The sequence below is a fragment of the Uloborus diversus genome, chromosome 9, assembly GCF_026930045.1.
Source record: "Uloborus diversus isolate 005 chromosome 9, Udiv.v.3.1, whole genome shotgun sequence".
NCBI lineage: Eukaryota > Metazoa > Arthropoda > Arachnida > Araneae > Uloboridae > Uloborus > Uloborus diversus.
Window position 1 is genome coordinate 75,451,404 of NC_072739.1, and position 144,179 is coordinate 75,595,582.

At 34.6% G+C, this 144,179-nt stretch overlaps 1 protein-coding gene across 1 annotated transcript; it reads left to right on the plus strand.

Annotated features, from left to right (window-relative positions):
* The first annotated feature begins 15,781 nt into the window (after positions 1–15,781).
* Positions 15,782–105,272, plus strand: LOC129229603 (chorion peroxidase-like). The gene is made up of 17 exons (XM_054863941.1): positions 15,782–15,915; positions 23,132–23,300; positions 25,787–26,002; positions 28,217–28,345; positions 29,343–29,472; positions 30,847–31,055; positions 31,539–31,709; positions 35,440–35,622; positions 36,651–36,752; positions 39,243–39,338; positions 39,770–39,967; positions 42,871–43,007; positions 46,644–46,805; positions 52,450–52,646; positions 59,446–59,615; positions 102,296–102,398; positions 105,085–105,272. Exons 2-17 carry the CDS (start codon positions 23,204–23,206, stop codon positions 105,164–105,166), a joined length of 2,382 nt encoding a protein of 793 aa, XP_054719916.1. The 5' UTR covers positions 15,782–15,915; positions 23,132–23,203; the 3' UTR covers positions 105,167–105,272.
* The last annotated feature ends 38,907 nt before the right edge of the window (positions 105,273–144,179 follow it).

A 144,179-nucleotide genomic window follows, 5' to 3' on the forward strand; every position in this document is an offset into this window, starting at 1 on the left:
GAACGGGCGATTGTGCTACCCCCCTTTTTAGCTGTTGGCACCAAAATAAAATCAGCTTTTATACCCACTAAGGGCTACTTGCCGATAAATTTTTCTTTCATTCCGTTCATTATTTCTTGAGATAACAGCAGTCACAATTGACGACAAAAAACGTTCTATAGCTCAACCCCCGTTTGAGTTATTGACACCAAAATTGAATCAGCACCTGTTCCTGTTACTGGCAACATATGGACCAAATTTTGTTTGATTCCGCCCGTTACTTCCTGAGGAATAGCAATCACGCGTAACTCAAAAAACGTCCCATTGCTCCACCCCTCTTGGATGAATTCGCGCCAAAAACCAATGGGCACAAGTTCACATAGGGGCACATATGTGTACCAAATTTCGTTCGATTTCACGCGGTAGGTTTTGCTGTAGAGCGGCCACAAAAAACTGGTCACACACAGACGTGACACACATACACACACATACACACAGACAGACAGACATTTTCCAAAAATAGTCGAAATGGACTCAGCACACCTCAAAACGTTCGAATCCTTCGAAATTCGAAAATTTGCACGAATCCAATACTTTCTTCTATATATTAGATATAGAAGAAAGTAAAAAACAAAGCCATTCAATCGTCACTTAATCATTTCGCCATGATTTGATCACAGCCATTGATATATAGTTGCTCAGAAGTAAATCATTACACGAACAAAAGACACGAATCTTAACAAGGGAGCAAATGAATAGTAGCCTAATAACACCCCGCTCTCAAATCTTGGAACCAATGTAATTAACAGACTTCAAAAAGGAGGCGGTTATCAGTTTATACCGTATGTATGTTTTGTTTTGTTTGTCCACTCACAGCGTCTCACCTAGTGAACTGATTTTGATGATTTTTTTCTAATGCATAGGGATGGCTTAACTTAGTTCCCATTACTTTGTTTCACCATATTTGTTTTTTTAGAAAAAAGTAATGGACAAAAAACAGTAAATTTCATGCTATTTCTCTGTTAAATGATAAAATATGAAACCCATTGTTATAAAAATTTGGTGCCATATAACAGTAACATTAATAGTAATTGTAATGATAATTTTGAATAAAAGCTTCTCTGAAGCAAGCATCAAGTTTCTTCAATGTCATAGCTCCATAGTGGGGGTAAACCTAACCTGGAAACGAGGGGATGCAGCGATCAGGATCTGCTTAGCCTTCACAATGCTACCAGATTAGGTTTGCCTCAACTATAGAGGATTGCATCACAAGCAACTTGTATGCTGTGAAATGCAAATTAGTTAGAGAAAACATAATATTTGAATGGTTGTTATTAAATTAACACATAAATGAATTCCAGAGAGAAAACAAAGATACATTTTTAGTGCCAATCGCTTAAAGTTTAAGGCGTGCTTAGGTTTTTTTTAGTATGGATCATTTTTATGAAAAGAAATAAGGTGAAGTTTCCTGATGATAACTTCTTACTTTTACTGAAATACCTACATTTGCACTAAAAAGAATGAAACAAAAAAAGTTTGAAAAAAAAAGCTACCGACTTAAAAATTGCTCTAAAAAGTGAAAGAGAATTTCATTCTTTAAACACCATCGATAATACTTTTAAATATAATTTTTGAAGTTGGCACAAAAACGATAGATAAGATCATTCACAGCCATAACTCAACTACAACTATAAATTTAACCAGGCCTAGCTCCTTCACTACTACATACATTATGCATTGATGACAGCATATTTGAGTAACGATATAAATGTTTCGTTCCTAACTTTGGATGATTTTCTGAAAAAAATCTGAACGAAGCATGGTTTCACTGGATTTTACTTTGTTTTTGCGCCAACTTCAAAAATTATGTTTAAAAGCATTATCGATGGTGTTTAAAGAATAAAATTATTTTTCACTTTTTAGAACAATTTTGAAGTTTGTTCTATTTTTTTTTCAAAATTCTTTTATTTTGCATTTTTGTTACTGTCTACAAAATCTATTGAGTAGATATTTTTGCCCCCCCCACCTCCAGGAAAATTCGGAAATAAACCTGGGGAAGGTTCTTTTCTGAACTAAAAATTTCCCAACGTGTATGGGAAGGGGATCGTATGCTTCATAACGTTTGCAAAGAAAGAATGCTTGTTGCTGGAAGTCAGTAGAAAAGGGTTTGGCGCTGCATTACCTTGCTTTAACTTCATAGCGGTATTGCAAGGGTAAATCAACTTAACTATAACTTTTCCCTCAAAAATATATATTATAGAATGACGGGTAAAATTACTAGAGTCGAACTCGATGAGTTTAGAAATTGCGGCAACTGTCAGTTCATCAATGTTATGAAATTTCCAGTTTTCTTCTCTTTTTTTTGTTTGATTTAAAATTTTTTCTATTTAGGAAGGGAGGGGGAGCAGCAGCTCTAACTTGCCTCCCTCTGGATATATTTATGAGTATCATCATAATAAAGTTTCCGGAATTGCACTACTTTCTAAAACATTAATAACGAAAAAAGATAAGAATAAACAAAAGACAATTAGGGTATAAGCAAGAAAACATTTTAAGAAGCATGTTTGATCATAGAAAGTAGAAAATGATGCATTTATATCAAGGAAAAGACAGTGTAAAAGCAGCCTTCCATTTGGGCAATAAAAGAGGGAGGGAGATCAATTTTTGCTAGTTATTTGATCCTTCTTTCGTATAAGATGCGCTTAATTCATATTATTTGTCCCACCCCCAGTAGAACTTTGAAATGGCGGGCCTGCAGTCCCCCCCCCACAAATTTCTTTAAATGTCCGGACAATAAAAACAGAAAACTCATTAAAAACAAACCCTCTTCAACAACTACTACCAAATTCGACGAATGTTTAAAATAATTTTACAAACCCCCCTCCCTCCCCCTTTTTTAACTCTAATTTGAATGTCTCGCTAATAAGCATCCCGAAAACTCAAAACAAACCCTCTTCAACTATTACCAAATTCTGAACATTTAAAATAATTTTACGAAGTCCCCCCCTCCCCTTTCCAATACTGATTTGAATGTACCGCCAAATGAGCATCGCGAAAACTCAAAACAAACCGTCTTCAACTATTACCAAATTCTGAACATTTAAAATAATTTTACGAAGTCCCCCCTCCCCTTTCCAATAGTGATTTGAATGTACCGCCAAATGAGCATCGCGAAAACTCAAAACAAACCGTCTTCAACTATTACCAAATTCGGCGAATATATTATAAAGTAATTTTACAAACCTTCTCCCGCCTTCCTCCGTAATACATTGATTGTAATGTCACGCCAATAAAAGTATCGTAAAAACTCACAAAAATGAGCTGATGTGTACCTCACATGACTTCCTTTTACTCCAATATAATGTCATTTTACTATTATTGGTAATTTTAATGTGATTCAATAGTTTACTCTCTAAATATCACCAGTGACCAAATTGAAACCAGATTAAAAAAAAATATATATCGCCAAATTTGTCGCCAAGTTGGCGACAAAATTTGGCGACCAATAGACTGGTGATCTTTTGTCTAGTGTCCGCCAAATTGTAACACCACTTGAGTTTACATCGAAATTTACAAGGCTTTTCCCCAAAAAGGGGCAAAAGACCCCCTTAAAAACACCCGAATGCAATCAAAAGGGTAGGTGCACAACTAGACCTCACTAGAAGTTGACGTACCAAATTTCAACTTTCTAGGACATACCATTCTTGAGTTATGCGACATACATACGCACATACATACGTCACGAGAAAACTCGGGAATCGTCAAAATGGATATTTCGCGTGTCTATGCGTTCTTGGGCACCTATCCACGTGTGGTCGAGTTGAAAAAAAAAACTCAACATTCATTCGGTGGTGAGCAAAATGAAAATTAAGGTCGATTTTTGAGTGAAATTTTTTTCGCGAATACAATGTTTCCTCTTTTGTAAAAGTAAACGAGCTGATGTGTGCATCACATGAGTTCCTTTTACACCAATTTAAAGTTATTTCCCCATTATTGGCAATTTTAATATAATTCAATAGTTAACTCTTTAAATATCACCAACAATGGCCAAATGGGAAAAAAAAAAAAAAAAAAATCGCCAAATTTGTTGCCAAGTTGGCGACAAAGATAGGCGACCAAAAGTTTGGCGATATATTGCCAAGTGTTTGCATAAATTATAACACCACTTAAGTTTTCATCGAAATTAACAATGATTTCCCCCCAAAAAGGGGCAAAAGATCCCTTTAGAAACACCCGAATGCAACCAAAAAGCGAGGTGCACTACTAGACCCCACTAGGAATCTACGTACCAAATTTCAATTTTCTGGGACATACCGTTCTTGAGTTATGCGACATACATACGCACATACATACATACGGACGTCACGGGAGAAGTGGTTGTAATGAACTCGGGAAATGTCAAAATGGATATTTCGGGTGTTTATACGTTCTTAGGCATTTATCCGTGTGTGGTCAGGTTGAAAAATAAACTCAACATTCATTCGGGGGCGAGTCAAATGGAAATTAAGGCCAAATTTTGAGTGAAATTTTTTTCGCGAATACAATACTTCCTTTTTTGTAAAAGGAAGTAAAAAGGACAAAGAAATTAATTTGAATTTTGACATTTCTAATTCAAATTATGTTTTTCGCTATCACGAGTGTGTGTATGTATGCGTGTGTCTTCGTGCAAGCTTGAGTGTGGGTATGTGTGTATGTATGCGCGTTGGATATGGACGCAACCTGGAGCCAGTTTTCGCTAAAGGGCATGGGGAGGGGCCGGTCAACGGTGGTGCTGCAGAGGAAGACGATGGAAAAGTAAAATCATAGTACGCCAAAAACAGTCAAACGAGAACAATAAGCAATGTGATTGCTGAAAAAAAAAACCATCTCCATTTAATAACTTGATTACCAAATTCAATGAATATTCAAAAACCATTGTACAAAATACCCCCCCCCCCCCGCCTCCAATATTTATTTTATTGTCCCGCCAATAACAAGCATCTCAAAAATTCCATTACAAATTCAGTGAATAAAAATCATTTTCCAAAGTCCACCCCCCCCCCTCTGAGCAAAGCAAAACCGGAAAATACTTCCTTCCCCCCCTCGTCTCGCAAAAACCATGAATCAGCTCACAGATATGAACTCAAAATTAACGCGAAACATTTTCACAATGTTTATCAGTGAGGCTCGAATTATGAAATTATGGAAATATGAATGCATATATGAACGAAAAATATCTAAAGCATGTACAAATACTAAAAAATATGCGTCAAAAAGAGAAACATGTGCTAATAGTTTTTGCTCACGCTAAGACATTCGTCTCTTCTGAACAAAATCTGACCTATTTTCTTTTATTTTGTTACAACACGGTAAATACACATTAAAGCAAGTATTTACATAGAAAGCGGTATGCACATTACTTAAAAATTGGCAATATATTTTTTTTATAACCTAAAAGTGAAGAACCTAGTGAAAACACAGTTTTCTATGCACTTGTGTCAAAAGGGGCCAAAATAGGCAATAGCATTTGTATATACTCCAGGTTCTAATTATTACTACAAGTACCTCCTTAATACGGGATAATAACGGATCCAAGTCGGTAAGAAGTAACGAAAGTTCGGATTCAACAAAACAACCGATAAATTGAGCATAACATAAACGAGCATTCCCATAAATAAGCAACTGTACACGCTGAATACTATTTTTCATTCAAGCGAATGAAGTATTAAATTGCATAGTAGAAAATTACACAAATACAAAATACGACCAACAAAACTACATTATTACGCTACCTCGGTACCCACTACCACATTATACACACCTAATGGCTGTCCGAATTAAGCGAAGTCCGGTTTAATACGGTCCGGATGAATGCATGTTTACTTTATGACCACTCATTTTTCCGTTCAAATCATAAAAAGCATAAATAATTTGCTAGCAGTGGAGTTATCGCGACATCAGATTTATCGAAAAAGAACCAATGCACAATATTCACAATCAAACTTACCCCCTTTTCCTGGCTTTTCAAATTGCTAAGTCATTTAAAAGGTCCATATTCAAAGTAGTACTGGACGCGAAGTCTCACAAATAAAGTAACGAACACAACAAAACACAAACCTTCCTGCTTATGATACTTCCGAATCACGCTAAACTACGTTACGTTTTCTAAAAGATATTTCGGCAAAAGCTTTCTAAGTAAACGAGAGCGCTTCAAGAATTTCACAGCAAATTCACCTCTACTATCCAAGGTCAACACAAACACAACACGTAACTAATTAGGGAATCGAAAAGCGAGGTGATAAATTTCCCCCAACATCCCTTGCGCATCCTCAACCAATTAAATCCCGTCATTGAACTTTCGTTGCGATCGTATGCAAATGAGTTTCGCACCAGAAATCGAGAAAATCTTCTTTTGTTGTAAAATGTTCGACTTTGAACAAAATATACAAAACGAACATTTGTCAGTTCCCGACGTATCACTCCTGTCTTATTCGAGTTGTTTGCGAGAAATGGGGAAAAAACGAATGCTGGTGGGCAATTTTTTACGGAATTTTAAATTATTTTTTTGTAACTGAATAAGAATATAACTACGGGCGCCCATTGCTTAAATTTATGGGTGGGCGGAAATTTTCAACTTTGCGAATGGAACTCCAAATTTCGACGAATGATGATAATTTTGCCGAACCAGCCGACAAAAATTTGCCGAATAAGGAAATTTTTGGGAGGCCACAGTGACCTCCCATCGGGGCTCCCCCTGAGTATAACTCTTCTTTGTTTGAGAAGAAACATCGAAGAGCTTGAATGGGTATTTCAATCTGGGATAAAGGGATTTGAAATCCCACGATTTACGAAAACAAATCTTGAGTTTTAAAATTGTAATCAGGAGGTCCCCCAATGAGAGGTCACTGTGACCTACCAAAATTTGCTCATTTGGCAAATTTTGCTGGTGATTCGGAAAATTTGTAGACAATATTTAAAATGGTGAAATTATTTTTTTTCTTTTTAATTTTTTAAAAAAATTGTTTTTTATTGATGCCCAATATTCTTTATGATATATACGGGCCTGCTCGTATTTTATCGTTCGACAAAGATGGAATTTCATTCTGCTAATTGAGAGTTTTCTTTTTCCTAAACAAATTTAACCCGGGGAGCCTATAATTGTGACTTGTGAGTGTAATAGTTGTGGGATATATGATGGAGGCAGATGTTAGAGATAAGGTGAATACGAGTGTTACATTCGACAAATAAAGATATTATCTTAAAAAAAAAAAAAAAGAAAATCCAGCCTAGCATTCATTTGAATTTTGACGTCTTGAATTTAAATTATGTTTTTCGCAATTACGAGTTGTGGCAGTGCCCGACTCGTTGTGTTTCTTGTTTCTACTAATGGAATGGAACTGGGGAAGAAATTTGCACCCATCACATTGTGACTGATAGTTTTCTAGATTAGGCTATCCATTAAAAAATAAATAGTAAATAGGATGCTGTAATGAAGATATCATCTTTATTATGGCCAATTTGCACCCGTATACTTGACGTAAAGATTACATTTACTGTATACACCGCCATGGTATTTTTATTTCTTATCATCCTTCAATATTGGCAATTAGTCATCTGAAAATTTTGTACCAAGATGAAGTTTTCATCAATATAGTGGTTTTTCCCTCTATTGATATGACACGAAATCCGCCGTTTTTAACCTACTTTCCCGGTGAAAGTCAAAGAAAGAAGAAAAAAGCATGAAAGAAAGTTTAGTGCATTTTGAAAATATCGCGAAAAAAAACTCAAAATTAAATAAAACAAGAAAACAACTATCGAAAAATTAAAAATTGGAAAGTAGGGTAATGAGATAGGTGAAAATGTTGGTCGGCTGTTTGTCTTGCCCCCTCCCCCCAATAATTTTTGAGTGAATAGCCCGATTCGAACAAATTTATTTTTATTCGAAAGATCTCGGTGAGGACACCTCATTCCCATATTTATTTTTTGACTAGCATTACCCGCACGGCGATGCTCGTGCTAAAAACTTAAAGGAAGTCCGTTGAATTAAAAAAATCTGTGACCCCCCCCCCCTTCTGATGCGAAATGATAATTTTTCTTCAACTAAAATGCGTACACACCTCTTCAAATAAACCTATTCAAGTCTCTTTCGAATTTGAAACTATTCGTCAAAACACATAAGAAGATAGCCGTGTGCTGAGACCAGCTGGTTCGCCTTTCTATGCAAGAAGCCCCAAAGAACGGGGGGGGGGGGGGATGGACTCTCAATGCCCATTTTATAGGAAAATAACAAAAAGCACGTTCACTTTTATGTGAATGCTGTATTTTTTCCAAAGTCGGGGGAGGGGGGCGGCATTGATCACCCGTTGAAGTTCCGTAAATAGAGGTCTATCTATCTCTAAAACTAAACACAGGAAAAATTGCGAAATAAAGGTTTTTTTTTTCAAAAATTCATAAAAAATACCAAAATTGCTCTATCTGCAAAAACGTTTTTTTCATCATACTTAAATTTAAATTTGATACATTTTAGTACAAAAAATATTTTCCTGGCGCAATTGGTTCGAGGTCTGTAAGGGAAAAAATACTCAAAACTGCTAAAAATCACATAAAACATTTAATAACTTTTTTCTAATTAAAATATCAATGCAAATTATAGCCTATAGCCTTCCTCCAAAAATGGACTGTTCAACAAAAAAGAATTTTTCAATTTGAACTAGTAGTTCCTGATATTAGCGCGTTCAAACAAACAAACTTTTCAGCTTTATATTATTGGTATAGATTTGAACAATTTTTCGTTCAATTTTAAACAGTTCATAAAAGTTTAACATTAGCGCCTACGGGGAAATATAAATTCCGCACTATGAGGCGATTTTTTTTCAAACAAATAATGTCAGGGAAAGCTCTTATTGAAGAACATGTATAGAAAATAACTTTTTGAGTTGAACAATTTTTCGTTCAATATACGGCGACCTTAAAGTCAATATAGATCCCGAATTTAAAGGCGGATTTACTTCAATCAAATTTTGTTGGAAATAGCTCTTGATGACCCCCAACTCGCGATTCTGTCTCCTGGAATTTTAGAGCAGTCGACTCGGAATCCGACTCCTGTACCCGAAAATTAGTCGGACTCCTACTCTACGACTCCGGCTCCGTAGCTTTGGAAAAAATTTAAACACGGAGGGGGAAATGACCGACTCCGATTCTTGGGAATTTAAAGTCGTCGACTCTGACTCCGACTCCTTTGTCCCAAAATGAATCCAACTTCGAATACGCAAACATTGGCACAGTTGCGGACTTTCAGGGAAAATAACCGATTCCAACTCCTAGTCTTGGAATTAAAAACTTTCGACTACCGAATCTGACTCTTTTAACCAAAAATGCGATTAACTCCGACTGAGTTTTTACTTAATTCGCAACTCCAACAAACTATAGAGGGCACTGCAGCCACCGTCTAGTGGCAGATGAAAAAGGTAAAACAAACGCACGCCGTAGCGTAAAAAATGCTAATAAGCCAAGTAATTTTTGTTTGTATGCATGACTTTTTTGTTTTATTTTGAACCTTTACTTTGAACTGAAATTTCGGGGTTCAATTTACAAGCGGATGTACGAGCTATAAATGAAAATATAAAATATTCCCATAAATTTTGATGAACTACTGTAAAAGCACTTATTTTCGCGAGCCATAATTTTGGCAAAAATAAAGATATCGGCGAGTTCGCGAACTGGAAATTTCGTGATTTTTATACGAACAGAACCGAAAGTTGAAAACATAAAATTGAAATCTTTCGTGTGCCTTAGATTTTTGCGATTACAACACTCGCGAAAATAAGTGCTTTTGTTACAGTATTTGACAAACGCACACTGTTGAACCAATAAATTAAAAAACAAAAACTAAAGGTTTTGGTTGAAATTCTGAAAAAAAAAAGGCCACAGTAACCGATACAATTAATAGCAAGCAATTATTTAAGTGTTCTAAAAAACTGATACTTGGCGCATTAATAACTCTTAAACAATTGAATTTACAATATGTTTGCTCGGAGCATTTGTTCCAGTTTTTTTCAATTACTGGGAACATTTGAACTGCAGAAAGAAGATAGAGTTTTAGTTCTTATAGGGATAAGCATAAGCTAAATGTTGAAATTTAAAATTTGAATACCGTGGGTTTTTCGATAAAGTTAAAGCGAAGCTCTTCTCAAAAGAGTCATGTCCAGTTAAATATGCAATTGAGTCACTTAACTTTGTGAGTGTTATCACACAAAACTCTATTTCCTCTCAAACATCTTTCATTGAAGCGGAAAACATAGCTTAAATCTGTATCTGTAAACAAATTAGATTTTGGAATATCTTACTTCAAATTCTAGGACAGTTAGATCATTAATTCGTAAATGATTAGCTTGATATAATTTTACATACAAAAATAGTTCTTTTTCCAAAATGAGTCAGCGACCGATTACAGGAATAGAAGATTTTTAAGTTTAAAATTATTTAAAAAAAAATAAAATAATAACTATAAAAACTCCCGGAGTAGGCGTGCAAACATGAGCGTAGCTAGAATTTCCCTTCAGGGGGTCTAACAGCTCTTACATTACATATCGCACCCCGCCATGGAAAGTACCACTCAAAAAAATCATTGAAGAAAATCAAGGTTTTAAGCAATACTAGTTTTAAAAGATTTAGTTTCAAATATTATAATATGTGCAAAAAATTAAGATGTGATGTTCACTGGTTAGTTTTTTGATGTCTAAATTAGCAATGCATATTTAGAGTTCGAAAATATTTGTTCTAAACATGAAAATGCAATGATGTGTCACTATTGATTTTATCATTTTTACGCCACCATGCACCAGTTATGTAAGCTAACTCTGTAAGAGCTTTTTGGCAAGAAAGAGCACCAAATTTATATAAATATTAAATCAACTAGGGGCTCCATCTCTGCTCGTTAGCGCTCACCAACCCCGTAGATTGCTTCACAATCATAATTGATCCGCAAAGATTTAAATCGTCAATTACAATGAATCAGATTGAAAATGCGTTATGAGTTTCATTTGGAACAAAAAGCATCCCTTTCCCTGGTTTTAAACTAACTTGCAGAGCTATAGGTGCTATGGGACTCCTGAGCATCGCAAAACTGCAATTTTATATACTTGAAAAGTCGCTTTCAAATTCGAGGTCTCAAGTAGTATATTTTGCTGTCTAGTTTCGGGCTTCGATTGAGTTGAGCCTAGGATTTTCTTTTGTATCAGAAACCCTTATTTATGCTGTTCTAATTAATTGAAAAAATCGGAGCAAGCTTTATTTGATGCAGAAAAAAAAAATCACTTTCGAACGACATAGAATGTTAAGGGGTGTGGGAAATCTTTCATCCCTTTAAGAGGCAATTGGCGGGAAATTTTATCTTAAAAATCCAATTATGAAAACATTATTTCGAAATTTAAAATACAAAACCCAGGTGCAAACCCCTTGAGCTCGAAGAAATTTGCACCGAATTCGAAACTGTAATTGCTATGGTGTCTTTTGGACGCAGGACCGCCCACAGACATCCTTTTCACAACTTCTTTGACGTTAATTTTTTAATATATAGAGATAGAGATACCAGTGGCGCCGCTACAAGGGGGGGGGGGGCGCCGGGTGTCACCCGTCTGGGGGGGGGCATTCAAAGAGGAATTGCAAATTTTTCTAAATATGAAGTCAAAATGCATTTTTAAGGCTACAAATTTGAAAATTTTCCTGGAAAAAATTACCGGAACCCCCTTTTTCTCTCCTCACATCATGGAGTGAATACTATATTCGAGATTAGTTTCATATTGTTAATACCTTGTAATGACTTCCTCTTATACCAAAAACTGAACCCTATTATCTTTCCGTGTTTGAGATACGTTTGATATATTAAGGGGCCATCAATCCCATACACCACCCTCACTTTTTTGACCTCTCGAGTCTCGATCGGCTGCACATTTGAATGTAGGGCAAGTTACATGAAAAGCGCCCATAGTTTTTATTTTGTACATTATCCCACTTAAAGTTTCATTATAACACAAATGCAGTTGTTTCTGAAAATTGTGTGAATTTTATGCTTTCATGTGCACAAAGAATATTAAAACATTTTTTTTGTTTGTGAGGGGGACACAACAAATTACCACCCCCGAGAGTCACCCGTGCTAGGTACACCACTGGTGATACCCAGTACCTTTCCCCCAAATCTTGAGTTGTGTCACTTTCCTTGCCGGGGTGCGATATTAGGATTTATAATAACGTCAAAAATCAAGTGATAAGGGGTGGGGATCACCGCCAGCACCTTCTGCAGCATCACCGTCGACCGGCTCCTCACGATGCTGCTCCTACAGCGAAAACCGTCTCCAGGATACGTCAATATCCTACACTTACACGCATACATACACGCACGTACACACAAACACATACACACACATACATACACCTACACACAAACACATACACACATACATACAGAAACCTGCACATACACATACACACCTACACACAACTATCCACACACTCATGCCTGCACACAGACACAAACACACATGCCTACACACACATACATATTCCCCCCCCCACACACAAACACTCATACACAGAACTACCCACACACTCATACCTGCACGCAGACAGAAACATACATGCCTACACACATACACATACCCCCTACACACAAACACACATATTCCCCACACACACACATAAACACACACGCCTACATACACACACACACACTCGTGATTGCAAAAAACATAATTTGAATTCAAGATATTAAAATTCAAATTAATTTTTTTTTTAAATTCTCTCTGTGTGTATCTTTTTTTCTGTTACATAAAGCCATGTGTTTTTTTTTTTTTCGTTCTTTAATGCTCCCGCTGCTTTTTGTTGGATTGACTAGGGAGGGAGAAGGGCATCAGGGGAGTGATGCAGAGGGCTTTTAAGTAGTGAATATAGAGTATCCCCAATTTTAGGGGTTCCAGAAGTTTCTTTCCCGGGGAAAGTTTTGAAAAATAGATGTACATTTCGAGTCCTTGCAAGTGGTATTAGGAACAACAACAAGGGGTATTTTACAAGTGAGAGTATAATTTTTGTATATCATACGTTTATGATATGGTGGTTCCCTAGAAAAATATTGATAGTCATCATGGGGTCGTTTCTGACATTTTAAACGTATTTTTTTCTGAAAGAGCGTTCTTAAAAGCATAGGATTTGATCATTTTTTTAAATAATTTGAAAAAGTTTAATATTAAAAAGAATATTTTAATCGGTGCGTAGATTCAATTTCCTTTTTTATGCTTCTGCACATGACATCACAAGTGATGAAATGCCATTCACTGATGGCATTAGCGCAGGGGCGGCAATTCAGCATTTCATTTGGGGGGTCGAGTTTCTTAAATATGAATTACCACAGTATGGAACCAAAACACATATTGGCTAACAGCAAGTAATCATGATATGGGTTTAGAATTAATAAAGATAAGTGTTCAAAAAAATTTAAATTTTTATGACAAAATTCGTAGTTTGATTTAGAATATGTTATTATACCAAGTGTTTTGGTACTACAGTTTTCACCTTGTAATAAAGTTTTGATGCTTGATTTTTAAAATACGGAAGAACAGGAAATCTTGTTACTAATCCAGCAATGCCCTTGCCCAGTGTCATGCTCTTTTTTCAGCTAAGTTTCCCCCCCCCCCATTGTGCTTTGAAAATAATTCTCTAAACTCCTGAAACACGAAAATTATTATTTCTCTACAAGCTGAACTGATTGGAATATTTGAAAAATAATTAAAGTAACAAAGTTACGTATATGAAAACACACCGTTCACATCTTGCTCTTCAAAATCACCCAGGTAACTTTAAAAATTGTGATGATCTTCATTTTTCATCATTGAATAGTCTATTCTAGGCTAGTCTCTAAACAATTCTTCTCGCCTCATGCTATAAATTTTACTCATAATTGAAACTATTTTTTGTTTTCAATCCAGCTAATATAGAGGAAAATATTTATCATCAAATCTTGTGTTAATTTCATTAGAAACTGAATCTATTATTTTATGCAATATGTTAAATCAAGGTTTGATTTTACATCATCATGTGCATTTTAGTCACTTCTTCTAAATTCATTTGAATATTCTTTGCACCTTTTTAAAATTTTCTGGAGTAAGATTTTTTTTTGAAAAGGTTCACGCTTTGTTGAAATATACATCCACCTGAAATTTATTAATAGCCTCAATTGTAGCTTAAACTGAAACTTAAACAGTCCAAGAATTAAGGTTATGATCGGAAATGTTTCGATAGAGTAAAGCATTGTTCCAAAACTCTCCGCAATACAAACAAAACGAATAAAAATTCATATGAAGACATGTTAAAGGACATTAGCTTCTTCATTATTAAAAGAATTTTTTTTCCAAAATCACTGCTTTGAAATTATCGAGAACGGTTTTTATGGTTTAAAAGATCATCTCGTGGTTGCCTCTTGAAGGCCCTATTGTGTTACCCTGAGATTGCATTGTTAAAGAACCCACAGAAAAGATATTTGTTGATGGTGAGATATTTTTTTCAAAAATAGTATGTATTTTTTAAGGCGTATCTATGGAAGTATACTATGCATTGAGCAGTTGAAATGTGTTTCTAGAAGAAGAAAGTGATGAACACTCATTTAATAGACACACTTAAAATGTGAGCGTAACAATGAATGTAAAATACCAAGGCATTTAGTGAAAATCATGCGGCCACACCACTGCACGGACCTCTCATCCGTCGCTACACAGAGCACACAAGAGTGAAATATCTAGCCGATATGAGGTTTACGTCTTTAGTTAAAATTAACCATGATTCTTCATCAGTTTTTTCTGTTCTGAAAAGGCCGGTAAAAGCTTGATGAATTTCTAATTATTTAAAAAAATTTAAAACACTTGCTCATATCTGAAAATATGTCGAGTTTCTTCAACCATTACGTAGAAACAGCAAGATTCTTTTTTCCTGAATATTGGTTTGCGATTTATGTAAATTGAATTTGCTCGTTTTTTATCATTCCTCTCAAAAAATTTGGGGGTGCGACCGCCCCCTCTCGACCCCCCTATTTGCCGCCCCTGCATTAGCGCAAAGCGCACAATATTTAATTCGCTTCTTTACTCACATGTACTGACAACGAGCCGGTTGAAAGCAACCGTAGAGCGCAATATTTAATTCGTTTCTTAATCATCATCACGTGGAAACGCAGTAGACAGCAAGCGTAAGCATTCATTGCGCCAGTGTAGTACGCGGCAAAGTGCATCACTTGTGACGTCATAAAGACCAAGCCTTATTTTAAAAATCGGACGCGTAAAAAAATTAATTGAAAATTAAACATTTTGAAAATAAAAGATTTTCCTCGCTCCAGGTTATTTTTGAACTCATTCTATAAACTTCAGTGACTAAAAGTAGTACTTTTGACTGATGGAAGCAACCCCATTGTTAATGCATTTTTAAGGTCTGTAATCAATATTTCCTTACTTTCAACTGCGTGTGTTTCTTTTAGATCTCGTCAACAGAAGCAGGACATTTTTCATTGGAACGATCAAACTAATTTTGTAAAAATATTACAAATTCGAATACTGGCAAAAGTCGTAGCACATGTTTTGAAATTTGAAATGCTTCATTCATAAATATCGCGTGCGACACGAAAATGCGTTTCATTACCAGTTTCGGGAAAACGTTTTCACCTTGAAGATCTTCGAACCGAACCTCTTTTTTTCCTACTGATAAAACTGGACTGCCCACTTTTACCTTCATTATGGCCTCAAGTAATCAGTTTCCTCCAAGCTGTGTGATACAATCGTCCATCGTTTATTAGAATTTAGAGTTCCAAAGCACTTGCATCGGAAGGCGCAATGTTTACCTTACAAAACCTACAGAACCACTTGTTTGTTGCATATTAGAAAAACAGTGTAATTTATTTTGGGCATCTGTTGGCGTTTTTATGTAAGTCTTTTATTATTTATGAGTTATTATTATACGTGATGATTACGTTAAAAGAATTGCAGTTTTGTCACTTAGTTTTTAGAAATATCGTTTTTAAGAACATGAACGAAAAATGAAGGAACGAAAACGTGATTTTTGTTCCAGCAAAATTTAGAATACGATTTTTTGACACTATTTATGTGTCGCATTTCTTACCGATATTTTCAGTGTTTCATAACAATTATTAAAAGTATTCAAGTAGAAGTTTTGATTTTATTTTACGGTATTTTGCTGAATTTTTTTTTTTTTTTTTTTACGATTTCGAAGTTCGCACTGATTTGTTCTGGAGCTTTGCACAGAAAAATGAAGTTCAATTAAGACGCTCGTTGGTTATGAGAATTTTGCAGAGGCTTGTTTTTGTACGTGAAACTGTAGAAGCGATGGGGGGGGGGGACGTGGGATAATGTGACAAAATATTAATGTAAAGAAAAAGTTCGCAAAATTTTGCTGTGAATATTTTAATTCGAATCGATTTTCTTTAAACAACCACATACGCGTAAGAAACGCTTTGACTTGTTCACAAAAAATAAGAGATAAAAACAATTCGATTAAGGTACGGAAATTCAAAATTATTGATTATTGTGTTTTAGATTTGCAAGGAACTATTTTTTTAGATGTTGGAAGTGCTTTGAACTTCCGACTGCTAAGCAACAGTGGTTCTTTGGTGATTGCTGCTTATTAACTTTGTACTCTAAAAACATGTATTTGTAGTAATTTTTCAGTTTTGGGCTTTAACAACGTTTTTTCATTTCTCCCTATAATTCCTAAGTAGTTTGAAAAATGTAAAACTCGTATTTTGTTTTATTTTGCAAGTTTTCTACCTCCATTTATAAACAACTTTAATTACGACTGCGCTGGATATCTACAGGGTGTTCTGTTTTAACCTGCAAGACCTTTATTTTCGCAACCGTTAGTCCTAAATTTATACTTCCAATTGCAAAAATGTTCAAAATCAGATGAAGAGTTAAAATATGGAAAGTTTGAAGCAAAAATAGAAATTAGTCAAAAAGTACAAAATTTAACTTTTTCTACGTGCTCTAGGTCCCCTAACTCATATTTAGAGAAATAATTTCCATTGAAAAATATTACTTACACAAAAAACTTGAAACTTGTGCCACCAAAACTCAAAGAGATATTCGAGTTTAAAGTTTTAAGGGACCATGCAGAAGATGAGAATGGAACTTATCGCCCTTGCCGAAGAATGCCAGGTTGTCGAAGTAAAAAGACAAAATATTTAAATTTTTCATTGCGATTCAAAAATAAATGCAAATGTTATGCGGTGATACGCAAAAACACACAGCAAAGCCTCGAACCATTTGAAAAATCATACTCTATGCACACTTATAATTTTAAACACTTGTTAACCGCTATATTTCCCCCCAAAAGATCTTATTGACGGCGAGTGAAAAAGGTGTAAGTCACAAAACGCGGCGTTTCATATCTCGGTGGATATTGGTCGTACTAATTTCAAACCTTTTTGTGCTGGAATTATTTTTCAATGGAGAATATTTCACTAAACATAAGTTAGGGGACATGGGGGCCCTTATAAAAAGTTACATTTTGTATTTTCGACTCATTTTTATTTTTACTTCAAACTTTCAATATCTTAACCCTGCATCTGATTTTGAACATTTTTGCAACTGGAAGTATACATCTAGGACTAACGGTTGCGAAAATAAAGGTTTTGCAGGTTAAAACGGAACACCCTGTAATGCTAATATTATAAAGAGAGAGGGCGGATTTTTGTGTGTTTATATGTTCGAGGTAATCTCTGGAACCATTGCACCTATTTGAAAAATTCCTTCACTATATGAAAGGTGCTTTCTTATTGAGGGACATAGGCTATAATTCGAAAAAAATTCAATAAATAGTTCTTTTTTTTAATTTAAATTTAGGCCCAAATTTCATGTAAATTGCCTATTATTGGCTATTAAAGGGATGAAAAATTACTTGTACATATTAATATTATATATCGTTGAAAAGGGTAGAATTTTCTGCGTTCCAAACAATTTGTTTCAATGCTCTAACTTAATTACAGCGGGAGTAATTTGCGTCTTTAGCTCGAACTTTTTTAGGCTTAGCTGAAATGAAGGCACTACTTTCTTCATTAAATATATCAATAAAATGTGAAGGAATTGTCCCACAGTTTTCTTTTTGACATCATTGGAAAAAGCGACGTTTTTTACTCCAGATCTCTCTCGACCAGTGGTCGAAAAACTTAGCTTCTATCTTCAAAGGAAAAAAAAGTTACAAGCGTTTTTACAGTGGCGTAGCTAGACCCGACTTTCGGGGGGGGGGGGGTTACTTCTTTTTTATATATATATATATATATATATATATATATATATATATATATATATATATATATATATATATATATATATATATATATATATATATATATATATATATATATGTATAATCGCTTGGAATTTTTTTCCTTTTCTTCTTTTTTTTTCTTTCTCTTCTCTCTTCTTTTTCTCTTTTTTTTTTGAGACTAACTTTTCGGGGGGGGGGGGGGTTTGTCCCCAAAACCCCCCCTTAGCTACGCCCCTGCGTTTTTAAATCAAATTCGAAAAATGTCATTTTGATTCCGGTTGTCAACCATTTTATTTTCGCGTTTCCACGGTTACGCTTTTTGAATCCATTGTTTCTGTCCTTATTTTGCATTTAATGTCTTAAACTTTGTCTCCATGGTTACGCTTTTAAAATCCATCTTTCGCATTTTAATTTCTTAAAAGTATTTTAATATCTGTCTTCATTGTTCGGAAGGGTAATTTTGGCTGCTGTTTTTTTCTCTTTTATTTAAGCCTGATTGTTGAATATGTGTCTCTTGACACAATTTTTATTCTCAAGGTAGTCCGGGCAAAGCCGGGCAACGCAGCTCTTAATGTATAAAGATTTGAAAGCTACTGTTAATGTGATTTTATACTTTTTTGTTTGTTTGGCGGAACGCCTGTTATTGCCAAAGAAAAAACATCCACTTCACTCACAAAAGGGCTGGTTCCGGTAGCGTGGTCGCTTGGCGCGTTAGACGCTGAGCAGTTCAGTCTAGAATTATTTTTTTAAAGTAACCATAAATGTAATTCATTGTTTTGGCGATTTGTTTTGACAGAAAAGAAACTTTTGATTTGTTTTTATCAGAGTGAAGAGTACGACATATTCTTTTTTTCTGACGATTTTTGAATGTTCCACTGGACGTTTTTTTTTTCGTTAGACGGATGGATTATGATAGCGTGGTTGCTGGGCGAGTTTGGCGATAAGCAATAGAGTTGTGGAACTATTTTTGCATTTGAAAGATATTATTTGATGTATTTTTTTGTTTATTTGGCGAAATATTTTAAATTGCAGTAAAAACCGCTTCACTCGCTAAATAGAGTTTAAAAGCAATTGCTAATCTAATTTAATGATTTGACAAAAAGTTTTCAATTCCAAAGAAACTTTAATAGGTTTTTTTTGAAAGGTGTGTACGCATTTTATACAAAGAAAAATGATCATTTCACATCATAGGGGTTGAGGCGTCAATTTTTTTTATTCAACGGACTTCCATTAAATTTTTAGCACGGGCATGTGCGGGTACTGCTAGTCTGTAATAAGGATTTAGCTGCAGTTTCAATGGAATGAATTCAAATCCTCTACGGCATTGGTAAAAGCTGTTAGAGCATATTATTGTTTTTGAATGATTTAAGCAGCTCGTCCTCATGTTGTCTCTCATTGCCATTTTTACTCCATCTTTAACTAGTATATTGTGGCCATCACGAAACTTTCTTCTATATCTTTCTTATAATTCTGATCCCTCCCCATGCTTGACGAGGAAGCAATATTCCCAACAGAAACAAAAAAACACATGCAAAAACTTGACGACCATCCCAATGTCTGAAGTACCGCAAAATCAAAGCAAAGAGCGAAAATTGAAAGTTAGTTTAAAAGACTTGCTTGAACTAATTACAAATATTTTATTTGTTAACAAACATAAGATGGCAACAGTTAAAAATTTTAAATCATTTTGAGATAATCATAGACTAATAATAAGATTAGACCGAGCTATGGCAACCCTTTTGCTGCTCATAAACCAAACCATGTGACTGGTGGATATCCTAGCAACAGCGGGCGTTGATCGTAGCAGACGATCAACGCCCGCCAGAAATAAAATAAATAGAATTGATGGAACACGGGAGAATGATCTTTTATGGAGTCCGATTTGTAAATTTGTTATTCTAAGTTGTAAATATTTTGTTAATATAGTGGGTTTTTCGTTTAGATAGCATTGTGCATTTTCTTTGGTCAATTTCAATAACTCTCTAAGCAATTAAAGATGCAAGCGCCCAAAAAGAATCGGCAAACCGTAAGATTTTTACCTACAATTTCAATTTAAGATACCGATTAGTACATTTTTGCGTTAACGCAAAATGTTTACGACATTACGTTCACGCCAACGCTGACGTAGCAGTTCCAAATGAAATAAAAGTTACTAAAAACTGTGATCAAAAACTAATTACTACTGTCAAAATATTGCATAACTGAAAGAAAAACAGTTCAATCTCTGCACCTGGAAAAAAATTATAATGAAAACACATTTCGTCTTAAAATACATGTCGAGTGCCAAACTATAGATAATGTTGCCATCTAGCAACCATGCTGCCAAAGTTTTCGCCAAGCCTCCCACCAGTCACATGATGTATTCATGAACCAATTTTTTCATCAGCAAGTCTGGGAAAGCTCGGTCTAGAGCCGCTATATAGATAAACCGACGCATCAGCTTAAGTTTAGCCATTTTGGATCGGATTTTACATTGTTGCGCTGCTAGGGATACCACAGCAAAGTTTTGGATTTCGCCAAATTTACAGAAAATAATATTTTATTTAATAAACAATTCACGTGCCGCTAATAATTGCTCACTGAACAATCACCAAACGTGATAACTCGCCAGAAAAAACAACCACTCAAACACGCGTTTCCGATCCAAAATGGCTAATCTTAAGCTGATGCGTCGGCTCGTATGTATATAGGGGCCTTAGCTCGGTCTACTTTTATTATTAGTCTATAGAGATAATATTTCCGATCATTTCCATACAATTAAAAATCACGAGAAATACGCAGACGACAGTTTATTACGATTTATCTTTCTTATTGTTGCATTAATAAAGCTATTTTTATTCGCAAAAAAAAAAAAAAAAAAAAAAAAAAAAAAAAAAGGGGGGGGGGGAAAAAAAAGGAAAAAAATCAGCACCTCTTGGAGCGATTGGCGCCAAAATTGAATCAACGCGTGTTTACATATGGATTCACATTTATTCCAAATTTCATCTAAAACGTAGCATTACTTCCTGAGATATGGCACTCACAATGGAAAAAAAAAGAACGTTCGATTGCGCCACCCCCTTTTCGTTCGATTTCGTGCGGTAGTTTTTGCTGTAGAGCGGCCACAAAAAACTGGTCCCACACATACGTGACACACATACACACACACATATACACACAGACAGACAGACATTTTCCAAAAATAGTCGAAATGGACTCAGTACACCTCAAAACGTTCGAATCTTTCGAAATTCAAAAATTTGCACGAATCCGATACTTTCTTCTATATATTAGATATAGAAGAAAGTAAACATGGTCGAAATGGACTCAGCACACCTCAAAACTTTCGAATCCATTGAAATTCGAAAATTTGCACGAATCCAATACTTTCTTCTATATATTAGATATAGAAGAAAGTAAAAATCAGTTTTATACAGAGGTTGGTTAGATTTTGTTTTTTTGGCACAAGAGCCTTAATAGGCTATACTGCGCCAGACGATTGTTTGAATACAAAAAGGTAGCAAAGAAGAGAAATTGTTTTAAGGAGTGAAAGACATAAAACTTCTAGAATTTTGAAAAATTTTCTCGGAGAAAGCACATAAACAAAGTTTTAAATTTTGGTTGGTTAGTTCTATTGGGTTATATGGCGTAAGAGCCTTGATAAGTTATACTGCGCCTTTACGCACTGGACTGTGATCTTTAATTGCGCTTTGACTTCATTTTGAACACATAACTTATCGTTGCTAGAGTTGGATAACAACAATATACAGGGGCGGCCTCTTAACCTTCAGTATTTAGAGAGGGCACTGGATGAGTTGAAGTAATGATACGCAGGGCATGCTCAGAAATTTTGGGTCCCTTCAAAAATGACTTTTACGGCCCCCTCCGTATTGTTTACCCCTACGTCCCTACCTATATTTCGTCCCTTATTTCAAAAATCTCGGGCCCCCTTCAGGCTCAGACCCGAGCCAACAGGTGTCCCTTCTTCCCCTTGTGCACGCCCTTGGTGATACAATGGTGGGATAGGTATCGACAGTTAGCAGTATATGTGCCATTTGCAGTATAGCTCTGGCAAGGCGCGGTAAGCATTGTCATGTGTTGATTCCATTAAAAAATAAATCGTTCTAAAGATGAAGAAAAAACATACTACAAGTCATTTTTAAAATTCAATACATATGTTTTAATATTTTGTGGTTTATAAAAAATATTCTCTGTTATTAAAATGATAAAATTTTTGTTTTTATCATTTTAAGTAAATGTGTAGAGCAGTACTTACTTAGTTAATGTTAGGCATGTTTTGATTTTAAATGTTTAATATAGTTTATTAAGTGTATGCGGAGAAAGAAATAGTTTAATTCGTTTACTTATTTTTCAGAATTTTTAAAATCACTTAAACATTCATTCATTCATTAATTCACTTGCATTACTTCTTACATTGGTTTACTTATTTATTCATTCATTCACTTATTTTTTTTATTCACTTTTTTTCTCATATATTAATGAATTAATTAATTATTCGTTTTTTGTTTCATCATTTATTCATTCATTCTTTTATCAACTCATTCATTTGAACAAAAATAATTTTTAAAAACTAAATAGGAAATATTTCTTGGAAAGTTTTTAAAATTTTCACTTTGTATTTCTCTTTGACGCAAGTGAAAATGTTCCACTTTCTTTTTGAAGATAATAATTTTTTTGCCAAAAAGAAAAAAAAAAAAAAAAACATTGCAAGTTTTATCATAAAATACATTATTTTTTCTTTATGTACTGTAACTTTGAAAGCAAATTCCCAATTTGTTCATTTTGAAATAGGCAAGTTATCTTGGATATTTCATTTTGCCCCGCATTTCCTCAATTAATTTGGATTTTATTTTTATAGGTTAAAAGAAATGTCACTCAAACTTCTTGCATTCTGCCGATTTGCGATAGAAAGAATGAGCCAACCTATTAAATGATGATCTGCAAGACATTATTGTTGCTTTTGATTTATTTTCTGGCATTAGGATCGTCTGATGTTCATAATTTTAGAAGACCAAAACGACATCATGGTAAGGGACAGCATTTGTATATATTATATATTCACTTCGAATATGTAAGCTCATCGGTTCATTTTTCACCTTTCTTTTTGAAAGAAAGTTTTTGTTACATTGTATTTGAATCTCGGCTTTTGAAATCGCAATCATTTAAGTTTTATATAGCAACAGCAAAAATTCCCGAGAATAAATTTGCCGGTAGGGGCACTATTAATCAAAATGGTGTTAACCATGCAGGAAAACAGGAGAAAGCATACTATGTTTCAGAATACGTCAAATTAATCGTCGGTCAAAGAAATTTTTGCCTGAAGTTTTGTGAAGAACCACTGCATACTGCATCGGGTGATGGGTAAAGAAGTAGCAGATCCTAGTTGCATCAAAGAGTCTGTGGTTGCATGTCCTCTTACACGGGGTCTCCAACCTACGGCCCACATCTGGCTGAGAGTAGATTTTTTCCGGCCCGCGGGAAGTTTAAAAACTGAAGCAAGTTTTTTCAATTGGATAATAAAACAAAATCTCATTACAGTGAATACCAATACAACGAATTATCCGTTTGAACGAAATAAATGTTCAGTTCTGTTTTAATTGCCATTTTGCTTGAATCCCGTTGCAATGAAATTCCCATTACGACGAACAAAAGTTGCATTCCCTTGAACTTCATTGTATTACGATTTAACGGTATATTTCCTTTCGTAATTTTAAAGGAAACTAAGCTCAGAAATAATCTAAAACCACAAATGAGTTCTCAATTAAAAACGAATTTGTGGATGTATGGGAAGGAGGGCTAGCGCTAACGAATCCATCTGAACTGATGTATCAGAGTTGGATTGAGGCCCACCTAGCCTCAAAAAGTTTACAATGAGCCTCAAAGAAAAAAAGGTTGGAGTCCTCTGGTCAATCCCATCGCTGGATTCGGCGTGCTAAATTAAACATGCCATTGTTGTATTGGTCACCGAGATCCCTTACAGAGAACTCCCTTCCCAAGAATTTCTTGCGATTTGTATCTAACTTTTTGTGATTGTTTTCTGTGAGAGTTTGTTAACGCATTTTATTTGTTGTTGGTTGTTTAAGACACGGCGTTTGTGCTTCCATTTTTCCAGGACTTAAACCTGTAAGTCCTTGGAAAAATTTAGTCTAAGTTAAATAAGTCCAGTGGATAACTCTTGAGCGTGAATCATTAATAAGGTATGCTCTATCACGAGTGCGGCAGGAACTAAAATACTGCAATGATCTTTGTCGTGTCATTGGAAAGCAACCCGCAAACAGAACATCTATAAGAACTTAGATATCTATACCCATGCAAAATACCGGCAGCCCGATTATGACATTTAGAGACTGCTTTTTCGTCCTTGTTATGGACTCATCTGTCTGGAATAATCAATAAACGAGCTGGAAGCAAAAGCCCTCTCATTGAAGCTGAGATTACCTTGAAACTGGTGGCTAAATTTATCACACCAGCGAGAGTCCGCAAGCAATGTTGCATTGAACTCGTTAATTGAAGGTATTGCATTGGTAACAAGTTACCGGTATATTACATGTAGTTCTATCTAAGCCCTGACTTTTAGAGCGATCACTCACTGCTTATTGGATATCTATAGTGTTACTGTAAGTTAAATTCAATACAACGATAAAATTAAAAAATTTAAAAACCCCCGACTGAGTCGCACTGTAGAATCAATTGAGAAAATTGAAAATGATTTTAAAAGCCTTATATTATTCAAAATCAATGTCAAGTATTTCATTTGCTATTTAATAGAAACTGGCAACAGACACAAATTTTAAATCATTTGCGTTTTATTTCCTTGTCGGCCAACAATGAATTCGGTTATCAATCGCGTGAATAAAGGCCCTGGTTTCCTAGGAGCGAAGTCATCGAACTTCGGTGTCGCTCCTCGCCGAGGGGAAAACTTGATTATTCTGCGCATGCGCGCTCCAAGCTAAATCGATGTCGTGAATGGCCACGCCGGAATCACTTGACTTCAATTTCAGCGTCACGGCGAGGAGCAACGCCGAATATCGGCGAGTTCACTAATAGGAAACCAAGGCTTTAGCCGTTATTAAAATCTGCTTAAAAAAACGCTATAATTCGAATTTTATGAAACATGAAAGTTCCAAACACATTCTATCCGACGCGGAAAAAATTCTCTTAATTTTGGTAATAAATTAAAAATTTTTAAACTGTGTTTTCAATGCAAAATCGCAAAAAACCTTTTAGAGGGTTTTAGATAATAACTTCTTTAATTAATATCATCCAAAGACGCAACCTAGATAAAAACACTCTCGACCAACTCTCCTTTCGAAAAAATTATTTTTTCAAAATCGGTCCATCCTTTTAGGCACTACAGTGCTACAGACAGATACACAGATACGTCAAACTTATAACCCCCTTCCTTTGTGTGTCGGGGGTTAAAAACAAGTAGTTTCGGTGTTTAGAGACGTGCTTTCTTTTTCCTCGTTCAGTATGAAACTCCCAATACTTATATGCATTTCTTTATTTACAGAGACAGAAGAAACACCCGTGGTGTTCCCTTTTATTCCAGAGATCCCAGAGAACAAATGTGTTACGTACAACGGCGGGGAAGGAATGTGCAGGTCTGCAGGCCTCTGTGTTTTTCGATTCGAGAGCACTCGAGACCAGGAAGCATCCGTGTGCAAGATGGACAGTGGTGAAATAGGGACGTGCTGCCCCGGAAAGCCACCACCATCCAGAGCAACAGGTGAAAAATAAGATCAAAAAATCGAATTCAATTAAAAAAAAAATGCTTACATTATTCTGTTATTGATCTGTCACTAGCACTATCGGAATGTTATATTGCGTAATGTTGTTGCGGTGTTCCGGTTGAACATTCCAGAAATCTGGCAAGAATGTATTAAATAAGTGATTTACTACGAAATTCAACGTTTGGAGAAATTGTGCTGTAAAAGAGCAATAACATCCATGAGATTCAAAACAGAATTAATAGGGAAAAATAAATTATCGTTCATATAAATGTAAAGGTATCAAGGCAAATGTTGTAAACAGTGCTGAAGCGAAAAAGAAACATTTTTAAGAACCTCTTTTTCTATGCAATCTTTTGCATTGAAAAAGGGACAGTGTGCTTATGGCAGTTGCACTGAGCTTTGAAATGAAAACACATTCATGTTTGTGAAAATTGCAACATGAAGGACTCAACAAAATAAACAATCAAAATTATAGATCAATGAAATGAAAATAACTGGCTTAAATTAATGTCGAATGTAGCTACCCCACGCAGCTATGCGAGCCTATACACGTTTTGGCATCAAATCATAATCGTGCTGAATGTCACGATTGGGAATAGCATTCCATATGGCTTTAATCTGAAGCCAAAGTTCATACGTACCAAATGCCGGACGAGGCACATGGGTAGGTCTCCGACCAACGCAATCAGAGACATCCGAGAGTCATATCCGGAGAACGGGCAGGCCAAGGAAATAGCGTAACCTCTCGTGCACCGAAGAGCACTTGCACGTTACGTGCGACAATTGAACTTGCATTGTCCCGCTGAAGCACTGCACCAGGAATGCTCTGAAAAAAAGGGTAGTACCTCCGGCACCAGAGTGTCCCTGAAGTAGCGCTCGCTATTGAGGTTACCCGTAATTACGACTAGATGGGACTGCCCTTGATATTCAATGGCGCTCCAGACCATGACGCCTCGCGTTATGCCGGTATGACGTCGGAGGTGACGTTCCCATGTGTAACGTCTGGCGCGTACCCGTCCATCGTTATAGTGCAGATTAAATCTGGACTCATCCAAGAAGATGACCTGTTGCTAGTTCGCACGCAATTGGGTGTGTTGGTGGGCCCATTGAAGCCGGAAGTGACAGTGGTTGAGGGTAAATGGAATCCTGTATGGGGGAATCTTTCCATGCAGGCCCTAACGCAGCGGGCGTCGACGAACCGTGGATACAGCAAGTGTGACACCTTAGCCATACTCCAACGTTGTGCTAGCGTACGAGATGACGCTATACGATCCATCACAACTAGGCGGGTGAGGTGTCGATAATCTCGTGGCAGCCCCTCGGTTGCGTGGGCTGGCGCGAGTCTTTCGGCTAATTTCATCGTCCTATGTCCATCTTTTACAAATACGCATCACAGCTGAGGCATTACGCCACGTGCGTGCATTGATTTCTCTATACCTAAGCTCATCCTCACACATGCGGACCATGCGGCCCTATTCGAACTGCGTTACTCGTTCGTATGAAGCTCTGCGTTTTGGACGAGGCACATTGAGTACTAGAGAAACATCTACCATCGGCAAATAATCATACAATGATTCCAAATAACCTTTACAGCCCTTTATATACAGAGTCTGCGCTGCAGTTCAGAGGGCGTAACTCGGTCCACGCATGCGCGACGTCCTTGTAATTCTAATCATTTTGCATATCCTATCCTGCTATACATTTCTTGTGAATTTCAGTTCATTTGCATAATTCCTTCTTGGTGTTGCAATTTTCACAAACATGAGTGTACATTCGGACAAAAGCCTGCATTTTCTTTTGCTGGAAATCTTTTCATCCATAAGCTGACTTATATAAGCTTCTTTTGCATTAAAAAAGAGGTTCTAGTAACCCGAAACACGCGATTCTTTACTCTTTTAAGCATAAGATAATTACTGTTTTCTTACAAGATTGGGAGTTTGATATTTTACCTTCAATTTTGAATTAAAGCTGTTTTTTTTTTTTTCAATTTTCTTCATTTTTCTTCATTTTATGATGTGCTTTTATTTCTGTATCAGATCACACATTTAATGATGTTCTTTCAAACTTTCTCTGATTTGAAAGGCAATTAACGCGAACTATAAATTTTCACGTCTTGTATTTACCGTCTTCAACTATACCATAAATTATTTATTAATAATTGAATACCTCTTTTAAATATTTTGAAACTAATGTTTAGCAATTAATTTCAGGTCCCATTTTCCCGGAAAGTCCAGACGCAATGCCTGATATTTCTTCCTCTGATCTGGACTTTGCTGGGCTAGAAGGACGATCTATGGTGCAGCGAATCGAGCAGCTGGAATTCGAACTTCAACGAAGAGGTAAAGTTTTTGAGGTTTAAAAAAAATAAAATGTTTAAGGATTTCATGTGGAGACTGGGATAAGATGAGGTCTGACCCTGATGGAGTTCTAGTCTTCTCGATCAGAATACACATTATATTATGCGCGAGGAAACTTTACACCGCTCACTATTTCTTGAGCGTTTACATGTGTTTATTTCTGCTGTGCTTTATATTTTTGAAAATAGTAACTTTTTCTAGTTTTCTATGTCCAAAAAAGGAAACATAAATCAACTTAAAAAAAAGTCGGATAATTTAGAATTTTCTTAAATGTATTGAAAAGGGAGGAACTTCTAATGAGTGTTCCAATACATCAGATCCAGAACTAGATTGACAGCTAAATGAGCAATCACGGTATAAGCCAATTAAAATATATATATATATATATATATATATATATATATATATATATATATATATATATATATATATATATATATATATATATATATATATATATATATATATATATATATATATATTCTTTCTTAAACCGGGTTTCTTCACTCCAATTTCAGTTATTGGCATCGTGTAGTTTTTCGTCCATGCGAATTATGAATTAAGCTACGAAGAAATCTGAAGCGAGGACTCTGCAGTTCAACTACATTATTCTTTTTTAAGCTATCAAGGCAAAAACTCGAAGTTTCGTTTGCGCGTAATGTAACCCTTAATTTTTTACCACAATATCTATCAAAGAAAAACAAAAGGTTGAACAGCATTTTATCGCAGTTAAACAGCAGCAACAGCAACACACACACATCTTATTATAACTGATTGATGAGAACTCAGGAGCAGTCTTAATGACACGAATCTGAATCGTGGTTTCATTATTTCAGACCAAAGGGACTCTTATCACATTTAAATTTTATTTCGTTAGACATTTAATTTTTTGCTACGTTGTGCCACATGTGCATGCTACGCTGAAATAATGGATAGTTTTGTTTCAGCTTGACTTCTATTAATATTTTTATGCATATAGGACTAACCGTGAAGAAAGGAAGTCCTGAATACTTCTTGGAAGCGCAGTTTGATGGGGATAGAAGAAAGGTCTGGGAACTAGGAAAAGGCGGGCTTACTGGTGTTGAAGCTACTTTGAAATTAGTTAAAGCGTAAGTTGTACAGCACTCATATTTTTTGTTTATTTTGTTAATTATATCAGTGAACGCTGTTATAGATATTTTATTTTTCAGAATTCTTGCAAGTTTCTTCATCAGAATATTTCTAGCCGTTCTTTTTGAGAATAGTTTTTTCGTTTTAAATGAAATATAGGCTGTTCATAAATTACTTTTAGTCTTTGGCTTCAGTAGTTTTATGGCTAGGTAATAAGGAATGGTTATTAATATGCGGCAAGGTAACTATGTGGTAAGGTGAATTTTTATTTCCATATGCTAAACAAGATTGACGCAAACAATAAATATTTGGGGAAGATTTGTTACTCTGTTAGGAGTCAACTTTTAAGATATGCCATTAATTGAATCGTCATAGTGGTTTTAGGTGGGGGTCATGTGTACCTCCTGATTTTACACATGATATGAAGAGAGACAGTCCATAAGTCAAGGTGTGATTTAACTTATGCACATCTGCATCATTGATCCATCCATTTTTTAGAAATTATATCGTTAACGTTGTTATCTTTACAAGTTAAAAAACGTGTTACCATTGTACTGTGCCATGATGGATCGCCTGCAAGCTGATCCCAATAAGATGAGGTACCCCCTAACTGTTCCCTAAATGTCCGTCAACAAGTGGTTCAAAGATTTCCTAGTAAATTAATTGCAAGAGATGGTTAGATTCGGTAGGGTGGTCATCATGATCACCCGACCTTTGATCATTAGATTTCTTACTTTGAGGTTTTTTGAAGAATCAAGTACACCGATTGAAGTTTCCAGACTTACAGACTTTTGAAGACAAGAGACAAGCAATTGCAATGCATTCATTTGAACATGACGCCATGGATTTGCTAGACACGGAGAAAAATTGAATATCTACCGGACATTGTCTGTACCACTCAAGGTGAACACATTGAAATGTATGAATGAGGAAACAAATTTTTGGGAGCTATCTTACCACATATGAGGCACTAAAAAGCAAAGAGAAGTAAGTTAACATTTTCAAGTTTTGTGTGAAATGCGTTTAAAGTTCCGGTCCTAGGTAGGTTTTCATTGAAATGTTTGTCTAAATCATGTTGTATAGCAGCACCTACCAGAGCTACTAGTACTATTTGCTGCCCCAAGACAGAGGAAAGGTTCACCTACCATTTGTACTGGTTATCTCAAAATCTATAATTTTGGTACTTGTATCCCGTTTTTATTTCATTGCCACATGTGGAAAAACATTTATTATTGAGTAAATTTTAAAGGTATTTAAATCCAAAGTTGTGAAGATAATTTATGGACACCATTTATATCAAACCTAAATTCAAGCAAAATTTAAATTTTCTCAAGGTCTGAAGAGCTATCATTCTTGCCTTTTGCTGATTTCAGCTTTCGATTGACTTCTGCACAAAGGCGTGACGGTCTTCGTCGGTTCAGTCTGATGAACACAGTCATTGGAGACACCTGTCCCAAGTCACCACCCTGTCCCACCACCAAGTACAGGACTTCGGACGGGACATGCAACAACCTCAAACATCCGGAGTGGGGCAGCGCTTTCCAGCCATATGCCAGATTATTGCCACCAAGATACGCTGATGGTACGTGCTCTGTTGAATTACATTTCTTAAAGCGAGCTCATATTCTGACAGTTTTTATGAGATTTCCGAGTTCTCTGGTAGACGTTGAGTTTGAGAAAATGATTTTGCGTCATAAACTCCTAAAACTTTCCGAAGAAGAATCTAAATCCTGAACTTTTCCATAAGATATTTTGTCTGCTTGTTTTTGTAGGCTTCCTGAGGTCGATGAAGTGCTGTAATTTTGGGAAAAATGATTTGTACCATAAAAGTTTTTAAGTTTTTCCTAAGAAGAATAATATCGTACCATTCTTCTTGTTTTTACAGGGTTTTTGAACATTCTTAAAGTTTTTAAGTTTTGAGGAAATGATTTGTGTCATAAGAGTCTAACTTGTAAACAGGCGTGCAGCAGCTCATGCTTTCGTCATGTATATAAAAGTACGATACGAGACAATACAGTTAACAAAAAATTCCATTTTTCTAACGTTTAGTTTTTACGATTGGTAGGTATCAATGAACCACGTTCCTCTTACGATGATGGACCTCTGCCAAGCGCTAGAGAAGTATCTATTCGGATAAGTTCTGGAGAAGATAGACCAAGTCGGGAAGTTACGGTTGCCTTTACAGTTTGGTCTCAGTTCTTGGCATATGACCTCGCATTGACTGGAGTGACACAAGGTAAAATTTTATCTTCTGTTTTTATGTAATTTGGGAAGCAAAATTTCAGACAGGTTGCAACATTTGAAAAGTTTTGTGGAAGTGGTATGGTGACTAACAATTTCAGAATGGTTGATAAATTGGTAAGATTAGTAAAGAAAAATAGATATATGTTTGTTGACCTCAGTGATCATGTAAGCATTGGATGACTGTTAGTTAAAGATCGAAGATTGGTTTTAATACTAAGACTATTTAACGTTAGCGTTCTAAAAAGATATTTGGAATGTTAAACCGGCAGTCCCGTCGTCGCGAGATTGCTAGTTAAATAGTAATTGCTTGTAATGGTATCTTTAGGTATTTTTAGAACGTGCACATGCAAGCATATTGTGATATTATACAGTGTGGTTCTATATCAGTGAGGCCCAACCTTTTTTTTCCCGCGGGCTACTCTTCATATTAAGATTGAATCTCGTGGGTCAGAAAAAATGTAAAATTTAATTCTATTATTTACACTTTTTTCTGGATAGCATAGAAAAGAAGGAAAATAAGTGACGAATACTAACTAAAAATTGATGTCATCATTACTACATGCGAATTTTATTAATACGAAGTTTTACATCTGTTTTTCAGAAATCAATTTACGACTACTTGACTTCAAATTTGCAATAATAATTCGTAACGCCGAATGAAGATGATCAGTAGTTTTGAAATGTTTCAGAATAAATTTTTCTTTTCGTAACCTTAAACACAACGTTGAGCCACATGGATCAGCTTCGCGGGCCTTATATAGCCCATGAGTCGTAGGTTGGGCTCCACTGTTCTGTATCACTAAGAAAATTCTAAAATATTTAATTTTCTTCACCTATGCTCCTGTACAATCACCAATGAGCATTTGTTGCAAAAATACCACTTTTAAATTATTACGAGCTGTTATGAATACTCCGACCTATTTTCAAAAAATCTTTTTGAGGAATACAATACTCAGCAATAATGGAACATTTTGATGGCTTCAATGTAATGTCATTTTGTGGCTTATCCGAGGACTGACATTCGTAAATTGCTGCAAACCGTTGATGACTTTATAAGGATGATTTACGGGATGGGAACCCTCGGCTCGTCACGCAACTTTCACCTATGGGTCACATCTTAGTCACTGTGCCATTAGGGAGGTTGTTTGTTTATTTATTCGTCACTAATGAACTGAAGTTTTTTTTCTTAGAGGAAAAGTAGATTTTTAATGGTTTATAGGTAGGCTTGCCAGATTTCTGAAATGTTCAACCGGGACACCGGAATGCCCACTCCCACCCCTCCCCAGCATCGCTAGTGTGAATTAATAGTTAGTAATTATGAACCTAAAACAGGTGTTATATAAAATGACATAAGCAGATAAAATTTCAACATTGCACTTCTTAGCTGCAAATAGTTTTCAATTTATTTTAGTTAGAAAAAACACTTTGAATGAGGAATAAAAAATTGAACAATATTTAGATATACTTTTCAGTTTATAGGACTTTTTTAAATAGACCCTTTTTCGTTTCAACCTTCTTGTAATGATTACAAGTAAACACGGTATTAATTTTGAAAAATAAATGCTACAAATTATAAAGGAATTATCCTAAACTGGCAAAAATACCCGGCGTTGCCTGGGTCAGTAATAATTATTAGAAAAAATCGTTACTTGCTTTTGTTTTCTGGCTTTAAGTGAAAGAATTTAAAACACATCTTTTTGACGTGATTAAAAATCGAGTTTCTTCCTTACCCATAAAACTAAAATAGCAATAAGTATAAAGAACAAAGTAGTATAGATTTAGAAACGAAAGCACTATATTTAAGCATATACAAATTTAAAAAACATGAAATTAATCTTCTCATGTTTAAAAAGATTAATCTGTTGATACTTTTTTTTTTAACATGGAGTCTAAAACCTTCTCTGTATGGCTAATGAAGTACGAAGTGATTAAAAAAAAGTAGCTGCGCTCGTAATCCCCTTATACTTGCTTTAGTTATTTCGGGAAATTTCAATCATTGTGGCTCTTGGTGCGATTTTACCGAATTTGCGAAAGTCGTTTCGGGGTACCTTCGATGATGCTCCCCCATTCTTTCCTTACTTTGTAAAACGATATGATATTAATTTTCGTTACAGAGATATCGTAGCCAGATGCTGAGATATTTTTGGTCACCATAAAATGGCGCTAAACAGTTTCATCCGAAATGTTACCAAAATAAGTAATAAAATTTGGTGATTGTTTGAAATTGTGCAAAAAGGAAAATTAATGGAAGTTTTTGTGCTGTTTATGGATTTGCCTAATTTAGTTGCTGGATTATTTAACACAGTAAAAAAAGTCTTTTGAAAATTCTTTGATTGGCGATATTTTGTTTACATGGTGAAAGCTGAGAAACATTATGACGTAGTCTTCGGCTTCAAAAGCAGCAACGTTGAAAAAACTGCCAAATACATCAGCTACGGAAATTTTACTGCAAAAATTTTTGCGATCTGCTGGTTGTTTGGATAATGAGTAAGTGTTCAATCAGCATAAATAATAATAAAAACCATTAATTACATTAAAGTTCCGTTTAAATGGAAAATCACCAGTCAAATCATGTATTATTTGCCAATTTTGTGCAAAAATCTTACTTCAAGATTTGACTTGAGAAAAGCCTTGAACAATCACGAAAAGCAAAGAAAGTCAACAATACAACAATTGTCGCTATCGACAGGGAGTTGAGATGATACACTAAATACTGTATTGAGTTGAGGAAAGCCTTCGAACATGGATCTAAAAAGCTCATAACTCGTTTTTTATTCTACTTAGAAATTTCGAACAGGTGCCATCTTCAGCAGAAAAATCAGAGCTTTCGATGGACATATAATGTAAATATGTGCAAGTATTTTTTCATCCCAATATTAGAGAATTTATACAAAAATTGTGTTTTATTGCCCCCCTAAGGGGGTTTTGCCCCCCATAACGGGACGAAAACTACCCTATGTGTTATTCTGATGCATAAGCTATATTATTGTAAAGTTTCATCAAAATCCGTTCAGTAGTTTTTGCGTGAAAGAGTAACAAACATCCATCCATACATCCATACAGACAAACTTTCGCATATATAATATTAGTAAGAATTGTGTTTTATTGCCCCCCTAAGGGGGTTTTGCCCCCCCATAACGGGACGAAAACTACCCTATGTGTTATTCTGATGCATAAGCTATATTATTGTAAAGTTTCATCAAAATCCGTTCAGTAGTTTTTGCGTGAAAGAGTAACAAACATCCATCCATACATCCATACAGACAAACTTTCGCATATATAATATTAGTAAGAATTGTGTTTTATTGCCCCCCTAAGGGGGTTTTGCCCCCCATAACGGGACAAAAACTACCTTATGTGTTATTCTGATGCATAAGCTATATTATTGTAAAGTTTCATCAAAATCCGTTCAGTAGTTTTTGCGTGAAAGAGTAACAAACATCCATCCATACATCCATACAGACAAACTTTCGCATATATAATATTAGTAAGATAATCCTTCACAGTTAACTATTTTTAGACCTTTTTGTAATCTGCAATCAAATTTATCTTTTTCCGGGACGTGAAGTAACCGGCGGGACACCGGGGTTTTGTCTGAAAACCGGGGACTGTCCCGGTCAAACCAGGACGTCTGGCAAGCCTATTTATAGCTTAGATTATTTATCAGCATAATTTACCTCTTTGTGTATTCTAATGTATAATTTCAACTGTTTCCGTTGCAGCTGAAAACGGTGACGGAATATTGTGTTGCCACCCACAAATAGAGAAAAACCGCGACAGGCTTCTTCATCCTGCTTGCATGCCCATTCTCGTGCCTGACAACGATCCATATCGAAAGAAGCACGGGGTCAGGTGCATGCATTTCCTTCGGTCAGAAGCTGCTCCACGATCTGATTGTACGTTTGGTAAGTAAAAGAAACTGTTCAGGATTCGGTTTGGACTTCTAGAGTTCAGAAAAAGGAAGCATCGGGTAGTATATATGATGTATGACATTGTAATATGCGCCTTTTTACTGCCACGACATTTTACAATGTTATCAAAAAGGGATAGTTTGAGGTGTTATAAATAAAAATTAGTTACATTGTATTGAAATTGAAACCAATTGCGCACTTCAGATAGGAATACCCGGGAATTTAGATTCTTCTAAGACTTATTTCTGCACTATTAAACACCTTTCGTATGAGCATATATTTATGAAAAATAATCTTCCTAAGCCTCCACGGTTTTGAAAAATCTTACTATTGAAGCTTGAAGTTTATTCTCAATATCAGTCTCGTTTTAAATTTTTTTTTTCAGCATTCGCAAACGTATTTTTTTTTAAATTTAATACGCTTGAAAATGTCTTCTTCTTTTAATGCTTTGACGATTAAGTTCTGCCTTTACTCAAATAGTAAGACATTTGATGGTAAATTATTTCTTGTTTTTTCTGTTAAAGCCCCCGTGTAGCCAAGTGCAATTAGACTATGATTTTTAAAGTATTTTTCTCATGATTCGAACAGAAGTAGAGCCAAAGAACATATTTTAAAGTGCTTTAAAAAATCATGCATTTGAAAGATATTTTGATTTTATGTAGGCTAAAATTGAAAATCCAAATTCACAGAGTTATAAGGATGAAAACCTCACTAAATGCTTTGGGAAAAAAAAAGCTAGACTATATTTAAAATATTTACTCAAAACCACTAAGTTGGGCAAGTTATAAATTGTTTAACTTTTTCATTAAAAATTTTCTAAACATTCGATCCTCTTTTGAAATTCTTCTACGCACCCCAGTCTGAGGAGCTCTGTTATAAACGATTCCCGAAGTTGTAGAAAAAATAATTTAAAAATATTTCCTTGTTAAATAGTGCTTTTCCTGTAAGATTATCTTGTTTATCTAAATCGATTGGCAAACGTTGTAACATTTATTTCAAAGTTTTCTTTTAATTGTATACAGGTCCACGTGAGCAGTTGAATCAAGTTACTGCATTCATCGATGGGTCAGCTGTTTATGGTTCTTCTGAAAATAAAACGAGATTCCTTAGAAGTTTTGAAGATGGTAAGTCAAAGTGGGAAATATTAAAAAAAGAGTTCCTTTTCATTTAATGATTTCAGAATCAAAAAGATCTTCATAATAATGAAATAGCTAGAACATAATCCGTCGTGGTATGACGGGGGAAAATTGCCTTTTTATCAGAGATTGGCCTTCAAATTTGACGTGTTCCAAAAAATATCTAAACCTCAAAGCCAGACTAACGTAAGTCACTTTTCAGGAGAGCGTAAAAACGTTTGTTTACTGCAGACGAAAACTGGGACTCGCGCTCTTAAATATTATATATCTACTGGTCAATAAATATTGAGTTTTTAAACTTTGTATTTTTTTTAAACAAAATTAACTTGTTATGGCTAAAAACGAAATGGGAGTCCAATTATACAGTGTGACCACCGATGCGATGGGAAGGCTAACGTATGGTTTACAAACGGAAATGGACAGGGGCGGATCCAGAAATATTTGTAAGGGGGGTCAGGTTTTAATGCTCAGCGCTACACTTCCTACTTAAAATGGTATCAGTTAAGCAGGGGTGCCCCCCCCCCCAAATGAGATCAAAACCCTGTCAATCTTTTCCCGCTACATTTTTTAATGCCGCAGCTTGCGCCATAGATTATATTCCCTTAAATTTTCATCAAAACTCATATTTCTCTAGGTAGACAGGATAGTCACGTTACCCTCAGCTTTGAATCCATGAGATTACAGCTATTAAATAGTTGAAAAAATCTCAGACAACGCACACACGACATGAGGTTTGAGTTGGAACAGTGCTTTGAAAAACTTTAAGTTCATTAGAAATGATTTTTCTTTTGAAAATTAGCAAAAAATTAAAAATAGCAATGGCCCAGTAAACGAACCCAGTTAATTCTTTGAATTATTACGTGCTAAAAAGAAATACCGAACAGAACCAAGCAAAAAAAAAAAAAAAAAAAAAAAAAAATGAAAATTAACTTGAATTCTGAAATTTTGAATTCAAATTGTTTTTTGCAATCCCGAATTGCGACAGGACACTGCTCATTGGGGGCAATTGTTTCTAGAAACGGCTCCTGTTCCCCCAAGCCTGCCCCTCCTCCTGGGCGGCTCCGTATGTATAGTTGTGTGTGTGTGCGTAGAACTGTGTGTATGTGCGTAATCATATGTGTATACACATAGGCGTTTGTGTATGTGTGTAAAGGCTTGTGTATGAGCGTGTGTGTGTGTATGAGCGAGCGGCGTGTGTGTAAGACATGGACGCTACCGACCAGGAGAAACGGATTCCAGGAGGCAGTCCTCGGAGCGGCACCTGCAGAGAACGGTGGGCGGTGGTGCTGCAGAGGCCCCTGGTCCAAGCTGAAAAAGGAACCGGACATCAAAGACGGCCAAATGAGAACAATAAGCGATCGTGATTGCTCAAAAAAAAAAAAAAAAAAAAAAAAAAATATATATATATATATATATATATATATTCACATTGATTCCAAGTACTATATTTTCGGCTCTAAAAATTTGAAGTTCAATAATAAACATAATATAAATCTTGTCACAGGGGGGGTCAGCTGACCCTTTGACCCTCCCCTGAATCCGCCCTTGGAAATGGACGCAGATAATAGTTTTCAGAGATACTACCTTTTTAAAGTGAAATTACTGAATTATAGATGCTCCAACAATAAAATAATGCTCTCGCGCTAATTATTTATAACCTGTGGTTTCGTACTATGGTATGGATTGACAGACATAACGTTTGATGTCTGTACATCCATTTTATCTCAAGTTTCATTGTTGGTGACGTCGGAGCGTTACTTGATCAGTGATTTTGGCTATTATATGCATGAGGATGAGCAGAACTCGTTACTGTTTTGGTTTGTATCCAATGATGACATGTTTGCACTCAATACAAGTTTAACCAGAACATCTCATTATTTAAAACCTCAATTTTTAAGAAAACTGGTGTCATATGCTTAACCATAAGCGGCTTTAGAAATCTCAATCCTTTGCTTTCAATCAAAATTACTTATTCAGAATTTTACTAAGTCATTCAGCCCGGAAAGGATTTGAACTTCATTATGAAGAGTTGTTCTTCGTCTCTCCATGAGTCTATTTGCATTGACCAAAAGTAATAAGCCGGGGTAGTGCATTTTCTTTTTACTTTGTGTTTAAACGCGCCACATAAGGCAGTACTTCCTCCCCGATTCCAACTTTTTTTCGGATAAAGGGTGCCTTTTTTGCGTCCGGGCCCTTCAACTGTGGCACTGCTAAGCCTCCCTCATGTGGTGTCCATGGAGAAAAGACTAAATCAAACGTTAAGCTAATCAATAAGTGCGGAGTTAGATTGCATAGCTATTTTGTAATTGAAACATCATTGACAGACTTGAAATAGTGCCACAATTCACTAACTTAAATAGGCTTTAGAGGTATTCCCTCTTTTTAATCAAAGATTGTTACAGCTATGTATGTGTCATAATATTTATTTATCTTGGTTGTAGTAATCTTTATTAAAAATTCATTTTTGTCTTTTCTCAGGGAAGCTAAAATGGTCTTTCACTGGTGGAAAAGAAATGCTGCCGAGGAGTGATCGCTTATCATGTTCAAGTGCAGAAACTTCGTGTTTTGTCTCAGGTATGTTCGTTACTAAAGTTATGCCAAACGGTTTAGATATTAATAAAATAAGGTAAATAAAACTATTTATTCGATTTAAAATTGTGACTCGAGGAAATGTTGATCAAGAAAATAAACAATAGCCCTTACACTCAAAAAAAAAAAAAAAAAAAAAAAAAAAATCGCCTTAGATTGCTTTTGGTTAATGTTGTTCCGAGATTTCAAGGGCGTCACCAGTTTCCCGAGAAAAAAGTTTTGCTAAGAATAGTCGTATATACGAGTATCTTTTAAATCTGAAATAAGAGTAGAATTCTGTCTCTTTTTTGGTACCATTTAAAAGTATAAAAACGTTAAAACTAATTTAATGAGATAAATCCTTTAAATGCCGGGGGCAGTTAAACGGAAAAGCGCTCATTTTCTTGAACATTGAGACTATTATCATATTTGTGTAGGGGATGTGCGATGCAACCAGAATGTCCTCCTTACTTCATTCCACGGTTTGATGCTTCGAGAACACAACAGACTGGCAGACATATTATCAGCTCTGAATCCTGGATGGAACGACGAAATTCTATTCCACGAAGCCCGGAGAATTCTGAGTGCAGAAATACAGCATATTACGTTTACGGAGTTTTTACCTTTGCTTCTTGGTAAGTTCCTGGTAAGGTACTACATTCATAAAATCTTTACTTTAATTTATGAAAAGGTTTGTTGTTTTGTTGGTGCTTGCTGAGATTTGAGGTATACAAACCATAGACTAATAATAAGAGTAGACCGAGCTTTCCCAGACTTGCTGATGAAAAAATTGGTTCATGGATACATCATGCGACTGGTGGGGGGCTTGGCGGAAACTTTGACAGCATGGTTGCTAGATGGCAACATTATCTATAGTTTGGCACTCGACATGTATTTTAAGACGTAATGTGTTTTCATTATAATTTTTTTTCCAAGTGCAGAGATTGAACTGTTTTTCTTTTAGTTATGCATTATTTTGACATTAGTAATACTTAAGCACGAAACTGCAGTCCTCGGCTGGAAATGACTGAGCTGGTGTTGTATCTCACGTATCTCTGCCTTTGCCCTGGCTGTAGGGCGGTAACTTACTAAATTAGTAATTAGTTTTTGATCACAGTTTTCAGTAATTTTTATTCCATTTGGAACTGCTACGTCAGCGTTGGCGTGAACGTAATGGCGTTAACGTTTTGCGTTAACGCAAAAATGTACTAATCGGTATCTTAAATTGAAATTGTAGGTAAAAATCTTACCGTTTGCCGATTCTTTTTGGGCGCTTGCTTCTTAATTGCTTAGAGAGTTATTGAAATTGACTAAAGAAAATGCACAATGCTATCTAAACGAAAAACTCACCATATTAACAAAATATTTACAACTTAGAATAACAAATTTACAAATCGGACTCCATAAAAGATCATTCTACCGTGTTCCATCACTTCTATTTATTTTATTTCTCGCGGGCGTTGATCGTCTGCTACATTCAACGCCCGCTGTTGTTAGGATATCCACCGGTCACATGGTTTGGTTTATGAGCAGCAAAAGGGTTGCCATAGCTCGGTCTATTCTTATTATTAGTCTATGATAGAAACTCATGGGATTGGATAGCCTAGAAGCCATTTAAAGCAACAATGCTCCACCTATGGTCCGTGGGCCACATACGACCCGCGAAGCTGACCTGTGTGGCTCGTTGTTCCGCTCCTTGTTCAAATGCAAAAATTACGTTTAGTTGCAATGTCTCAAATTTGAGCCAAACGTATTGTGTTTGAAACACCGATGCGCATTTTGCATTAATAAAAAGCATTTTATATGATGATAACATGAATTCTTGACTCGTAATTTTTTTTCCTTTTACATGTTTTCCCATGTTTCCTAGAAAAAAATTAATTGTTAAAAAAAATAGATGTGTTCTGATACGCGAGAATAAATTTAATATGAGATGTGGCCCTTGGCTGAAATATGTTGGATATCACTGATTATTTAAAGGATTAATGCCTCTTTGCGGAACATGTTCTTGTGGAGTGAAACCTCCTTATTTCTTTTATTTCTGTACATCAAAGCCAAACTAACGTAAGTCAGATTATCACTGCGTTTTAGGAGACTGTAAAAACGTTAGTCTGGTTCGTACTAAGGATGAGACTCGTGCTCTTATGGTAAATAATTATAAAGGGATATTTCAAAATAAAATTATGCTGATATGGCTCAATGCGAGAAAAGATTCTACCTATAACTCAGTGATAACCTGAAAAGTGCCATTTTAGACTTAGTCTGGCCCTGATGTACAGATTTGATGAAGAAGACAACGTGAAACGTCATTTTCCTCAATAGAGCATTTCTCATATTTTCAGACGAGTTAAAATTCTATGAGGGCCTACAAAAAATATGTAAGAAGTACGATTATTATAAGGAAGTGTTGAAAAGGTTCTTTTCTTAAAATTTACGAAGATTATTTCTTGTAAGAGAATATAACAAGAATGTTAGTATAAGTTTAAGAAAGTCGAGTTTAGAAATGTTTCTAATAGATATCAAAAGATGGCAGCACAAACAAGTTTTACACTAATTAGTTTAAAGACTTTAATTACGATGATAAATTCCAGAGATAATAATCAAGATTGGCTGTCTTAAAACAATAAAGCATAAATTACGAATATGTTTTTTTTTCACGGTGTTTCTGTTGTGATATCCTTTAAATAAATTGCGATATCAAAATCTGTTTCGCACAGTCTTTGATTGTATTTCCTTTTCGTATTTTCCCATAGATGTCGCCACAATTTCTTATGCATCAGTTTTTTAAAAAATTAATGAGCTGTTATCAGCATTTTTTTTCCACATTAAGTTGATGATCTAATAATGTGCGAGAATAAAAGCACTCTTTTTATGCATTTGCATAAAAAATCAGTTTCAGGAAATATTTCATGAAATCTTTTTTTGCTACTGTTGTTTTTTTTCTTGTGTCATTTTTAATAAAAATGGAAAAAGGAAATTAAAAAAAAATGGCCCTAAGCAGTGAATTACTTGCATCGCTACTGTTTCAATCGGTTTGAAAGCAAAGAACAGTTTTAATTTTTGCTTTCAATCTAGATTTTAAAAAAATAAAAATATTTCGATTGAATGGCAAATTTCAAATTTTTACGAAATTGATCGCGTTTCAGAATTTTTTTCTCTGAGGAAAAAATAGTAATAAAACCTTTTTACAAAGCAAAGCGGATCTGTTTTTCAAAAGAAAATTATACTTTTAAGGTGAAATTCTACTGTAGAATAACAGAATTTAGCATTTCGGTAGTCGGGTAAATTTTTTAAAGTAAAGATCCTCAAATTTTGCAACGTGATAGCATGACGATTTTTGCCATGCATTCTTTTACATAGTAAAGGTGATCCACTGGACATTTTTGCTCCACCGGCCAGTGAACGAAATTCTTAAGTACAGTTTGTTTTAAACATTCCCATTTAAGGTATGAAAACATCGATTTTAGTTTTCGAACAAAGTTGTATAATGGATGACCGATAGAAAAGTTGTACCTGGCGGTAATTTGTTTCATTTTAGGTGATTGTGTCATGTCTTCTTATGGACTGAAGCCGAAGTTGACTGGTTACAGTTTTGATTACGATTGTAACCTGAACCCTGCTGTGCTGAATAGTTTCGCTGCTGCTGCAGGGAGATTTGGACATACTCTCGTTCAAGTAAGAAGAAACTAATTTTCTAGAGATTGAAGAAAATTTATGAGTGTTGTGTTTAGTAAGCGCTTGAATAATAATAATAATAATATATCTATATATAACACCTACATTTCGTTTTCAGGAATTTCACTATTTTTTTTTCTCTTCTTCCTTGCTTTCTTTCTTACTTACTTACTAACGTACTTTACTTTTACACCCTCACACACATTGTATTAAGCTTACCAAAAATTTATGCCCGTTCAAGAGAAAAAAAAAGGTGGGGGGGGGGGGGAATAAAATGATGATAATTAAAAAAATAGATTTTATAAAATTTTCTGTTCCCTATAATTCTTTTTTTGAAGGACACTTTGTCTTTGAAGCCGAAGAACTCAAGTTGTTTTGTTTCTGCACCTTTTTTCTTGAATTATTTTCACCCTTAAAATTTTTTTCAAAGAGAGGAATAAGTGAAAATTGGGATATGCATGTCCTATTTTCACTGTTATGTTTTAGGGGCTGTTTAGAAACTTCTTTTTTTTAAGAAGTATTTTAGGAAATATGCTGCCGTGGGAAGGTAAAAAGGCAGTATTTTCAGAATGTTTTTGAGTTTTCGAGAAGTAAGAAGAAACGCGTTTTGGATTCCTTACTAACAACAGGTAAATGTTGAATTCGTCCCTATTTCGTTCTTATTTTCCGCTGAAAATAAGCACGAAAGCAAGCTTGTACAATAAAGCTAAAGTACAATAGATGACATAAATACAATAAAATGAAAAATTTGCAGTTTCTGCCATTTACCTTTCTACAGTAACATGGTAAGAGGTCGCGTATGCTCAACTTTAAGGAAATCCGGCTGCATCACGATAATTAAAAATCATATGCAGCCTTAGCGATTCATAAGAAAATTGCTGAGCTAGACTGGGAAATTTTTTTTGTATCCACCATATTCCACCGACTTTGCAGCCACCGATTTTCATCTTCCTGTCTTTTCAAAATTTTTAGGAGGGCAGAAAAATGAAGAAGATGTAAATATCGGAACTAAAGGGTGTTTTTTTAGAAGTATAGAACTTTAGGTTCAAATAAAACACCGTTAAATAATGTAAATCGCCATGAGTTTGGCTTTATTCAAAAGATTCTTTGCCATTTTTATTTAAATGTGATTTCTGGTATATGGCCACTTCGGCTGGCTTGGAGAAAGTCTAATCGGGAAGTCCAATTTTCTATCACTTTTTGCTGCAATGGGGGCCGTATGTGAGTGATATGTGGCGAATGTTCTTGTCCAAGGCGTCAATCATCTGTGGCTTATCGGTGTAGACCTGAGAGTTCACACAGCCACCACACAAAATATTCCAGCGTAGTTAAATCGCATGATCTTGCAGGCCAATTCACGGGTCCATTAAGCGAAATTATTCGTTCACCGAAAGTTTCTTTTAATAAATCAATTGTGACACGCGCTGTGTGGCATGTTGCACCGTCCTGCTATCTATTCTTGATGAAATGGCAAACCAAACTAAACACAAAACAAGTGACAACTATCAAAATGGCCCACAGATCAAACAGTGTTCCCGACTTAAAGTTCTACGCCTCTAAAAAACACCCTTTACTAGAGTTCCTCCCCTCTAAAGACAAGGATTCTTCAAAAATAGAATTCACAGATCACCATCACGCCAGTAGGGAAATCACACACTGTGTTTGTGTAACTTTACTGCATAAAATCGGTGGCAGCCTTACGCTGGAGTAACTTTCCTGATATAACTCGTGTAAAGTTACACATCGCTTGTGGAAGGTTACATAATGGTAATATAACTATAGCGTAACGTCTCACTCACTTCTGCATAAGGTTACACCGTAATTTTCTGTACTTATAGAGAAATTTCTCGGAAGGTTACACATTACCAAAAATTAAGCTTTCATCTGACTTTTTTGAACGATTTATCAAGTTCATGCTTTTTCACAAAGCAATATACACCAATTATTTTAACATACAATATTTATTTTAATATACAAACAAGACTTTTTATTGCTCTAAGAGAGGAAGGACTTCACTGGTGTCCGAACGCAGAACGCGGATATCACAGACGCGAAAAGCAAGCGCTTTTACTGCTCGGCTACCTAGATCGGTTTGCGTTCCATTCTAATCTTTACGCATGCGCTTTGAATCTACTGAAACGATAGCGCATGGTTTCATCCAACAATTTGAGTTTTTGAAACAGTGATGCTATCCACTTCAGAATTCGTGTAACGTTACACATTTTAATACTGGTAACCTTACACATTTTTTTTGCAGTGTACGCAACGATTGAAATTATATCACACAGTAAATATTGTCGAATGTGTTGACGACTATCATTTTTTTCCTCTTCATCAACGGTCAGAATTTTCTAGTTGGTTGGGAGGGTGTTCATTCACTGCGATAGTACATTTTTTTTCTCATATCAACATCACTCTTCCGTAAAACTTGACGCCCGTTTTTTTAAAAAAAGTTACATACATCAGAGGTGCCCAACCTATGGCCGCGGGACACATCCGGCCCACGAAGTGGATCCGTGTGGCCCGTTGTTTTGTTTAATGTTGTAAGTCGAAAAGCACGATTAATGACAATGTTACAAATTTGAAACCAAATATTCAGAAATTAGTTTCTGAAAAAGAGATTCATTTGAACCATAGGCAGTAATAACAAAAATTATTCGTTTTTAATTTTCTTTCCTTTTTCATACTTTCCCATGCTATTTAGAAATTTTTAAAAACACTTTGAAAGTTTGTATGTGTTCTGGCTCGCGAGAATCATTTTAATATGAGGGGCAGTCCTCGATTATAAAAAAGTTGGACACCATGACATACATCAATTAAAATGTTTTCACCGTTGTGTGCTAATCGCTAGTTTTTAACGTAGTTATGAATTTTTAAAAATGAAATAGCGCTTACTTGTTCATCTATTGGTTGGTCTACCTTGTTTACTTGAAATTATATTCCGGAACGGCTTTGTGTCAAGTAGAAAAGTACCGGAACTCCGTACCGGCACGTACCGGTACCTCATCACCATCAGGTTTGTGTCTAGTAAACCGTCAATGATTGGTTGCTTGTGTAATAAGCCGTTAGATTCTCTAAAGCGTTATTCAGACATCGTCCACACATCACGTTCGCCACGTAAAGCGGACAGACGTACGTTTTCCGAAAAGGGAGATGCATTCACATGTTGCGAACGCACGAAAAGCACATGACATACTCTCACCCAATAGAAAGAGCGCGCTCATCTCGTGGAGACCAATGAAATACGACCCCCAACTCTACGAATGTCAGAGACGTCAGATATCTAGCTTCTCGTCACGTTGACGGGTCCCGCACAATACGGCTTGCTGTCATGGCAACGCCAACCAAAAACTGGTTTTAGGGAGAAAAAAGCGGAGCTCTCGTGACGTACAGACGATGGTTGAATTACGCTTAATACAAAGGTTCCCAAACTGGGTGCCCCAGAAAGAGCTGAGGGGTGCAGCAAAAGCTTAACAATAATACGTATGTAATAGACCTAGACAGGGGTGTCGAGAGAAAATTCTAATTCTTCAATGGGTTCCACGAATCAGAACAGTTTGGGAATCCCTGCTCTAATACAATTAGTATTTTGGTTCAAGTCATTTTCATGTGAATGAGTGGGTCTGATTTTTGCAGGACGAGATGGAGCTGTACTCGAATCAAGGTAGCAGGAAAGACGCTCACTTCCACGCAGACTTCGACCCTTCTTTTATGTACACCAGGGGGAGTTTCGATGCTCTAGTACGGGGAATGACTCGACAACCTGCCCAGACTTTTGACAGTAACGTCGCAGCGCATGTAAGAGCTTAAATAATTACCTTTTGTTGTTTTGTGAAATGGTGTGTGTGGAGGTAGGGGAAAGTGGGGGTAAGATGACGGTACTAAGCTTTAAAATTTTTTTCTCACTTTAGGATGTGGATTAAAATTTTGAAACTTATACCCGAGACTTCGTTAAACTGTTAAGTTTAATAAATAAATTTGAACTTTTGTTATCTCTTTATAAAATATGAATAATATGTCATCAAAAATAAAAAGCGTTTTTCGTCATCTTACTTCACCGATTGGGTTGGATAGCGAAGGGAACTGACGAGCAGATAAAAGTAAACATAAAAAGAAAAAAAAATAATACGGTAAAAAATACGCACAAACATATTTTACTGTAGGACCAGTGTGTGTTCTCTCGGTCCAAGCTCTAAAAACCATGTCCGGCCTATCTACCTATACGACCTTAACTACCTATCTACTTCACCGAATTCATTTCCCTGTTAGAAAACGCTCGGCTGAATGGTTGTGTTAGAATAAATTTTAATGCTTATTTTTCAATGATGGATTCCATGTCTCTAACCATGGCCACACTACATGGCGCTGACGCTTTCGGGCCTTGCGATTAATGGTTTTTCTGTGTTGAATCGATGCAACTATGATCTGCTCTGTGCATCTACCAATCAATGACAAGTTTCAAAGTTGGTTTATTTTTGATTGGACGTCACCCATTTTGACCGTAAGAGGCGCTGAAAGGAACCTTTGCATCCACCAATCAATGGCAGTGCATGGAAAACAGGTATTCCCTGTAGCGCCTTCTTTGTTGCCATGAGTTTCAGCGATTGTCAAGGCCTGTGAGCGTAAGAGAAATTTAGTGGGACTATGTTCTAACAGATTCTTTAAATATTCTATGTTGTTGCTCCCGGTCAAAGAAAATCATATCCGCAACTGAAAGGGCTTTTCTAAACTTAATTTTTAGTCGATTTTGACAAGATAGATTTTGTTAACTTTTGATTTTGTTCGAAAAATTGCTTTCTACTTTAGTTTATGTACCAACCAGTGGAAAGAAATGAAAAAGTCTAGAATGAAAAAATAAAATAATTGGTAATAATAAAATAATTCTGTCATAATGAAACAAAGTCTCAAAATATGGTATGAAAGAAGCTTTTTCCTCTGTTTCCTGTTTGTTTTCTCGGTAGTCATCTGAAAAGTTGAAAATGGTAAGCAAATAAAAAATTCTTTGTCAGATTGTCAGTAACAATGACAGATTTACAGGAATGGTAAATTCGTTATCTTACCCTCCTTATCCGACAATCAGTAGTCGGTGTGTAGGCCATTGAGATATACAGAGTATTTCATATTGAATGGAACAAAAGCGAAACATCTCTGTAAACTTGTAATTACTTTATTAGGGTTCCCAAACTTTCCCTTTGAAGATTTAAAATTTTTTCAAGGCATCAGGAATTAGAACTCCAAATTGGTACCTTTTTCCCGAGAAGTCCTGTTTTTAGTTTCAAATCTCTAAACGTCCATTTAAAAAAAACGCATGTTGTATTTTTTCCTCTTCTTCCTTAAAATTTCAGTTTTATTTTGAATTTTCCCTGTATCATATTATATCCATTTCTTTTTTTGCTAAAAAAAATATGGATGTGTTACTCACACCCCTACCATAATAATTTTTAAATTTTGAATCAAATGAGGGCATAACAGTTAGAGATAGAATATGTTGGTCAGGTGTTTTTTATTCATTCAGCATAGTTTCTTGTTCTAAACAAAAGTAATTTTAATTTAGTTAAAAAAAAAAAAAAAAAAAAAAAAAAAAAAAGCTGATAAATCGGCTAAATTTCAATTAGCCTAGTAACTTGTTCTAAACAAAAGTACATTTTTAATAAAAAATAATTTTTCAGCCGATTAATCGGCTAAAATTTGCCGATCATAGATGAAATCGGTAAAGTGGCCGGTTACCGATTACTGCTAGTTAATCAGTACATCCCTAATTTCGACACGTAAAAGTAAAGATTGAGGTCTATTTTCGGTCCTTTTTTTTTGGAATTTAGGTCCCCTTTCCCCTAGAAATAAATTAAAAATGTTGGGAGCCCTGTATTATTAAGCCTGTATTATATATCCTGTAAGCATTATGAGGGTGGATTTGTATGATTCTGTGGGACAGAAAGTAACAGTATTCTAAATTAATATTTGATTTTTGAAATACGTCAATTTAAATACTCTTAATATACATGAATGGCTTGCCTCTCTCTCTCTCTTTTTTTTTTGTTGAAGCAAAAACTCCGAGTCAGATAAAATTTTGATAAGTAATCATTACAGTTTTTGTTTCATTAACAACAAAGATTCGATACCGTGAAACTTCGCGACACCCCTCACGCTCCAGAGGACTGCAGTGCCCACTTTAAGAAACCCTGGTCTAGTTACATTAAAGTTATTTGCCATGTTATCAACTTGTTGACAAATTTGGACCAAGCCGTCACGTAAATTCTCCACGAAAGAAATAAACTCTGTAAAACGTGTTTCACTGCCACCACACTTTCAATGCAAGGAAAAAAAATTGAATGGGCTTATTTAAATTAGCATATTATTTTTTTAAAACTTTTTTTTTGTAATATTTGCACTAATATTTCGTAATGAAAAAAGGGTTTACTTTTGAAAATTTCAGGTAAAAAACATTTTGCGTACAGTAATTTGGTATTTTTATACGAAAAGGGATTTTTTTCTGCGCAACATGAGTTTTTAACATAAGCTAGCTACGTACTTAAGCAAAATGTCCTATGTAGGGTTTCCAATCCCGAAATCCCGATCCCCGCGGGATCCTGCATGATATTTAGCGGGATTAATCCCACGGGATTGGGAGCAAAATCCCGCGGGATTTCCAATCCTGCAAAATTTTTTTCCATTCAAGAGTTTTTCAATGTTTGCCGCTCATAAAACGACTATTGTTAAAAGCATTGTGTGAAGTTTGAATCATCTTCCTCGTATATCTGCAAGAAGAGCAAGTGTCTCATATGATGAACAGAGGATTTACCATTTAAGAACACAATAAAAAACGAGCTGATGTGTGTGTGTGTGCATCACATGGCTTCCTTTTACTCCAATTTAAAGATAATAGTGTCTCGGTTTGAACAAAAAAGCACTTTAAATACTTTCATTACAAGTCTGTTGCAAACCGAAGCAAAGAAAACGTTTTATATAGATAAATTTTCCCAATAATGGCAGTTTTAATGTGATTCAATGGTTAACTGTCTAAATATAGCCAAATTGAAACCAAATTTACAAAAAAAAAAACCCCGCCAAATTCATCGCCAAGTAGGCGACAAAGCTTGGCGACCAAAAGCTTCGCGATATATTGCCAAGTGTTGGTCAAATTATAGCACCGCTTGAGTTTACATTGAAATTAACAATGATTTTACACCAAAAAGGTGTAAAAGACCCCCCCTTTGGAACATCCGAATGCAACTAAAAGCAAAGGTGCTCAACTAGACCCCACTTGGAGTCTATGTACCAAATTTCAACTTTCTAGGACATACCATTCTTGAGTTATGCGAGATACATACACACATACGCACATACATACGTATATACAGACGTCATGAGAAAACTCGTTGTAATTAACTCGGGGATCGTCAAAATGGATTCTTCAGGTGTCTATACGTTCTTAGGCACGTATCCACGTATGGTCGGGTTGAAAAAATAAATCAATATTCATTCGGGGGCGAGCAAAATGGAAATTAAGGCCGATTTTTGAGTGAAATTTTTTTCGCGAATACAATACTTTCTTTTTTGTAAAAGGAAGTAAAAAGAGTATATTTTCCTGAGAATGAATTGGTATTCTCATTCGAGGTTTCTGTTTTTAAACGGTCAGCGATTGAGAAAATACGTATATTTTAAAAACATTTTCGAAGAACATCACTTAAGATTAAAATCCAGGAAATTACACTTTAGAAAAAATAGGGAAAGTGTATTACTGATTGCAAAACCCGCTGGAGTAGCCCTGAATGCAATGTTGGAGCACTTTTGTAAACTTAGGGATTGCTCTCAAAACCTTTATCTCATAAAAAGGGTACAATATTTTTCTATAAAGGAAAAAGCAAGGAAAAACCTGGCATTATTTATACATTAGACTGGACTCTAAAAGAGGTGACTGAAATTTGGATGAAACGCAAGATAACTCGCATGACAGTGCAGAAAATTTGGCTGCTCAAGTTTTTGAATGTCTCTTTAAAGTGAGGTGTAAAATTAGCAAAGTGATCCAAAACTTTTACTAAGACTGCGACTTGGTGTAATCGAGCAGAACTCATCCCTTTGCTGTAATAAATCAAATGCACTGACACAACGACAAACGTGATCTGATTTTCTAGTGCTCTGCAATTGGCGTACGGAATTCCGGAAAACTATTAATTCAAGTAACAAAAGCAGTTCTTCTTAAAACGCACAACTTTTCTAATTGACATTAAAGTTTAATTTTTTAGAAAAAAAAGTCAATTCCGCGGGATCTCGAGATCTCGCGGGATTGGCTCTTTATGATCCCGAAATCCCGCGGGATTAGAAACCCTAGTCCTATGAAAGTATTAAAATCTAAGGAAAGATTTTGCAGCTACAAAAGCGTCTGAGTTTATTTCAGCATTTTAAAATTGGATTTTGAATTCTTCGAATTGGCAACTCGAGTATTTTATTTCGAGAATGTTAGGTATTGTTGCTTTTACAAGCGTGCTGTTCCTTGGTACATATGGTTCTATTCCCCTTCGACAAGTGTGATTTCTGCAATTTTTCCAGATAGAATGATAAGATTCCAGATATTATGATATTAAAGTCCTAAAGCAGTTTCGTATCGTAGGAGCCCACGTGACTCCAACTGGCGAGGAATCTGTGTTAAAACTCTAGTAATAATGTTGGTGGTATTACATGAAAGATTGGTTGTCGGTCTCTGCGGCAATTAACTAGGTCTGTAAATAGTAACTACACAGACTCATTAGGTCTCGTTCTAAATGAGTTTCCGGTCGACCGGTGACTAACTAGAGCGTTCTAATAGAGTTATCTGTAAACTGGTAGTTTCCGAAGTCGTTCTAATTGGTTCACCGGTTGATCCACTGGTCGACCGCAATTTAAGCTGGTTGATTGGTTGATTGAACCACGTGACATTTTCGACAAATAATAAGTATTTTTCACCTGTGCGTTATTCGTCTAAGCAAGTAACCGGAAATCAACCGAAAGCGTTCGATGAAGCACCGGTTAGTGAACAACCGGTGAATAACCGCTGACGTCATTAATTGTGTAGTGATTAACCTAGAGCCGCTATATATACAGGTCGACGCATAAGCTTAAGTTTAGCCATTTTGGATCGGATTTTTTATTGTTGCGTTGCTAGGGCAGCTAAAATTTGGATTTCGCCAAATTTGCAGAAAATAAAATTTTATTTTATTAACAATTCACGTGCCACTAATAGTCGCTCGCAGTGAACAATCACCAAACGGGATAACTCGCCATAAAAGACAACCACTCAAAAACATGCTCCGATCCAAAATGGCTAATCTTAAGCTGATGCGTCGGCTCGTATTTATAGGGGCCTTAGATCAACCTAAGGCCCCTCAACCGACCGGTTGTGAGCAGTAACGCTATGCGGACGAAACCAGAACAAAGAAACTAATGTGAAGAATTGTTTCACTTACAGCTGACAAATGAATTGTTCGGTGCCTCTGGCCAGGGATTGGATTTGATTGCTCTGAACATCCAACGGGGCCGGGACCACGGACTTCCCGGTTATAACGAATGGCGAGAATATTGCGGTCTTCCAAGATTGCGTAACTTTGAGGATTTGGCCACAGTCATGGACCCATTAGTTGTGCGGAATTTCAGTCGTCTTTATAGGTAAGAAAAGTTTTAAGTGAATGACGTTATTTACATCAGCAATAAACTTCAGGACGCATGGCTTGGAAACCTATATATTAGTTAAAGCACCGCGTTAGTTTCTTAAGGATATATGAGTGTACTTTATTTTATGAATACAGGGTGGAGCATATCAACTTCCTTTATCTGAAGCGGACTTTGTGTGAGTTGTGGTGGGGCAGAAACGGTATCAATCGATAGCAGTACATGTGCCATTTGCAGTAGTTGCAATAGTGCGGAGTGGTAAGCATCGACTTATGTTGTGGAGGAGTAGGGTAACCGCATCAGTAACAGTCATGGGTCCAATGACAGGCAGTCATAAGTTTGGATTTAAGTAATAAAAATTTTAGGCGGGTAAAATTGATGTTTCTGCGACCCATGAATACGGTGTAGTCATCTAGTGTTATCAGAGTGAATTTTATGAGCCAGTTGGAATTTAAAAGACAGTGGTGGAAATTTATGAACAGTCTCCACGATTTTTTCCAGTATTTCATGTTCATTTGAATTTAATAAGGCTTTAGTTCTAAAAATAAAGAACTTTTGCACATTTTGAAGAGAAAAGGGGAATTCTGTTCATTTTTCATCCTTTCCTCATCCTGTCTGTTGCTGGGTATCATCAGTATCATCAGTGTCTGTTACTGGGGGGTCGGACCTTTTTTCGAAATTGAGCAAATAAAAATAGAATTAACTAACTCAGAGGATCCAGAAGCAGCCAAACGTTGTATGAGATGTATTTGCGTGAGAGAAAAATAGTTTAAAAAATCTTAATGCATTAGAATGCTCAGAAAATTGAGTTAACCTGAGAGCGATGCCTTAAGCATGTCTGTTACTGGTACCGTTACCCTATATTCGTAATGGTGGTTCTGTGATTAATACTCAGCGAGGATTTCGCATTCGGTTACAACTTGGCTGACATATCCTGCTCCAGGTAGAAAAACTATTCAGGTTTTGGTATTAAAGTTTAGAGCTGCAGCTAATGCACTAAAAACAAAAACGCCTTTCTGGCCTCAGGGCATAATAATAAAAAAAAAAAAAAAAAAAAAAAAAAAAAAAACAGAAGCATGTGAAATTCCTATTTTATACATTTATTTAATTTTCTTTGACATTATATCCTGTATTACAGCTGTAGTTATACAGTGCTGCTTTACACATTGTCTTAATCACAGTCGAAGCTTGTCATTCTTTGAAATGCTTTTTAAAAGTGAAGACATGCCAGGAAAACAACTTTGTACTCTTTTTGTTGCACAATATACTGCTCTCTTTTTTCCTCTTCCTAATCGCAGTTGCAAATGATTACGTTTCACTGCAATACATCCATAACGCGCGTGCATGGAATAATTTTTTGTCAGTAATTGTAATCAAAATCATCATCGTCACATAGTTGAAGCAGTAAGATGCAAAGGGATGAAAGTGCCAAAATTAAAATTTTAGAGATAACCAGTACAAATAATAGTGGAACGTCTCCTCTGCTTTGTGGCAAGATGAAAAGAGATGGTACTAGTAGCTCTGGTGGGCGCTGCTATACAGAATGATTTAGAAAAAAAAAAAATAATGAAAGCCTGAAAGGATTTGAAAGAAACTTTAAAAAGTCCACTAACATCCCTTTGTTTCTCACTGTCCCAATTGTTATCGATTATATTTACTAACTGTAATCACTGTTTTACTCGCTGTTACTTTTTGGCATAGGATTTTAACCGTAATCGTAATCACATAACCTCCTATTTTTAAATGCTTGTTATCAGAATCGCAATCGATTAAATTTTCTCATAATTGATTCCAAATCTCATTTCGCAGTACAGATAGGGAGGTGAAGGCTGCTAACCAGCCTCAATATCAAAACGGCAAGGGCGGATCCAGTTTCTGATTTTGTAGACGATCATTATCAAAATGGAAGGTTGGTGGGGGCAAAGTGCAATACTTGGGCACAAATAGGAGTTCTGGTGAGAGTTTTTAGAACTATTAGTCTCGAAAGCACTTTAGGCTATATTTGGTCCTTTAAAGGGTTCATGACCCCTTTGACCGCCCCTCCCCCTCCGTTTCGATCCAAGCCTACGAAAACTAAGCCTGTGAAGTTATAGGAAAAATTTCCGCCTCTCCGACTATGACTCTGAATCCTGGAATTTTAGTTTTCGACCCCGATTCCGACTTTAACTCTTCGTAAACTCAGTCTTACTCCGCAACTCTGGCAGAGTTCCGAACTCGGACGGAAACTAGCAGACTCCGACTTTTATAATTCTAAAGCCTTCGACTCTCGACTCCGACTGTTTCACCTCAAAATCAGCCCGACTCCGCATCTCTGTACTAAACGCAATTTCAATCGCTCCCCGAGATATGGATGGCGGTACTCCAGCGAGCGGCAAACGCATCCGTCAAACTGCAGCATGAATGCCAAGGTCCGAACAATGGCCGCTTCTGGAGGGCCCCCTCTAATAAAGTGGTCACGGGAGCACCGAGGCGTCCTACTTAATGGTCAGCAGCATTAATTCTCAGCTTTGTTTCAATCATCGGCGTCGGAGCGCGGGAGATCAATAACACCCAGTGGCTTTGTAAACACCTCCCAATTCAAGAGGCGTTCCCGCTGAGCAGAAAATTAGCGATCTGCCATGTCGGGACAATGGATGCACTTCGCTGCGAAATGGATGGGACATCTTGAGTAATGCGGAAACGGAAAGCAATTGGGTATTATCGCGGGATTAGTAATGAATTAAGGCTCCTGCGAGGATGTCTCCCTTTCAGAGTGTTGTGGCAGATATAAGGGACGCAACGTCATCTCGGCTCTTTGAAAATATCCTACATCCTTGTGTCCTCCTCATTATTGAAATGAATGATTCAAAGAGGTAGTACTTGTCTCCCTGTTTTACTCTTCTGTCTCACAAGAAACTAATTCATGCCAAAGATTACAAATCGTTTCGTTCTGCTTTGAGAACCACTTGAGCAGTGAAGTAGCAAATCTATGCCACATAAAACAAGAAAACTTGGATTAGTAAAACGCCAATGAAGAAAATTCTTTTCGGAAAGATACGATTTCTTCATGTGTCCAGTGCTCTAACTATATATTCATCCATTTTTCTAACTATCTCAATCTATATCTATTATACATATCTCTTTTTGTATCTATTTGCGTTTCTATCTCTATCTGTATTTATCTGTGTATCTATCTCTATACATCTTTGTATAGATATCTAGCTTTATCTATATCACTCTATTTGTCTACCTCTATCTATATTTATTAAAACTTCTCTATATCTAATCTATGTATCTATTTTTCTAAAGCTATCTAGCTCTATATTATTCTATGTGTCTACTTCTATCTATATCTATTTAAATGTATTTGTATCTACCTATTTCTATCTATATCAGTATTATTGCTCGCTAGTTCTATCGCTCTCTATCTATCCACCTATATATATCTCTATTTTTTTTTTTTTACATACAAGACGATTATCAATGAAGTTGCGATTTCAAAACGCTCAACCTAAAACTACTGGTCAGAATGACTTATGACTTATATATTCTATCAGAACGTTCGGGAGGCCATGGCATTTCGTTTGGCGAAAGGGTGGTAAAAAATACCGGTAGAGGGCGTTGTCAAGGTAATGTATTAGGGAAGACCTAAAGGGATTCGTTTAACACGGATATGTTGTCAGTCAAAACGAAACCAAGGTCCGAACAATGGCCGCTTCTGGAGGGCCCCCTCTAATACAGTAGATTAATACAGTAGATAGAGTACTAATACAGTAGATAGAGTATATCTCTAAACAGTAGATTCCAATGGTTTACAAAACATTAATTAGTCGAAAGAACAAACTACGTGTTTACAGAGAAAACAACGATAGAGATGTGATAAAAAAGAGATGCTTCATGAAAGCATCTTTTTTTTTGTCACATCTGCTTCCTGCATGATGCTTCACCTTAGGAATAATTATTATGTAAGCTGTTCGATACCCCCTCCGTCTTATTCTTTAACTACGAAAATGTTTCAATAAGTTAGGTAACAAGAGCTCTGATGTGTATGGAGATTCTCTGTATAAATAAAAATCACGATAAAGATAACGAGGATGATCAAAGCTTTCAAACGGTGCCGATAGATGGAGCTGGATGTCTACTAACAGGACCTAATGTCAGTTAGAAGATCGCTGCTTTGACGGAATCATGGTCAATCGTAAATGCTGCCTATAATTGTGCCAGTTGATTGCGAGAAGTAATTCACCGTGGAGTGTTAACAACTCACGTTTCGTCGTTGCACGGCAATGCTCGACCGCATACAGCCACAGCTAAGCATGATGTGTTTCATCGTTTTTGGTGGGAGGCATTGGACCACCCTTCTTACAGTCCAGACTTCGCACCAAGTGATTTCCATCTCGCCGGCCTTCAAAGAAGCACTTGGGAGGTCAGCATTTCTGATCTGATGCTGCGGTTCAGCAAGCCGTCTTGACGCAGTTTCTCAACCTTGACAATAATTTCTTCCATGTCGGTTTCGATGGTTTGGTCTGCCGATGGAGCAAATGGTTAAATTAGTATGGTGACTCTGTAGAGAAGTAATCTCTTCCCTTGCCTTCTTACATTGTATATAGTTTTGTAATCCTTGAATAAATATTAATGCTGCAATCTTGTTACTTTACTTTTTTAAAGACCCTCGTAGTTGAAAGTGAATGTAAAACGGTAAGTTCAATAGAAGATTGGAGGGTATCTGTGGTCGTGCTATATCTTCGGTGCACGTCACGTGTCAGTAAATTGCATACCTCCATTACAGCAATATTAACCTTGATGGCTCAGTTCGTTTTAATTTTGAAAGTAATTTGTTAACTTAATTAAAAATTAGCTTTATAATTACTACTATTAATTTTTGCTTTTGGCAGTGATGATAAAACTTGTCTTACTTAAACTCACAGGACAGAACAATTGTAATAAAGGCTTTAAAAAAAGTCACTAATTGTTGAGCAATCACGACGATTCATTGTTGATCTCACGTATACCTAATCTCAAATTTATTTTTTAAATGCAGATTTGATTTCCATTGTCTTTGTAAATGGTTCGACGAGTCACATGACTCTATGTAATTTTGATGCATATCAGATCCAAAAGTAATCACACATCCTCGATTTTTTTGTTAAAATTCATCGGATATTCAGCCCTATTTTTAGACATAAAAATTTAAAATACGAGGGCTTTTCAATGAGTATAAAGACTAAACTTATAAAAAAATACAGAACAACTTTAATCGTCATAATTTACAGGGTGTTTTTAAGAATAACTTCTGCGGGACTAAATGCATTTATTCCAACGTTCTGTCCACTTCTTAAATACTCGGGAACGTTATGTTTGTGAGAGCTATTTCAAAGCTCCCTCCGCAGAGTTTAGACTTGCTTTGTTGCTTTCAAAATGTTTGCCTCGTAATGGTTTCTTAAGTTTAGGAAACAGCCAGAAGTCACCGATGTAAAACAATTCCGTGATTCCCCTTAATGATAATAGCAGCAGTGTTAATCACTGTTTCGGTGATGGTTGTCCCTCACGTTCAATATCTTCCATATTTTGCCTGCATTAAAAGCTTTATGCTAGCAAAAAGTACGGACTCGAAACATTGCTTCATCGTTGAAAACTTCACGTATCATTATCAAAGATCTCCGATGCTCATGTTTGCAGATGAAAACAACTTTAATCTCATAACTTTGCTTCTACTACGCTTCCATTTTTTCAACTGACTGCGTCCAGTAGGCGCTCGCCAACAGGCTTCAATTCAATCACGTTATACTCAGGAACATTAGTATGTACCCGCCAACTATCTGTAGCTTTTGTTAATACAGACAACAGGCATTTTTCATGATACACAGAAGTTAATATTCCGATGAGTGTTGTGCAGGAGTAAAGTTAGTTTTATTTCTTGTAGGCGCCCGCCAACAGGCTTCAATTCAATTACGTGATACTCAGGAACATGAGTCTGTACGAGCCAACTATCGGTAGCTTTTGTTAGTACTGACCACATAGATTTCTCATGCCACAGGAATTAACGTTCCGATGAGTTGTTTCGTGGCAGTAAAATTAGTCTTATTACTTACTGAACAGCTTACGTACATTCAAGAACTTCAACGATACTGAAAAATTAACCAATTAACTTAGACACAAGATGTTACGCAACGTCTATAACGCCATTGTAGCTATGATATCTTTTAATTGTAAAAGTATAAAAAAATATATGATAACTCCAAAAAATTTGCAAAATTTTGATCGATTAACACATGAAAGGATCGAAGAAAAAACTCAATTTGTTTTGCAGTTATTTTTACATGAAACCACATTTTAACAAAAGTTGCAATTTACTGAAAAAAAATTTATTATTGTCTCAAAAAAAAGCTTATTCAATCCATGAAAGGGTAGCAAGGGTAGCAGTGTTTAATGAATAAAAAATATGAAAAGGTAAAATAAAATTTATGCAAAGCTTTTCAAAATACGGAGCATTCAACAGTTCAACTGTCTGCTATTTTTGACTGCGAAATTTTTAATTTGTCAGAAACAAATTCACTTTTTTAATAACAGGGAAATCCCGTTACAGCGAATACCAATATAACGAAACATCCGTTTCTAAGAAATAAATTTTCAGTCCCCGTTTTATTTCCATTACATTTCCTGAATTGCATTACAACGTGGAAAATTTGTGGTCTCTTGAAGTTGGTTGTAATGAGGTTTCACTGTATTACTTCTTAAAAGTCCGATATCTTTCAACTTTGCCTCCTGCATGTCGGTAGAACACGCTTTGATATTTCCTCATCTTCTGATTTTACAGGAATGTAGACGATGTAGACCTTTTTCCAGCGGGTATTGCCGAGAATCCTCTTCCAGACGCCATTTTGGGGCCGACTTTTGCATGTATCATTGCTGATCAGTTTCGGCGCCTGAAATTGGGAGACAGGTTCTGGTACGAGAACGGAGGAATGGAATCCTCGTTTTCAGAACGTAAGTAAAATAGATATGACTTGTGTAAGTTAATTAAGGTGATGTTTGCTATGCCTGTTCTAACTGGATAAGAACTCTGTTGCAAGAACTAAAGCCCTAAATCGCAGCTTGAATAGCAACACGTCCGCCATCTTGGAGCTAAACGCCGCTTTCTTCCTATGTTTGCCACCATGAATTAGCTTGTTTTGCTCCTTGAGTTTGGATTAACATGGAGTTAATAAGAAACCATAATTAAGAAGCAATGTACGCTACTTTATCACAGAACACACAGGAAGAAAGCGGCGGACGTGTCGCTTATTTAAGACACGGTTCAGGGTTTAAGTAAAAACAATTGTCAATGGCATATAACTTCAAAAGCTTGTGAAAAACTGGTTGTCTGACTTTTGGAGGGATGTAAGCTTACATAGGCTGTTTGTTAATGGTGCTAGTATTAAAATTGTGTACTAAAGTAGTTTCTATATTTGAGAAGGGGAATTAGTCTCCTGATGGATTAACTGTCTACACTACTCCCTATCGATTTCTTTTCGAGAAATTTTCAAATTGCAATCAATCTTCTCACTCCTACCTGTTTCAGCTCTTCTTATTGCTTGGTATGGGTTAACTTTTTCACACAGACAATAACATTCTTCCTCTTCACTATTTGTGTAAGTGGGGGGAGGGGGAGGGGGTGTTTATATTTCCTGACTTGAAATTTTTGGATTAAATTTTGTTTTAAAATAAATTGGCTGACTGGTTTTCAACTCTCCTTTTTCCGTCTTTCGTTTTATCTAAATCTGGACAGGACTTTGGGGTGAGGTTCAACTACTAAAATCTTGCAAGATTTTCGAGCTCTAAAATGGGTACTGCCTGCAAATATGTTCAACTATTTGTATTACTTTCGTTCTCACGTGTTTATGAACTGATAGGCGAAACCAATGGTGGCCTCACACAACAGTAAGGCGCAACCCTTAAATATCGTGAAGACCACCCAAAGCAAGAGTCCGTCAAAAAGTCAAAAATACCTCTCAAAACACTCCTTAAAAATTTCCATGGCGCAATCTGCGCCATGACCTCCCTTAGGTGAGCATCCCTGGGTGATACTAGAAGCTAGAATTCTAAAATAAACTAGACTAGAAACTTATTTACTAGAAACTAGAAAGGCTAAACAGAAACTAGAAACTACTATTACTAAACTGGACTAGAAACTAGAAAGACGAAACATAAACTAGAATTGAATTTTGTTTTAACGATAGTTGTAGAATAATATCAGAGCTTAGTTTTCTACTATTTTGAGATATCATAAAACAAATGTTAGTATCATTGCATAAAATATTTAATCTTCAACAGTTTGTCATGGTCTTAAAATTACACTGGGTAACAATTTATGTTGAGACTGAGGCACACATTTTTTGAAAACACATTTTCTGTTAAAGTCGATATTTTAGCATATTTAGTAAATTGGGCATGCTGATTTCGAAACTAACTATTCCTCTACTTTTCCCTCTACGCCTTATCTGAAGGTGATCACTGAAGAGGGAGCACCACAGAAAGCCCTAGTGCTCTTCTATTTTCTGTCATAAGCCATTTTAAATTGAAATAAATTGCTTCTTTAAAATAGTAATGCTATTGTTATTTTTGAATTTTTTTCAATTCACTTTTTTGTCATGACAAAGAATGGAATTTGCGATTAGGAATATATAATACTTCGTTTTTATTGGGGTAATACAAAAAGGACATTTTTTTTGTATTGTACATCAAACCTGTTATTGTGCGGTCTTTTTTTGTGCGAATTTTTTTTTTTTTTTTGCGCATTTTCTTTTGTGCGGTATATGAAACTTATTTATAAAACAAGCGGAAATTATTTATAAAAAGATCATGTGACGACTGGGACATCCCGACCGGAAGTCACTGTGACCATCCAAAAATTTCCTTCTTCGGGAAATTTTTCAGGAGTCGGCAAAATTATCATCACTTGGTTTATTTTGATTTCGTTTAAATATAACATATATTTTTTTCTTCGTGAGACATTTTTTTTGCTGTCCGTATCCACCGCATAAAAAAAATAATTGTGTTGCGAAAACAACTTTTTACCTCTTGAAGTTTGGAATAATTTTTTTAATGTGATTTTTTTTTATGTGATCCTTATCCACCGCATAAAAACAAGTTTGTGTGTACTATACAACCTCGTTTATCCGAACTGACTGGGATCAAAGGCAATCCGCATAAACGAAAATACATCCGTACAGACACATTTGCAAACAAGCAGACTTATCTTTCATTACAGAAAAAAACAATGCTTTGAAACAAAACTACATGGTACCGTTTCTCGCAAATACTTCATTTATAGTTCAACTGCAGTGGTGTCGGCCTGATGCTCCAAGCACGCCATATTGTTTGTTAAATTAGTACTACACTTTATTGTACGTTCTATGCAGGAGTTGTACGTTTAATCAAAACAAAACCGAATGCTTGGCGTATTTATAGTTCCGTTCTTTAAATCATAATTAAAAATTATTTTTCGTGTGAATATTACTTCTTTTTTAAAGTTTACAAATTTAGTGCGGATGAACCGGATATCCGAATAAACGAAGGACGCAAAACGAGGCTCTACTGTATATGCAATGTTTTTTATTGTTACTTATATAAAACATCGTTCCCTCCCCCTATTTTTTTTTTCAAAAATGTCATATATTTTGCTAAATATCCCTAATGCAATAAATAAACGTGACGTAATCTATACTAATAATATAAAGCTGAAAAGTTTGTTTGTTTGTTGAACGCGCTATACTCAAGAACTACTGGTTGGAATAAAAAAAGTCTTTTTTTTCTTGAATAGTCCATTTATTGAGGAAGGCTATAGGCTATTTTTTAAAAAATCAGATTGACCGAAATATTTGTAATTGAAAATTAAATTTTTAATAATTATTTAGTTTTACGAATTCTAAGTAGAAGGGGGGAGGGGAGGTAAGTAACTTATCAAGAGGGTGCTGGCCGACAGTGTCGAAAGCTGCGAGGAACTATGCCGCACGGCTCAGACGCGTGGTCGGCTAGACTATTTTGGGACTATTGCGTTCAGCTAACTGATCTTTGAATGCGTTGTTTTTTTCGATATTTCAGGTATATAATTTGATTTTGTAGATTTTTCTGTTGGGTTTTCTTTTCCTTATTTCTTCAAGGTTTGTTTTTGTTCTTATAGTTGAAGATAGTTACTTATCTAATTAAATAGTTTGATTTGTCGCATTATTCAATTGTGATTGTTCTTTATAACTTTTTCATTATACCATTGTTTATTTGGGGAAACATTTTAAATTGCAGGAAAAAATCGCTTCACTCTCTCAAGGACAGTTTTATGGTAGCGTGGTTGCTTGGCGAGTTAAGCGATGAACTTTGCAGTTGAAGGATCATTTTGAGTTTTAAAGCTACTGTTAATCTTTTTACGTGTTTTGGCGAATAGTTTTAAATTCTAATGAGATTTTAATAGGTTTTTTTTTTTTTTTGAAAACGTTTGTAGGCATTTTGATTGAAGAAAAATGATTATTTCGCATCAGGGGGGGGGAGGGGGAGGGGGGGGAGGGGGAGGTTTCAACGGACCTCCTTTAAATTCTCGGCATCGCCACGCGGGTACTGCTAGTAGACTATAACTGAGATTATTTTAGATTGCGAGACCTAAGTTAGACAAAAACAAGTCACAGATCTAAGACCACCAAATCGCTGTTCCCCTGTGTTTTCACCCTCGGAAATAGTAATAAAGATATATTCCGACAGCAAATATTTTTATTGTTATTTTTTATCCCCCAGGGGGAAAAAAAGAATAAACTAATGTTTTAGTGTTGCAATGAAAAACGAAGAAAAATCTTTCATTAAATTTTTTCAAAAGGGGTGGGGAGTTTTTTTTTGGGGGGGGGGGATTACAAGTGGTGTATGTACCATAGTGCACCCATAGACAATACTTATGAACTAACATATAATTTGTTTCAAGGAAGTGTTTTAATTCAGTATTTTGTATTTGATTCATGTAATAAACAAAATCTGACCTGCAGTTATATTTTGTACTTCGATGTAAACTTACTACTGTTTATAAATGCCAATCAAACAGTAAAATTAATTTTCACGGTGAATGTAGTTTTTGCTTTCCCTTGCGTAATCTTTCAGGCATTAAGTTAAGAACTAAATAATGCTATAAATATAAAAGACAGTTCAAATTCAAAGTAATAACACGTGAAAACAATTTTCGAAATAAACGATATCTATGAAGTTATTTAAAACATTTAGTACCTTTAGTTTACTTTAGTTTACTTAGTACCTTTTTCCGAAATTTAAATTATTTTTAAAAATTTTTCAACTAGTACCTTTTTTCAAAATTTATATTATGTTTTAATAAATATTTCACTTTGCACCTTTCCCCCAAATTCATATTATTCCGTCAATACTGCGTGAACGGATAATACGAAAAGTTCTCCAAAGCCAAACTGTTAAATAAACCTATTGAAATCAAATAAAACCACACACATTTTTAGAATCTCGCTTTACCTAAGCTTTATTATGTAATTTAACCTCAAAATATGTATAAAAGCCGCCGAGTAACTATCGGAAAAGTGTGGTACAGTTGAATTATTACTGAATGTAATGTGGTTGCATTAAATCTTTCTTATAATTTCCATAAAGTCATTGAAGTTGTCACATTTACATTTCGAAGCTCCCGACGAGACTCATTTACCTTTTGAATTCCCCAGAACTGCATAAATAGAAACGAAACACTGACGTTGACGAATATTTCATTTTGCAATTCTGACACAGTCCTTTAATATGCATTGACGGCATCAGGTTGGTAGTCAAAACTTTGCCTTTCATGCTGGCGGAATTTAAAATATCCATAATAGGCCGGAAGCTGCTGAACCTAGTCTTCAATTTGAACAATGTTGAGCCTCACTTAATAATTTCCAGTCTGAGTGATAATGATTGCTTAGTTCGGGTTTGAAATGCATTCGGGTTGATGATTTTTGGAGAGCTTTCATTTTGTGTGTTCACATGAAAACTCACACATAGTCTCAATAGTTATTGAAGCTCGCCCAAAAGCATTTATTTACCTAAACAACATTTTAAATGTTTTCAATCTTTATTTTCATCGTATTGGTTTTGATTATTTATTATGCATAGTGCTCGTCAACATTGGTGGCTTTCAGTGAAAAAGTCAAAAGAGTCAAATTCGTGAATTATCCCCCGCTTCGCCGACACTAATATTTCCTTCCCCTTGTTACTGAGAAATCTCTCAAAATAGGGAAAACTAATGGGTTACTCTCTCGGTTTGCCGACACCATTTCTCCGAAAATTGAAAATGAAATGAATAACTAAATATATTTATTATTAGAGAGATACTTTATGTACATATTTGATGCTTTTACAGTCGTATTTGATTAAACACGAAAACAAATCGTTGATAACTTTCCACTAGACTTAGCTGCATTTTGTATTTTTTTTCCAGAGGAAGTTTAGTATTTTTTCTGTTTCAAAATCTGGCAATCCTGCCACTGATTTCTTACCCTGTAATACTGGAAAAGGCAATTAAAGATGCATATAGTTATCCTTTCGTAATATTTTTTTGTGTGTCTGAAAATATGGTATTTTTAGCAGTTAAAAAAAAGTGAAAGACACACATGACTTAAAAAAGAGAAAATATTTTTGAGCATTTTTGCCAACGCAAAGAGTCATTTCTCCATTTTTTCCTACTTCACGTTGTTTCGTCGACATGAGATCCTTAAATATCTCATAAGGTAAGACTGATAGGGAAAACAAGGGGGAAGGAAATTTCATGTCTGCGAAAAGTAGGGGACACCGAATCCATAGGAAATGGGGAATGAAGGTGGGGAATAAACGCAATAAAGCAAACCACGACTTCCACAAGAACACCGAGCTTGGCGCAAATTTTCATTATTCAAAAAAAAAAAAAAAAAAAAAAAAAAAAAAAAAAAATTGTTTTGCCAACGCTTGATTTTAGCAACCCATACTTTTTTTGTTTTTGACCCGGTTTTAAAGAAGACTCATGCAAGAACAATCCTGACCAGGAAACCACCTAAAGCGTGCAATAATGAAAAAAGTTGGAGTATGTAGCAATCAAAAGGGCATCTACAGACATATTTTTAAAGCAGAAAGCATTTGCCATCGTGTTCCCGTTATTGAAATATGAGGTCGAAAAGTCTGCCGAAATTAAAAGAAGGCGCCAAACTTAAAAATTTGGTAAGAATTTGAAGAAGCCAATTTCTCGCCAACGTCTGAATGCGGTAGGACATCCAACTGCAAAGTGTTTGAAAGATGTCTCCCATTGCTCAACGAAATTCTCTAAATTTGGCGCTTTTTCTTAACATTTCGACAGACTTTAAGACCATATATTTCGATCACGGGGGCACGTGAGCAAATAATTCATGCAGCCAAAAACATGTGCTCTTCTAAGTGCTACTAATTTAGTTTTTTTTTTCATTATACGCTATCGTTTAGTTTCTAGGTGAGGAGCACTATGCCACCTTTTACAAAATGATACTGCGCTTTAAAATGTGTTCAGCGCTATTCATCGGATTTTGAAAGTAACAAAATCTTATTAAATGCACTGAATAACACAAACTGATGCTTTTTGAACGTTCATCGATGACACGGAAAGGCAAACATTCGGTTTATAGACGAAAATAAACGCATATATTAGTTTACAGGGTGGTCGTTTGTTCGTTACAGGTGTACGCTTCTCTTTCTTAATTATTTGGACGCAGTTTCGAAAAAAAAAAAAGAACTTGTTTACGGCAATAATTTTTTCAATCTAAACTGTATTCGATCTATATTCTCATCACAAAAAATAGTAGATTTTTTTGCAACATAATTTTGAGCTTACCATTCTGATTTTACATTTCCGGACGAAATGAAAAGCAGGTAATTTATAATGCCCTAGTGACATTATAAAACGCATGCATCCAAATCCCATCGCTATTCTCCCCCGCCTATTCGGATGGAATCGTCCTAGCTTGACCGCTTGCCAGATTCCACGTCTTTTGTGGGCAGACAGTCAGTTTTCTATCCTTCTGGATCAGTATTTTTTCTGTATGATACATGCATGTCCTTATTTTTAATAACCTTGCATACGAAATTTCATAGTGATCAGTTGTGTAGTCAAGGCGTGAAAGCGAAATAAATAAACTCACTTTTATAATATTAGTTACATTAATAATATCAGTAAAAGGGTGGAGGTGCACAATTTCTAGGTGAGTCAAACTTGGATGCAGCGACCAGCAAACTAACATATTATCCACAGCTTTTTCCTCACACTAAATAGGGCTAAGTTTACATGGAAGTTCAATCCTCTGTACTTCTTTTCAAGTTACATTTTACGCATTGGACGCAATTCAGGTTTATTTAAAAAATGAAAATAGGTCCTGAAAATCATACAGCTCTCGCATTTTTTTTTCGATAGAAATTAAGCCCTGCGTCGAAGTCAAAATTCAGATTAAACAATCATGCGTATCAGAAAATGTTTTGATTAATGAAAATTAGAGATCAAGCTTAATAAAAAACCAGGTAAATTTATATTCCCGGTAAAAGTTTCGAGTTTTATTGAGCAATCGAGATTGCTTATTGAACTCACTTCGCGTGATAATCTTCGTTTACCGTGCGAATGTTCATTCATGTTTATTTTATTAGAACCTATAGTCATGTTTATTTTATTGTCTTTGTGATCGGGGTAGATACGGGTCACGTGATTTAATTAATTTCATTCAAAAACATCTCAAATTGTCAAACCTACCTTATTTCTGTCTCACTGAAAACATTTCCTAAATGTACCATTCAAACGCAGTACACATTTAAACTCTGCACGTAGATATACAATTGATTTTTGAGCAAACAGAAATAGCTCAAAAAACAATGGTGTCTGGGCAGAAAGTGGAAACATATTTTGCATCGTGTAAGGGATTATACCCTCTTCGCTTAACTATTTGGGATTGACAAAGGTACAAAGATGTTGCAGGACCATCAAAAGTCAGCGGCTAAGTCGCAGTCAAAGAGTTTTTAACATTAAATTCTCATATTTGACTAAATATTTGTTGCTCTAAAGGTTCAACTTTGTGAAGAGGTATATATATGTTAGTTAAATGTACTTGCTATTTTATTGCACTAATTTTTAATTAAGTTGAAGAAACTCAACACAATCGATTAAATTTAATATTTTACGGTTCTGATTCGTTAATTTCTAAGGATTAAAGTTATTCTGCATCGCATCAGCTTTACTTGGTTTAAGTAAGTCAAAACCGCTAGAAAATTTCAAATGTAATGCTGAAGGTTTATACGTTTCGAAGACAAAGAAATATTCATTAAGATATTAACCGTTTTTTTCTAGATTCTAAGAATATAGCTTCAAATGTTGGATTTTTTTTTTTTTTTGAATTTAAAAATTTTTAGGCGTCAGAAGATGTTTTTAAAACTTTCACATTATATTTTCAAGCATTACAAGACAGTCGTGAGTTTTGAAGTTTTAGTTGCTGGAAGATATTAATTTGAACTTTAGGTCATGTGTTTCAGACACTGGTAGATGCTTTTTAGTTTTGTAACTTACAGTCAATGCAAGACGTTTATGAATGTTAAAAAAAATAGTCTCAGACGTTGGAAGATGTTTTTGAATTTTAGAACATTTCGCAGATGCTTTTGAGCACCGTAAAAAAAAAAAAAGTGTAAGGTTATCAGTATTAACGGGTGCAACGTTACACGAATTCTGATGTGTGTAGCAGCATTGTTTTAAAAGCTCAAATTGACGGAGGAACCTTGCACTATGGTTTCAGTAGAATTCAAAGCGCATGCGTAAAGATCAGAATCGGCGCTGTGCAGCAAATTTTCATAAGCGAAACGAAAACCGGGCCTTGGTAGCCGAGCGGTAAACGCTCGAATTGCTTTGCAACTCGTCTCGTCTGTGATATTTTAGTGGTATGTTCGAACACCCCTCTGGTAATTTCCTCTCTTAATGCAAGAGGAATGTCTTGTTTGTATATTAAAATAAAATAATATTGTGCATTAAAATAACTGGTGTATATTGCTTGTTAAAAATCATGGACTTGATTAATCGTTCAAGAAAGTCAGATGAACGCTTAATTTCTGCTTTCATGCAATATCTCTCTAAGCATACAGAAAATTCTGGTGTAACCTTACTCAGAAATGAGTGCGACATTACGCTATAGTTACATTACCATGGTGTAACCTTCTGCAAGCGATGAGTAACTTTACATCAGTTATATCAGTTAAGTTACTCCAGAGTAGTGGAGGCAGCTAAGTTGCCACCAATTTTATGGAGTAAAGTTACACAAAATTTTTCTCATTGAGTTTTACAACTTTCAAACTTTGGAGCATGTTTTGGAATGTTGCATTATATTTTTCAAACATTGAAAACTTATAAAACTATAATTTACCGCCGCATAGCTGAAGTCAAGGCAGAATTTCAAGCGAATACCGACAGCTTATTTACAGCATCCAGAGACTGCAGTTTCACCTATCTTTGGGAGCGTCAGTCTGGAATGGCCACAGCAGAGCTGAAGACAATGCTGCCTGAGCTCCATCCATGGGGCAGTAAATTGTTTATTGTATGCTAATGGCTCCCAACCCTTTTAGTTGTGCGGCCCACCAATTTTGTGGAAAACATCATTGAGGCCCATTAACTACTATATATTACTTGCATAGCCATAATTTAAGTTCTGGGGGGGGGGGGGTAGGGGGCCATCTACTCATAACTGTCCTTAAGTGTAAATAATAAAATAATATACTGTATTAGGATTGAAAGTGAGTTAAACAGAAGAGTTCTGGAGAGGTTAATCCTCTTCTCCCTTCATGCTGCACCACTGATATAGATATACTGTAAAGAACAATTCTCAAAATATTTTTTAAGAAAGAAAAACACTTTATTGCATTCACTTAGCTGGCATAGCGGTAAAAAACTCAAAAACAAGTTATCAAAGTTAAAGCTCCATGGAATTTTTCACGCTGCTTTTCCTCCACGAGGGAGTTGATATCTGGATCAAAACTCGATAGTTTCAGTCTCAAATCATTCGTAACATTCAATGCATATCTATATGATTTTTTTCTTAAAACTGCAATCAAAAGTCTCATTCAAATAGGTATGTTGTCGAAAAGCCCCTCAAGTGTCTCAATTCACTGATTAGTCATGCCAGTTAAACACAGGAGGAGCTTTTTACTTCCTTTTACAAAAAAGGAAGTATTGTATTCGCGAAAAAATTTTCACCCAAAAATCGGCCCTAATTTCCATTTTGCTCGCCCCCAAATGAATGTTGAGTTTTTTTTTTTCAACCCGACCACACGTGGATATGTACCTAGAAACGTACAGACACCCGAAATATCCATTTTGACGATGCCCGAGTTAGTTACGACGAGTTTTCTCGTGACGTCTGTATGTACGTATGTATGTGCGTATATGTGTATATGTATGTCGCATAACTCAAGAACGGAATGTCCTAGAAAGTTGAAATTTGGTACGTCGACTCCCAGTGGGGTCTAGTTGTGCACCTTCTTTCTTGGTTGCATTTGTATGCTCCAAAGCGGTTCTTTTGCCCCTTTTTGGGGGGAAATCATTGTTAATTTCGATGTAAACTCACGTGGTGTTATAATTTGGCGGACACTTGGCGATATATCGCCAGTCTTTTGATCGCCAAGTTTTGTCGCCAACTTGGCGACAAATCTGGCAATTTTATTTTATTTTATTTTTTTTTAAAAATTGTGTTTCAATTTGGCCACTGTTGGTTACTAGATAGTAAACTATTGAATCATATTAAAACTGCCAATAATGAGAAAACGACATTAAATTGGAGTAAAAGGAAGTCATTTGATGCACACATCAGCTCGTTTAACATGAAGCTTAAAGCTAATACCAGTTTCTTTGGTAATAATTTTCTTTGAAGGAGTATCTGATTCATTAGATGTTATCTTCAATTGTAGGGGGAAAAGAAATATGAAAAATCTCAATCTTAAAGTTCCTTTTTGGCTATTAGCCAGGGAGAGCTTTTGAGGGAGGATACATTTAAAAAGTGAATTTTCGCAAAGGACGGAAGTTGAAACCACAAGATTTATTTTGATTCAGGTCTTCGACCAGTGTCTACGGTCCAGTCACACTCTGATCGCAGCCCATTTGTTGGAAACCGCTGTTTTATACCATAGCGTTTGTCTTCCTTTTTTGGGGTTGAGTTGAACTATACTTTGCGAAGCTCTCTGGTTTGCTGAAATATTTTTGGTAATTCCCATGAAGATAAAACAGATGTTTTTGATTTTTTTCCCTTCAGTTTTGTTATTGCTATTCCAAACTGGCGAACTCAAACAAGGGCGAAACGGCCGTCTCTGGATGTTGTAAGCGAGATGTTCTGTAATAGCTTGTAATGGGGTTGTTTCCATCAGTCAAAAGTAGGGGAATGTGGGGCAAAGTGAAATGGTTAAGATGACTAAGCTTTTTCAAAATGAACAAACTGGAAATTTATTTTGAAATTTACAGTACATAAAGAAAGAACATTCTGTTTGAAAGTAAAACTTACACTGAAAGAGCATTATTAATTTTTGGCAGTAAATTTTTTTGCGTTCAAAAAATGTGGAAAAATTTCACTTTTTTTTCCATGGGGCATAGTGAAAAACGAAATATTTTTTTAATGAAATATTTTCTATTCAATTATAGAAAATATTTTTGTTCAAATGAATCAGTAAATAAAATGTTTAATGAGTAAATGAAAAGATACTGAAACAATAAACTGAAAAATAAATTAGTTGATTAATATATGATGAAAAATAAATGAACAATTAAAGGAGTGATGAATAAGAAAATGAATAAATCAGTGAATTAGTAAATGGGGGAATGTAAATGAATGAATTAATAAATGAATGCTTAAGCGATTCAGTAAATAAATGAGCGTGTAAAAAAAGTAGACTATGTCACTTTGCCCCATCCACTTTGCCCCGCATGTACTTGACTGATTGCAGAAAATATTTAAAAAACAAATATGCTTAATATTAACTAAATAAATGTTTCACGTAGCATTAGAAGGTCTCAATTAATATTTAAAATGTTAATAACAGGAACTTTATCATTTTATAATGACAAAAATAATTTTTGACTTGCATTAAAATATTACAATACACAATTATCAGTTTTTGAAAATTGTCTGTATTATCATATGCTTTAATCTTCGGTGGTAATTTTTTACTGACCGGAATAGATAATTTGTGCTACTATATAGTTAACATATTACCAAATAGGTGGCGTTAAAAGCAGAGTAAATATTTCACCATTTCACTTTGCCCCACATGCTCCTACTACTTTTAATCATTGAAATTGATTTAAAAAAAAAAAAAAAAAAAAAAAAAAAAAAAACATGGTGCAATTAAAATCTTTTATTTCCAAAACATTTAATTTTTAAGAATTTTTTTTAAGTGTCCGAATTTTTCAAACAAGGCGTGGTCTTTATGACGTCACAAGTGATGAACTTTGGCGCGTCATCCACTGTTGCGCTGAATGCTCACGCTTGCTGTCTACCGCGTTTTTGCTTATGATAATTCAAAAGCGAATTTAATATTGCGCTCTACGCTTGCTATCAACCACATCGTTGCCAGTACATGTGAGTTAAGATGCGAATTTATTGCGCTCTATGCTAATGGCGTCCGTGAGTGGCATTTCATCACTTGTGATGTCATGTGCAGAAGCGTAAAAAGTAAAATTAAATCTGCGCACCGATTAAAATTATTTATAAAATAAATAAATTATATATAACTTTAAATATTAAAATTATATATAACTTTGTCAAAATATTTGAAAAGTGGTCAATTCCTATGTTTTTAAGCATGCTTTTTCAGGAAAAAATGCTTTTAAAATTTCGGAAACGACCCTATTAGTGCAATTAGTGAGCACTTTCAAGCGTCGAAAGATGCCATTTGAATTTCGGATACTATTTTCAGGTACTATAAATACTTTCAGTTTCAACAATACTCCCGATAAAAATAAATGATCAGAATCAAACACCTGTATTTTAAGTCTAACACCATCCTTCCCTGTTATACTTTCCCAAACGGAAATTGAAATGCTGTTTGTGTAGTGAATAAAGTTTTAAAATATTCAAAATTTTAATGTCGGTGCGATGAATTTAGGATTGAGAATAAAATTATGGCATTATTCCTTCCCGTGACTTCTAATGAATAAATATTCCTCTTCGAGATGCGTTTATTGTCCCATGGCGATGACCGGTCCAAGATTAAGAGATTAACTGGGTTTATTATCATAGAAAATCCCAAGGTTGTCAATTGTACAGTTGGTGTTCATGTTAGTAAGATATTTTGGTTTGCGGGAATTTAATGCGTTTCCAGATCTTAGGCCTAATCTAGTGTTGTTTATGAATTATGAAGTCTAACAATATAATCAAACAATCATGTTTAAAGAATTCATGGAGGTTCAAGTTAATTACGCATGTATGAAGTAACTGCGCTATATTCCACTGGTTTTCTTAATTCATCAAAACAATTTTCATTTCTACCGCTTAAAGATTCATCAAAGCAACTCTCATATTTTTATTTTCCAATTATTTCATTTTTTGTTGCCTTTTCAGGGGAAGGAGACACTGCTTTTGCAATTATTATTTTAATAGATTATCTGTTTTGTGCAATGCAAAAGTAACCAATTCTACATTTTTTACTTTATTATTATTACAGTAATTTTGTTTTACGTTTTCACTGTAACTGTACAAAGTGATTTTTTTGATTATTTCAGCAGATGTTCTTATTTCAAAAATGCATAAGCAATCACTTTATGCTTATTTTCCAATTCATTATTTCATTTTTTTTGGTCTCTGGAATGTAATTTTACGATGTGATTGTATGATTTTTAATTCAACAGATTACATGATTCCTTCGGTGTAACAATCAGCTATTATAACTTTATTTTTGAATTTATTGTTTCATTTATTCTTCACTTTTTCAATGTAACTATTATACACATTGCATTGTATGCTTATTTTTTCTACTAGGCACAAGAAATTATTGCATCGGTTTTTACAAATTATTTCAGTCTGCTTTTTCAATATAATTCTGCGGATGGTTTTTTTTCTCTGATATTTATCAGATGCTCTTATTTTTAAAATACATAAACTTACTCATAAAACTAAACTCCTGTTAAGATAAATAAATACCTTTGTGCTGAACAGTAAAGTAAGACAAAACAACGTAAGAAGAAGCACAAATTTGAAGCACAAATTTGTACTTCTTCTTACGTTGTAAACTCCTGTTGTTGAAAATTTGATCGAATTCGTTGGAATTAATGAATATCGTTGCTTGAATTACGAAATTAAAGTTGCATTTTTTTTCAGTCACATTAGATGACTTGAAAATGTAAATGGAATTATTTAGTTACTTTTAAAAACAATAATTTAGTTCAATAAAATCAGAATTTTTTATTTTTAATATTTCAGTTCTTTTTATGAGCTATAAATGCAAAATAATATATTACAATGCGATCATTTATCACGATCATATTGATATATTTTATTTTACATATTGATTTATATGTCCAGGCTAATATACAATTATTTGCATTATGAACTTGTTGATATGTATGATGATATATCTGAGATTATATCGTCTGCACCATGGTAAAAACTAACGAATGTGAAAATTGGCACTTTTCAGGAGAGCCAAAACACTGAATATATTTTTTTTCCACCTGACGACTTTAGTTATTTTTCAATGTTTTAATTTTTATAGCTAACTTTAAGAGTAAAAAAAACTAAAGTTTGAAATAGTTATACCAGTAGTCCTTTTTAAGTACGACGGCAAACATCGAATTTGAAGAACACAGTTTTCCACATTCGTTAGTTTTAGCATGGTACCAACGATATTATGGCGATATTTTTAATCCTTACCTTTGTATTTAAATATTATTGTCATTATGATAAACAATCTTGGAGAAGCCTTGGTTAATTTGTGTACATATTTGCATGCAGGTGCATGCACAGAATTTTCGGGGTCCTCTTGACTTTCACGGGACTTCCTCCATATTGTTTACCCCTATGTACCTACACACATTTCACCCCTCATTTTAAAAACCTCGCGCCTCTTCAGTCTCGGGCCCGGGCCAACGGGTGTCCTTGCCTCCCTCGTGCACTCCCTTGTTTGCATGACTATAACTTATACCCTGCATGGTTATAACTTATTATTAACCGTACAGGTTGAACCAAGGTAGTATTGGGGATGTTACAAATAAACGACATTAAAAATTTGCATAAACTTCCTGGGGAAAAAAAACAACCAATTTTTTTTGTAGCCTTTATTTTACTAGACGTAAAAGAATTAAAAAAAAAATAGTTTTCAGAACCATAAAAAAACTTAACACATCCCAAACGCAACCTATTTATTGTAACGCTTTTTACAGTTTGGTGATATTATCAAAAACATATTCCTTTATACTACGACGCGGTGAGTGTGATTGTCATGGCCGGAGAGATGACCAAATCTCTTACAGCTAGAGCACGTACTATCTGTAACAACTAATCATAAAACCGTGCCGGAAATCCAGCCTCTGTTCATCCATTGACAAGCCCGGATTTTCAACGATAATAGCCGACCAGCGATCATTTAATCTTGGTCCTTTCGTCTTCCGCTAGATCACAATATGCATTTCTGGGAGGAATATTTACCGGATCGCTGCCGAAATAAGGAGGAATGCGGTGGCTTTATTCCAAGTTTAGTATCCTCTCATCATTGCTGAATATTTAAAAGCTGGGTAAATAAAGCGGTCGTTCGATTCACCCCCTGTATTATTCATGCTGCCCCCTGCATTGGAGGAGCTGAGTCATCCGACATTTTGGTCCCAATATACAGTGCAACCTCGTCTATCCGGACTAACTGCGATCAGAGGTAATCCGGATAAACAAAATCCGGTTCATAGGGGTGATAAGCAGATTAAAATCTTAACAAAGCAGACATATCTTTTATTACAGCAAAAAACAATTCTTGGTAACAAAACTACATGGCACCGTTTCTCGCAAATATTTTATCATTTAGAATTCAGCTGTAGTAGTGTTCGGCTGACATTCCAAGTTGGCCATGTTGTTTGCAGAATACCATAATCAATTTTATGATCTATGCAAGAGTTATACACTTAATCAAAAAAAAAAAAAAATGTTTCGAGGACTAATAGTTCAGCTACCGCAGTTTAAAGTTATTATCATTTATGTGAGTATAATTTTAAAAAAATCTACGAATTTGATCTGGATAAACTGGAGATCCAGAAAAACGGGGACCGGAATAAACGAGGTTTTACTATACTTGATACCAATAGTATTTGTGTGAAAACTCTGTTTAATAACACGGGTAGCAAAGCTTCAGATGTGTTGATTGATGTTTGAATATGTAACCCCTTAAGACACGATTTTCATTCAGAAAAACTGGCAAAAAATAACCAATTTTTTTGGTAGAAAATCGAATATACAGGTGGGTCATTCCATCGTAACTCTGTTTCGTTGCATAACAGGAGTTTTAAACGTCAAAACAATTATTTACTTGTGGTTATGCAAAAATTTTGTGAAAGAATAAAACTTCTGTGTAATATTCATGCGCTAAAACACAGTATAAATATCATAAATTGGTTTTTGAAACTAAATTACTATAGTGTGACGAACGTAACATTTTTGCAACCTTGAATTTGCAACATGAAATTCAGTTCTCATTTTCTCTAAAGTTTAGGTGGAAGTTATTGTAAAAACAGTGCAATGCGTTATTTTCATTCCTTAACTTTATTTTTCATGCAGAATAATACTCATTTTACTCATAATTGAACAGAAATGAATATTTCTTCAAAATATGACGTGTGACGAATGTAACCGTGAAGAACGTAACTCTGAAGTTAACGTTCGTCACGGTTACTGAAAGTCCATTTTAGAAATATACTCGATTAAGTTTTTTAGACCGTTATGTGTCTAAATATTAATTAATTTGTAATCACTGATACTTTGTCTTAAAATCAACACTACTATCAACACATTTTCACCATTTGATGAAATAAATACTTTTTTTATTGGTTTTGTACAACATTTTTTTTCTCTTCTGTTTTTAAGTGAAACTTTTTACGCGACAGCTTTGAATTTCTGATCTCCAACTTTTATGTGTGACGGAAGTGACGTATTTGTTTTTAACTGCTGCCAAATATAATAAAAAGTGATAGCATTTATAAATTTAGTTTTGTTAATTTCAAGGCTAAACGTAAAGGAAAAGTTAGCATACAAGTATATTTGTGGATTTTGGTCACTTTAAACCTTTCAAATAATGTAGGTTTTCGAGGGTTTTTTTGATTGAAGTCAGGTCATCATTTTAAGAGCATAATTCACATTTCTAAGGTTTTGCCTTGAATTTAATTTGTTAACTTTTATTATCAAATTTAACTTTCTTATCAAAATTATTTTTTATTGTTTTTGGCAGCAGTTAAAAGGTAGATTTCGAATAAATTTTAGTTTGCTTAGTGTTTATAATATATTTTCTTCATTAAAATATACAAGCATCTTGTGAATATGCCAAAGTCAGGCGCAGAAAGAACAAGAGCTTGATTTGACAGAAAACGTAAGGGGGAAATGACAGTTTAGAGCAGCGGTTCCCAACCTTTTTTGTTGTGGCTGCCCACCAGTATTGTAGAAAACATCGTTGAGGTTCACTGACTACTGTACATTTCTTGCACAGCCGAAATTAACTTTCTGGGGGAGAGGGATAGCATCTGCTCATGACTGTGCTTAAGTGAATAATTTACCGTATTAGAACTGTTGGTGTGCTAAAAACAAAGTTCAGGAGATGTTAATCCCCTTCTCCCCTCATGCTGCACCACTGATAATAAGAACAAGTTTCAAACTATTTTTAGCCTACTTTCCCAGTAAAAGTCAGAAAAAGAAGAAAAAAGCATGAAAGAAGGCTTAATGCATCTTAAAAATATCGTGAAAAACAAAAAAAAAAGTCAAAAATAAATAAAATAATTAAATAAATATTGAAAAATTAAAAATTGGAAAGTAGGGTATTGAGATGGGGAAAAATGTCTGTCGGTCTGACTGTCTGTCCCCCCCCCCTAATAACTTTTGAAGGAATAGTCCGATTCAAAAAAACTTTTTTTTTTCGAAAGATCTCGGCGAGGACACCTCATTCCCATATTTCACTTTTTGATTTGAACTATTTTTTGTTCAATTTTGAACAGTTCAAAAAACTTAACATTAGCGCCTACGGGGAAATTCAAGGCAATTCCGAACTGTGAGGCGAATTTGCTTCAAACAAGCTTTGTAGGAAAAAGATTTTGATGAAAAACTTGTATATAAAATATCTTTTTGATTTGAACAATTTTCCGTTCAATTTTGAACAGTTCAAATCCCTTAACAATAGTGCCTACGGGGAAACTGAAAGTCAATGTAGATTCCGTACTTGAAGGCGGATTTACTTCAAACAAATTTTGTTGGAAATAACTCTTGACGCCAAACTCCAGACTTCGACTCGTAGAATTTAGGGGCACTTGACTCCGACTCCTGTGCCCGACAATTAATCGGACTCCGACTCCCCGACTTCGACTCTGACTTCGTAGTTTTGGCAAAAATTTATACACGGAGGACAAATGACTGACTCCGATTCTTAAATATTTGACTCCGACTCCTTTATCTCAAAATGAGATTGACTCCGACTCCGCAGCTATGGTTTTAACTGTGAAATAATTATTGTTGATATGACTTGTTTTTATTTTTACGCTAAAGTTTCAATTTAGGTACTCAGTTTTTGGCGAATAAACTCGAAGTCATTTATGTTTCTACGTAAAGATATGCGCAGACGATTTTTTTTTCACAAAGAAAATTATTTCTTTAAGTTGACATTTTATTGTTTTTTTTTTTTGGTAAGTGCATTAATTCATTTAAAAAAATGTTTTTGGCAACAGGGGAAAAAGAAACGATTTTTTTTTGATATGATGTATTTATTTTAATGAGCTTATTAATTTTAATTATTATTTTTTCGTTTTGAAAGCTGTTTTAAGATTTTTTTAATGGAAAAAAGTGTATTAGCTGCTTTGTTTAAATAAATAGCTGCTTTGTTTAAGTTGCTGATATTTTATTTGTTCGTTTTTTTATGAGTGGGGAATATTTTATTCCTAGAAATCAGCTTAAAGTATTTTAAAAATATGTTTGAAAAAATTTGCGATTTTAGCTATTTTTGAGAATATTGATCAGGTACTAGAAAGGTACGGGAAAGTAGGCTCGTCTAGTTCTAGACAGAACTTCTTGTTTTAGGAAGAAAATAACTTGATTGTTATTCACTTAGCAAGCATAGCTGTAAGGAAACTCAAAAATATGTCATCAAAGTGAAAGCTCCATGGGATTTTTGAAGCTGTTTTTTCTCTACAACGGAGTTGATATCTGGATTAAAACTGGATATAGTTCAATGCATTTCTGTATTATTGTTTAAAAAACTGCAATGAAACGTCTCATTCAAATAGGTAGGTTGTCGAAAAACCCCTCAAGTGTCTCAATTCACTGGTTAGTCATGCCAGTTCAGCAAAGGAGGAGTATTTTTAGCATATACTAGTTCATTTGGCAATTTTCTTTAAGGGAGTGTCTGATTCATTACATTTCATCTTCAATTGTAGGGGAAAGTTCCTGAGAAATATGAAAAATCGTAATCTTAAAGTTCCTCATTGTCGATGAGCCAGGGAGAGTTTTTGAGTAACGGTATATCTAATAAGTGAATTTTCGCAAAAAGCCAAAATTAAGACCCTCTCTTAGTTTAGATTCTCGTCCAGTGCCCACGGCCCAGTAACACGCTGTTCGCGGTCCACTTTTGGGCCGCGGCCCATGGGTTGGAAACCGTTGGTTTACAGTGTAAAAAAGATAAAAAAGTTGGAATTCTATCGTGCCCATTTACTACACCTTTTTTTTGAAATACAATTTTAACAAGCGGAGCTTCCTTTTCCAGAAAACTATCAAGAAATGTAATTTTTACGAATACAAAATCAATTGGAAGGATTGCTAGACAGGGGCAAATGCGTTAAGTGGTTTGTCTATAAAAGGAGAAGATTTCACTAATTCAGATTTAAAACAAGTTAGGGATCAAAATTGGGATATTTACGGGAAACATTTCTCGAGAAGTTGTTATTTAATTAAAAAAATTAGTTAACATGCAGATTTGCTCGAAGTAGCGTTTTATTCATGTTCATCAGTTGTTTTTTCGGTGCAGCATTCCGGAGACCATAAAACCATATTAATGTAAAACCAACGCCCCCTTAAAACTGTACGCCTAACGCATTTGTCTCAAAAAGTACTTCCATCAAACGCACGCGTAGACTTCCGTTACACCTTTCAACGCTACCTGGCGGCAATACAAGGATGGCTTCGCTATAGCCACAGATCCAAACGACTCAAATCAAACTGTTAATTGGCAAATTTGAAAATTTAAAATTAGAGATTAACCAATTGTGTTCTTTGCTATTAATTTCTGATACCTTCCAATAGGTGGCAGGGGCAGGTGTGCAAAAATGTACTTATCCTCATTCCCTCCATATGGAATCACGTTTGCTCTTCTTAAAAGCGAGAAAGTGACAGGCATTTCGTATTCAGGGGCGTTGCGTAATAATAAATGCAACCGATGCAACCGCAATGCAAATACCGACAGGCCGTTTATCCCATCCAGAGACTGTAGTTTCGTCCTTATTTGGACTCATCAAACTGGGAATAGGGAATAGCCTAGCTGGCTTTCCTTATTCCAGAATGATAAGTGCAAACAAGGTCGAAGCTGCAGTTTCTGGATAATGTAACCGGTCTGTCCGTATATTGCTTGTAGTTCTGCCTTATCTCTGGCTTAGGGGTGGTAACTAATAATATTAGCGTAATGCTTGAAACTAGAGTCTCTTTTGAGTACAGGCCGACCTATCCGACATTTTGGTTCCAAGAGTTTTGAATCCAGCCTTGATTAAAGTATTAGGAAATACGTCAATATTGTCACTGGTTGATATATCGTAAAAATAACGGAAAAGAAGGTGAGTAAAACACTACAGAAAAAATCTAGCAATTGATTCCTTTAACAAATAGCTCACTGAGAAAAATTTCCTGTAATAAACACCATCTCTATATTTCCCTTGTTTAGCAATCACGTTGCTTATTGTTGTCACTTAACCGTTGTTGATTTCCTATTCTTTTTGTTGTTCACCGGCCTCTACGCGCGGGTGCTCCTCCTAGGCGATGACTCCTCCGGCTTCTCGTCCATGTCCCTCGGAATTGAGTTTATTTATACCCCACCCTCTCGACTTTACACAAACCTCTTTAGACAAAAACCGCTTTCAGCTCACAACATCTAGCACCCAGCCCTAAACTTCCAACCCCTGGTATTAAATTAAATTTTGACAACTTGCATTCAAATTAGATTTTTCGCTATGACGATTCAGGTAGGTGCTATTTGTAGAAACTAGAAACATAATGAGTATGATCCTATCGCTGTTCGTAATTGTGAAAAACATAATTTGAGTTCAAGATGTCAAAATTCAAATTAATGACTGAATGCTAGTTTTTTGTTTTAAATTTTGAATGCATAAAATCTTTTATAGACGGAAATACTCAAACATTTTTCCAACAAAACATCTGAAGCCTAGACACCAGTTTTATTCAACACGGTTTTGCTACACATATTAGTGCTATGACAGGGCCACGTTTAGAACCAAAATGTCGGATTGTCAGCTCCTTTAATATAATAATAATAATCTTACTTGAAACAAGGCTGGATCGAAAGCTCGCTTGAAGCCAAAAATGTCGGTCAAAGTAGGCCTGTCATCTAAAAGGCTTCTAATTCATACCGCAGAGGAAGGAAGCTGTTATTCATATGTAGGTAAATTATTCATAAGGCCTCATCTTTACCAGAATTACAGCTCATGGGATGCAGCAAAAGAAGGCTGGTGTCGTGATATATTATAAGATGTGTGGGGACACATCTGGGGTGTTTTAAAACCTGATTTTATAGGTATGAGTCGCAAAATTATGAGGACAGAGTTGTTAATAATGAGTTATGATCCACTCATAATAATGTCACTTGTATAACAATGACGTAGAGAGGGGTGAAAGGGGGTTGGCCTCAATGCTTTGAGAAGTTGCTCGTCTGTAGCTGTAACAACAATTTCAATAATATCTTATTATGTTGTACAAATCTAAAGGTTGGGTCTCAATAGCCAATGAAATCATTGAAACTCTATGACATAGAAAAGTCCGGCAGAATTTTAATAACCGACGTTTAAATTTCAAACAAGGACAGAAATAGATCAAAATATACACCTGATGAGAAATAAAATTGAGGCATTCTTTGCTTAGGAGTTTCAAAGACTAATCTTATTATTTTCAAGGATTCTAGAACATTTAAAGTTAATTGGGGATACTTCATTTGCACTATAGAGTCTTTGACCTTTTAGTATTTGATTGAAGTGTTGCAGTATTTTTTAAACTTTGTACGAAACATCTGTTTTAAATTTAAAAGAAAAATAACTATAGATTTTTGATTGCAATAACTTTTTTTCAATTACAAGTGGTGCAGAAATCGAAAATGAGTAGTTGTAATGTAGTATCTTTTTCTGTGCTAAACAGATTTACAAAATGCAGTAGAAGTAATATAAAAGCAAGCAATGCGTAATAATTTCCAAAATACTGGCTTCGGGATTGAATAAATAGCAATATATGAAACATGTGAGTCACAAAAATATATCTCAAGTAATATGTTTCAGAAACATGAGAACCATGATTTTTACATTTTTCGATGCTGAATGTAGCAAGGAGCTGAATTTGACATATTTTGGAATTCCCCCTTCCTATTTACTCAATCCTATTGGTTAGAAATTTTAAAATCCATGGTTTGTAACCACATTTTTCCAAATTTTCAAGGTTTTCATGCATTTGAAAATGAAGTTTAATTTTTCAAGTAGGGGAATGTGGGACAAAGTGAAATAGTGGGGAAAGTGAAATGGGGAAATATTTAATCTGCTTTTAGCGCCACCTAACTAGTAATATTTTAACTACGTAGTAAAACATCTAGCCTACTCCAGTCAAGAAAAAGTTACCGTAGAAAATAATAGAATGTGATAACACAAGCAATTAAAAAAAAAATCATTCTCATATTGTAATATTTTGTTGTAAGTCGAAAATTATTTTAGTATTATTAAATGGCAAAATTCTAGTAATTAGCCTTTAAAATATTAATTAAGACCTTTTAATATTCGGTGCAGTATTTATTTAGCTAATATTAAGCTTATTTGTTTTTTTTTTAAATAATTTGTACAATTAGAGTAGTACATGCGGGAGAAAGTGGCAGGGCCGATCCTAGGGTGTCGGCCGCCCGCGAGCAAAGACCTGATCTGCCGCCCTTCAAGAGTAATTTACATATTTTGACTAATCTTTAACGTCTATATAAATCTTTCATCAAATTTCTGTACCAAAGTTCTAACTTAAAAAAGAAAGGAAAAAAAAAACAGAAGAATGATGAACTTATAAAATGGAAGAAAAATTTTATAATAAGAAACTCCTTAGGTACAATTTATATCTTTGAAGAAAGTAATAGGGTCTGGTGGGGTAAAGTGGTCATAAAATCGTAGGTTTTCAACTTAGGTGGATAATAAATACAATAAATTCTTTAAATACTTCAACATTTTTTGTTATTATTTTACATTGCATTATTAAAGAACACGTACATTGAATTTCAGGAAAAAAAATATTGATTTAAGTAGTTTTATAACATTTTCATTTCCCTTTGTATTTATGACCACTTTACCCCATAGGGTGGGGGAAAGTGGTCATAGCATGGGGTAAAGTGGTCATAGTTAAAAACAGCTGCAAAACTGTTACAAATTACCCTATTATTTGTATATTTCGGTTATTTTTATAGTTACAAGTATATGTACGAGTATATGCGGGTATGCACGAGTATATACGTGTCGTGTAAACAAGAGTAAACATGTTCATATATGAATAAATACATGTATACATCAGATACATGCATGCATGTGCCTACTCAAGTATATTCGTGTATACACGAGCATATAAGCATGTATACGTGATTGCCTACAGGAGTGTATACGTGTCTACACGAGTATATACGAGTCACGTGTATATGCGAGTATATACGCGCAAAACGAACATCATTTGCGTGTTTGCACATGTATCTCGAGTATATACGTGCATACCTGAGTTTCTGAGTATATACGTGTATAGTCGACGTATATACGCATATATAAGTGTACATAGATACACTACTGGCCATTAAAATTGCTACACCAAGAAGAAATTGCCAGAATGAAGCTAAATTTTACACACGTGATAGTAAAATTGACATTAGAAAGTGATTACAAAATTAAAGCAAATTGATCATTTATGGTTGGAAAAATTTCGAATAAATGGAGGTTTAAGTACCCTGTTAAGCCACCTCTAGCGTGAATGTATGATGTACTTGAAGCGAAACAATCGGGCATTGAGACATAACAGTCTCCTACAATATCCTGCGTCATCTCGTACCACAGTTGCTGTAAACGTGCCACTCATTCGATCAAACTCATACGTGTTAGCACTCACGACGGGGCTCCCAGTAACTATTTTTTAATATGACAATGCTCGGTGAAACACAGCAAGGGTGTAAAGGGATTTTCTCTTCCGCATTATCACTTTTTCTGGTCTGCGTGATGCTCTGGTCTACGATTTGTGACTTGTCACAAATGGAGCATATCTGGGATCACTTGAGACTTTAAATTGGACAGCCTGTAAGTTTGATCAAATTAGTGGCGCGTTTACAGCAACTGTGGTACGAGAAGACGTAAGACATCGTACGAAACTGCTGTACCTCAATGCTCGACCGTATCGGTTCTTAAATTCCAACTAGAGGTGGCGCAACAGGGTACTTAAACCTCCATTCATGTGAGATTTTTCCAGTAATAAATGATCATTTTGCTTTCATTTTGTAATTGTTTTCTAGTGTCAATGTTGCCATCACGTGTGCAAAATTTTGTTTCTTTCAGACTATTCCTTCTTGGTGTAGCAATTTTAACGGCCAGTAGTGTACTTACATACATATACGGGTATACACGAGTTAATTCGTGGATATATCCAGTGCGTGTTTGGTACGTGTCTATTCACGTATATATGTGTGGAAGCAAGAGTATATACGTATGCTTACGAGTAAACACGATTCTATACTTGTTAGACGTATATACGTACATTTACGTGTAAACACCAGTACAAGTACATGTATCCACATATATCTACGAGTATATCCGCTAATATACATGTATGTTTGTATAGTGAATCCAAGATCTTGGGCAAAATCTAAGTGGTGTGAAAGGGTAGGATAAGAAGCAAAGAATCATAAGGAACTTATGGTAATTGACGCGCTACATGCACAAAAAGCCAGAAATCGATGGAATGAAAACAGGTCACAAATTTGTTACACAAAGATGATTTTACCCGACATTTTAGTACTTAAGAAATATTTAGACAGTTGTTAAAAAGTAAGGTCTGTAGTAGCTCTAATACACGCATCGCAACAAAGGTGCAGCGACTGATGAAAGTTTTTCAAGAGTCTTGTAATTGCAGCAGAGTGATTGCGACGCATGTATTACAGATGCCGGCCGCAAGTTTCATCAATCACTTTAAAACTTTCTTAAGTGGTTGTGTAAAATTGTCTATTTTGTAATAAATTTGTGACCTGTTTTGCATTCATTAGTTTCTGGCTTTGCGTGCATGTAGCGCGTCAGCATTGTGTTTGTGGCCATATGTTTCTTATGATTCTTACTTCTTATCCTCCTCTCTAACACCTTTTAAAAATTTCCCCGAGAGTTCAAACTCACACTGCATACATGTATATCATATGCTAGTATGTAAGTGTCAGCTCGAGTACGTACGCGTATATACATCGTGTCTACCTGAGTATATAAGTGTTCGTATTTGTACGAGTATAAGTGGGTATATACGTGTATAGTCGAATGTATATCTGTATAGATAAAAAATACTACGACATACCCAAATACGTGTGTATTGGTGCATTTATGTGAATACGCATATATACGTGCCTACACGAATATATGCGTATGCATGCGCATATACTCATATATTTAACCTTGTTTACTGTAAAAACAATACATATTAAGTTAAAATAATATTTAATTTATATCTGCCTTATACTTAAAGATTAAGTGATTTTAAAAGAACAATATTCGTTAAGCCTAATATTATGACCACTTTACCCCATCTTACTAAAATTGTTCTAAAAAAATATTCAAAATAGATTCAGCTAACTGCTAATGAGTATGAGTTCTTGAGACATGTAGGAAGCTTCCTGCCCAGTCAATCTGTTCATAATTCTAACAAACAAAATTTCCCAAGGAAGTTAAAAAAGGTGTTTATATTTTAAAAAAATTCCTAATCACACAAAATATTTTTTTTTACCAAATAAAATTTTGCCAGTTGTAAAATTTTGTATTCAAAATGTAGTTTCTAACTGCACTACTCTAAAATAAAATTTTCACATTCATTCGAACATTTATTTCTAAGGTATAGCCATTTATTTGAATTATGACTACTTTACCCCACCAGACCCTAGATACCGAAATTTACTAGTCTTAAAAACGCATTTTATAGTCTGTCTTCGGTGACATCAGAGGAAGGACGGAGGAAGGGGAAGCGGAAAGGGGGGGGGGATTGCTCCGAGAAAATTATCGAAATAGGTGTATGAAAAATAGTTTTAGTTAATCTTTGGTTGTGTTCGGTTGCAAAAACAAAAAAAGTTGGGTATATTCAGGGTGCATGGAGAAATTTTCGAAACTGACGTCAAATATCTCAATTTTAGGAACTTTTTCGAGACTTCAGGTAATAGTAATGCTGGAGTTCTTTCCTAAAATTCTATCAAAATTGAAATCAGTTTGAAGCTATTTTTGTGACCGTAGCGTAGGAAGGATCGGCGCTCGTCCCGAAAATTTTCCGAAACTGAAGTTTTAAACACGCAATTTTGGGTTAGCTTTGTTGACGTCGCAAGAGGGAGGGAGATTCAATCGTCTCCCATCGAAAGTTTTGGAAATGGAAGTTCGCAAATTTAGGCTGTCTTTGGTGACGGTAGGGGATCTAGCGGCTTTCCTCCGGTAATTTCTCGGTACTATTGTTTCAAAAACCCATTTTTGGCTAGATTTGAAAACAATAAGGGAAACGTGAAAATATTCCGAACCGAAATATTTTTCAGAGCTAAAATCCATTATAGGCTATTTTTTAGAAGGAAGGGTTTTGGGGCTCCCAAGCGGATGTTTCTAAAAGCACAATTTTACATACTATCTTTGGTGACGTTAACGAAACTGAGACGCTTCGGCGGATCTTAATGGATGTTTTTTCGAGATTAATATCGGAAAAATACAACTATAGGCTTTTGTCCACCTCACCCCGACGATTGATGGGTATGCCCTAGCGCGATAGAAAGTTACATAAGCCAAGCAGTTCTCCGGAATTTTTTTAGAAATTGAAGTCCCAAAAACGTATTTTAGGCATTGTTTAATAACGATGGGACTAGGAGCAGGCGGGGGTTCAGTATGCCCTCACGAACTGTTTTTTGAAACTAAAGTCAATTTCAGGCTAGTTTAGGCAGGAAGGGTTCTGTGGCTCCACGGAACCATCTAAAAACGAAATTTTGGGGGTATAGTGATTGCATTGGGGAGAAAAGGGGGATACGGGGTCCTTCCCCGAAAGTTCTTGAAACTGGTGTTTGAAAAACGCAATTTTCGTTTGTTTTTCAATAAATTAAGTGAGAGGGGGTGGGATTAGGGCTTCTCTAATGACGCTAATTAAGACTGTCTTTGGTAGTAATCACAAAAGGTCCATCGCAAAAATTTCGGAAAAAGAAATCCAAAAAATGTCATTAAGCAATTTTTGATGACAGTATAGGAAGGGCTGTCCTCTAAAAACACATTTTGGATTTTGGAGCCAACATTTTTAGTCTATGTTTGATTAAGTTAAGGGGGAAGGGGTGAATCAAAGACTTAATAAATAATTTTAACTTGTGAATCAGATACTTAAGATCAGTGGTTCAAACAGCGAAATTTTCCGAAATTAAAGTCCTAGAAACGCAATTTTAAGCCTTCTTTAGTCTCGTCAAGGAGGTCATGGCATCCTTTTGGATCTTCGTTTTGGAGCTTTGTTTAAATTTGCAACCCGAGGCAAGAGCCCTGTCCTCCTACCTGACCTGAAACCGGGCAGTTCATTCGGGATTATAATAAGAAAAAAATGCCGTAAAGGGGGGAAATTACAAAATTTTAGTTCATCATTCATATGTTTGACTCTCAAAGTTGTCGCAATTTTCCACTTTCTTTCCACGCATCTACGATTGTTGAACACAGAATTTGTTGTTTGAAATGCTTGCTAGAGTATCTAATCAGTATAGCTTTTTTTTTTCATAAATAAAATTGTATAAGTCTATTCAGTCTAATAGACTTATTCATCATAATATAAGTCAAAGAATTCATTGTTTAAGTTTATAAAAGCTTGGGGGGTAAACATTAGTGGCCGCCCTCGGTGCTCCTTTTAGAAGGCACCCTTTCAATGCTTCAGGAGGGGACCATTTCCCCTCCCCTATATCCATGCCTGATTAACGGTTCTGTGACAAATTTTGCAGCCAAATGAAGCATTGGTGTAAAGATTAAATATTAATGGATAATGAGCCAACACAATGTTCCCAAACATTCTATTTTTCTTAAACTATGCTATGCTGTCGGGAAATCGACACTTACTTTGATAATTGAACATTTAAAATTCAGCATATTTATTCGACTTATTATAAGTTATCTTGTGAGAAATTCTTGAGGGATTTTCCTTGCTTATAAGAACTACGTGATGTGGCCTGCGGCCGCCCCTTGCTTTGCCCGCAATTATGCGGTGCACACTCTGCACACCTGCTAGGATCGGCCCTGGAAAGTGGATGGGGCAAAGTGAAATAGTTAATTTCCTTTAATTATTCAATCATTTAACAAATCTCTTTCATATTCTTTATTAATTACTTTATTAACATACATTGATTTACTAATGAACTTATTTATATTCGTTCATTCATTTATTTTATTATTAATTCACTATTTTACTCACTCATTTATTTGTCCTCATACATTAATTAATTGATTAATTTAATCATTCATGGCTTTTCATTTATTCATTCAGCCTTTTATTTACTGATTCATTTGATCAAAGATACTTTTTATAATCGAATAGAAAGTATTTCATCACAAAAATATTTCATTTTTCCCTTTGCTCCATGAAAAAAAAGTGAAATAAATTTACGTCTAAAGTAACAGTAGATGTCTAATTAGTTAAATTGAAAACTCTTTAATTAAAGTCTATTTATTATTTTCAGCTAATAAAGAAAATACCGGTATTCTAGCCCAGGCAAATACCGGTATTATGGAATCGCAAAATAGCTCCAAATACCGGTATTCGGTATACCGGTATTGCAATCACTAGTCACCATAAATATTTCTTTTTGCTCCACATCCCCCTACTTTTCATTTTTCAGGCCCGAATCATGCAAATGTTTGGGGTGTTGTTGGCCATCAACAAAGCGGGGACCCTAAGCTATAACTTGTTTAACTTATAGATAAATCCGACCCTGGATGTAAGCAATTCATACTTTTGAAAAGTTTCTATCCACATCAGTAATAGAAAGAACTGAATCTGTAGGGCCGTGGTGGCCTGATCGGTAAGGCGTCGGGTCCTGTGTCCGAAGGGTCCCTGGTTCGGTCCTCGACGGATCGAAGATCCACCGTCTCCACTAACTGTGACTGGGAGACGTTAAATATGCTCGTGGTCACAAAGTTCTCCAAGTGAAACGATAACTCTGGGGGTACTTAGCCAGAAGTTATTCGCCTTTTAGCTTGGTTCTAAATTCTCGAACTCTCTATAGATGATGCTGCCATCTATTGGCTGGTCTGAGCCAACTCGGATTTTCACCTTGAAACAGGCGCTTGATTAAACGGAAGCCGTATCTCTCTGCCTTAAAACTGAGTAGCGTTGCTACTCGGACTCGGGTTCCCGAGTTACATAGGTAACAACAACAACTGAATCTGCGCACCCGTTTTGTCTTCAAAACTTGCCGCTAAACGGCATTCAGAGGGATGCGTGTTTTTCATGATGTTAAACAAATGCATGTTTATGACCGAGCTGGCGGTGTATTAAATGCATGTTTCTTTAGATGTTATGAGATGCAGTAAAAACGAAATAACAACCGATCTATTACATATTACAGTCGAACTTGCTTAAAACGAACCCTAATTTAACGAAAACTACAGTATAGAAACGAAATAACAACCGACCTATTACATATTACAGTCGAACTTGCTTAAAACGAACCCTAATTTAACGAAAACCCGGATTTAACGGGGAAATCAGACAAGTTGGTTGGTACAATATTAAGTCCATGGGAGAATGACTCGCTTTTAACAAGTAAACCCCGCTCAATGCGAACAATGTTTTTGTATTTTCTAAAATTTCTATTGACTTCCAGCTCAGCCCAATCTTTCTAAAAAAATTTCTTCAATGCTCTGAAGACAAACTAAAGTCATATTTTTTTTTTTAACTTCCTTTTACAAAAAATGAAGTATTGTATTCGCGAAACAATATTCACTCAAAAATCGACCTTAATTTCCATTTTACTCACCCTCGAATGAATGTTGAGTTTTTTTTTCGACTCGACCGCACGTGGATAAGTGCCTAAGAACGTATAGACACGCGAAATATCCATTTTGACGATTCCCGAGTTAATTACAACGAGATTTCTCTCGAAGTCTGTATATACGTATGTATGTATGTGCGTATGTGTGTATGTGCGGATGTATGTCGCATAACTCAAGAACGGTATGTCCTAGAAAGTTGAAATTTGGTACGTAGACTCCTAGTGGGGTCTTGTTGTGCACCTCTCCTTTCGGTTGTATTCGGGTGTTTCTAAAGGGGTCTTTTGTCCCTTTTTGGGGGGAAACCATTGTTAATTACGATGTAAACTCAAGTGGTGTTATGATTTGGCGGACACTTGGCAATATATCGGCAGTATTTTGATCGCCAAATTTGGCGTTTTTTTTTTCTTTAAATCCGGTTTTAATTTGGCCACTGTTCGTGTTATTTAGCGAGTAAACTATTGAATCACATTAAAAAGACCAATAATGGGGAAATGACTCTAAATTGAAGTAAAAGGAAGTCATGTGATGCACACATCAGCTCGTTTTAATTTGGGGAGTATATTTGGAGAGTTTGGGAAGTATTTGAAAATTCTTTATTTATTGAGGTAATGTTCAAGTTATAATGCAGATGAAAAAAAATAATGCAGATGAAAAAAAAAGGAGAAATCATCGAACAGAATAGAATAAGAAAGAGACAATAAGGCAATTCAAATCAAATTAACCAGAAATACAAAATAGTAATAATCACTTATTAACTTATATGTTTTTTTTACAAATTCGTTTTTCACGAGCACCCGGTTAAAACGAGCAAATATCGCGGTTCTTCCGCGTTCGGTATAAACGAGTTCAAATGTATAGAAAAATTAGAGTTTTTGACACTTTGCCGTTACCTTTACCGAGACCAATGTTTGATTGGTCTTCCTGTTGGTGTGATTAGCGCAGAAATCTAATTGGTGATATTTCCAACAGGGGCCCAGCTGCGTACCAATTTTTTTTTGAATATTCGGAACATTTTAAGGTAGCAGTCTCTGTTATAGCGTGTTTTTAATTAAGTGAAGCTTGACCTTGAAAATGGTTACTTCGTTTTGGAGAGTTCAGCGAAAAGGGGAAATATTATATGGTGTACTTGAGTTGAAATACGTTTCAAAATTATAGCAAAAGTAACCCAACTCAACTCAAAGCCAATAAAAAGAAGTTAACATTGTCAGGGTTAAGCTTCAACTTAACAGATCCCCACATGGGCACCCATATGCAACAATTTAAGGGGGGCTCAGTAATTTTCCTAATGGTTTACCAGAGAATTTTCCCCGTGTAAACCTATTTCGGTACAGGTTAGAGACATTAAAATTTGACATTTTTAATAATTTTTTTGTTAATGGCTGGAAAAGATTTTTTTTTAACATTTTGTCAAAGAAAAAAGCACTAAAAGCAAGGAAATTCACATTTCTAAGGAGGGGGAGTGCTTGAGCCCCCCACTTGCCACCTTTATGAGCGCCCTTGGATCCACACTATGCAAAGAATACAGCTGGATTGTGTATGATAAAGAACGAAAATTACACTAGATGCGTAATATTTATCACTGTAACGTTATTATTCCAAGGACTATTTAGAACGTGAAAGCTTTTAAGCATATGACAAAGCCCGTAAGAGCACATCAATTTTGCTCTTGAAACATACGGCGGAGGTCAAGGTCACACTGCCCTCTTTTAACGACGGAGGAACGACGAAACTACACTCCAAACAGTGACCCATGTAACCGGCCGATAATCGGTCATATAGGAAACCATTGCGTATGCCAACATAAATTGATTAATCACTCCAGAATGGGAACAATTTAAATGAAATCGGAATTCTTTCTCTTTAAGCCTAATTATAATTGGGAGTAATTAGGAATGGTCATCAATTCTCATTCCAAAGCAGACAAATCTTGTTATTTAATTAGCTAAATTGCTCCCTTTCTAAATTAGTGTGAAGTTCAAGCGTAATTATTGGATAACTTTTGCTGCAAAATTCCTATTTCGTGTTTGTCTGAAGATCATTTCATTCGTTTAACCTTTTTTTTTTCAAATATTTGGTAGAAATTTTTTAAGGATATGTCTTCAACTAATTTTTGAAAGCTGACGGAAGAAAACTTTATTAATGAGGAAATGTTTGAGTGCCAAAAGGAATGTTTTGGTTTTAAGGCTGCATGACTTTTATTTGATAACTGATAAAAGTTTGTCGAGTAAGAGAATTTATAGCTATTTTGCAATAAAGCGCAATTCCAATGTTCGTGGAAGCAAAAATGGCCTTAATATACTGTAAGAAAGCTTAAAATATTCCTTTAATTTGTAGTTATACGTTACATATGAATGAGGTAAAGGTAGTTATTTTCTGAAAATATTTAATCGCTCTCCTACGTAGTATAAAATGAAATCTCTTCAAAGCGTCTAAGTGTTTGAACGCGCTGAAATTTTCAGTTTGTTTCTTTAAGCCCAGAAAAGGTTTTCAGAGCGATTCGAAAAATTTCCAATGGTAGTTCTTTTTTATACTAATTTAAGAACCAATTTTCACATACATTCCCGAATATAGGTGGAAAAATAACCATACATATTAATATTATACATCGTTGGAAAAAAGCAGATTTCTTCTGCATTCTATTCGGAACTCCAGCGCTCGAATACGCTACCTTGCGGTGATTTACAAAACTGCAAATGAAACTAAAACATTGACACGTTGCGATCCACGTGTGTCTGTTGACGTAAATACAGGCAGTTTGTTCTGAGTATTTATTAACGCAATCGATGTGTCTTAGTTTGCTTTCAGCTACAGAAATTAATTCGTCCCTTAGTAGTATTCTCGAGCTTCTCAAAATAATGTTAGTTTTCATTATTTCCTTAATAATTGGTGAAAGCGAAAATTCTGGATTAACAAACTTGGATAACGTTATACAAAATAAAAATTTTATTGTTTTGTATGAATTTGTAAGAATATGGGTTTTTTTAAATCTTAAATTAATTAAATTTACCATATTTTACAGCAGCATTTAGTTGGAATGGACAGTATGCAAATGAATAACCGAGAAAGAATTTACTTTATTCCTTTTACTCTCAGCTGAAAGGTTTCGCCAAATTTGTTTAGGGTTATAGTTTTAGTATAGTGCGAGCAAAGTAGCCTTGGCGAGATTTCGCGTTTTTAGTTAAACCATTTTTACTTTCTTCTATATCTAATATATAGAAGAAAGTATTGGATTCGTGCAAATTTTCGAATTTCGAATTTTGACGGATTCGAACGTTTTGAGGTGTGCTGAGTCCATTTCGACCATTTTTGGAAAATGTCTGTCTGTCTGTGTGTGTGTGTGTGTGTGTATGTATGTATGTGTGTGTGTGTGTATGTATGTATGTGTGTGTGTGTGTATGTATGTGTGTCACGTCTGTGTGTGACCAGTTTTTTGTGGCTGCTCTACAACAAAAACTACCGCATGAAATCGAACGAAATTTAGTACACATATGTGCCCCTATGTGAACTTGTGCCCATTAGTTTTTGGCGCGAATTCCTCCAAGGGGGGTGGAGCAATGGGACGTTTTTCGAGTTACGCGTGCTTGCTATTCCTCAGGAAGTAACTGGCGGAATCAAACAAAATTTGGTCCATATGTTGGTATTAACAGGAACAGGTGCTGATTCAATTTTGGTGTCAATAACTCAAACGGGGGTTGAGCTATAGAACGTTTTTTGTCGTCAATTGTGACTGCTGTATCTCAAGAAATAATGAACGGAATGAAAGAAAAATTTATCGGCAAGTAGCCCTTAGTGGGTATAAGAACTGATTTTATTTTTGTGTCAACAGCTAAAAAGGGGGTAGCGCAATCACCCGTTCTTTTTTTCCATTTTGAGTGCCCTATCTCAAGAAGTAATACTACGTTCTGGTTGAAATTTGGAATATATGTGAATCCATATGTAAACAGGCTTTGGTTCAATTTTGACGCCGATCGCTCCAAGAGGTGTTGATTTTTTTTTTTTTTTTTTTGCGAATAAAAATATTTTTATTAATGCAACAATAAGAAAGATAAATCGTAATAGATTGTCGTCTGCGTATTTCTCGTGATTTTAATTGTATGGAAATGATAGGAAATATTATCTCAATGATTTAAAATTTTTAACTGTTGCCATCTTATGTTTGTTAACAAATAAAATATTTGTAATTAATTCAAGCAAGGCTTTTAAAATAACTTTCAATTTTCGTTCTTTGCTTTGCTTTTGCAATAATTCAGACATTGGGATAGTCGTCAAGTTTTTGCATGTGTAATTTTGTTTTTGTTGGGAATATTGCTTCCTCGTCAAGCATGGGGAGGGATCAGAAAAAAAAAAGAAAAATATAGAAGAAAGTTTCGTGATGGCCACAACATACTAGTTAATTTTTATCATGAGTGGAATAAAATGGTAGTAAGATTACCGAATTCGATAAGTGAAAAGAAATAATTGTCAATCAACTGAAAAGAAAACTACCACCATATATCCGTGAGAATTTTGTTGATGATTTGCATAACATGACACAATTAAATCGTAACTCAGAAATTAGAAAAATCGAAACAGAAAATTTTTAAATTAACCGATTCGGGAATTCGAGAGAAATAACTCAGCTACAAATGAAAAACAATAAGCGCTAGCCAAGCAAGGCAAAAAAGTATCATCTTCTTTCGATAACAATTTGTAATGTCATATTGAATTTTCTAGCATTAATTGTTATTCTTGTCAGGCTACAATTATTATTTAGTTTTATCAAGAATTGATAAATATCGAATTCAACATCGTGGAAATAGCTGCTTAGAACTACGAACTACGTAGTTTGCATTAATCTTTGACGTTTAGTAATGCTTCTTGAATTCTCATTTCTTTCTACGTGGGCCAGAATATCCACAAGGCTTTGAAAAGTAATTTAAAAAGAATAAAGCGAAAAAATCATACGTACGAACAAAAATCACAACACTTTTAGCATTTTCTTCGTTACCATGTGCGTTTGTTTTAGTTTTTAAGTCCGCCATTAGACAGTGACTTCAGTGCCCCCTATAGTTCGTTGGAGTTGCGAATACAGTTTGTTCCAATTCTCTAACTTAATTACAGCGGGAGTTATTCGCGTTTTTACCTCGAATTTTTCAAGGCTTTGCTTGATTTCAAGCATAAGTTTCTTCATTAAAAACTTAATAAAAAGTGAACAAATTGTCCCACAGTTTTCTTTTTAACATCATTGGAAAGAATGGCTTTTTTAACCCCAGATCTAATCAGACCTACGGCCGAAGAACCAAGCTTCTATCTTAATAAGGGAAAAAATAAGTTACTAGCGTTTTGACCTGGATTTAGAAAATCTCTTCTCCATTCAAATTGTTATTCTTTTGTTTTGTGTTGCCATGGTTACGTCTTCTCACGGCTTCTTTGTTTGTTTCTTCTTTATCATTTTAATTTCTTAAAAGAATTTTATTCGATACCTATCCGCAGCCCTGATATGTTAAACGGTAAAAACAATGCCTTTCAATTCAGGGCGATTCCATGTGTAGCAAAATGTCATTTTTGAGAAGAAAAAAAAAAGTTTGAAGGATTAGAGTGAAATGTTTGGATTTACTTCTATCAGAGTGAGACGGGAAATTTATTTTTGCTCAAAGAGTTCCTTTTTTCAAACTTTATAGCCTGAGCACAGCCGTGCGGGTACAGGTGGTTAAATTATAAACAACCAAAGGTGCCTCTACAGACTACATAAATTATGATTGTTTTGACGTATCTTGATATTTATGCCTCCTGTGCAAACTTATAAGTCTTTATGGACGCAATATACACTCTATCACAAAAACATTGACGCACCAAGAATGGGTTGTCAGAATGAGACGAAATTTTGCACACGTGAGGACAACATTGATACAAGAAAGTGATTACAAAATAAAAGCAAAATGATAATTCATTACAGGGAATTTCACAAATGAATAGAGGTGTTAGTTCCCTGTTGGGCAGCATGATTTCACGAGGCGATATTTGCGAGGTTTGGGACTTAAAAGTATCGCACGATGTCTTGCGGCATTACATTCCACATTTATTAACAAGACACTACTAATTCGATCAAACTAGAAGGCCGCCAACTTATCGTCCAAAGTGCACAGGCACAATCTGTGATCAATCGAGATCGAGCAAGTCAGAGAAGATAATCAGAGGCGTAGCTAGACCCGACTTTCGGGGGGGGGGGTTTCTTCTTTTCTATATATATATATATATATATATATATATATATATATATATATTAGGGTGGAACGAAAAAAACAAAGTTTTTATTTTCGAATCGTAATAGTGCGGAAAAGTTGCGATTGGTGAAGACTTACAAAACGAAACAAAGAATTTTAAAATCGGATAATATCTTTCGATCCCGCAAACGAGCCTGAATATTTGAAAAAAATGGAAAATTTCGTGTTTTCTTAGTGAATTTTCAAAAATTTTGTTTTATGTTTCTTTTTAAGGCTCTAAGATGGAAAAGTTACGATTGGTGAAACCTTCAGAAATATAAAAAAAATTTGAAATCGAATAATACCTTCTGATCCAGAACCAAGCCTAAAAAATCGAAAAAGTTGAGAATTTCAGGATTTTTCCGAATTTTTAACATTTTTGGATCAATGTACTTTTTCAGGCTACAGAACGGAGAAGTTACATTTAGTGAAGAATTCAAAGTGAAAAAAAAAAAACTCTTTTTGAAATAAAACAATGTCTTCCGATCGCGCAACGAACCTACATGTTTGAAAAAATGTAAACTTTAAGCCATTTTTTCAGCTTTTTTTTTTCTTTTAGTTTAACGATCCTCATAAGTTCGGTATGAAATACTAATGGAAGAACGTTTGTTTATAAAACAAATGTGATATTTTAGTACTGGAGCCTGCCTGTAAATTGTCCACATGGCCCAACCTGTTGATACTTACCTGACAATCTAAAACAAGTTGTTTACCCTGTCATTGAAAGAAACTCTTTCTTTGCGCATCCCGAAAACTTATTAATGGCAATGGTGTCTGATGAAAGGAAGCACATAAGAGAACAAGCATTTAAAAACGTCTTGAAAGCCAGAAAATCTGTTTCTAAAGGCAAAAGCATTAGAAATTTTGTCATTCCATCTCTAAATTTCGAAGCAGAAGGTTACACAGAGATTATTAATTGGAACACGACAAAGCTATCTTCTCCACCTTTTCTTCGAAAAGTTCCTAACAAAGACATTGAAAATTTTATTGCAACAGGCACTATACCCGACTGGGATATAAAACTATTCCCCTGCCATACGCAAGCTGTCGAAAGATGTGTGAAGCTAGTGACGGAGGCTTCACTCAAAGTGTGTGGATTTAAATCAAAAGATGGCTACATAAGAGCAACATTGAAATCCAGATCAATTGCGCCCGAATTTTCCAAAAAATCCGATTATAAATTAGCTTCAACAAATAACACTTAAAACAATAAGACTTGTATACTGGATTGTAAATTTGGTAAATATTTTATAACTTTGTATTATTTGAAAATGTTTCATTGTTGTAAAGAATGGTAGTTTTGCATGTTTCAAAGATACCTTAAAAGTCAAGAAATAAATTAATGTTTATGTTTAATATAGGGTTTTTTTAAAGGCTTTTCCCTGTAACACCGGGGAAAAAAACAAGAACAATTTTATTTTAATCACTAAGAAAAGATGAAATTCTCAATTTTTTTACTTTATGCTTGTTTCTGGATTAGAAGGTATTATTTGATTTCAATATGTTTTTTTAAATTTCTGAAGGCTTCACCAATCGTAACTTTTCCGTCTTAGAGTATTAAAAAGAAACGTTGGAGCAAAATTTTTAAAAAGTCTCTAAGAAGACATGAAATTTTCCATTTTTTTCAAATTTTTAGGCTTGTTGCGGGATCGGAAGTGATTATCCGATTTTAAAAATTTTTGTTTTGTTTTGTAAGTCCTCACCAATCGCAACTTTTCTGCACTATTACAATTCGAAAATAAAAACTTTTTTTCGTTCCACCCTAGTAAACAACTTGTTTTAGATTTTCAGGTAAGTATCGACAGGTTTGAATTGTTCTGTAAACATAAATGGCACCGTCTGTGAAATTTTTGCGATTCTTTATTTCGCTAATGGGACGTATTAGATGCATACACTGTACTAAGCGGCATAAACAAATATGAGTATCGCGGGATTAAAGCGCCATGTGGACAATTTACAGGCAGACTCCAGTACTAAAATATCACATTTGTTTTATAAACAAACGTTCTTCCATTAGTATTTCATACCGAACTTATGAGGATCGTTAAACTAAAAGAAAAAAAAAAGCTGAAAAAAGGGCTTAAAGTTTAAATTTTTTCAAACATGTAGGTTCGTTGCGCGATCGGAAGATATTGTTTTATTTCAAAAAGATTTTTTTTTTTTTCACTTTGAAGTCTTCACTAAACGTAACTTCTCCGTTCTGTAGCCTGAAAAAGTACATTGATCCAAAAATGTTAAAAATTCGGAAAAATCCTGAAATTCTCAACTTTTTCGATTTTTTAGGCTTGGTTCCGGATCAGAAGGTATTATTCGATTTCAAATTTTTTTTATATTTCTGAAGGTTTCACCAATCGTAACTTTTTCATCTTAGAGCCTTAAAAAGAAACATAAAACAAAATTTTTGAAAAATCACTAAGAAAACAAGAAATTTTCCATTTTTTTCAAATATTCAGGCTCGTTGCGGGATCGGAAGATATTATCCGATTTTAAAAATCTTTGTTTTGTTTTGTAAGTCTTCACCAATCGCAACTTTTCCGCACTATTACGATTCGAAAATAAAAACTTCGTTTTTTTCGTTCCACCCTAATATATATGTGTGTGTGTGTGTGTGTATATATATATATGTATGTATATATATAAATTTTTTTAGTATTAAAAAAAATAAGAGGGAGGTGAATCTTACATACTTTGGAATGGGGTGTCCCAATTCTGATACTTGTGTCAAAAAAAAAAAAAAAAAAAAAAAAGCTAAGATTTTTTTATTTTTTTTAATGTTGTGGAAAATTCAACTTTTTTTTCTTTTCCCTCCATTTAATTTAAAGTGAAATTTTCTAGCAACGTCTTGTCAAAACCAGTCTATCCAAATCAGGGGAAATCAAATATCTGATGAGCGTGTTCCGTTCATTTCAGTGTGACTGCTTAATTTAGAGGCATCTACAAAAGCTGGCATCCCTGAAAGCTAATAGATACTTCCATTTCCACCTGTAAACTGGATGTTTGGCTTTCAATCTCATCGGTGGTCAGACTATAAAGACTATTTTTACTAACTTGGTTTGCACTAAAAGTATGAAACAAAATAAAAAAAAAAGACTTCTTGAATTATAACCCGCAAAAAATGAAATTGCTTTGCATATCGTTATATTTATATGTTGCTTTTTATGTATTTACATTTATGCTAATTCTGAAGCAGTTAATAAAATTTGAATAAAAAAGTTAGGGAAGAAATATTGGCGGTAGAAAGTTATTCGCTCAACATCATACCATCAGTTCTCCTTTCAAGTCTTTATTTTTAATTTTATTAGCTGCTTTAGAATTTACATAAATATCTTTTTGAGAAAGCAACAGCAATTTCGGGTATTATAAACAGAAGTCTTTTTTATTTTCTACTTTTTAATCCGAACCAAGCTAATAGAAATAATCTAGATTCATTTCGTTTTTAAACATTTTATTCATGTAATGCTATGCAGTTTTTCTTTTGAATTAAAATAAAATTACCTTCAGAAGGGTCCGATGGGACTAATGCTGCTTTGCAGATTTCGTTCTCTTCACACGACGTTAACTTTCTCATTTTAGAGCAATCCTTTTCGTCATTTTAATTTTTTTCTTTGGATTGAAAAAAGCTTGTTATCGGTTTTTCTCGCTTCATTATGCAACAACTTTCACTTAGAATGTACTATTTTAAATAGACTGTACGTTTCCAAAAGAAAACGCAGTAAATACTGGCTGAAAAATCAATGTGATTGCAATGGATACTCTGGTTAGCAAAGGTCGTTTTGACTATGACCTATGACACACACGAGACCAGACCAACAAAAACCTCTATCGTCTCGAATTCTGGTTATGCTATCATTTTTGGATTCGAAGCCCAATGATCTTTAAAGCAGCAAACAAAAACATTTTCTTCAACTCAGAAACAGAGAAATTGTCTTCAAGAGCTGAGGAGGCAGTGGAAAAAAGTTAGAAATGCGTTCCACGAATAGGCTTTCCAGGAAGATTAACCAAAGGACAGTCGTTTCGCGCACTTTCTTCGAAGAAGAGTAAAGGGGTGAAATTCACAGGTTTTACATATGTAAGATGAACATTTCAAGTTCATGGTTAAAGGTCCTTCAAGTAAAAAGCCATTTCGCTGTTATCTGGATTAGTACTGTTCTTTGGTTGCTCTCTTTCTTAAAATTGTGATTCCTTAGAAAACCGAAATGATAGGAGTGAAAAGAAAGTATAAGTTTTTTTCAAGTGATGAAAAAAGGAAAATCGTAGAATACTGGCCAAGTTAGGTTTGCTGCAATTGCTAACCCCAAGAGGATAAATAATGAATCAAAAAAAAAAAAAAAAAAAATCAGGGACCAAAAAGCAATAAAAGACTTTCTTGAACAAGATATGCTTAAAGTTTCTTTTACTGTCAAAATGATTTTTTAAACTCGCAATAAAGCACTCAATAATGTAATAATAGAATAAATACCTAACAAAACTAATAAAGAGGAATTTTAATCAAGAGCCCATATTGTCTTTAGTATCGATTTCAAATTTTCACCATCATTTTTCATATTTCAAATTTCTATAAAAAGTTTCTTAAGCCCCCGTATTTCAAAACTCTTTATCTCAATTTTTTTCTTTAATGTGAAATTCGAAATATACAGATTCGACTGTATGCAATATTCCCACTGCGCGGCTCATTCAATTAAATATATTTAACAATTTGCAGAATCTATGACAAAGAAAGGCTGCATATACGTTGATTTAACAAATCAATCTCATTTCTAAAGCAAAGTGTCAAATTTCACTCAATTATCAAAAAATTGTCGCAGCAGAGGGAGAAGTCTTTATGCTTGAGGGTCACACATGGAGCAGATTTTCAATGGCATTGGGGGGGGGGGGGGAGCGAAGGGAATTTTTGACCTTTGTTACTCAGAAAAAAGTCGCTTTGATTTTTTTCTTTTTCTTTCTTTCTCTTCCCTCTTCTTTTTCCCCTTTTTTTTTGAGACTAACGTTTCGGGGGGGGGGGAGTTTCTCCCCAAAACCCCCCCTTTCTACGCCCCTGAAGATAATAATGTGAAAGAGGAAGCCCTCTGACACCCTTGATGTGTGTGACAGAGCATTGTCCAGTTAAAAAATGTCCCCTGAAAGCCCTGTCAAGAGTGTCAACACATGTGTCTGACGCATGGCACAAACGTACCGTTGGGCTGTGATGGTGTTGCGGATTAATATTAGAAGTGATATCCAAAAAATTTGCAAAATGATTCTACAGTTGGTGCAAACCTAATCTGACAGCGTCATTACGCTGTAATTATTATCTGCGTAGCCTTCACAATGCTGCCAGTTTAGATTTGCTTAAACTATGGAATCTCTTTGTATGTATTTTTATGTAAGTGTGCACATATTTAATCTTGTATTAAAGTGATTGTCAGAATATTGTTTTTATGGAGCAAACCTTTTCTACCTAACTTTTATGCTGCAGACATTTTTCTGTTTTAGTATTATGTTACAGACATTTTCTTATCTTATCATAACTATCTTCTTATAACCTTGCATAGTTGTCATGCACAACCCATGCGTTTGCCATGTAAAATTATGTAATAATTAAAGCTCTTGAATATATTTCATGCAATTGTATGCCCATTTATTCTCATGCAAAATTTAAATGCTTATATTTATCAAGGTATTGTTTTTTGTGGTTTTTTTAACCCATTATAATTATAACTGCAGTATTGGAATTTAACCTTGTCCATTTCCAGCGCAACTTCAGGAAATTAGAAAAATTACTTTGTCTCGTCTGCTGTGTGACAACACAGATGTTGAAGCCATGCAAATGGTTGCATTCGTACGTCCAGCTAAATGGTAAGTTAACTTCCGAACTGAAATATCAATAATATGCTTCAATAAAAATGAAAATTAGTTACTATTTCGGTGGGAAATTTTTTTAACTCATTTCTGACTGATTACAGTTTTTGCCATTAATAAGGTTTGCATCCAGGTGGTTACTCCATGTTTTTAAAAGCTGTTATTTTGTATAAGCTTCAGTCTATCTTTTCAGGTGTTTTTATTCACTCTAAAAACATACAAAAAAGAACGCTAATGGTTGTTACATTCTAACAGTTATATCATTGATAATTTATGTATCTAAGCGTTTAAAGTTAGTTAGTAAAATAATCAAACACAAAGAACATCCACATCGAAAGAAATTGTAAATGAAAAAAAAAAAAAAATAAATAAACGAAAGCGATGTGAAGAAATATCCAGCATATCTATCGTAACCAAGTTTCAAAACTGAATGACAAAATGATTTATAACACTAATCCTAAAGAAATCCCCCCCCTCCCATTGTCCCCGCAAACAAAAGCAGTAAAAATTCATTGTCTGCAGAAAATATCAGTAATAATAATACATTAAAAAATAAATCAGTAAAATAAACAATATTTATGTATGCAAAAAAAAAGCATGAAACAATATAAAATTCCAGACAGTAAATTTCATTAACCACGCTGCAATGGATCACGTGACCGCTATCTTCTAATCACAAAGACAATACTTGACTGAGAACGTTTAAGTACGGTAAAGTGAAGTCAATGAAGAATTTTCATTCGATGGAGTCCCGAAAATTCGGCTTAATGGATTGACAAGTGGTTGAATTTGTGAAAATGCCGGATTATAGGGAATGCGCACGCAACAGGATTTTTAATTGATGTTTTTTCGGAACTTTTGCGTCCGAGTTTTCTGGATTTGGTCACGTAATTAAAAGCCGAGTTATCGCTACTTTTCAGTACCTGAAGACACTGATGCTTAAAAGCCAGTGTTAATAATATTGGTACTTTAAGGACTGTGTGTATTATTTTCTTCCGGCCGTGGATTTGACTTCTCCAGAGATCCCCGCACCTACCAATTGCTTGGTTTATCGGTTTTAAATGCTCATTCATATCAGAGCTGCAGACTCGACAGGGAAAACGACCGACTTCCACTCCTGGAATTTTAAAATATCTGATTCCTTTTCCCCAAACTCCATCCAGTGGGATCGTTTCCAAAATTCTGAAAGTATTTTTTTTCTGAAAGAGCATGCTTAAAAACATAGGAACTGACATTTTTTAAAATAATTTGACTAAGTTTAATGTTTTTTAAAAACTTACTTTAATTGGTGCGCTTTCATTGTTTACGCTTTTGCCGAAGACATCACAAATGATGAAATGCCATTCACTGTTGCCATTCACAGAGCACAATATTAAATTCGCTTCCTTACTCAAATGTGTTGACAACGATATGGTTGATAACAAGCGTAGGGGGGGGGGGGGGAGCGCAATATTTACTTCGCTTCTTGATTATCATAACGTGGAAACGTGGAAGACAGATGCGCCAAAGTGCATCGTTTTTGACGTCATAAAGACCACGCCTTATTTTCAAAATCGGACATTTAAAACAATTAATTGAAAATTAAGCGTTGGGAAAATAAAAGTTTTTTCTTGCTCCATGCTTTTTTTTTGCTTATTCTAACAATTCCAGTGACAAAAAGTAGTACTTTTGACTGAAGGAAACAACCCCATTCTACGACTTTGACTCTGCATCCGCGACAGAGCTGCATACTCGGAGGAAAAATGAACGACTCTGACTCTTGGAATTTTAAAATCCCCGACTAATTTATCCCAAAATCGGTCCGACTCCGAATCCTCAGTCTTGCAAGAATTTTTTTTTTTCAATGCAAAGGAAACGTGCTTGACGAATATTCTTTCATAAAAATGCTTACTTCCTTCACATTGAAAAAGGAGTTCCATGGAACCCCGAAACACGTGTATGAGAATTCTGTATTTCATTGACGCTGATTTTGTCATTTTTTCTTTCTGCACAAAGGTATTATTTTACATTTTTTACACGCGTTCGTATGCTTTCACTCGAGCTAAATAAATAATCGTCACATGCCCATTCTCACGTTAATTCTTTTTTCTTTCTTGGGCTCTCATTTTTTTATTACAGTGCTTATACTTGCACCTTGGATAAGACAAACTTTTACATCGATGCCAGAAACAAAAATGAAAAACACTATAAAGTTAATTGTTAATAAAGTTTATAAATTAATTCCAAGGCTGAATTTAAGCAAGCATAAAATTGTAGATAATGGACTTTACGAACCTTGAATATAATCCAGGTTTTCGATGTTTTCCTCCATTCAAATGATTGATCAATGCATTTTTAAAAGCACTTTATTCCGTCCCACGCCCATTTTGCTGGCACTTTAAATTTCCATATCCGTCTAAATATATCAAAAGGTAAGATTTGAAACTGAAAAACATGGTGGAAGAGAATTTCGTGTCGGCGAAAAGTAGGGGGCACCCTTTTTTCACCGTACACTTCTTTCATCAAAGTTACGAAACAAAAGAGTAACTACTGCTTCATCCCCTGTGAAATTTCCCATGAGTTACGAGTTAAGAGGCCAAAAATGCATGGAGCTAAAAATATCATTCAGTATTAGATCATCAACTGGCAATTTGCTTGTTCTTAAATGTGTTGCTTCATTTATACTTTATTCGTCTTTTCCTAGGAATCCAAGTGAAGATTGCAAAACTGGTAAAATTCCACGAATGAGTATGAATCCTTGGCGGAATGAACCAGTGTGGTCTTGAAAAGAACCTGCTGGTAATCAGGAAGATATTGCTGAATATTTGTATTGATTCAGGAAAAAAAAATCTTAATTTATTCTCACCTTTCTGCAAGATCTTTTATTTGACTTTAACGTCTTGAGTATTTATTTTTGAAACAATAATCGTTTTTGTGGTTTGGAACTTGAACTTTACTTATTAGTCAGTTCTTTACACTTTTGACGGGCAACGTACAGCAACATCTTTTAGCTTGAAAAGAATAGTGACATAACTCAAAAAAGCAACTTTTTCAGAGGAGACAATTTTTAAATTGTTGCGATTTGTTCTTGATTGTTGTTTAATTCAAAATAATTTCTAATTATTGTAATGCCACTTAAAAATGTTTAATACTACTCTTTTTGTTTATTTCATGCAGTTTTTGAGCTAGCCTTTTAGGATTCCTAGAAATTTTAATCAAATTTAGGTCAAATTAGGTTCAATCAAAGTTGCCATCTACCGCCAACTTTGCTATCTACGACTTGTGTCTTTATTACATATAAAAGATCATTTTTTTTAACGTTTTATCAATTGAAAACCTCATTTTCGGTATTTTTTGAGTTGTGTTACAATTCTTTTCGAGTAACGATTTCTTTGAAATGTTTGTAATGTGTAGCTGAGAAAATGTAAAGTAAATGTGGGAATTTGCCGCTTATTACAGAATTTTGGGGACGCTCATTACAGACTTTTAGGGACACTCATTAGACTTTTGGGGACGCTCATTTCAGACGTTCGGTACGCTCATTACAGACTTTTAGGGACGCTCATTACAGACTTTTGGAGATGCTCACTACAGACTTTTGAGAACGCTCATTACAGACTTTTGAGGACGCTCATTGCAGACTTTTTGGGGACGCTCATTACAGACTTTTAGGGACACTTATAAGACTTTTGAGGACGCTCATTTCAGACTTTCGGTACGCTCATTACAGACTTCTAGGGACGCTTATTACAGACTTTTGGAAATGCTCATTACAGACTTTTGAGAACGCTCATTACAGACTTTTGAGGACGCTCATTGCAGACTTTTGGGGACGCTCATTACAGACTTTTGGAGATGCTCATTACAGACTTTTGGAGATGCTCATTACAGACTTTTGGGGGACGCTCATTGAAGACTTTTAGAGACGCTCATGACAGACTTTTGGGGAAGCTCATTACAGACTTTGAGACTGAGTTGGTGAAGAATAATAGAGAGAATAATAAATAATGTTTTTTTTCATTCTATTGAGCACTGAAATCGTTCTTAAATAGTTTTTTATTTTATTTATTGGTGCAAGAAAAGACTATTTTAGAAGGCAATGCAAGTCAGCCCCTCCCCTTTAAAATTTCTATGGCACTGTCTGTGCCTGCTGCCCCTTTTGTTGGTAACTTTATTACTAGAGGAAAACCGACAATGGCCCACCGTTACCTCTAGTAATAAACATAAAGCAAAGGAGATTGCTGATCTGCTGCATAAAATCGCTGATTAATAATTGTTAGGCAGCAAAAAGGTTAAAAAATTCCGTTTCTTTTCCAACCAAGTTCTTTATATTACAATTTTCATCAGGGACAGGGAACTGCGGGATTTACTAGCCTGTCGAGCAATTGTTTTGATATAGCTAATTTTTTATTTAATTATAAACTTATTGTATGCATACAATTTCAATTATTTCATTATCTTTTCATTTATTCATTCAATCTTATTTACTGGTTCACTTGATTAGAAATCGTTTTGATAATCGAATAGAAAATATTTCATTAAAGAAATATTTTATTTTTCATTTTGTCCCATAAAAAAGTGAAACATTTCTACTTTTTTTGAAGGCGCAAGTTTACTGCCAAGAATAAAAAAATACTGTTTCAGTGCAAGTTTTATTATAGAACATAATGTTCTTTTTTATGTACTGTAATTTTCAAAATAAATTTCCAATTTGTTCAGTTTGAAAAAAGCTCACTCATTTTAACTATTTCACTTTGCCCCACATTACCCTAGATTAATTTATGTAAATATTCTATTTTTAATAAATCGGTTCACAACGGCTGCCTTTTGGTTTTGGGGCACAAGATTCATATCAATTGTGCAATGTGCTTTGTATACCTTGAGGTCATTTATTTTTTGAGATGATGATTGAGAAATGGTTTTAAAATATTTATTCGCCTTATGGCCTGTTGCGACCGCTAATGTCACCCTTTAATAAACTGGTTACTTTTTCTCAATATCTATTGCCTATAAATTGACTTTGAATACAGACATAACTTATTTTCCAGTTTAAAAATCTAAGGTGTAGAACTTCATTTTAAAAGAAAATCAAGTCCTAAAATTATTGATTGATAAACTGTACTTTATCGGCAAACATCATGGCAATCAGTTATACTTTAAAACACGAACGAAAAAAAGAAAAAAAAAAGCCCAACTCTTATTTAATTATATGATCAGCAAAGCGTAAGCAAACAAAACAAACTCTTTAACGAAGAAGACACAATTGAGCAACAGAAATCATACCATCAGCGACACGAGGAAATTCAACTGGGAACACAAAACTTATTGGAAAGACAAAAAGGAAAACCGGTAACAATCATGAAGGAAAAAAATATCAAATAAAGAAAAAAAGCGGTTTCGCGGCTTGTGATCCCCCATAACAAGATCAATATTTTGCCTGGTCCTATGTCCACAACACTTAGTCGCGTGGAAAACTGTGCTCGTTTGGCGGGGGAGAAGCCAGGACAAATATTTATTCGAGGTGGTAAAGTTGCTTCTCTCTTTGTCCTTTTGCCCCAATATTAATTAATTTGACCCATGCGACTTGGCTTGTTTTCATAGCGGACATTGATTTTTCTGCATCCGTCTTGCTTTGTTTAGTTTTTTTACTTTATTAATTCGTTAAGATATTTTATGTGGCTGTTATTGCTCTTTGGTGCTTTTCAACCTTTTTTTTACGGCCTGAAAGACGTCAGTTCGAAACAGGAAAGAAAGATGGGCATGATCTAATAGGGAACGTTTTTGTCTGTTGTTGGTTTTTCTTGAAGGTATAAAAATTATTATTTTGTGGTGTGTAAATAGAAGACCAGTTGACGTTCGGATGCTCTTTCTGTAAAATGTAGCACTAAATTCAGCTTTGTTAATTTTTTTATTTTATAAGTTGATTTGGGACAAGCATTTTAGAAGTCTATATTGTTTCAGAACAAGTAAGTTTTTTCTTTTTTAAAGTTGTCAATTGATTCCTCACAAACTACTTGACCTAAAGTTTTAGGTGGATATGCAACAGAAAAACCTGCAAAATCGGGAATTTTCAGGATAAAACGTATCAGAAGACAGAAAATGTTGAAAGACTTTGAAATGAGACAGTCTAAAATTTAATAATAATAATGCAAAAAGGCTAAAAATTGTCGGAAACTAAAGTTTAAAAGTTTTAGAGTTACACTATGGTAAAATAAATAAATCAAAACAATTCAAAATAACTTTAAAGGTCACCGCAAAAGTTCTCGGAACACTCAGAGGAACCTTAAATTTTGCTAAACAAAGTGAGTCTGGTTCAACCTGGTTCTAGGAGCTCGACCCAGATCAAACATCCTAGAACTGATATGAGTCAAACATTTCTTAATAGCCATTTAAAAAAAATATTAAAAAACGTTAAAGCAAAAAAATAAGTGAAGAACAAGTATTCATTTATTAAGCATGTTAATCTGATTACACAAATAATACTTCTGTGTATGTGAATGACAAATAACACGAGAAAGAAAAATTTTCAACAAAAAGAGAGAGAGAGAAAGAAAAAAATCTACTTTTTTCGAAGAAAGGTATCGCATGTAGATGCTTTTTATTCTTCTTGAAAATGACTAAATACTAAAAACAACTTTTGTTTCTATTTGATACCATTTTGTCAACTGATGCTAGTAAGTTAAATTGATGTTTAAATATGAAAATGATAGGGTTGGACCAATCCTCTCTTGTTGTCAAACCTTCCTAGTTTCCCCTACCAACCCCTATATATATTTGAATCTGTACAGTGTACTAGTTAAAAAAAGTGGTTCTTCAATACTTAAATAAATTTAATCTCTAGGCGACTGAAATGAATAATTGCAATTACATCAACTAAATGGACGTGAGAAAGTTAAAAACAACATAAAAGTAGCTCAATACGTATTAAGGAACATTTTAAATAGCCTCATACTCTGGTTTGTACATATTGTTTTATGTGATACTGCCGTAGTAAGGTAAAGGGTTGCATCCGCAGAAATGAGTTTTGGAGATATTTGAAGAAACATGTTTTGGATTCTCTACTAACCATAGGGAAATGTTGGAGTTCGACTTTTTTTTTGTGCTTCATTTTTACTGGAAAACAAATAAGCAAGCTTGTACAATAAAGCTGAAGTACTATAGATGACTGAAAAAAATGCAGATACTGCGCTTTACCTTCCTACGACAGAACGGAGAATAGTAGTGAAGTTCTGCTACAACAAATACCAGTACAACGAAATTCCCTTTTCAACGAAATAAATTTCAGGTCCCAAAGTTATAGGCTGTCACATTAGTTGAATTCCGTTATAACAAAATTCTTGTTAAGCGAACAAAATTTGTGGGCCCTTGAGGTTTGTTTTAACAGGATTTCATTGTATTTCCAGTTTTAAAGTAAATCAACGTGCTCTGAGGATTAATTACTCCTAAAATTTACGTGGGTGAAATTAGATGGAATGTGAAACAATAAATAAATAAATAAATAAATAAATAATAGTTTCCCAAGTCAAGAAGAGGAACATTTTAAATACTTATACACTCTAATTATGTTAGTATGCATAGTATTGCTGCAATAGAAAAATAAACTTCCAAAACCTAAATTAAAGTGATGTATATTGATGATTAATCAATCGGATCTATGAAGTCACTCCCAAAGCACTTCCGCTGCATGTTAAAATTTCAGTTTCATCGTGCCAAAAAAAGTATAACTTCAAAAATATTTTGGTTAGGCTAATTTCAATCATTTCGTCAGTAAGTCAAATAATTCAAACCAATTTTTATCCTTTCGTTAGTAACCCAAGTAGCAAAAATATCGTTTAAAAGTTAATAAGTCATCAAATAAATCAAATCCATTTTCATATTTTCATCCTTATCCCAAGTAGCAAAAGTAATGTTTAAACGTTTCATAAACGTTTCAAAATGGTTGTGACAACGTTAACATCCATTTTAAAACGCTTATATGACGAAGTGTGCTACTTGGGAAGTCATCAAACAATTCAAATTTACATTCATCTCTTCATCAGTAAATCATCAAATAACTCAAACCAATTCCCATCCTTTCATCAGTAACCCAAGTAGCAATAAAGTTTAAACGTTTCATAAACGTTTTAAAATGGTTTCCACAACATTTTACATCGCTTATACGACGAAATGTGCTACTTGGAAAATTATCAAATAATTCAAAACAATTTTCATCCTTTCATAAGTAAGTCATCGTACTACTTAAACTAATTTTCATCCTTTCACAAGTAAGTTATCTCATAACTCAAACTAATTTTCATCTTATACTGAATCCGCCACAGAATATTTCATCGCAATTTAAAACAATCATTGAATTTTCTAGCAACAAAGAATGTAACCAAATACGCCCCTAAATCCTTTTATCACATTCTTATGTAGTCGAAACATTCTTAGTGACCAATAAATATTAAGAAAATAAGCAGCAAAAATAATCTAGATACAAATGCACCACACTGAACAATAGTTCTTGAAAAATACTTCCCATTTGTGATAGTAACAATGATCGGCGTTTATTTGGAATGTGCCTCTCATAAAGTACAGTCAAAGGACAAATCGAACAATGTATTTTTACTCGGGAAGAAATATTTGTCAATAAAACCAGTCCTTGTCATACATATTTTTGACAATGACAAATAGCAGAGAGTTAAAATTAATGCACTATGGTATAATATTTTGCTGGATTTATTGTGTACGTTTGGCAACAGTCTTTCGATGTTTCGGGAGTCTGATATTATCAAACTCTCTTCCTTTTATTTGTTCAAAAATCCATTAATCAACATCGATACGTTTCTTTTCTTTACACGATGTGTTTTATGACGCAACCGATATAGATTAATAATTATTGAGCAAATTTCTGAGAATTTAGAGTCGGGATGTTATTAGTATTAGCGTCAACAGCTCTTTACCTGTTGAAACGGCTGCATTTTTAAATAAAAATAATTCATTATGATTTCTATTGGTGTAAATGTTGCCAAATGTGAAGAGATTAAATCTTTAAGCGTTGGTTCAGTCGGTGGGTTTTCAAGATGTCGATGAGTCCATGTTGCATGATTATCCCTCGAGTGCTTTTTTGGCTTTGAGTACTCTTGGCAAAATGAAGTCTTCTATCGAAAAGAGTCCAGATGTATTCATCTGGTGGGGTAACTTAGCGCCAATATTCTCGTGGTAATAGCACCCGCTAATAGTGATACCACATCAAAGGATGGATGCTATGTCGGAGGATCGCACTAGGTCTGTGAAAGTTAAAGCATCTTAAGCAGCAGCAATAATAACGATAATAATAATAAAAATATAGTGCTTTTTTTTTACTGGCGGCATCTTTCTGTGAAGAAGAGGTTCTACAAAGTTGGTTCCCCGCTAACTAAAAATGTTTAAAAAATGGCAGAGGCCGTAGTAGCCTGATCGGTAAGGCATTGGACTCGGGGCCGGAGGGACTCGGGTTCGATCCTCGCTGGTCGAAAACCCACCGTCGTCATTAAAGGGGACTGGGCGACGTTAAATATGCTCGTGGTCTCAATGTCCTCCAAGTGAAACGATACCTCTGGGGGGTGCTAGTACCAGGTAGCTATTATCTCTTGGACTAGTTCTAAATTCTCATTAACTGTTCGATCCGGTGATGGTGCTGCCATCTATCGGTATATAAAATAATGGAGGCAAGGCACTTAGTATGCAGGCCTCGACATAAATACAGTTGAAGTCAGTTGTGACTCTTGAATAGAATAGAATAGAATAGAAAAAATGGCAACTATGTTAAAAAAACAGTTAAAGGATTACAGTTATTTCCGGTAAAATAAACGTTTTTAGTGGAGAAATTTTTTTTTGGTGCTTTTTATCAAATTAGCTATAACGATCGGTTATCAAATAAATAAGTAATATTAAAATAATAAAAACCATTAGAACTGTTTTTAAGCCTCACTGTTTCCCCCTTTTACTTGCGAAAGGAATATGGAGTCATTTCAGATAACAAGCGTTCTTTTCTAGAAATAAATTGAAAAGTGAACAGACATGGGTAATGAACTGCTTTGAGTAAATCACATAAAACAATACATATTTTATTTAAAAAATTTGAAGCATAATTCTCAAGTGAATTCTCGAAAAAATGTCCCGTGCGTAACGCTAAATTTTTTATTTTATTCAAGTAACTATTAATTAAATATTGGATTAACTGTTATGTTTTGATTACATTAAAGCATGTATTATTCCCCAACAGAATTATTTTTGTGGCTTTTGTTAGCTGGAAAAAATAAACAACTTAGCGCTACGCACAGAACATTTTTCCGAGAATTGCCCAAGTAAATAAACTAATTAAAAAAAAAATCAATGTTCTTGAAACTGTTTAAAATATTCAGTTTTCCCTCTCTTATTTTCTAAAGGAATACGGAACCGTAACAGATAAACGTTTTTCCAAGAACCAAATACAAACTAAAATGGACATGGGCAATGAAGTTACATTAATTAAGTTTAGAAAATTTCTTTTTATTTAAAAATTAGAAATCTTTACTAATAATAAAGCTGAAAGTCTCTCTGTCCGGAGGATGTCTGTAGGATATCTGGATGTCTGGATTTCTGTGACACGCATAGCTCCTAAACCGTTCGGCCGATTTTCATGAAACTTGGCACAAAGTTAGTTTGTAGCATGGGGGTGTCCACCTCGAAGCGATTTTTCGAAAATTCGATGTGGTTTTTTTTTATTCCAATTTTAAGAACAAAAATATCATAAGATGAACGAGTAAATTACGAAATTATCATAACGTGGAACCGTAACATGGGCACAAGCCAACTGGCGAGAAAATTCACCATACATTATTTGTAAATATACAGGCGAACCAAAAGACCTTTTAATTTTCTATTACGGGCAAAGCCGTGCGGGTACCACTAGTCTAATAATAAAATTACAAAAAAAAAGTTAAAGAAATATTTGATGCTCTAAAAACTGTTTTGAGGCTTCGAAGTTTTTCCACTTTCAATATTCAAAAAATATGGTGTGATAAAGGAAACAAAAATGTTTTCAGAAATCGAAAAAAAAAAAAAAAAATAAATAAATAAAAAAACTGGAAAACCTTCTGGTTTAATAAATTGCTAAACTCTTCTTGAAATCAACCAATCAAGGCCTCATCATCTGAGTGAAGAACTGTAGAAAGGAACTCTAATGACTTTAAAAAATTGTTTTATTTTTTGCAAGATTTTTAACCGTGCTTTAACCCATTCTGAGTTTTTATTTATAGTTAATAAATTCAAATATTCTATGTCCTTATTTTTCATGGAAGCACCTAATGCGAGTACTTTCAAATTCTTATACGCAAGCTCTTTGTTTGTTGTTTTTTAGTTGTTGCCAGAAACAATGCAAAATAATAGTAATTATAAAGTTAGTTTTTTAAATAAATTTAACGAAATAATTTCAGGACTGATATAAGCATATCGGTCCTGAAATTGTTTCTTAATTTCAGGTCTTTAATAATCATTTTATTATAACTTAAGCAAGCATATTATCCAAGTCAAGTCATCAGTTCAAAACGCAATCCACATCGCTTCAGTTCATGGTCCTCAAATTATCTTGTAAACTTAAAAAAAAAAAAAAAAAAAGAACTTTATGATAACAAATATTTTTCATTGTTTTTGGCAATAATTAAATAGCGGATTTCGAATATTGTTTAATTTTTTTCGTCGTTTATAATTTATTTTTGTAATTAAAATAGACATTTTTGCTGTGAGTATGCTTAAGTCGCAGAAAAAACAAAAGCATTCGGGTTGAAAACGTGCAGGTGAAATGACAATTCAGAATGTAAAAAAAAGAAAAGATAAAAGTTTCACTTCTATCTTCTGTGTCTTTATGACACACAATTATTTTTTACAAATATCGGTGTATAACCCTTCTATCCTTTCTGGATTCAATCATTTAAGCAGACCTAATTACATCAACGACTAATAATAATAATAAAAAAAAAACCTACAAAACCTTTTGACAAGCTCTGAATTGAGTACATTGAACTACCTTTATCTAAATATTTGAAGTTAAGAAAAAACTTTACTCGAAACTATTATCTTCCTATCAAAACTTTTAAAATCCACAAATCGATTATCTAAGCTCATCGCTGTAACTCTGGGAATATTGGAATAAAAAATGGCTGAAAAGTTCTTTCATAAGCTTGGAAAAAATGGCATGTAACAGTCTTGTTATTTACTTAAGTTGTCAGAAAAAGCATTGCGCCGACAAAATAGATTATCTCTGGAAAGTTTGACGAAATGCAGACTTGAAGACACTTTAAAGTGTCTGGGAAATTGTCTGGGAAAATATTTCTACAGTTCTATTAAAAAAAAAAAAAGAATTTAGGAGACATAAATACCGATTACTCTTATAAGAACGGATGAGAATGTATTTTTCGAAATTTTATTTTGTGCTGCTCTAACATCTGATGCACCCAAACAAACATTTAATGCCCAGTGTCCTAAATAGAGCAGTATAGTAAGGAATAGGGAAGCTGCAACCTATTAAAGGTTCCTATTTTGACTATTGGATATTGTTAATTGACCCTCAAAACTGAAAAATTCACCATCGCCGAATTTTAAAACACCATGATTGATTTTTAATGAATTTTTAAAAATCCACTCGCAGAAGTGCGCTCTTCTGAAACGTCACGAGCTTACGTCACAGGGCACTAATGAACAGCCTTCCGCTGAAGATCCCTTGTTTTCGCTACGGACATTTTGAGCGCGCTAATATTTTTTTTTTTTAGAAATTCAATAATCCTTTTGAACACACTATGGAGACCGGATTCGTTAAAGCACAATCTAATAATCTTCCTCAAGTAACATCAATGATGGTATTCGAATATTTCCGAGAGGATGAGGGGTTTAATGTTCCAGAAACGAGAGGAGTTAAATGCGAGGAGGTAAGCCTTACGTTTCGTCTTCGAAGCCAACTGCACGTTCTTCGGCTTCCTCCGCGGCGGAAGAGCGCATGACGTCACTTCCTATGCCATTTGACGTCACAATCGTTTGAACTTTAAAAAATAATTTAAAAAAAAAACTACTCATCGTATCGCAAAAATTTTTTCACTTATGATGTTCATATATGTTACTCTATCATATAAAAATAAAATTGAAAAATTGAATACTTCCCTATTAGGGGCCATTCATTAATTACGTAAATGTCGGTGAGGAATCTCTACGTACCTGAACTTTAAAGGGGGCGAAGGGGGGGGGGGGAGGTGTAAAACCTATTCTTACGTAATATTTTTTATGTCGATACTTTTTATTAGAAATCACGCGGTCAAGTGGTTTGGCAGAGATCATATACGAGGGGGGACCCAAAAATAACCGGATCTTGGTTCTAAAGTATTTATATATTAGTTTATTTACAAATTTTCATTAGTCTCCTTTAAAGTGTTTATTCTTAGATGCAATACACTTGTTAATTCTTTTTTTCCACTTTTAGAAGCTCCCCTGGAACTCTTTAACTTTGACCATGTCCAGTAGGGTGGGCCGAAATAAGCCGAAAACATTTTTTTTTTCGAAATCAATTTTTGGATAGCGCGCAAAAGTTGCGTAGTGAGCTAGTTAGCACTCACAAAAAATTTCTTAAACATTAAAAAATATCTAGCCAACGCTATTTGACACTGAAAAACCGAAAAAAAAAGTGAAAAATGAATTTTTGTCGAAATTTTTTTTTAAAAACTAAATTCCAAATATTTTGCTGGAATGCACCGAAAATGTCATATAATGAGCCAGTTAGAGCCCATAAAATGTTTCATTGATTTTAATGAGCATTTAACCACTCCTTTCTGTAATCAAAAATTGGAGAAAAATGAAAAAATATTGAATTTCTTTAAATACCAATGTGAAAATTATTTTTAAAAATTAAATCATAGACTAATTAATTAAATAGCACTATTAATCATAGTAATTATTATCACGCAATAGTATCATACATTTTCTAGAATTACATATAAAGATAATAACATTTTGAAAAAGAAATCTTCAAATTTGATTTATAATACCTCAGGCATAATGAATATTATTTTTTGGAATAATATTGTCCCTTGTTATCAAATGATGGAAGTTCTTTCCTATTTTGAAGTTTGGCACGAATGTATCCATCTCGTGCTGTTTCACCACGAAATTTTATTGCAACTTTGGTTATTAGTTTCACACAACGTTTCACAGCTTGGGTGTGACAGGGAAATTTCTCGAAAGTGAACTCTGTAGGCTGTTCTTCGCACATTTCTGTCAATTGTTGGTCTTTTAGATGCATCTTTCAATTGTTGATCTTTTAGATGCATTGTAAGAGGTGGCTCTGTAACAACAGTTTGCCCAATCAACTAAATCAACATAATCAACGGCTTCAAAATTGAGTTTAGGACGCTTAAAAAATCGTACACCATCCGAGCTCTTCGTCTTCTTATTTCTAGAGTTCAGAATGCGCCTAACAGCTAATCCCCGAATGTATTTTCTTGAGTCAAACAACATTGTCAACAGTAGCTGTTCAGGATGAGCGAAATATGCATTATTTGAGAGAACTTTGAAAAATATCTCCTTAACGTTGTCTGGAAACTGCCTTGCAAGAGAAATCATTTTCCAAAAATGTTGGGCACCATACTGGCAGTTCGGTTTCATTTTTATTTCAAACCACATTGGAGCATAAACTAACATTACATACTTTACAAACATTGTAAGATTTTCTGATGGAGTTGGTGTACAAGCGTATAGCCTATATACAAGCGCTATACTATACCCAAGCCCTATATACAAGCGTATCAAACGGTTTGCAGTTGTCAGCCATCGCGCATGACTGAGTTTGCCTGGGCTACTGTCAGCCATGCTAGAAGGACAACTACCATCTTTTACGGCAAGACATATTCTATATAAATATTGTTGTTCAGTACTTAAACTTTTTCTATCTTCCATGTCCAAAAACAGAAGAATAAGTCAATTTTATCAAATTTGACCACCGGATTTTTTTTTACAATCTCTAAGAAGTTGTTCGATAGCTCCAGAATATGAATGTGGCCCCTTTGTGCAACCGTCCAATTCCAGAATAAGATGCCTCAGTGGCAACTTATTAGTATGCAGCAGACATATGTTCCACTGTAAAGGTATTTGGAGACATGTCTCAAGTAAACGAATTACTCCACCTTTCCATCCCGTATTTACATTTGTTCTGTCGCATCCAATAACCGTTAAGTTAAGCAAGCTCATATTATACTTTTTTGCAAAGCCTATAATACCTTGCGATTTTTATTTATTTATTTATTTATTTTTTTTTTTTTGCACTTTCAACAACTGTTAGTGATAAATGACCGATGTACTTGCTACCTGACTCTTCTATCAGTGCTACATGGTGCTTCAGATGCTAATTTTTGATGGCTAGATGTCTTTTGAAGGGTGTCATCTTTGCTGCCGTCAAAATACAAACTCTTTATAGCTGCCCCTTTAACTGCTCTTTAATCCCTTTCTCTTAGCTCGCTCCTTTTTTTATCGACTTCTCTCTTTATATTTTTGTTTTGTTTACTTTGATTGTTGACTTTCCTTAACCCTGAATCCACTTGTGCTGGTTACTGATATGTCTTTCTCATCCAAAGCAACACTTGTTTCAATTTTTTGCCGTCTTTTTTCTCTTTTTCGTAGTTTCTGGGTTGTTACTCTATCCATTTTTCCAAATATTCCTAAACTAGTGGTACCCGCACGGCTTTGCCCGTAGTAGAAAATTAAAAGGTCATTTGGTTCACCTGTATATTTACAAATAATGGATGATAAATTTCTCGCCAATTGGCTATGTTCATTCGCTCTCCCATGTTACGGTTCCACGTCATGATAATTTCGCAATTTACTCGTCCATCGTATGATAATTTTGCTCCGGAAAATGTTCTTAAAATTGAAATAGAAAAAGAACAAAAACGAATATTCGAAAAATCGCTTCGAGATGCACACCCTCATGCTACAAACTAACTTAGTGCCAAATTTCATGAAAATCGGCCGAACGGTCTAGGCGCTATGCATGTCACAGACATCCAGACATAAATCCGGACAGAGACTTTCAGCTTTATTATTAGTAAAGATATTCTACGAAATGTATGAAAGTCTTGGAGGATTTCAACTAATTTACTGACAGATACTTCTAATGTTTGCTGAAACTAGCTTCAACTTTTTATTTTTGACCCCTCCCCCCCAAAGTGGTTGAAAAATGCATTTTCGCTCTTTTTGCCAGTTTTTCAAGGTCAAATAGCGTCGGTTAAATATTAAACAAATTTAGCGAAATTTTTTATGGTTAATAACGGGCCCATATAGCAACTTTTCCGCACTATCCAAAATCAGATTTCAAAAAAAAGTTTTTTCGGCCCACCCTAATGTCCAGTGCCCGTTGCGAAGTAGTTGTTACAATCTCTACATCATCAAAACGCTTCACTTTTAGAACTTTTTTCATCCTTGGGAACAGAAAAAGACCATAGGGGGCGAGGTCTGGCGAATACGGGGGTGGAGGAACGACTGGCCACCCATGTGAGGCCAAATAGCGGTTAATAGTGAAGGCTGAGTGTACGGGAGCGTTATCATGGTGAAGGAACCATTCTTCCGATCTCCCGCGCGAGCTCCAAGTCACTCTTTTTTTCTTCTGAAGTTTCGTCAATCGTAAAACGACGACTCTTGCTGATTTTTTCAGATTTTTTCAACGTTTTCATCATCTCGAGACGTTGAAGGGCGCTCAGAATGAGCATGATCTTTAACACTCATGCTACCACGTTTAAAGCGCCCAAACCACTTGAAAACTTGTGTACGGCTCATAGCATCGTTCTTGAAAGCTTATTGAAGCATTTGGTAAGCAATTCCGTTGCCGACTTTTCAAGCAGGAAGCAAAATTTCAAGTTTACAGTTTGTTCTTTTAAATCTGCCACAATGAGTTCGCAGGCGGAAAGCAACAGCACCTGAGAAAACTAACACTACGATCAGACGTTATCAACTACACTGACGCCACATCCACAGCTGGTTTGAAAAGGTCTCTACTTGAGCCATCTAGCTGCAGAACATTCTACTACATCTAGAATTGGCATCGCACTATTAGTCCGGTTTCTTTTGGGTCCCCCCTCGTACGTAAGGTAAAAAAAGTATTAGGACGAAATGTTTTTTACTTGTTTTACAAAGAATGAACAGTGTAAAATAGCATTAAAGAATCGTACTACACATCGCATATTTTATTTTCAAATAATATCGCATCATAGACAAAAAAAAAAAAAAAAGTCAAAAATTCCGTCTAGATTTAAGTTTTTAGTAAATATATCTTTACACAAGAAGGTTTTCAAAAATAATTTAACATTAGTGAATTGAATAACGATTCCAGCCATGTGAGATTCGTTATTTTATTATTTTGAAAAACGAAATGGAAACTTACGCAAGAATAGGGGGGGGGGGGGAGGAGTAGGAAAAATCTTACGTACCCTTACATAGGGGGAGGGGGTAAAAATTCCAAAATCATCCTTACGTAATTGATGAATGGTGCCTTATATCTCCGAGGGAAGTATGTATTTAGCGGGCATTAAAAAACTGAAAAATTCTACCTTTTTGTTATTCAATACAAAAAATATTTTGTTTCAAACTTAATTATTAAAAAAAAAGAAAATAATGTCTGAAACGACATAACACCACAAAGAAAGAATAATACAGAAAAACATTAAAAATGCAATTGAGCGTAATATAAAATGGTAAACTACGACCAAAATAAGGGTGAAAAAAAATGCAGTTTTGAAAATTTGTACACACGTGCAGAAAGAGCTCCTGATTAACATACTAAAAGTCTCCGGTGGTAGGGGAGGGCTCGAGCCGCCATTTTGGATATTAGTGATGTTTTTTTTTCAGTTTTCGCCGTCTATCTAAAAAACTATCAGCTTTCGAGCAAAAAAGTTCCACAATTAATTGAAAAACGCAGAATTATCTTTAAAAAACTTTTTTTTTTGTTTTTACTGTAGCGATAATAGGTGCCGAGATATTTAATTTCAAAGTTCGTGAACTTTTGAAAAACTAACAACTTTCCCCTCTTTTCTACACTACAAGTAATCGGTTTACATTTGGAACGCCAAAAGTGTTCTAGTTGCCTGAATACGTACTAAAATGCACTTCGAATGTATTCAGTAATAAAGAAAGTGCGCTGAAATGTTTTACAAATATTTTTCTTTATGTACCAAAAGTGCACCGAATGTGTTTTGCTGAGGATCTTTATTTAATCGAAGTTTGGGAATACACTTGAGAGACACATTGTATGCATATTTGAGATTAATTGTGAAATCACCTCTTTCTTTGCTACAATGACGATGGCTAGATAGAGTAAGTGATCCAGTAGTCGGCCATTTAAGACAGCGATTGCTGTTTTTTGTTAACCTATAAATTTCAGCAATTAATACAGCAAAAAAAAAAAAAAAAACATTGTAAGGCTTTAGGCTATACTTTTCTGATAATGATTCACTAAATTTTTTGAGGAATAAAAATATTTTTATTTTAAAAACTAGCCTACTGTTAACAAGAGGGTAAGTGCTCCAGTAGTCGGCCATTTAAGACAGCGATTGCTGTTTTTTGTTAACCTATAAATTTCAGCAATCAATACAACAACAAAAACATTGTAAGGCTTTAGGCTACACCTTTCTGATAATGATTCACTAAATTGTTTGAGGAATAAAAACATGTTTATTTTAAAAACTAGCCTATTGTTAACAAGAGAAAATGCTCCAGTAGTCGGCCATAGAAATCCAGTGCTCGGCCATGCATGAGCCCAGTAGTCGGTCGTTTCATTTTCATTACTCTTACGGGGTACGAGTATATAAATTTAAATAAAATTTAATGCGAAACTTGCAGCGCAGCATTGTACTTACAACATTAATCATACCAATAATTACGAAAGAATTCTGCATTCTTGATGTCTTCGTAACATCTATCTTTAAATTGTTTTTCCATTTGCAACCAGTTTAGATAAACATCACATGCAATAATTTTTTTGTTATTTAGCTTCTACTCACTTACTAAAGTTGTATCATATACTGCGAAAATATAAATTAAAGAATGGAAAAGACCCGGATTTTTCGGGAAAGGAATTTTGAAAACATGAGAACGTAGATTCTACCCCCCCCCCTCAGCGCAAAAGTTTTAACAGTGTATGATATAAACTGAATAAAAGAGTTGATAGAATTCATGATCGATAATGAGTGAATATTAATGATCAATACGATTGACACTTGACTGGTCCGTGTTCATTAGAACGAAACTTCAGCATACGGTACATAAAATTAAAATTGTAGTTTTGGAAACAATTTTACCTCAAAACAAAGAAAGTAAAAATCTGCTCGAAAAGCACTTAAAAGATTGGTGATCGTAGGCACATCTAAAACAAAATTTATCGTAAAAAAGAGTTCTTTTGCTGTGAACGAACTGAAGTAAGTAATTATGTTGGCAGGTCCGTATTTTCTGGTTTCTGGGGGGGGGGGGGGGCAAACGGTATGAATTCAGTGCATTTTTAGGAAAAAAGCATCAAAATACAAGCAAAATTTCACATTTAAATTATGTGTTGAAAATACAGAGGGTCAATTGCCCCCCCCCCCTCTTATTGCTTAGATGACGGGCCTGTATGTGGATAAATTGAAATTGAGAAATGGGGGATATCATGAAGATAATCTCACATATTTCAACAAGAAAATTAGTAAACAATCAATAATTTAAAATTAAGTGGGTAACAACGTAATGCAACTTTGAAATCATGTTATTTTGAAATAAATTCAGCATAATTTTAAACAAGAAGCAAGTTTTAACTTCCTTGTGAAGAAAACCCAATGAACTGAATACTTGGTTAGAAGCAGTAAAAAGAAGTGGTACTAACATTTGGAACAATTAGTCTGAATAGAATACAGGTTTCTTGTATTTTTGGCGACACAAATAGTTTAGCAAAATGAGTAATAGAAAGAATAATCATAGGTTTAACTTTCATTGAAACTATTTGCGCTAACGTAACTTTTGAGGTATTACTTCTTAATTCTTTACGATGGGAATGTTTTTTTATTGCCGATTAAATACTAATTGAAGCCAAATCATTCATTTAATCACTTTCATCAACGCATCATGATTTGATTTTAAAAAACCCAATAAATTACCATTTGGTAATGACAAGTTGGGTATTAGAACTTATATTCTAAACGCCACGACGGACTAAATTTACAATTTGTTTTCAACCCTGTTTTTGAAAATTCTTCACTTAAATCAACATTAGAAGTAGTAAAATGATGAAACGACTCTAGTTGTCAAAAAAAGTTAAGGCATAAAATTAAAAATTTTTTTTTTGAAGAAATAACGTTAGAAAAGGAATTTTTACTCAAAATAGCTAAATTGCTTTTACGCCAATACGTTATTTTAATTACTATTTGATGAACTTTAGCAAATCCATGTTAAGTACGTTGTCGACTACTGGGTACATCAACCAAACAGTATAGAAGTAATGTTCAATCTGCAATGGCCGACTATTGGAAATGCATAAGAATTCAGTACCCAATGGTCGGCCACCCCTCTAAAAATAATTGAGTCTACGAAAGAGTTTATTTTTATATTGAAACGTTATGTTATACAATCCATTAAAACATAAGTAAAAGCAAATTTACAGTAAAACGAAAAAAAGAAGGGTACTCAACATTTGAAGATGATGTGTCTACAAAAAATAAGCAGAATCGCAAACTAGGATTTTGGGCACACCATTTAAAATAAAATGACTCATTACTACTTAATGAAAAGTAATTACAACTTCACTGTTATTGGATGATAATTGGTGTCAAGTAAAGGAATCGACAAAAGATGCATTATATCCGATTTTGAGTTATATATATTCTGTTTATAAGCAGTTTTATGTCTTTGTGGCCAACTACTGGAGTAGTTACCCTATATGGTTCGTATGTTGTTCTATATAATGTACGTGTACCTATACTCTGGAAAAACAAATATACTTTTTACAGCAATTTTTACTGCATTTTTTTCAATCACAGAAGCTATTGACTTACCTCAAAAATCTTTGTGCGGTTAAATCGGAACGTTTTTTTATATAACGTGTGCCAATTAGCCAGTAGGAAACTCGGATAAATTTCTGCGTAGCTACGCAAAAAGAGCAACACTCCATGTTTGTAAACATAATGGATCAGCCGTATTCATCTTCGTACTGTTTTTAATATTTTAAAGGTATGTTACTTATTTATTCTAATGTTCTTTGAAATGAATAAGAAATTTTGTATTTGTACATTTACTGAGCTTCATATGTTTGCTTTGAATAAGCTAATGATTAATCATATGCTTAAGTTGTGAAATAATCTGAATGGCTATATTTTAAAACAATGTGGTACGTAAAGATTTACGTGTTACGATTTTAATTATGATGTTTTACCATTGATTTATTGCTCCTAATCTGTAGGTTTTAAAATTCTCTAAGAGCTTTGAATTCAGAATTTTGAACAAGGGCTTCCACACCAACGCAAGACATTTCTTATGCTTTTCAATTTCCATCTTTTTTTTTTTTAATCTGTTTCATCCATTTACTTTTTATAAAGTCTGTCATTTACTTTTCTGTTTTAAAAATACTTCAGGTGATTCTTTTCTAGTTAACAATTTTTGATGCTTAAGTACTTTTGCTTATAAACGACCCAAGCGATTGACTATCTTGTGCACCAATGTTCGGCTAAACAGACTGAAAAAGAATGAATCGCAGGAGTTCTTATGGGTCAACTAGAATATGATCTATATCTACTACAGTAATATGGATGAGATTCGAACATAGGCCCAGGTACCAAGGTTCATGTGATTTGTAAAGTTGTCTAAAGTTTTATATCAGTTAATTTTAGCTCACTTTTGAAGAAAAAATATTTCCTGCCATTTTGTATCTTATTTATGGACCAATAATTTTATTATCTGTTGCATTTCATACATTTATGAAATTTGAGTTTCGTAATTTATATTTAACACAAATGCATAGTAAAGCAGAAAAATATTGTTTGGATGAATAATCTCAGCTCAAAATGTCAGCTAATATTTTTATTAAGTACCTTAGTCTAATTTCTAAAACCATTCAATCAGTTAGTGGAAACGTGGTGTCTTATATAAATGTGTGTTATATGTGTGTTCAGTACTTGTATTGGGTCTCGTCTTGTTAAAAATGTTGACACAAAAAATAATTAAAGCCGCTAGGTCAAAATATAATTCTGAGTATTTTTGTTTTTTAATTTTATTTTTGCTTCATTTAAAGCCTACTTTTTAATTTGCTGTACAACGCGTAAATAAAAAATTTTAGATTTAAAAAATAACCTTGATATCTTTACAAAACAGGTACAACCTGATGACGTAAAAAAAAAGTGCGATGAATGTTTTTGTGAATATATATTGGATAAACTGAGCGTGCAGCCTGTTGCAGTTATTTAAAATCTTTCAATTGCACATAGGTATTTATACAATCTATCACATTGAAAGACAGGTTAAGGGTGACCACAGACTGAGGAAACATAAATTATCAGGGATTTTTCTATAAAAAATTCCGAATTTAATGTTAATAACGCAAGTTTAGGCCATTTTTAAAGTTCAGGGAAGAGCGTCGGAAATCTCCGCCGGAAATTTATCCAATCTAGCCTTAAAAGAAGTTTTAGCTGTCTTTGCTGATGCAAAGGTAAGGCGTAAAGGTAATGCTTTAAAACTGCTGTTTTAAAGCTGTACATTTAGGTCATTTTAAAGAAACTTTAAGTAACGTGCTCTCAGAGTAATTTCGCCCAAAAATTTTTTGAAGCTGAGGCATTAAAATTTTTTTTTGCAATGGGGTAATTCCACATCAAATCAATGGGAAAAAGTTTTTGACCTCACCATTTCCGATTTTAACGAAAATTGGTGTAAGGTATTCAAATTTTTCGGAGTTCCTTGATTGGTCAAAAAGGAATGGGCCCTAACTGTTAATCCTGATGCTATTCTGCTTTTGAATTTATGATTTGTCTTATGGGTGTACATCGATTATAAAACTATTTCAATGGTGTTGTTATTCAGTAGTACTTAATAACATTCTAACCACTGGGCTAAGTTTTTTTGGTTTTTACGCAGACGGGTTTTTTGTTTTTGTTTATTTGACAATGGGCTAATTAACAAGACGCAAGATGTCTAATGATTTTACTACAAAAGCCCCAGTCGGATCATTTGTGGCTTGTCTGTTACAAACTGAACTCGGTTTGTAATGGTTATATTCAACTTGGAAGGGAATTAAAAGCTATTGGTCTTTTAAATAAACTGAATAATTTTTTCTTTAGCCAAGCGAAATATTTTCTTCTAAAATTCAAATGATTTAAAAAAGAATTCGAGCACTTAAACTGAATACTACCCTCACAAATAAACTAAATTGTCCGCTATAGCACTTCTTTTATGAATAAGCCGAAAAGTTACTTTTCTGTTGACATTACCTTACAAATTGCCTAATAAAATCTTGACTTCAAATTGAAAAGTTACATTACAAACTAAATACATATTCACGTTTGCGTACCAAACAAGGTTAATCCAGATACGATGAGTGTGAACCGTCAAATCCCTTTCCACCACTAATGATGCAATGCACCCACCATATTTTATCGCGAGTACCTACAAAAATAGCAAAAAATATGGAGATATTTAAATGAAATAAACTTTGAGGTATAACCAGACAGAGTAAATTGTGACGTTCCATGTTTATATTTCCCCACAAATGAGCCATTGATCGATCTACGCTTTGACATTGATTGATGTTAAGGTGGCTGAAACTAATGTCCCCGCAAATTCTGGAATTTATCATTTATGGTTGGCAACAATCCTCTCTACTCTGGAATGACAATGCTTTCAGCCTGTAATCTTGGCCCCGAGGGCCCGGCTGTTCAATTGGAGGAAAGCCTCTTTAATGGAGAATTTTCTGCTGCTAACTCGATCAAATTGTCTGACAATGAGAATTGGTCAACGACGTTAAGATTCTAGCCGGGGGTTAATAACTCATGTAGCAATTTATGATGATAATTATATATTCATTTCTAGAATTTAAGTTAAATGAATCTAGGAGATAAGTGAGTAAATATTTATTCAAATTCCGTCGTGGTGCGACGTGGCTTTTGAAGTTTTGTTTCAACTTAAAATAGATCTTTTTAACGTCTATACATGTGCGTTTCACTCATTGAAAATCGGAAATATTCCTCAAAAGCTTAATCAAGAGCATTTTAATCTTATATTTTAAATAAAAATTCAGTACCGTGAAAAATAAAAAATGGATTTCATAAAATTCAAAATGTCTAGCATTCAAAATGCTTTAAATCCAGATATTATGGAAAACTAGGGAGGTTTGATCAAACGAGAGGTTTGACTCACCCTCTCTTTTTCATATTTAAACATTTGTTCTACTAATGAGAATCATATGGTAGTATGGTATCAAGTAGGATTTATAGTAGCGACTGGTGGCGTGATGGTTAAGCGCTGGCCTTGTACGCCTGTGGACCCAGGTTCTGACCTGGGGTAGCTATTCGGTAGATTTGGGAAATGCAGAAAATCATCAGCCCCCATGTCGTATGATTATGCGGTAGATAATAGATCCCTTGGGTATTTGTTTGACTTAGAATTCCCTCGGCAAAATTAAATGCCTAATGCAATTCTGCATCAAAGAAAGCCCAGGTGCCCCCATCTGGTGCAAACTGGGCACCAAAATTATCCGTGCCATTGACATCCGCGCCTTGATCATGGCATATGAAAGACTGGATGCCGCTGCCGTATCGGGGGATCGCACTAGGTCTGCTAAAAGGATAAATAGCCTGAAAACGCAGCCCCCATTAGAAGAAGAAGAAGAAAAGAATTTGTAGTTGATTCTATTTCCTAGCCATTTTGAAGTGGAAATAAGGAGCAATCTTATCGCTCACTCATTTCAAAAACGTCATATCTCAAAAAATAAGTGATTTTGAGTCATGCCTTTTTTCGAACTGCCATGAATGGGGAGCATATCTGTGCTAGACCGGCATTGTTATAACTTAATATTTCATTGTTACAGAGTAAAAGTCTCGTATTTGCATTTTCAAGTATTTTCGGAATTTTCTTTTCAGGAATATTACATCTTGGGTTGTGCTTGCTCCATTAGGTGTGAAACATGTGTGTGTTTTTCCGAAAGATGGAATTATTCCGAAAACGGTATTGCACACGCACAAAAGAAGAGCATATTTCATTATTTTTTAATCAAAAACGCACTATTTGCATTTATGTCGGTACTGTAGGTATGGTAAGCAGAACGATTATTAACAATAATGTTGTATTTCTAGATACTTCAAATAGTATCTTTGAAATTTAATGCAAGAACGTCATAAATGAAACGTTACTTTTTAAAACTTACACTTTTTACACTTTTTCATGAAACATAAGAAACACCCGATTGTCTTGAAAAAGAAGCCTAAAGCGTAAGAGAAAGTTCAATCAGTGGCTTGAAATATTGTTTTACTTCATGATATCTTATTTTTAAACTTTAAAATAATTCTCTTGAAAAATAACGTTTTTTGAGACAAGACGTTGTTGAAAGGAGTGAGTGGTATTTCCTAGCCATTTTGAAGTAGAATCTAGGAGCAATCATATGTAATGTCTTTTTGAGGTAGGAAGTTTTTTTTTTGCTGCAAGATCATCAGTCCAGTACTATTCGTCATTAACATACACAAACGTAAATTGAATATTTTGTGTACTCATTTTAACATATTAAAAGACTGCATACTTATTTCTTGCATCCACTTTTGATATTAATATGCTTTTTAATTTTTTTGATAAAATGGCTATTAAGGGAAGTTTAACCCTCTTCAATTCTGGGAGGTTTGACCCGGGTCAATCCCTATTTAGCTTTATTTGATGGTGTAACAATTTGTGAATTGTTTAATGAAATTTAATGAGTTTCGGAAAGAAATGTTTTTCTTCAAATGAAAAATGTTTTTGTTCTTACCTACCAATCAGTCCCTTGATAATCATTTGAAGCAGTACCTGTCAATGTCATTATTCTGATCAAACTAACCACAACTGAAACTTGCTTTTCTCATCTGTTAGCAAACTTGTTTGGTACTTGACCCATCTATACTTTTCTCAATAGGGAAGTTTTCGATTTTTCAATTTTATTTTTATATGATAGAGTAACATGTATGAACATCATAGGTGAAAAAATTTTTGCGAAACGATAAGTAGCTTTTTTTAAATTAATTTTTAAAGTTCAAGCGCTTGTGACGTCAAACGGCATAGGAAGTGACGTCATGCGCTCTTCCGGTAGGGGAGAAGCCGAAGGTCACGCATTCGACTTCGAGAGGAAACGTAAAAGGCTTATCTCCTTGCATTTAACTCCTCGCGTTTCTGGAACATTAAACCTCTCATCCTCTCGGAAATATTCGAATATCATCATTGATGTTACATGAGCAAGATTATTTAGATTGTGCTTTAACGAATCCGGTCTCCATAGTGTGTTCAAAAGGATTATTGAATTTCTAAAAAATAAAAATATCAGCGCGCTCAAAATGTCCCTAGCGAAAACAAGGGATCTTCGGCGGAAGGCTGTCCATTCGCGCCCTGTGGCGTAGGCTTGTGACGTTTCAGAAGAGCACACCTTTGCGCGTGGATTTTTAAAAATTCATTAAAAATCAACCACGGTGTTTTAAAATTCAGCGATGGAGAATTTTTTAGATTTGAGGGTCAATGAACAATATGTAATAGCCAAAATATGAACATTTAATAGGTTGCAACTTCCCTATTATTAGCTAGTCTTTATTTAATCGTAATTGAAGTTATTGTATTACTAAATAAACTGTTATTGGTACTGGGAAATTCACCATATATAGGAAATAAAGAGCCTTATAATTGTGTCTAGTTCGCTTACTTCAAAATATTAGTAGGTTTTTAATAACTTCAAATCAGCATTCCAAAATCGTTTTCAAATAGTAGTTTTATATTTGTTGTGTTTTCCAATCTGCAGTGAGCAATTTTGCATAGCGTAGAAAACTGATTTAATATCTTGCCAGAAGAGAGTCGCACTGGGAATTCTAGCTTTTTTTTTAGATTTGAATCTGAAAAAAAAAAAAAAAAAAAAAAAAAAAAATGGAGCAAAGTTAACCGGAATGACTCTAAGATAATCTGAATGATTGTATTACTTCTAACGCGTGTATATGAGCACATGTGGTCATTCTTTTAGTCATTAAAGAAGGTCGATTATTTAATAGACCCAAAAGGAAATTGTGTGTTGTCCATATCAGAGTTTTTGAATTCAGTTTTACAGCGAGTTACCCACTATATTTTTGCAATCGGAAAACTTTCTTCACAGGGCTTATCAATTAAAATAATCAATGTATATGTTCCGTTGAATCGATATAGGCTCTTCTTCCAAGAAAACGTACCATCACTTTGCTAGACTACTTATCTTAATGGTTAATTTTATTAATGGTTTTATAGATGGTCAATAATCATTTCTAAGTGGAATTTCCGATGATCCTATTGACTAGTTTGAGCTGATAATGGTTGTGGCATTACTTAGAAAGTAAGTTTACGTCTATTTCGAATACTGTTATTAGATAAGAATCTAATACATTTAGTTGTGTGATTCCTAAATGAAGGATTAAGTTTGATTGTGTGGGATATTTCTGAAGTTAGTATTAGGACTAGAGATTCTTTAAATTCCCTCCATTTAGCCTTCTTGAAATTCCAAGTATCGATGTTTGCCACAACCATTCTATGTCCTGAACCAGGGTCATCAATGACTTTTCTTGTAGTTTCTTGGGCGAGATCTGCAGAGACCATCAGGAGATCTGGTGATGTTCCAGTGCCGTTATAGTGCAAAAATGTGTGTGGGTCGTCAGCTTTAAAAATAAGTTCCAATACGCTTGTATTCAAAAGGTCTTCAACTTCTGTACCCGCTGTATTTACATCCTTATATCCCCATAAACTCGAGTGTGCATTAAAATCGCCAAGGAAAATAGTCCCTTCCGAAATATGTAATGTTGTAAAATCTGGTTTATTATTGGGAGGGTTGTAACAACCAAAAATCCTAAAAAGAAAGTCCATCTTCCATACTTCTAGACCTATTATTTCACATTTGTCATTAGTTGTTCCCATTTCTTTTACTATTTTGAACTCAGATGTTAGAATACCTTTCACACCCACAAGTATTCCACTAGCAATCTGGCGAAATTTTGGCAATAAATACATAGTGTATCCAGGGAAAACATAGTATTTCAATTTCTCCATAGTAAGGTTTGCTTCATTTATGATGAAGACATCAATATCATGAGTATTCAAATTCGTTAATAATTCACTTTCTGAAGTTAGTATTAGGACTAGAAAACAGCTGAGAAACAGCCTTAGAAAAGAAGCTGAGATAACTGGTAGTCCTGTAGCTGTCAGAGCATGGAGGAAACAAGCAGCAATTTTGAAGAGAGCTATTATTAACGCTAAGCGTGAAACCTTCACTAAGTTTATTAGTGAAATTAATTACCAATCGGACAGCCTTAAAACTTATAAATTTCTTGCGAATATACAAGGTAAAAAATCATCTCCACGTAGGACTTTTTTACAGGTCAATAACAGAACTTTGCGTTCTGATAAAGATATAGCAAATGCATTTGTACAGTTTTTGGCTCAAAATCAAAAGAAGAGTCCTTTTGCAAGAAGAAATTCGAAGGTCCTGAAGAGAGAAATTAAGGCAAGATCAAAATTTCAACCCCAGTTAGGTTTTTCCACAGATATTTTCGTGAATCCATTCTCCATGTCTGAACTACGTCTTTCGATTGCCTCTTTGAAGGACAAAAAGTCACCTGGTGAAGATGGAATACATCCAGAATTTTTAAGGCACCTTGGCCCTAACGCATTGCAGACAATTTTAAAAATATTTAATGAATCTTGGAGAACAGGTATAGTACCTTCACAATGGAGAAAAGCATTGATTATTCCAATTTTAAAAAAGGACAAGGATCCAAATGATTTGAAAAACTACCGCCCGATTTCCCTCACTAGTGTACTCGGTAAGACGATGGAGAGAATGGTTTTTAATAGACTTAATTGGTACCTTGAAAGTAAGGGATTACTTGCTGATGAACAAGCAGGTTTTAGAGTACATAGATCTACAAACCAGCAGGTGGCTCTATTGAGTCAAGATGTAAAAGATGCTCTAGATCGAAGCAACTATTTAACTGCAGTTTTTGTCGATTTTAGATCTGCATATGATTTGGTTTGGAAGGAAAAACTATTTCTTAAGTTAAAAAATTTGAACGTCCATTCGAATATGTTTAATTGGTTATTCACCTTTATCAACCAACGTTTGTGTAGGGTAAGATGTGGAACTGACTTTTCAAAATACAAATTACTTCATACTGGATTGCCTCAGGGAGCAATTTTGAGTTGCATTTTGTTCAACATTTACATCAATGATTTGATCCAGTCGATTAAATCTATTCCAGGTATTAAATGCCTTCTTTTTGCTGATGATTTGGTCATATGGACTGAAACTAAAAAACGCAATGGAGTCAAGACCATTGAGGAGACACTTAACAGAGCTATGGGGGCATTGTCCAGTTGGTGTGATAATAATAACATGTTTTTAAATGTTTCAAAGTCAGCTCTTCAGACGTTTTCGCTTGCACATAAGAAAATAAAACCTGAAATAAAATTTAAACAGGATATTCTATCCCATACTGATGAATGTGATTATTTGGGAGTAACTTTTGACAGCAAGCTTAATTGGAAATCCCACGTTGAGAAGACTATTGAAAAGGTATGCAGACGTTTAAACGTATTGAAACGCCTAGCGGGCTGCAAATGGGGCTGTAGTCGTAATACGCTTGAAATTACCTATAGGACGTTTGTTCTCCCATTAATGAGCTATTGTTGTGAGGTACTGAGCACTGCATCAAAACATGTCCTGAACAGAGTTGAAACTATACATAACCAAGCACTCCGCCTAATAACAGGAGCCGTGAAATCAACACCACTGGATGCATTGTTTTTATTTACTAACTTCAGATCAATGAAATCATACATAGAGGAGAAAACTCTACTTTTATTTGAAAAAATGCAAAGAATACCATTTAGAAACGAATGGAAACCGGAGTTGCACCCGAGATCTCTCAAAACGCAAAAGGGGTTTGTGCAGTTTGCGCTTGATACAAAACGAATGTATGACATCAATTCTAACCTACAGTCGCTCCCTTTACCAACAAACCCATGCGAATACGAACCAGTGAATTATGATTTAAATTTGATACAGCCTGTTTTAAAGAGTGAGACTGACCAAGTAGTTCTTAGGGCCATTGCTCTGGAGACGATTTACACCAAATACCCCGAAAGTGAATGGATACATATATATACCGATGGGTCAAGAGTAGCAGACCATATAAATGCAGGTGCAGGCGTCTACAGTGAGCACTTTTCTTTTTCTATTCCTGTTGGTAAATATGCCTCTGCATTCGATGGAGAGGTAAAAGCTATACACCTGGCTCTAGATCAGTTGAAATACCGTGATTTTAAACTTAAGGGATGCGTTGTCCTATCGGATTCTCAAGCGGCTATTGAGGCGATAGCATCGATAAAGAGCTGCAAATCGCAGGAAATTTCTGAATGTCGCAGTTTCATTAACGATCTGGTGCAGCAGAATATAAAAGTGGTGTTGCAGTGGATCCCTGCACACTGTGGGATTAGAGGAAATGAGCTTGCTGATGCTCTGGCCAAGAGGGGGTCTGCTATTATTCAACTACCAAATGAGCCAGTCTCATTCAATGCAATAAAGTTATATATGAGGAAAAAATCAAGAGTTTTTTTTTGGCAAGACCTAAAAGCTAGAAGCAACCACAAAGCTTGGTTTATAAACCGTGATTTTGTCCCATTAGCACCAACAGCAGAGTCAGTAGCCATGCTTCGACTTTTAACTAGCTATGACTGTTTGTCAAAGCATCTTCACCGTTTGAGGATTGTCAAGAGTCCCAATTATTGTATTCTTTGTAACTCAAACCAAGTAATGAACATTCGCTACCTGCACACTTGCACCCAGCTTTCCAGACGTAGCCAGTGCGACCGTTATTGCGAAGCAAGAGAGCGTATCGGCAGCTAAATATTTCACCCTATTGTTTCTGTATTTTTCCTTGTTCTGTGTATTGTGTTTGTTTTTGCTATTTTGTTCTTTGTAACCTTTTCTTCCTGCCAGCCATTGGAAATAAAAAAAAAAGTATTAGGACTAGTTTCTTATGCTAATATCCCACTGACTACGACAGGAACGCAGTGGCGTATCCAAGATTTTTCCAAGGAGGCGAGAGGAGGGGCTCGATCTTCTACACACACACACACACACACACACACACACACACACACACATATATATATATATATATATATATATACTGTTAAAAAAAACCTGAAAGTTCAGGTAGTTTTCTGACTGATTTTAACAGAATATTTCCGTAATGCTTCAAAGCGTATTTTTTCCTTACAACAACGTAAACATCCCGACGAAAACGGAATTTTTCCATTTCTAGGGTTGCCGTTGTGCTGTACTTTGCTCTGATTAGTCTTCAAGTCATGATAAACATCCCTTATTGATAAAGCTTATTAATAGCACTGTTACATTTTGCTAATTAAAAGCATATTTAGAATAACAACTCGGATGCTGTAGACAAAATAGATAGCTTGCTATTTCATGTCTGGAAAGTAATATACTCGTTATGTCGAAACTGTTTATACGCTTTTGAGCTTTGTAGGTTTAGAAAAATGTTCGCGCCATTTTTAGACTGGCAGATGTGTTTTGATCGCCCTGATGATTTGATGTGGGTTTTACTGAGTCAGTATTAGAATATTATTGCGGTGTATTATTTTGCTCAATACTTCGAACAATTCTATTCGTTAGTCATATTGTGTGTTCTAGCGGTGAGAATAGTTTTAGCATCCCGTGTTATCCATTTAAAATAAAGGCTATTGGATTACTTGTATCCAGATGCAATGGAGACACTTAAATTTAGCACCGCTGGTCACATGTAAGTATTGTTGAATATCTTTGTACATGTTAATATACAAATGTATTTTTCTTGTCAATATGCATTTGATAGAATTCCGATGGTAGCTGATTTAGAATTTATAGAACTATTATAAAGATACTGTTTTTGCTCTAACGCGTTGTATTCTTGAAAATCATTAAAACGTTAAATGCCAACATTTCGTATCAACCGGAGATTATCGTGGTGTGCGAGCAAGACAAAAAAAAATCACTCAGTTTTTTTTTCGACAGATTGAAAGTAAACATTTTGAATCTCTAAATAAATGTATTTCTTGCTGTTATATTTTTTGCGAAAAGGCATAAGCAGATTGTTAATCTTTGAAAATACAATTTTGACAAGAATAAGTTTTCTTGACTACTTAGAAATCTGGAAACATTCATTACTCCTTTCGGGATTTCATTTATAATAAAAAATATAAATTATTTAATTTATTTCCTTAGGATCTCATCCAACAACTTATTTGAGATTATTGCAAGTTTCTTGTAAAAACATTTCGGGTAAAACGAACTGATTGATATGTTTAGCCTAAGTATAATGCTTATGCACTAAAAATCTGTGTTGCTATTCCAATGAGTGAAAAATGCGGAAATCACCGGAGGGGGGGGGGGGGTATACATCATCTGAGCAAAAAATTTTTTACGTGTATGTCAATGATTCTGTTTTTAAACACAGTGAATTGGTATGCGGTACTCTCCATCAGGTATATTATTCCATGATAAAGTCAACCGGTTTTTAATGGTATTTTATTTGACTCATTCTGCAAATAAAAATATTCTATTTTTCATGTATGCTTTTCCATGCCACGCCAGAATATGTACGAGGAAAAGTCGAAGGAAATATCGAGCAGTATCAGCATACAAAATTGGTGTTATATTCAAATCCACTAATTTCCTTGTTGGTACTTTTCGATTATTTTTATTCATCTGAAGGTGCGAATTTCAAGAAAGATGCTTGAAAGGTAAGTTATCAAGCAAAAATGTCATTTAAAATATATTTTAGTAATAAATACAAATTTTAAAAAATAATAGTTTTTGAATAGTTAAACTATTTTTCTATTATATATCATTTTAAACATAGGATAGAAAAACGAGAATAAAATTTCAGTAAAATATGTGAAAATGAGAAACGAAAAAATAGCGCAACGAAAAATCAAGAACCGAAAGTTCTGTAAAGACGCAGAAAGTTTAAAAACGGAAAAATAGATGAACGGAAAATTTAAAAACGGAAAAATAGATCAACGGAAAGAAGAGAAATGGAATTTTCGTTAAATCACGGAAAATTTATAAATGGAAGAACAGAACTAAACGGAGAAATGAGAAATGGAACTTCTGTTAAGTCACGGAAAATAATTTAACGGAAACGTAATATTTACGGCAACTTTGCTGCCGGTACTTTATCCGTTATTTTCAGGAATTTTTTTTAACAGTGTATATATATATATATATATATATATATATAATATACATAATAAAGATATATGTATAAATCATTTTTGCTCTGTATGATTTTTTTCTATCAGATGGGGGAGGGGAGTCGATGTAATAATAAGATCAACCTAACTTTTCGTCAGAGGAAGTTACCCCACGCCGGATACGCCACTAATTGGGAGAGTAACAAAACCTTTTTTTGTAAATAATTAGCTCACGTTATTGGGTTAAAAAAGATGCAGAAAATACTTTTCTCCTGCATAAGAATCAGTTTTTACAGTATTCTTTGCTGTAGTTTTCAGAAAACGTCATTTGTAAGTCATGTCGTTAGTGACAATTCACCAGGAGCTTCTGATATAACTTGTACTCTCCTATTGAACACTCAAAAGAAATTGAAAAATTTCCCACATTGAAAAAAAAAAACCCCACATTATATCGATATAAACGGAAATAAAAAAACGTATAATTGAAATTCTGAATCCTATCATACGAAAATTTCGATTAAAAAAATGATGTATCAGTTTGTCAAAGGGGGGTTGAAATTGAAAACAATGTTGCATTAATTGAATTATCATTTTCGGTATCTATCGGAGGAAAAAATAAATTCTTTTGTTGAAAGTAAGAATATAATGTTGATACATTTCTTTAACTACCAATCATTAGAATAGCTGAATATTATACCAGGTGAAAAAAAAAATGTTTCGGGTGTGGGGATTTTCATTTTGTTGAGGAGTTTTTTTTTCATTTTGTTCAAAATAGTTTGTTTTCATTATCACCGCAGGTAATGTTTTTAAAACTCTTAGCACGGGTAGTGCTATATCGTTCTGATTCAAATGGTTGAACGACATTCCTGATACTGATGATGCTTTAATAGAGAGAATAAAAGGATTTTATAATTATATTTTAGTTTGGAATTTCCAAACGCTTCATCCACAAAAACTCAGATTAAAAAAAAAAAAAAAAAAAAAAAAAAAAAAAAAAAAAACGTTGATTCCGTTTTATTGAACAAATTTTTGCTCTCTGCAATCTCTGCAATCATTCATTCGCGTTTAGGAAAAAGATCCATTTTTCTAACGACAGAAATAATACAGTATTGTGCCAAAAGCAAGAGATATTTGTAATCCACTTATAAATGGTATATCTGGCAAATGGTGTGTGTTGAAATCATTAGTTTACAACCAACTTTTCATTTATCAGTGTCAGGTTTCGATTCCATAAATTTTTTCTCTTTCAATGAGTTTTACATCGGTAATACTCAAATATTCCTTCTTTCTTGACATCCGTTTTCCACTGTTTTCGCGTTTTAAAAGATCACTATTTAATGGCGTTTTATCTTTTTTTTCCTTGAAGGATAATAAAACATCTAATGTTTGTTCTTCTGAGTGCTATGCAATTTCTCTACTGTTTATATCGAAAACATTTCTTTCATTTTCTCTATATATTAAAAAAAAGTTACGTTAAAGACATTGCGAAATTCTATCTGTGGCGGGCCTGTGTTCAGGCGACCCCGCAGCACTTACATCCATGAAATTTTGTGCAAAATTACTCCGAGCACCTGGGATTTACTATTTCAAATTTCCAATTAGTTTTTTGGTATTAATTTTTTAAGCTAAAATGTCACGTAAATTGCCTGTTACAGGGATGAAAGATTTCCCACACCCCTTAACGTTCTATGTCGTCCGAAAGAGATTTTTTCTGAATCAAATGAAGCTTCAAAAAATCAGTAATCCAACGTTATAAAGCACAAAAATTGCAAAGTATTGCAGACACGTGTTTCGGTGTTACAAGGAACACCTTTTTCAATGCAAAGAAATGTGAGCTTCTGGATCGGATGACTTTTCATCCAGAAGCTCACATTTCTTTGCATTGAAAAAGGTGTTCCTTGTAACACCGAAACACGTGTCTGCAATATTTTGCAATTTTTGTGCTTTATAACGTTGGATTACTGATTTTTTGAATTTTCAGCACAAAGGTATTTATTCGTTATTCGTTATTCGTCAAATGAAGCTTGTTCCAATTTTCTTAATCAGTTAGAACAGCAGACATAAGGGTTTCTATTTTAACGAAAAGTCCTGGGCTCAACTCAATTCAAGCCCGGAGCAAAAGAGCAAATATATTGCTAGAGACCACGAGTTTGAAAGCGATTTTTCAAACGTACAAAACTGCGGTTTTGCAACGCTCAGGAGCTTCTTAGCAACTATAGCTGGGAAGTTGGTACGAGTTAGTTTTTAAGCACTTTTTCTTTCTTTTTTTTATATATATATCTCGATTATGCATATTTCTATTAAGTTCTTTTTGTCTTTGGATGGGAGCGGGATTGTGATTTAATTATAAGCTCTTTACCTAAATTCTTTTTTCTATGGGAGGGAGAGGGAAATTTTCATTTTGTTCTCACTAAACGAAACTGTAACGTGTTTTTTAATCTGATTCTTTCTAATAGACGATTTAAGCCCTTGCGATTCAGGTAAGCTTGCGAAGCAATCTTTGGGGGTTGGTGAGCGAAAGTGAGCAGGGAGCTAAGCTCTAGGGTGGTTCAAAAATACATGCAAAAAATAAAGTTCCTCCTAGATAACGGGACACCCTTCAATAGTTTTAAACTTGTGGATAGTAATATACTGAAAGGATTTAGCTTCCTATCTCAACTGAAAGAGTATGCTTAACCCCCTCCCCCAAACTTCATAAGTATGGGAAGGGATGTTAAAAAATACATTGAACAGAAAACACAATGCTACATACTATTATAATTTGTAATATGCATATACATACGTAATGTATATGCATATAATAAAATAATTAATAAAATAATTATTTACAAAAAAAAAAAAAAAAAAAAAAAAAACAGCTGAGGAAAGTAAATGTTTCAAAATTTGAATCATTTTCTATGCCACGGCTAATATTAAATTAAGGGGTCATTGAACACCTTCTTAAAATTTGAGTAAGGAGCGAAAACTTTTACTGCATAATACTATTAGAAGTCTTAAAAAAAAGGGTGTCCTGAACTCTAGCTGAAAAAACAATTTTTGAACCACCCTGCTGAGCCCCTAGTAACTTGAAAGAAAATAAGAACATATTTAAAGCCCAAAAGTTAACAATATATTATTTTTTTTAGAAATGATTGCAAATACCAAAAGAAAGAAAGAAAGAAAGAAAAAGAACAGTCATAATTCGAATGCAAAAGAGCAATACGGAGCAATAATTTCTTTATCCAAGAAACTAGCAATACACCTGTATGGCGTTTTCTGAGACATGCATTCTAGACAGATATTGAATTAAGTAATAGAATTTTGGAAAATGTAAAAAAAAAAAAGATTACGTATGTAAGCGAGTTAAAAATTTAACTTCTTGAATTTATAATAGTTTTATTAACTTTTAATTAGGATGAACTTTTAGCTACTCGAGGGCACAACGGAAGTTGGGACTGCGATGTATGCCCCACTGAAGTTAGTTTTTAACCAAATTTTGTTAATATGGGAAAAAAGTTAAGAAAAAAACAAGCAGTTTTCAGTGAGTTTTCCGATTCTTTTTTTAAATACATCAAACTATATTGTAGGGGAAAAACGACCATGAAAGGAACTCTTACACTGTAAAAACGATTCAGAAACGTTCCTGGAAACTAACGGGCAGCTGATGTGCTCAATTTCTTCCAGTAACATATCTTGCAAAAACCAGGAACGTTTTCCAATAAAAGTCAGTAACCTTTCTGAAATATTGGGAAATCTTCCCTGTTAAAGCCAGTCGTAAACCTTCTAGCAAAATTAAATATATTTGATTAGAGCTTTCCTGATTTGTTAAGAAAGCTCCAGAAGCATTAGAGCAACCATGGCCAAATCTACACGAAAATTGCAAGCAAAAACCAAGCATACTCCTTGCCAGCATTTCTTGCCTCGCAAAACTGCAGCTATCCAGTAACGTATTTGCGCCCCATTGGGAGCTTAATCAATCTGGACGGGCCGTAATCAAGCTGAAGCCGTTATACTTAATAAACACGCTCTGTCAATCTTTTAACTGGTAGCAAAAAATATCTTTCACACCAGTGAGAAGTCTGCATTCGTGCATCTTTTAGCAATTCAGAAAAAATGATACTTGACTTTACGAGGAAATAGGTGAAAACCTCTGGAGTCCCGAAACGTTCCACGGAAATTATCAGTAACGTTTCAGAATTTGTTTACAGTGTTAAGCATCATTTCGTTTCCGAAATTCATAACATAATTAAAAACTAGCATTTGGCGCATCTCAGTAAAAACATTTTAGTTCATGTATGTAAGTGTTTTTGTGAAATCGAGAGAAATGATACTGTTCTGAGTCAAGTGCTTATTATTTTTAATATGGGGGGGGGGGGGGGGATTCAATTCAAAAAAAAAAAGGGCCACCAACTCAGACAGGACAGTGAAAATTATGAACAAGACCGTTTTTTTTTTTAAATTTTAGTCATTTTCTTTTTGTAAATGTATAAAAGGAAGTTTCTACTGTCAATCCTTAAAAAAAAAAAAAAAAAAAAAAAAAAAAAAAAAAAAACTTTGAAACCTTATTTTTTTAAAGCAATTACTGAGTTTCACTCACTGGTTAGTCTACGCTATCGCAAAAAAAGATAGCACAAATATTCTTAACGTTAAACAAGGACGCATTGCATATCGGTCAGGAATATCATAAAGATGCGCGAAAGGGGAGAGGGAGGGGGAAAGGACGTAATTATACTGCTTAGTAAATAACCTAAATCAATTAATGAGCAGTCAAATAAAAATCAAATGTGACAATACTGCTTCTTTATTTCAGTAAAATATTTAAATTATGGAAAGAAATGATTGTTGCAAGTTTATAGTATTGAAGCTACTTGTTTCTTATATATTTTGAAATCGAACTGGATTAAAAGAAAAAAAGATATCACCTCAAAGAATTCGAACAGAAGAAAAAATGCCCAGAATCATTTCAATGTGAAAGTATTTCATGTTTCTCTTAACTTTTTAAACAAAACTCAGAATTATCACTTTTAAAAGTTTAAAGTTTAGTAGCAGCATATACAAATTATTTAAAGATACTGGTGCATAAGGACGTATGGAAAATAATCGTGGTATTTATATGATATAACTACTACGATATAATATAACTATACTATAATATAACTATACTATATTATAACTATACTATAATATAACTATACTATAATACAACTACTACTATATAATATAACTACTACTAATATATCTACTACGCAAAGAAGAAGAAGAAAATACCCACTAAAGCTTCGTTTTTATCACTTTAATGAAAATTTGACATGCCAATATATTGATGCAAACATAAATCTTTAAAAATTAATATTCAATGAATTTTTAGGGCTTTTTTAATGAAGTGAATCGTTGCTTTTAGCAATGGAATTTTTTTAATGATGACTATCCACAATTCGGAATGTCAAATCGCGTATGACGTAAGCCATTTTGAAAAGAACCCTCATCAAACTCTCCACGTTAAAACCAGTTTCACTGTAAACGTGATCCTAATTACGAGGTTCGACCGCACTTCCATTCGATGCCATATTCCGGATTATCTCTCCACACATCCTCAACTCCCATTAATCGGAAAGAAGGAGACGATATTTAAACTTATTCCAGCCGGACGTATTTACCCATTAACTTTTGAATTCCCCCTTTCGAATCGCTCCTTCGGCTCGTTAGGCGCACTAATGGATGAGATTGGCAATTAATGGGGGACTCTTTTGCGTTCTCTCAGGTGAAGATTAATCGATAGGGAAAGATGATAGAACGATCGGGAAGCTGGCAGTGGGAAAATCGAATCATAAAATGTATTTCGTTCCTTTGATAGATGAGAAGGGGGTACCGGATTTTGATGTCTCAATTGTCTTAGTAGAGATTAGAGGGTATAAAAAATAATCCAACAGGTGCGGACGCAATCGTTAGGGGGTGTTAAAGGAATTTAAAATGGTATTTTTTGGATGTGGTTAAGATTTTTTTGATCGATTTAAGTTTAGGGTTATTAGACTATTCGATGGAGCAAATGTTAGTTGTGAATACGGATTTCTAGGTGGGAAAAACGTACTGTAATGTTCAATATTTTCCAAAATCGAGCTATATATTGTAGTATGAGTTGCAACTATTTAACAACTGTTCAGTTTTTTTCATACTTTTTCGAGAAAACTTAGCAAATCAACGTTTTTTCTCGATTTTTGATGAATGTGAAGACTTGATTTAAATTTGATTCGCCGCTACTACAAAATTTTATTTAATTAGAAGTATACTTGAAGCAAATTAAGTGTGTCCAATAAGGTGAAGCAAGTTGAGTGTGTCAAAAAAAAAAAAAAAAAAAAAAAAAAAAAAAAAAAAAAACTTCTTAAATTTATAATAGTTTTACATATAACACTTGTTACATGTAACACTTGTTTGCATGTACATGTAGTAGGTACAATAAGGCCATGTAGTAGGTACAATAAGGCCATGTAGTACAATAAGACCATGAAGTACAATAAGACCATGTAGTACAATAAGACCATGTAGTACAATGTAGCCATGTTGTCTAATAAAGCCAATCCCCCATTTTTCTTAGTAAACATTCACAAGGTTGTAATTTATCGTTACCAGAAAGTCTAACTGTCAACAAAGAATTTTTCAATTTTTTTAACTTTATAGTTCTTTTAGGCGTTTTTTCAGAGTTGGCCTTATTAGGGATCTTAGTTCCGAAAAAGATCAATTTGCCATTGTTTTAAACTGCTACCAAACGCAATACAAACTAAAATTTTTCACATGGAATGATATTTTCGTATCTTTATAAGTTATTTAATAAATGTGTAAAGATTGGAGCCAATTAAGCAATAAATGAGCGCGAAATTAGGTCCTGAACCTCAAGTTTGCCTCCGTTGGGATACTTACCTTATTAGAAGTATGAGTAATAAGGGGTAAAATAAAATAGCAATAAAAAAGTTACATTACTATTTTCGTGATGCCTTTTTACTGCTATAGGTTATTACGTCTGAAATTTTTCAAAGCGCCGGGGTTTAAATGTGTCTCCGAAAAAATAGCTTTTTAACAGTAATTCCAAGTTGAAACTTCTGCGAATCTCCAATCTGATGTATTTTTGTTCCATTTCTTTGAGAGAGAGAATCAACCTTTACCGAATACCGCTATTCCTCTTTTATCCAGAATCTTTGCTGTTCAAGATGTGGAGGAACTATTGATGCACTCTAAGATTCCCTTAATTTTCTCTTGATTCAATTCTGATTCGTCTCACGTTCAATTAGAAGTACCTGGTGGAATTAAACAAAGGAAGGGTCATAGCAATTAAAGGGAAGTAGGATCTAGTTCTAGTACATTAAACCTCTTCATGTTTTTTTTTTATTCAACGTTGTTAAGTTTTATTTTTGTAACTTTCGTACTAAATCAGACACCGTGTGTAACGGATAAAGGCAAATATTTCAGGTCTAGAGTTTGAACAGCAACTTTGTGCACTTAAATGAAAAAAAAAAAAATATTTATTTAGTTTAAATTTTTAATTTGCTTTAATGTGTAAACTTTTTGACGCGGCCTATGAAATTTTCTTACTGCTACTATAGTTTTATGCATTGATATCAATAGTTCCAACCAAATTGAAAATCTTAATTTCAAGATGAACGTAACCATGTTTTGTAATTGGAAGTTTAATCATTTATATCTTTATTTTATGTGAAAGAGAAACAGGTATGCAATTATTAATTTGAATAATTACACCGACAACGGCAATCTGAAAACTGCCAATCAGAAATCCCATTACCAATGAAGATACGAGCTCATTGCGTTGCTCTGGCAACTTAATTGGTTGAGCTTTAGTGAATTGTGATTCTGGTTTGTACGATTAAATATAAACCAGAGATGTGGAGCCAGAGGAAAAATGACCGACTCCGAGTCCTGGAATTCTATAACCTCCGTCTAAGACTTCACTGGTATTGACTACGTTTGAAGTACAGTCTACGTATAGACTGTATTTGAACCACTTGGACTACTGCATTAAGTCTATAAATGCTATCGTACACGTAAAGGAAAGTGACACAACAAAAAATTTGAGAAAAACGTACTACCTATTCACTTAAAAAATCTTAATGCTCTTTCTTGCCACAAAAGTCGCACAAAATTATCTTAAGTAACTGGTGCGTGGTGGTGTAAAAAGGAGATAATCAACAATGATATAGCATCTATTTTCATAATTCAGAAGAAATATTTTCGAACTTTAGTACGCATTATTAACAAGGCAGTGTTATTCAAAAATGAGTTAACCCACAAAAGTTGAAAAAAAAAAAAGATTCTCATAGCTTGGAAGGTAAACAAACA

Coding starts and splice junctions, on each gene's coding strand:
- LOC129229603 (XM_054863941.1), top strand. CDS start 23,204: ATGATGATCTGCAAGACATTATTGTTGCTTTTGATTTATTTTCTGGCA. Junction 31,056..31,538: donor GCCACCAAGATACGCTGATG/GTACGTGCTCTG, acceptor TACGATTGGTAG/GTATCAATGAACCACGTTCC. Junction 46,806..52,449: donor ACAGTAACGTCGCAGCGCAT/GTAAGAGCTTAA, acceptor TTTCACTTACAG/CTGACAAATGAATTGTTCGG.